We start from the raw sequence: 121896 nt of genomic DNA, 5'->3' as shown, positions 1-121896 counted from the left end.
CATTGAGCCAGCATCCCTATGGACCTGTCTCAGCTGATCGGTGAGGTGTGGTTCAGAGCGGCTCTACAAAGCATTGCCTGTGGCTAGAGGGTTTTTTTCCCCCCAGTGGCTTTTCTCTGCCAAGTACAAGATGTGAGGGGCACGGCTCACTCCTGTTGTCAACAAGGGGAGGAACATGCATCCTTCCAGGGCTGGGTCAGACCTGCAAGCAAGAGGCAAGAGCATTATCCCTCCTGGGTGAGGGCCAGGAGCCACTGCTCAGCACTGTGCTGGCCCTGACTAGACACTCCACTTCTAGCACACGTGGAGAGATGCATTTCGAGATGGACGGACACTCCTTCATTCCTGAGGGCACCTCAGACTCCTGTCACCCCAACAAACACGGTAAGTGCTGTTCTCCTCTGTTGTGGTAAGACAACTCAGATGTGAGTCTTGTCCACTGCAGGTGGGGACAGATGTGAGAGGCAGATGCATTCCACTCTCTGGCTCTCTGCAAGTGTACTCCACTTCAAAAGCCCAGAGCAATGTTTTGCCCTCGCTGAGCTGGAAAGCTGTAAGGTCTCGAGCAGGTGGCAAGCCACTTGCATAAGGAAGGGGTAAGCAGGACTCTGCATGTAGCTCTGATGTTTTGGGCTGGGAGGGTCTCTTACTGACAAGTCATAAGTGCAAAAATGAGCTCTTAAGTGGTAACAAACCCGAACAGCTTTGGGAATACAACAGTGGCATCTACACATGTCCTGCACCAGGTTGATGCATGAACTGGAAATGTCAGTAGGGGAGCTGGTAGTGCACTGTGATACCTGAAAGGGAACGGTGGAAGCATTCACACCACCGTCTCAGGTGTGTTGCACCTCTCGGAGCACAGTGCTTGCTGAGCAACACAGAAATTCAGGCCCTGGGCTGGCTTTTAATTCTTCCACTTCTCCTTTCTTTGCGCTTCCCATGTCCCCGCAGCCATTTGTCCCCAAGTGGCAGCTGGTGCACAGAGCCCTGAGCTGCCGCTGCTGGCTGCCGCACTGGTAACGTGAGCCAGTTCGCTGCAGCGCGGATGCTATGTGCGGCATCTCGCAGTGGGGAAACCTTGCTGCTTTTCTGCCTGGTTTTTGGTTTGTTGTAAATCCAAAATGGAGCATTTCTGTGGGTGTCGGAGCCTGGCAAAGCAGAGCTTGGCAGGGGGAGTAGGAGGGTGTTGACTCACTTGCTGTGCACTGCAGCTGGGGCCAGCCCAACCCTGCTCCTGGGCTGCACGCGCTGCTTTAATGCCACAAAAGGCTCGAGCTGAAAACAGGGGCGAGATCTCCCTCCAGGCTGGCCCTGAAAGCAAACACCAGTCACCTGAGGGGGTGAAGAGAGCACTGATACACGAAGCAGTGGATGGAGGTATCGGATGTTTCCTGCTGCGATTTAATGCCCTAAAGGACAGGGCATTATATGTATTAAAACCAGAAGGATTCAGCTCCTGGCTGGCCCAGCTGCACCCTGGTAAGCTGCTTGCAACATAGGGTCCATCTCAGAGCTGCAGCAGTCCTGGACCTGCTTGGACTGCGAGTGCCACAGGACATGCTTGGAGAGGGGACAGCAGCCTCACGCCAGGAAGGGGCCTCCCACATGGCGACGTTTCTCTTGTTCCATACAGCAGAGTGGGGTCAGCCCCTTGCCGCCTGCTGCCGCTGGTGTCTCCCGCTCACCCTCTTTTGTGGAGGGAAAGAAAAAAGCCAGGATTTATTTTAATCGTTTATTGTATAATATAAAACTACAAAAGTAAGACTGCTCATTTCCATGTACATTTGTCCAATTGTTTTTGATTACAGCCCATACCTACATGTGAATACAGTAATCTGGTTTCAGATGTATATGTCTGTAATATTGCATAGAAAAGGCACAGCTCTAAGGTCTGTGGGAGGGGAAGGGGAAATACAGCCTTTTTTCTTTTTTTTTCTTTTTTTCTTTTTTTGACAATAACAAGCCCTGTTCAAACAACCATGCACTGAACATGTCACACTATTTACACCATTTCCAGAATCTTGGCCGTTGCAGGCACTAGTATGGATTACGCTCAGAACTAGATAGGAGTTGAGGTTTGGATTTTTATCTGCAATCTGTTTTATGAGGTTCCAGAACTTGCATTAGGTTTATTTTCAGAAAAAGGAAAAGTGCTTAAAAAAGAACTAATTTATTTAAAAATGTTCAGTCTCATTAATTAAAAGAAGCACTGAAAGCAACTTGCACAGAAGCAGGATACTAAAACCTGAGGGGGGGGCCAAAAGAAACCCTGTAATGAGAATAAAAAGTTCACAATACACCAGAGTGAATTAAACCGTTTGTCAGGCAGGAACCCATTGCGATTTACTCAATTTAATGGTGATAAAAGTGTAAACTTTGGATTCTAAACATTGGTTTTAAACAACCAAGGCTATTGCCACACAGCACTGAGAAAAAACCAAATTACCTCTCGCAAGGCCCAAATTTATTCTTGCAGTGATACAGGCTTCAGGCGGTGGCGTTCCCGTCTTGCTGTTCTGGCTGGCTGCAAGGAAGGTGCCAGATTGATGCATTTACATATGACACTGCTCAACGACGACGTTATCTCGAAGAGGGCAGCTCCCTTTCCTTTGCATATGGGGCTGTGCGGGTCCCGTCAGGCTCTGGAGGGGACCTGTGGTGTCTGAGGACCGGCTGGTCAGACGCAGAGAGCAATGTGGGGAGTTTGAACTCCAGCAAGCAAACCCTAATTTTGAACTCAAAACCGACCCTCATCCATACCTTTTTTTGCATATTTCAAACAACCAGACCCATATTAGAAAGAGTGGAGAAAATAAAAAAGTCATGTGAACCATGCGTATCCTGACTGGAACTCAGTTAATTTTCTCAGAATCTGCCTCCCATACCCTTTTTCATACAGATTTACATTCCTACAAGAGAATACATTCCTACCATACATTCTGTACATGTTACAATCCAGGTGTTGTTAGCTTCACAATAAAATAAATATATTTACAGAAGAAAAAAAAAGAATAAATAATTTATGAAAAACAAAAAAAATCACTTCAAATCCAAAGCTCTCTTATTCTGCTCCCATCTTGTCACTTCATTGCACATTATGTCAATCTCCCTCCCTGGTGTAGGTTTTGGAGATGTTCCACGTGTGGCTGCTGTTGGGATGGTGGCAAAGACCACACTACTGCCAGTAAGTGACCGTGTGGGGAGGAAGCCGCTGCCTGCTGCAGTTACAAACCAACACCAGCCTCGCTAACCTTGCGCCTAATCCCATGTGTCCAGTAGGTTTGTGTCCCACGGGATTCCCATAAGGACACCGCCACAGGACAAGCACTTCAGCACCAAGGATACACAGACATGATCTTCCAAGTGGTAAAGTGGATTTAGAGCTAGACTCCTGTTCCAAGGATACAAAAACTTCAACTCGGCACACTTAAACAACAGCACAGCTTTCCAAAACCAGTGCTGATGTGGACTTTTCCCTGGTATGTGGTATTTGTTTAAATGCAGAAGTAATCCCAAAACAAGGGCAGCCCCACACTGTCCCAGTTACAAGAGATGGCGAATCCAACAGGGCTGGTTTCCAGCACAGGTGAGGAGTGCGGCTGAGCAAGATCCCATCGCTGCTAGCTGCTAGACAGAGCAGCCCCGCCCCCCCACCTTCCCCACCGCCGATGGTCCCTAAAGCTATTCTTGGTCAATGGCTGTCGGTTTGAAGCAGTAACTTTATATATATAAATATATATATTTTTAGTCTGTGTAAGGAAATGACTGCAAATCCATCAGAATCCCGCTGCTTCACCAAGTTCAGCTTGGTAAAAAGAAAAAAGCAAACCCATTGCCTCAGACAGTTCCCCCCTTCTCCCCCAGCCCCACATCTCACCCTGGCAGATGGAATTAGGAGCCAAAAGCACCTACACGACGCATTTCATTTTAATTAGGCGTTCCTTCATTGCAAAACATATCTGCTTTTATGCTGTGTCTGTGTGCATATCTATGTAACATCTATCTATCTATATACTAATAAATATATATGGCCTGTTTTAAAGTGCCAATTTAGAAAAAGCTGCCTCCTTCAAAGGCAGACAAGACCCAATTTCTTCCATGACAAGAAGGGAGCAGAACCGACTGAATATTGCCAAATGACGTAAAACATAATTTAAAATTTCTTAAATAAATATAAAAGTTATTCCTAAAGAAGCCATAGGCATGTCAACAATATAGGTTGTAACCAGCGCTCAACAGCTAAAGTACCATTGAAGAACTAAAATGCCATAGCGACTTCAGCAATAGGCATGATACATTGCAAACATATTTTTTTAAATTAAATGTACACCACAATGAACTTAAAAAAATGCTATCGGTGCAGTAATGAGAAGACTTCTCAGGTGTTATGGGGAAGGGGACCATGCATAGAAAGCTGTGTCTGTATACTCGTTGTAAAACAGGTCTATAAAGTGTAAAGCAGGTAACACAGTTGATACAAGAAACCAACCCTATACGAGATGCCAAGTGATGTAACACGACTGGCTCCAGTTTTAACAGCAATGGATATTAAAGCAAGTCCATCCAGTGCAGGTAAGAGATGAGCTTCACTGCAGTAATACTGAAGTTGCCTTTTTCAGCACTTAGCACAGTGAGGTGGGGAGAGGGAAGGCGAAATGCTCCAAGAAAGGGCAAGTGGATGCTGTCAACGCCAGTCTTCTGCCTGCTCTGTGTGTACGCCCGGCGGTTGGGAAGATTGCCACGAGGTTGGCTCTCAGTGAGCAACAGGCACGTTCCTCCTCTGTATCATTCCCTGGAGCTTTGGGTGAGGAAGTGCTGATTCACTGCCGTGTAAGGGTGCTCTGCGGCACACAGGATGGATGGCCCGGCACAGGGATGCGGGCGGGCTCGGGGGCTGCAGCCACGGCGGCGCTCCAGACCTCTCCAGGTGAAGTTCCACAACTGTTTCCTGCCGACTGCTTCACGTAGGTGTTGGAAAAGGACATGGCTCTAAGTTTCAGGAATCACAGTAGTGCGCAGTGGTACAGCAGGGAGCAAACACTTGTGAAACTCCTGCAGAAGCAGCTCCCAGCCCTTTCTTAAAGCACTTCTTTGTTTGCATTCAGGGAAACCAACTGCAGGCTTATTTGATCCAATTTTCTCTTTGCACCATACACATATAAAACATTACAACTCTGTATAAAAGTACAAGTGGTTCTTGTACATCTGAATTATGCAGGAACTATGTGAGCAAATCCTATCAAAATAGCTATTTTTTTTGTGTGTATAAACAGCATTTGTTTTTAGAAAAAACAATATCATAAACTGCAGAATCTGTACAAAAATATAAAATAAATTTGGGCAGCAGTTTCTAAACAGCCATGTAAATGCAACACTTAAAGAGGAGCAGGTTAATGCCTCCAAAAGGCTGAATTGCTAAGTCAACCTATACAGGGCTAAAATGGTATTGAGATTATCTAAATAATAAAATTTTTTACCTCTTGCAATAAAACTTATAGAAAAAATAGACAAATATGCACATGCAATTTACAGCTTTCCCCAACATAATCCTTGTGCTTAGCTTTTACAATTTTTTTTTTTTTTTGTAATAACATTGTCTACAATACATATTCTCTCCTATACCAGGATATTCCGTCTTCCTTGAGGAACCACTTTAAAAAAAATACTTTAGAAGTGGTCATACATGGATGAAGGCACTCCAACTCTGCTTGAAGCAAAAACTAGTGTGATCCTTTTCTTTTCAAAAAAGGCAAGCAAGGACGCATGCACAGTGCTGTGAACTGGGGGTGGGAGGGACTATGGAAATACTACCAAGTGTATATACTGGTACTTGAAATTAAAAGAAAAAAAAAAAAAGTTGCTATATTTCTATATTTTAAGACCCAACAAGCACCTCCATGATGTGATCCAGTTCTGTGAGGTCCATTTTGAAAGGCTGATTTGGAGTTACTGGTTGACTGCTGTATGGAGCGAGAGTTTTTAGGAGCTCATCCGCTGAGACAGGAGCCATTTTTGAGGCAGCCCCTGTGGCAGACGTGCAGGGATCAAAATCATACATGGACGTATCAATGTCAGCAAACAGAATATCATCCAGAGTCAAGTCTGTGAGGAAACCTGTGGAAGTTGTTATCTCAAAGTTGCTAGGTAGCGAGTCCATGAGTTTCGAATCGGCTGTTCTGCTCTCCGGGAGGCCCTCAGGCTTCTGAATGTTGGACTCGCTGGGGTGGTCTTTAGAGTCATCAGCTGCTGTGTTGGCTGCTACTGCCTCTGCAGAGGTAGGTGCTGGACAAAGCTCCTCGATTTCGTCCAAGGCTGAGGAGAAGCTGTCCTTTACTGGTTGGAGAGCAGGAGGTGGTGGTTTTGTCGGACCATCATGCTGGACAGTCGGGGAAGTGCAAAAAGTGTCGTCCTCGAGCAAAGAGGCTGGGGTGAGGCAAGACTCCAGAGGCGTAGTGCTTACGAAGTCAGTGGGGAGAAGAGGCTGGGAGGTGAGATGGCTGAACGCCGGCTGAGCCTCACGGAAGTTGTCACTGAGAGGGTCAGTGGGCTGCGAAGCGGTCATGAACATGGGCCTCAAGCTGCCTTCTTGTTTGAGTTCTTCCTGGATTCGCCTCAACATGTTGTTAATTAAAACTGTCTTTTGCAAGCTTGGCTCGGTTAACGGCCTGTGGTTATAAAGTTTCATAAGGGAAATGTTGAAGATAGTCTGACGCTGTAAGGTGTAAGACACCTTAGAGGGACCGTCAGTAGGAGACACCACTTTGCCTTCCAACCCATCTTCATGCTCGTCAAACTTCCGCTTTCCTCCTTTCCCCAACATATATCTGAAAGGAAAACGAGATCAATGAAGCCAAGCAAAGCTTGAAGCCAGCGCTTCCTTCCCTCCAAGTCCACTCGCTCCCTTGCTCATGCGGTTTGGACAGACTGGCCGCTTTGTCCCCTCCTCGCTTACCCCAACAGTCCCAAGTGGAAATCTGTCCACATAAATAACTCACAGAAGTTGGCCCACAGAAACATGATGAGGAAGCAGAAACTGCCTTAACACAGCACTCTGGTCCATCCTGTTAAAGCACAGCCACGATGGTAGATTTCAAACACGAATGCAAACATCATCTATAAATCTCAAGCCTTTGTGCGCTTGTGGCAGCAAATTTGTGTATGTTACGGATATGGCCCCCAAATCTCTCCTCTAGGTGCACAAGCCACAGCTAGTGTATTGAACGTTTCTTTAAATTTCCTGGCTGATGCAGTACTATGACTGGGAATACAAACATGATGCACTGAGGTTCTTACAATGAATTTCCCTTTTTATTCAAAAATTTGTTCATGGGGGGAATGGGAGTGAGGCTCAAGCGATCATGCACCAAGAGAAACCTTCCTGGAACAGTCGGGAAGATTCAGCTCTTCAGCATATCAGGATGTACACATATGTGACCTCATGGGTTTATTTAACTAGGAGCTACACTACTAGAGTAGGAAATGCAGTTATTACACTCAGAATTCAACAAATTACAGATGAGAAGATGATATGTTCGGTATTTTTGTCTAATCTCCAAGACCATTTTCTGCACTACACTTTGCTGCTGCAGCCTGGGCCTTGAGGACTGACTGTGCCCGAGTGCCAGTTTGAGGACAAGGGCAGCTGCCTTGGAAAGCTTCAAAGGAGTCTGGTGTCTCCTGAAGTGCTGAGCACCCCACCCCACTCCAGGAACCAGCCCCAGGAGCAACCCTCATCCTGCACACTGAATCCATGTGGGAACACTGGATTCAAGCTCACCACTACCTTTGCCCCCTCTGGTAAGGCTTTCAGGAGCTTGCTAGCCACACAGAATAGCTTTTGCACTAGAGATAGGACGTGTTGCTCCACATGCACCATTTGTTATCACTTGTCCCCCACCAAAGTGTGTCCATCAGTCAGGACTACGTCCATGTCAAGTTTCATTTGAGAACAAAAGAATGCCATAGGGCTTTCTAAAGAACAAAAAGCAGCATAAATGCATGTGCTTTTCTCCTGGTCAGATTTTGAAGAAGGAAACAAAGGGAGTTTTTACCAAACTTGCCCCACATCATAAATTGTATCTGAACTAAGAGTATGTAGATGTTCCATCCTTATCACTGTCTCTTCCAGGATGTTTGAGAGCGCCTGGAAACGCTCCTCCACACAGCACACTCCCAGCCTCATTTTGTCACCGTTATTTTCTGAAGATCCCCCTAAACGCAAAGCAATGAAGGAATTGCTGTTCTGTGACAGAGTCACAAACTAACGTTATGCAACTGAATGGGGATGGCTTTCGGGTCAGCAACCTCCTGCCCCATGCCACCACCCACATTCAGTGAGCAGCCAGGGTTTGGTTTCTCGCAATAGCCACAATTACTTGGGTGAAAGAGCATGGTGCTTTCTTTCAGTGCGTGCAAGGTGGCTGGTTCCCCCTGACTCTCTCTGCACTACCTGCCTGGACCAAATTTACCAGACAAGGTATTCTATCATACTTCAATCTAAACTAGAAGAGGCAGAGGCCATTACTATTCTTCACCTGCCTGTCCCACGGGCTGCATCACATCAGCCAAGGGTAAATCCTGCGGAGACAGGGGTAGGATTGCAGGCTTTGCAGAGCCGCACGCCAGGCTTGGCTTGCTTTCACATCTTAGGGTAAACATTTGGCTTCCCTCTCTTATCCTGCCAGGTAGAGCAGTGAGATGCTGGAGCACTACCACAGTCATCCTTACAGCAGGATCGCAGACAGTCCCCTGTTCATCCCTGCATGCTTCCCTCCATTTAACAAAATGCAAATAAAATGGCAAGAAGATTTCTGCCCCAATTTTTTTTTTTTTTTAAAGTGGAACATGCTCTCCAGCCCCAGCTACCCAGACAGAAGTTGCAATAGGCATATAAATAGATTTTCAGCCCCAAACCTGACTCCTCTTGTATGAGCTTTATTATGCAGCTATTGCCTAGCTATCGTCTAGGAGACAAAAACTTGCCTTCCGTAACCCAGTACAATTCCCAGTTCCCCCCACGAGATCCATACCTGTGAAATGACTGCACCAGGCATGTCTAACATCCATTTGATCATCAGGCACTGGTTCTATAGCAGCTAAAGATTTGCAAACACCCCCACAAATGGCTAACAAACATTTAAAAGCAAAGAACCCTTGCAAAGTGGGAGTGGGGGCAAAAGGAGTCAAGAGTTTCAAAGCAAAAAAAGAAAAGGGTTTCAGAAAGCATTTGCTGGATGTTAAATCAAAAATCAGATTGGGGGAAGTGAGCCTTTTCTAGTTAAAAATAAGTCCCAAATCCAGATCATCTTCTAGCATATTATGCAATTAAAAAAAAGAAAGGCTAGGGGGAGGGAGCAAGCTGAGCAGTGCTGAGGAACGGGTAGGCTGCCATCCAAGCTCCTTGGCCAGCTACCAGCCATCCCTGCGCCTGGAATCTCGGGTGAACAAAACCTCTGAAATTTAGCACTACTGCTGAAGTCTGGTTTTCCTCTGCTCCCTAGTGTCACTTCCCTGGACTACTCCAGAGCCGTGCACATGGGTTTGGGGGGGTGGGGAGGGGTGCTTTGCTCTTCAAATATTCATGACGGACGTGCTTCCTTCCACTTAGAGCAAGAAAGGAAGGAGCAGGCTAGCAAGAATCGAAAACCCTGCCAAAGTCCAGCACGTTTTCGAAACAGCAATGGGTTAGGAAGAGAGCTAGCAGCTTTGCGTCCCTTGGTACTACCTCCTCCCCCTGAAAAAGACAGACTGTCCCAAAGACATACCAATGCTCCTTCCGCAATGCTCTATTTAAAGGAGAAATTTTTAAATGGCCTAGGGACTATGAGAGTTTTGAAGTTTGTCAGGCTCTGCCAGGAACGTATAAAAATATCCACTGCTCAAAGCAAACCTTTTTCCTTGTGATAAAGAAAACAGACCATTTGTGTGGCCACGCTCCATTCTCTGCACTCGCTTATTAGCTTTATTGTCAGGGAACATCAGCAAGCACTGAATGAACCCAGTTGAGCACATTTGCATCCAAGATTGAGGGGCTGGTAGTTAAGACATTTTTTAGAACTATGGGATCATCATTAGTAAACACGGCAATAACCTCACTACGTCATTTTCCAGGAAGCTCAGAAATGATTCAAGGTTTCCTGTATGTGTGACTGTCAAGCTTTCACATCTCACCCGATCTTCATTAAGCTTGGTTCAGAACTTGTCCTTTTAAAAGATAAAATAGATCAGGCAACTCCCAATTTCACCTACTAGCTTTTCAGCACAGCTTTCAGTTTTCTTTTCCCCAGAAATGCTCTCTGAAGCTAGTTTAACCATTAAGTGGGCAAAGCAAGATATCGGCCTCAGCAAGGGGATTTTATTCCCCTAAACAAGGGGCTCAAATGAGCACCACTAGACTCTCAGCTTTATAAAGTTTTATTTTTATCCCCTTCTCCTCTGGCATGCTAATGCGAATTGTAAAAAACATTTTCTTCCAGTTTCCATAAATCACTTCATTAATTCTAAGCAAAGCAAGGAGGTGGTATCTAGTTAGACAAACCAATAGACTTGGTAAAAACAGGTACGATTTCAGGCCTGCAAGCCTTTCTCCGCATCTCCATACAGGAATTCTATAGCTTCTGACCACAAGAGCTTAAGACAACATTGCCTGTTTGTTGTTTACAGTTCAAACCATGTCTTCCCTCTTTTAACCAAAAATTTCATGTCTACATTGAAGAGACTGATGTTATAAGTGCTAAGATACTGAACAACATTTAAAAAAAAACCAAACAAGCTGTACAATGCCAACATTTGATCTGGTTCAGTTCTGTTCATCTCAAAAACTTTGCTCCAAGCCCTTCCAGTCAAAGTTCCTGCTGGGAGAATGAAAACGCCAAACTTATGGGTTGGCTGAATATCGGTACAAAATGAGATGTATTTGCACCCTCCTGAGTTCCAAAACACAGAGCTAACCTAGGAAGTCACATGGCCACAGTGGAGACAGACAGACTACGACAACCCACCAAAATGAAAGATGGGACAGGCAGTGACAAAGGGTCACATCTACAGAGGGACGCATCTATTTTGGCTGAGCAGCAATCTCAGACAGATGTACTTCTGCTGCATTTCTATCCGTCTGCCAGCAAACATCACTGTGGGGTCAAGTGTTAAGAGTGGAGAGCGATGTGACTTTATTATTGTTTCAATAAAGGGTGTTGTGGGGTTTTGGTATGCCAGTTTCCAATGTTACTGGTATGTGGAACCAGAAAGCTGAAGAAAGGCAAGCGGAAAAACTACATTTATTGTATTGGGGCAAGGGGAACTACTTGGAGATGTTCCTCAATATCATCCTCCAGCTCTGGAAGACTCAGACCCAAAAGCTGAACCATTGTTGCTGAAAAAGACTCAACTTGCTTTTTTGCCCATGTAGGGCAACTGCATGTGCCTCAGAGCCAGAGAAACACCAGCATTGTTTGGGAACTGGCTTTTCTTAATTGAAAAACAAAAGTAATATATTTTTTTTTCATTTGCATGTCATTTAGCTTCCTTTTACTGGCTCTGCATGCTCTTCAGACAGAGCTGGAAAAAATGCAGTTGGGGCTCCACAGAAGAGATACTCAGCCTGGAGTGGGTGGTTCTCTGGAGTCAACCATCATCGATTAAACACAGAAAAGCTTGTGCAATGCCTGACTATGCCCACTTAGTGATGAATCCTTCGCTCTCCAGAGGGCAGGGGTATGTGCACATCGTGAGAGAAGCATTGTATTTATTGATTGTACTTAAGAAGTTACACCTTGTCACTGCTGGATTATTTTTGAAACCTTTAATAACTGGAAGTTGGGTATAGAGAAGCGCTGGATTTATAAAAATGGAGAGGAATAAGCAATTTAGCCATCTTACCAATAATAACAATATCCTTTAACGTTAATTCTCAAAGGCTTTTAACCGTTCAGTTTAAAATGCCTCTAAAGACTGAGGGCTTTTCTTGGAAATCAATTCCACAACCCACTAAGTCCCTCCTCCCCGCTCACCAAGGCAGACAGGAAGGAAAAAAAGAAAGAGGAACTAAACACCAAGAGGGATGGTGGAAAAGGATCTTTATGAAGTCACGTGTTCACTCATTTACTTACACCACCCTATAAGTCAGTCTAGAAGATGAACAGCTCAGTATAGCGATGTCCACTTCTAGAACGAAGACCATGTTCATCAAACCACTGTGTCCACACACAACCATTTCTTCCCACGCAGCCAAGCCAAAAGCTGGAGGAGATATGTGAGCAGCGGGGGCTTGTACAGAAAGTGGTGTTTAAAGCAGAATCCGTTGTTTTCTGACATCCTGGGTAACTAAAACCACGGGGGGGAGGAGAGAAAGAAAACGACAACTTGGGGGAATGAAAATGAAACACTACTTCACACACATATGTGAAGAAAAGTAATGCAAAGTCCCCCAAACCACAAAAGAGCACTGAATTTGCATATTTCATTCCCAAAAGAAAGTTTCCCAAACCTCAGGTGTAAACGAACCTCACTAGGGCTTCCTGGAGACTCTATCCAGTAAATTACGCAAGTGCTTTCTGTGTCATTTCTGGCACACAAAATATTATTTTCCTCTCCTCCATCCCTCAGTCCTCATCCTTGAGAGCTGCATTGGCTGTACCCTGGCCCAACGGTAGTCAATGAGTGTTTTGTCACTGACTTCAGCAGGATCAGGATTTGGCATAGATAGCTGCAGGACCAAATTAAAAGGCCTTTTGTGCCAACTGGGTTCAACTAGGTAAGATGAGGGGCTAGAGCCTCTGAGCTAGCACAGGCACACTAGGCTGCGGCAAGGCATTTCCGTGCTGCCTGAGAGACCACCTGAACCAGTCCCCACAACTTTGAAGCATCTGTCCTTTAGAATTAGGTAGGCTAACAGGTAAAATTCTCTTTCCTCATCTGTTTCCACATCCCCAAGGCTACAGCAGAAGGCTGTGTCTCAGGAAGACCTCCTTGGGGGTAGGATCACGTGCTCAGCCACCGCAGAATGATGCTTCTTGACCTGCAGGATCCTGGCAAAGCAGAGCAAATGGCAAAGCAGAGCAAACCTTGCCGCGACAGCTGGCCTGCCCTCCAAGAGCGCAGGCATCCTCCTCCTATTCAGAGTTGGAAAGGAAGGGAAACAGTCGAGGAGAACGCCAGTATAAATCTGGCATCCCCTCCCAGCTTCACTGGAAACAAGGAAGAATGCTGAACAGCCCAGGTGCTGAGGTTTAACTCCAGGACTGCAACGTGGACTTTCAGGGGCAACAGCCAGCATGTGATGCAAATCAACCTCCTTGATGATTTCATTTGTAGACATCGGGGTCTTTAAATCCTGGTACAGCAGCATCCCTGGGAGCTAGTACAGCACGTACCATGCAGTAACGCACAGCTACGTTCAATACGCTGCAGCTGGCTCGCACGGACGGGTTGTATGGCTTTTGGTTTGGTTGTTGTTTTTTTTTTTTTTAAACAAGGCCGCTCCTCAGGATCTGATGCAGATTTTACTTGTTTGAGTGTAACACATCCATGCTGCGTGGCTAGACACGACCCCTGACAACTGCCGCCTGGTAAGAACTGGATCTTGTATCACACGTGAGTTACAAAACAAAATCCCCAACCCTAGACTAGATGTACAGGGAACAGAGCTGTGCTGGGGCTTCTGTCCTCTTCAGATCCAAAGCTCAGACATTTTCCATTTACAAGGTTTGTTTTCCATTAATTCCATTAATTGTTTTACATTAATTCTGGCTATTTTTTTAAGAAAAAAAAAAAAAACAAAACCGAAACAACCCCCAAACCTGAGTGAGGTTTAATAAGCACTTACAAACCTTTCCTTTAGAGCTACATAAAAAAATTAGCCTCCTGAGTAGCTCTGTGCTTCCAAGAGTACAGGGAATTGGTTTTACGTACGCAAGCCTTTGCTGCAAGGCTGTCAGTACCAGCACTAACTGTAAGTGGCAGGTATTTTTCACGTGTATTTTATAGGGACCTAACTCTTCTCATCTCCTGTGGTGGATGGGTAAACCTCGTCTCTTCCAGAAGAAGCAGAGGGGCAAGCAAAGCTGCTCAGCACCCCAGCGGGAAGCATCCAACTTCTGCATTTAACAAGAATCACAGCTTTAGCCCCCCACTTTAGGCACTGGCAAGTGAAGATTTGGGGAGAGCAATTTGCAAGCTGAGTGACAGCGATCATTTCTAGTCTCAAGTTAAAATCAAAATAAGAAGGGAAACCATAGTGGGTGACTTTCAAAGGTTAATATAAGCAGCAGTGAGCTAGAGTCTACACAAGGAAACCTCCCAGCAAAGAGGAGACAAACCATCAGAGGAAGCTTAGACCCTCAATTTGAGGAGCATCTGAAGTAATACAGCTCTCGAGGGGCTTCGGTACTTGGAGTCTGGAGTTCCCGGGTCCCTGAAGGAGCATCCATGTTAATCACAAAGTAAGGTGAAGCCTTCCTAGCAAATAAGCAATGCAATTATAAAGCCAGTCAATAGTGTAACGCCAGCCAACGTGTTCCAGTGATATTTTGAAACTGTAATCTGATCCTACTGTTTCCATCCTCGTGCCTTGCCTGCTCTCCCTTGTTGCATACTGTACTATTTGAGGCCCAGAGGGCAAAGCAAGCTCTTGCTCTTTGTTAATGATCAGAAACTGCGTTTCAAGTGAGAGCTCTACATGTGCCGCCCACATTACTTTCTTGATAGTTTCTTAAACTTGCAGCCTGTTGAAGCCCTGCTAGAAGGCTCTCTGAAAAACAAAAGGGAGCAAAACAAAAAAAAAATACAACTACAAACTCCACTTCTGACTTCAGTTTTCAGCTCTTTTACCATGCAAAGCCACAGTATAGGGCGATGTCCAACTCCATAGTGTGTTAAGCTTTGCAGGAAACGTGCTTCCATTAAATTGGAAACAGTTTCTAATGCTGTCAGTTTGCTAAATGTGACATGTTCCCTCGGAAGAAGTGGTGCGGTTTTAATGTTTTTGACTAACAGCGCACACCAAACAGAGTATGTCTGATAAAGCTGGAATGGGCTCCAATAAATAATAGTTTAAAATAAATTACTGCCTCATTAAGTAATTGTTTGGAAAAAGGAGAGCAGATTTTCTAGATTATAGCCATGTTATTAAGGATGTTTATAATATTAGGAATTCTATCAGGGTAGCGGAAGTTTAAATCAGCTGAGCACTTGTTAGCTTGTTAAACCATCACAGACTACCCTAGCGGAATCAGAAAGTGAAAAAGACAGCACAGGTTCTGTGTGGGGAAAGCTCGCTAACTGTATTTTGAACCGGCTGCAAGGCTGAAGTCAAGAGCACAAGCTCTGAGCAACCCTGACAACTTCTTTTCAGGATGAAGCAAGAAAGGGGATATTTGTTACATATTGAGGCTAGAAAACATTTATCCAGAACAGGTTTATTCACATGCATCAAGGTGGTTGTCTTTACCAGAAAAAAAGAACAGGTCTGAATTGCCCAGCAGAAGTAATTTGTATTGCAACGGTCTTGCATAGCCAAAATGCCAATTCTCACATGTTCTGCTTCAGACAGGACTTCCCACCAGCATCCTGACAACAGCGCCCAGCAGATGCAAACAAGACCCCAGTCTGTCCTTTTTTGGTCTTGCCCTTAACTGGAAGTTTTATGAAACAAGCTTTCTGACTGCCAGTGCCGCCTCAGCCCTCCACAGACCTGCTGCAGACGCAGCCCTGCTGACCACCAGTCCCAGCAGGCCCTTCCTGGTGCCAGACTGGAGTGGAGGATTCCCCTCCACTCTGGAGGCTTTTTTTCCTTAGAGTTAGCCACAGCAGGGAGCTGGAAGCTTTTTTTCCTTAGAGTTAGCCACAGCAGGGAGAGAGATTTTCAACAACGTGGCAAAGTTGCCCTCTCCTTGGGTTACCTCTGTGCTGAATCCTCTTTAAGTCCTTCCCTCGGGTGGCTGCACGTACTGGTTGCTTACAACAACAGAGCCTCCTCACTTGAATCAGCTTGGCTGAGACTCTGCGCTTCTAAGAGCCACCCAAAAGAGCTGGGATGAGATTATTCTGAAATTTGGGTCTCCACATGGCAGCATTAAGGAAGCAGACAGGCCTGCCAAGCATGAATCAAATTATACTGTGCTGCCCACACACAGGCTAGACAACTGAAGGACAGGAGCTGCATTACACACCTGGGCATCAGTAGCAGGAAATCAGAGGTGCAGTAAGTAGAACTAGGCACAGCACTAGGTCAGCTTCTCTGACATTATTACATGATTAGCTGATTATTCAGCAGACTTTGTTGTCACATGAAAAATATGTGAGGGCTTCTATGCACAAGCCTCCCGGTGACCAGACAAGAAACTCCCCTTGCTCCACATCACAGTTTCTTTTCCCAAGTCCGGCACTCCGGGCCTCCTTGCACTGAAGCAGATGTCTGTCCGACAAGGAGGACCACGGAGGATGAAATCTCCCCACCAGAAGGCAAGGAGCTGCGCTGGAACCAGTATATGCCACTCCACATCAGGAGAATATGGGATATAATCTCTTCAAGTGGTGGAGAAACAGCAATTAAGACAGCTGCGTACTGCTTCAGGGCCCAATTCAGCCAAGGGCTGACTGCCTTCCATTTCTTCCCACTGCAGAGCCAGCAGGCATCAGCACAGCTAAAGCATTGACTAAAAAGAGGCACCTGAACAGTAAATTAAATTCAAAACACTCTGAAAGAGCTAGTGTGGCCACCAGAAAGTGACACAGGCTAACAAACATATGCTCCCTTTTCACTGCTAAAATTACATGCCTGTAATGACAAGATGCTACTGGTCAGACTCTAAGGGAGAATGGTGAAATAGCAAGACCAGCTCTACATCCATCCTCCCCTGCAACGTCGCACTGAACAACAGATTTCAGCAAAATTGTGTAGATTGTACAAGACATCTCTATTGGCACACGCATGTCACGGTCTAGATGATATTTTTAGTGCACGTAGGGACCAAGTACTCTGGAACCATCTTCACTGGATGTGTATAATTCCTACAAAGGTTAATGAGAATTGTGTGTGCATCCAAGAGAGACGAGACCCCTTTGTGTCTAATAAGAGAGAGTTTTTTCCTCGTGTATGTATAATTACTTTGATCGAATCCTTTATTTCGAGAGCATCATAGCATCTTTTCCCCAAAGATACCTTGTTTTTCCCCCTTGTCGTAGACCCTTAATAAACACATGGTGGAGGGGGGAGATACCCACACCGCTGTGGAAAGAACTGAATGGCTTGCCAAAAAGTAGGTTATTGCTCTGAAAACAGTATTGAATAAATTATCACAGTCAAACTGAAAAGCAGCAAATGGCAGGGGGGAAGAAGAGACCAGAAAAAAAACAACCTCTAAAGAAATGTACACTGCAAAATGCAACATGCACCCCGGCAATGACAAGTCATTTTAGTTTCTGGCCTGCACGTTTTATTCACTAACTATTTTTTTTTTGCTACTGAAAGTTAAAAAAGGAGAAAAGAAAGGCATTTCCCTGGCATTTTTTAAAGCAGCTATATAGCATGTGAGTTGCTTTCAACACTTTTGCTTAAATGAAATTGACACTGCCATACAAATATATCCTGCGAAAAAGTGCCTACCCATCCCCAAGTTTCTCTTAAAGAGGTGGAAAAGTTGCTGGACATTTCTCCACCACCAGTGAAAACAAACAAACAAACAAGAAGTAGTTGAAGTTTGACAAGAAAGTTTGCTAAAACGATGTTAAGCGTTGTTAGAGAAGATGGTAACTGTTGGCCTTCCAGTCCAGTGTACTAAAGCTCTTGAGTTTGTTGAAATACAGCATGTGTTTTCATGTTCAGAGAAGGAGCCTTCTGAAAACTGATGAAACTTTGGCCAGCCTTGAACTATTCTCAACCCGTAACAGCTACGAGTTAGAGATGAAAAAGATCCCATTTTTTGGCAGCACCTGCTTGATTTCACAATAAAAACTACTACACCAAAGCAATACCTCTTAAAAGAGCCACCATCGGATCCACTTAACTTCTATGTGTAGTAATTCAAACGTTCTCAAATAAATCATTTAAACATGCATGGGGACACCCTTTTAATAGCATATTTTAACAACATGTGTACTAAGACCCTATTTCGAAGCAGGCTTCATACAGGTCAATCAACACGGAACAAGAAACTTAACCACAAACTAAGTATCTGGAAATTGGGAGTGGAAAACACAGAAGGATCAGGAAACAAACGAAATGTCCTCAACTTCATTTCATATTCAGTCAGGCACAGCACATTCACCTCACCCAAGACAGTATTACACCGATTTTCCCCACAATTAAAAAAACCCAAAAACTTCAGAGCACATGTACATCACGTATGTTCCACTGCCAGCAAGGGGAAGCACAGCAGCAACAGGAAGCTTTACGCTGTGTGTTACACACAGAAAAAATATCCTCTCTCGACTATTCATTCGCAAATTATTTCTGGAATACTTTAGTTCGGGGAGGAGAGGGGAAGGCTAGTTTAGAAAATCCAATTTTGCCAAATGGATGGAGTGGGAGGTTAAGGGAGACTGTGAGCTAGATCACAGGAGGGTAACCTAAGCAGGTCATTGTACCCCTGGGACAGCCAGCATGAAAGCAGTCCTGGTCAAAACCCCTCCGACCACAGCACTGACTAATAAAGTGGAAGTCCCTCCTCCTACACAGCAACAGGCAAGAACCGACCAGCAACAAATCATGCTATACAAAAAGTACTTATAGCGTGGCTTCTCTGTCACATACACACACACAGAGTGATAAGAAAGAAAAATGTTACCACTGTTTAAAAAACCCTGTGGGTAGCGCATGAATGCCAGTCTCCTATCTTGATGAAATGTATATTTTTAAAATATGCAAATAATATGCAAGCACGTGTACTTGTACCTATTAAATGCTTCTTCCAAGGGTGAACAACTGGCTGTAAAAACACATGAAAAGTAAAGAGTTTGTGGAGGGACCGGAAGATGATGATGTATTTCTGAATTAGGTTCTAGAACTTCATTCTGCAGCTACCTGAAGTTAAGACAAAGCTGCCTTTAGGCATTTCAAACTAGTCAGACCTGCTGTAGCAGTTACACAGTCTGCTTCAAATATGCCCTCCACGCTCCTTTCAACCTCCACCCCAACATATATCCGCATAGTTTACTTCCAGTCCTGGGTGGTTCTTTCTATAGCACAGTTCACTCAACCTTACTGCCTGCCTGGCACGACAGGAGTTTTAAACAGAAGAATGTTACAGGCAACTATAAGAAATTGTACAAAACATCCAATAATTGCCACATTTCCACTAAACCTGCGTGTGGCTCAAATGGCACAAGGGCTTCTTGGGGAAACTGAAAAGCTGGGATCAAGAACACCGTTTTATTCGTTACAGATCATCCGAGCAACTTTTAGGTTGAGTTTAAATCTTTCCACTAACTCACGAGTTCCTTTGAAATGGGAACTTCTTTCTTCTGCTACTTCCATACTACCGCCCAGTTTTAAAAATAGCATTAAGAAAACAATCCACATTCGCACTTTTCTCTTTGTATTTTACTATATTAAGAATACAATTTTTATTCTAACTTCACTGGAAGCAGAAGCTGTCAGGTGAAATCTAATACCTCTTACTGGTGTGAAAGCAAAGTAAACAAGTTTTGGCTCCTAATAATTACACAGACCAAGACTCATATCATTTAACGTCACTTAAAATTCAATTCCAGAGTGATACTAATGAGAAATTCCTCTTCAAGCCTACTGCTCCTCAAAACACCGATCATGTTATATAGGTTGGGAACTTCAGACATTGTGTGGCAACACCTACGATTTTATGTAGCAACCAGAGTACTGAGCCTGGCCCCTTATTTGGAAGAATAATAGTTTAAACTCACCTAACACAGAGTTTTGAGCATAGTTTAATATTACCGCAACAGCCCAAATCCACAGTCACTCTGATGTGGTGGTGGCTGTTGTCTCACTTGAGCTGGCTAAGCCTCCACTCTCAAAGAAGGGACACATAAAAACCAAAAACTCACTCTGGTGACTTCACTGCTTCTTTGGTTCTTTTAAGCCACCTTGCTCCTCATCGTGACTGAAAGCCATTTCTGAAGACAAATGCAGCTGTACTACCAGCTCCTCAATGTCCCTGGAGACTAGCCCCATACTCCTTTGGAAATGCCCCCCAAATCAGCTCTTCCTCACCTAGGAACTCCTCTTCGCGCCAGAGGAATCTCTCTGCTGCCAGTCTAACATGTCTTCACAGCTCCTCCTGGCCACCTTGCAATAACACCAAGCACCTGACACATTCACTGGGAGCCATCAGTGAAGTAAACTTCTCTATGCAGTTTCTATTCTGTACATCAACACACTGCTTCATACCCCACAAAGCCTTAAGATGAAGGACAGGGATCCTGCTGGGATCAGTGCTGTACTGACCCAGGACATGCAGCCCTATTTCTTCCATAAAACCTCTGCCTTGGTCTCTGTTTTGCTCAGCTCTGTTAGAGTTCAGCTTGGAACACCCAACGGAGAAGTCAGCACTGCATTTACAGGGCTTTCTTTCCCCACATGTGCATTGTTGTATTATTTTTTGTTATAGTGTTTGCACTGGTAATGCTGAACAAACCTGAAGCCTCCACTACAGTAAACATAAAAATTGACTAACACGTGTTGAGGGTCTCTCTCCATTTACAATATACAGCCACTTGTTTGTGACAGTACAGTTTTTCTGACTGATCCAAGTTTAGAAATAAAACAAGTGACAGAAAACATGCAATTACATCCCCCCCAAGAAACCAGCACTGTTCTCAGACTGGCAAATTCAATTTTCTACAAACTATTAATTAGGAAGAGATTCATCTACTCTAAAGATCTGTGCTTACTGCCAACCTGCTTACATTTAAGCTGGACCTTGCTCTCTCCTTTGGTACACTCCTGATCTTTGGACTTGGTAATTGAAAGCTGCCGATTTTGGCACGGATTTGCGTGTGTGTGTGTGTGTGTGTGTGTGTGTTAAGGAACCGTTGCAACTGGAGCTGTCTCCTCATGAACCGGTTACACATATAAAGCTGAGTTAAAAGAGGGTGTCTCTCTTCCTAACCAGCCCTTATAAAAAGTAAATCACCAGAAGACTACTTACACTTTCAAAGTACTACATTCTCCTTGCTTGACAGATTAGACTTTAAGATGTTACATAAAAGCAAAAATAGTCACAAGTATTTTGGATCACCTGTCTGGTGTTAGCACTGCCAGAGACAAACTGTGCCAGGAGAGTTTTACATCAGTGTGAAAAAAGTCAAAGAGTGCCTAAATTTTTTTTTTCCCCTATGCATTATTTATTGGAAAAATAAAAGCAGCTGGTGTAAATGATGACAAAAACCTTCAAACCAGACATTGCATAAGATCTGTTGTACTTCATGGAAGCTAAAAAGAATTTAAAATATAAAATGTGATGTTTTCCTTGATATTAGGACATTATCTTGAACTCCTTAATACCTCTCAGGCAGACAATTCAAGTGCTTCGATTATTTATTATTATTTTCATGAAAACACTGAGAAACTGCCATTATTTCATCTTTCCCATTAAAAAGAACAGATGTATAAAGGAATACAATTACAATTCTTCATAAATCAGCACCTACAGACATATTTAATGCTCTTTAAGACTGCTTCATCTACAGACAAAACCTGAAGAACCTATGGCTAGCAACTTTTTGTTTGTTTTTAATCAGCTTCAGAGAGCAAGAAATCAGCTTTACATGAAAATCAAAAGAGATGTTTTAATATGCACAAAGTCTAGTTTCATTTGTTAGCAGTCCAATCTGGTTGCTGCAGAAAAGGACTGAGTAGGTTTTGCTAACTTAAAAACGGAAGTAGGATCTGTCAGGAAAGGATGGAGATCTACTGCTGTTACATTACATGCTGCAATATTTCAGGACAATGGAACTATTCCCTTGGACAGGCTCTCGGATACCTGTCTGGCAGCACAAACTGCAACTCCTCCTATCTCTACCACCACCACTAGCTCATTATGTTAAATCAGATTCCAAAGATACCACCTTATTATGTAAAAATGTACTCATGTTAACTTCAAGCTGAAAGGGATACTTTCAATTTACCCTGCTTAATCAACTGCTTAATTTCTTAAAGCAATATAAGTACAAGCAGCAGCAACTTTTAAGAAAACACTATTTATATGGTTCACTTCACCATGTAAAAGCTTCCCCCACGCTTAGATTGAAACTGAAATGCCTGTCAATTTTGCACCCCGAAAAAAAATCCCATAAAATACAGACACCTTCATCTGGACTGAGTATTTTATGCAGGTGAAGCCCTAATAATCGGAATAAAAAGGAAGTGTCGTTTCAATTCACACAAATAGAAACTGTTTACTCTATTTGAAAGACACAAGCATAAAACTGATGTTAGGGGGCACCCAAGCTTTCTACCACCATTGTTTGTGCAACAGCTTGTTCTGCGGTGGCCAAATCTAGCACCCACTGACAGCAGCGAGAACCACCCTGGTGACTTCATTGAGCACCAACCGAAGAAGTACGGACTTCCCTGGATGCAGACTGCCACACACAACAGCTCTGGTGCGCCGGAGATGAAATGGGCAGATTCGCTTTATTTTACACTGGCAGCTGACCTGTAGCTGTAAATCAGCCACCGAGGGTCCCAGGGGAGAGTACACAAACCTCTACGCACAATTCCAACAAAAATGGCCCTGTTTTCTCTAGCAGTGATTTACAAAATACGAGAAATGACAGCAATTAACTGCACTCCTATTTTCACGCTTACGGAGAACTTACCTTTCCAGATCCTGACACTGACACGAGTAAAGCAGCATATTCTCTAAACGAGAACAGTGTTGCAAAGCATTTCTCCCCCTCCCCCCAAGCGTTCCCCTACCTCGAAGGAAATCCCAATAAGGAGTTTTTTGCCATAGCTTCCAAGAGATGACCCACCCTTCTCGCCAGAGCCCAAGGAAGCCCCGAGCGTGCTACTGCTCGGGAAAAGCCAGGCTAATCCCTTGCCCTGACACCAGCCTCTAGGAAGGTCCAGCCAGAGGCTCCTGCCCAGCCATATGGCAGCTTCGCTCCAGCGGAGTGAAAGTCTCCCCCAGGCCCTTTTAGCTCCCCCCGGGGGACCCTGGAGTCCCCAGCTCCTGCCAGGAGCAGGGAGCGAGGCGGGAAGCGCCTCCCCGCTATCCTACCCGGGGAAAGCCGGGCTCTCCGAGCGGGATGCGGCTCGGCTCCCGCAAAAAGAACTCTATTCCGGCTGCAGGCACCTGCTTCAGCCCGGGATCCCCGCGCATCGAACGGGGGGACACGAAGGGGGAGGTATTTTAAGAGCAACTCTCCGCCTCTGCTCCTCCCGGCACGGAGGAGAGGGGGAGGACACCCGCCCCGCGCTCCTCCGCCCGGGCACGAATCGAAAGGCAGAGCTGAAAGGAGCCCCGGAGGGGGTGGGCGTCGCGGCTCCTGCGGCCCCCAGCCCCAGCTGCAACACCCCGGCCCCACTGAACCCCCCCGGCCCCCGCTGCGAGCTCCCAGCCACAGCTGGAACCCCCAAGCCCCGCTGCTGCCTCCGCTGAACCCCTCCAGCTCCTTCTGCTCCCTTCCAGCCCCGCTGACCCCCAGCCCCCGCTGCTGATCCCCCTGCTCCCCTCCAGCCCCGCTGACCCCCAGCCCCGCTGCTCCCCCCCAGCTCCCCCTGCTCCACCCCCCGAAGACCCCCTGCTCCCATAGTCCCCACTGAACCCCTCTGCTTCTCCCTCAACCCCATCTGCTCCCTCAATCCTCCTTTGCCCCCCCCCCCAGACCCTCTGCTCCCATAATCTCCTCTGAACCCCCAGCTCCCCCCCAGCCCCCGCTGAACCCCCAGCCCCTGCTCCCCCCCTAACCCCCCTCTGCTCCCCCCCAGGTCCCTCTGCTCCCCCAGTCCCCCGCTGAACCCCCCAGCTCCCCCGCAGTACCCCCCAGCCCCGCTCACCACATGCAGCTCCACCTGAGAACTATCGCATGGAGCGGGGGGGAGAGGAGCTCGCAAACTCTCGCCCTAGAGCCGCTCCATATGTCGCTCCCTCGCCGTGCCGCGCCGGGGAGGAGCGGGGTGGGATGCGGAGGAGGAGGAAGAGGCAGGCGCAGGCGGCGTGAGGATTTAAGCGTCCGCTGTGCCCGGGCGGCTGCGATCACGCAGCATTATACAATGGAGGAGGAGAGGGAGGGAGGAGGCACCGGCCCGGCTCCCAGCACTTGCCGCCAGCACTGACGACAGGGGCGTCTCCGACGAGCTCCTCGCCCTCGTCCAAGCCCCGCCTCGGCCCCTGCCTTCCTCCACCCCCGCTCCTCCTCCTCCCCACGCGTGCTCCTTCCCCGGGGCTCCCCGCGGGGACAAAGGCGCCACTACGACAAGGCTCCCCGCGATCCGGGGTGTTCCTTCCCCCCCCCGCGCCTTCCCAGCCGAGCGGGGCTGGAGAGAAGCCGAGCGCTCACCTGGGAGCCAAGCGAGGAGCGGCCCCGCCGCGGGATCCTCGCTGCTAATTTGGGCTGGGCGGGTACCGCAAAAATGAGGCCAAACCGAGACGTTCGAGCGCACCAAAGGCTGCGGGAAAAGGGGGGAGGAGGGGGGGAGCTGGGCACCGGGCGCTACCTGGAAAGAAGACGATTGATTTAAAGTTACCTCCGTGATTATATGTTGTGAAAGGGACCTCGGATCGCCCCGGCGTTTCTGTTCCACTAAACCAGCCGCGATTCGGGGCAATAAAGCTTTAAAATCTAACATAAAGGCGCTTATCAGTCGTTAATATCACGACTTGTTTAAGTATTACACTCAAAATGGTCTGTAATGATTTGTGATCAATCAAGCGGATGGTCTGGGTAGAAATCGTGTTCCATTTTCGGCTAGAAAAGCGAAAAGGAGGATACTTTTAGCGGGAAGGTTTCTTTAACCTGGAATCGTACCTGTCAAAAATCCACAAATGAAAAGATAAACCCCATTAAAATAATGAATCTGCCAAAACAGAAGGAGATTAACTGATGATCTTACGGATTCTTAAAATTCTAACTGAAAAGACCCCATCTACTTGGGGTTTACCACACCAGGACTGGTATTTCAGGGGATATTCTGCTGAAGCCACTAAAAGGAGAGGAAAGGGCATCAGATTGAAACACTCCCCCCAGTTCTGGAGGCCTCTGCGCATCCTTTCCTTTCCACCTGTGCTCTCAGCCATTCATTTGAGTAGACGGAGACCCTCTCATCCTCTCTGTTTGCAATACAGAGGTAGCCCTGAACCAGATCTGCAACGCAATTCACAAGTCGTTTACTGAATTTTGACGAGTGACTTGTGGATTGCTTGGGTGCTGGCAGAAATTAAAACCCAGAATTACCCGTGGCTGGACACTTCCCAGCAGACAGGCACTGAAATTTGGTCCTTCTACTCAGGAAAACAAACCTCCTCTTGAAATTACAAGAGTTGTGATTAAAAAAATCATTAAATAAAGGGGAAAGCTTCATTTTCTTTAGGGCGTGAGTAGAGCGGTACTTGTCTGCAGGGCTTCAGACTATTCAAAAGCCAGCCAGAATACCTGCACATTTTTCCATTAATTTTTTTTTTTTCATACCAGATCCACCACATTTCGGGGCCGCATTCTGCCCTCCTTTACACCGGATTTGTAAGTGGGCAGGATCTGGCCTTGTGCAGTTGTGCTATGGATGCACTCAGCTGAGCAGTGCCTGCCTTCCAGAGCTCAAAGTCCACAGGAGGTTTACAGTCCCCGTGCCTGGGTGTGTGCACGCTATCACCGGCACCATAGGCATAGCCACCAACATTTGTAAAATAAGCAGCCGGGCTCCAGTCCGATATCCAAGGCCTTGATCTTGCCATGTTATACTCGGCAGTAAAAGGCCTGAGCCTGTACCATCCGAGTTCTAAACGCTTCTGGCTCTGTTAGGTTGCTCCAATTTTACACTAGCATAAGAGAAAACTCACTGCCCCTCTGTTTCCTACTGTAACTCCCCTGGGCTTTTCTTGGCAGGAGTTTATAGTCACATTGTAACTCAAGATTGTTCCTCCAAACACAGCAAGTACAACCTGCATCCACACTCAGAAGCACTTTCAACTGAGCATAGGTCACGATATGAATCGATAAGAGTAGAGCTCCTTCCTATGCTTCCCACTCAGCAGAGGCTCCATTGTGGTGGGACGAGGTTAGGCTACGCAAGGCAAATAATCTGCCAACAGCTTCTCACATTGGCCCACGCCTGATTTAACGAGACCTTTCTGGCCACAAAGGTCTGTGCCGCAGGTCCACAGCAATGAGACCAGAAGGTGTGTGCACGGCCCAAACGCTGTTTGCCCGAACACGGTGGTAAGCACAGAGAAACAGGCTGCGACTGAGCCACAAAACGCTGCGCAAGGAAGTGTGTTGTCAGAGGCTTCCAGAGCCTGCAGGAGCCGGGGAAGAAAGTCTGCATGTCTGCGAGGAGCAGCCACCCAAAACGCATCCCGTTTTTGAATGGTGCACGCAAGGGCTTCCGGAGGAGCAGTAGCGCCAATGTAATTGTGCAATTGTGGCCTTGATGCAGGCCCTCAGGCTGCTCACACATCAAGACGACGCACTAAAAGAGAAGGAACCAAACTGTGTTTTTCTGCAGTGGTGCTGATCAGATGTGGGCCACAGGCACAGTCTAAGCACAGCCTTGTCTTTGAGCCAGGATGGCCAAAGCTCGCCTGACTGAGGCCAGGTCTCCTGGAGTTCATGCAAAACCCCTCCTGTGTTAAAGGTACATAAATGAACAAACAGAAATCAAAGATTGGAAAGACTGGGAGGGGAAAACAGACACCAGACTTCATAGGGCAAATAATTAGAAATACTACAGACTGGCAGGTAATCTCTGCCTATTAACACATGCGCTAATTAGGAAAAAGCAGCAGCGTTTGGTGTGTTGAACGTCAGCAGCCCTCACGTTTTTCATAGAGGCAATGAACTGCTTCCTATGTTTCTAATTGCACCCTTGGCCTTTTTCTTTCTAACTGCAGTACACATTAATACTGTGAGATTTCACCATGTAATTGTAAGAACAAAACATCTTCATTTTCTCCCTGGATGTTTTTGCTTCGGTGCATGCAGGAGCTGACAGGCAAATACCCAGTCCTGCCCCCGAAGCAGACGACTTGTTGCAAATAAAGACCCTGTTGGCACCAATACTTGGGAGAAGCTAAACGAAGGGCCTGCCTGCAGCCAAGGATGCTTGTTCCACTCGAGCAACACTCCCCACTGAGCAATGCAACGCGGGTCTCATGGGTAAGAAGCAAGCACGCTAAGTGATCAAACACTGCTAAGACCTCGTGTCGTCTCCATTCAGGCCAACTCAGGGGTTAATATAGACCTTCCAGAGTGGGGCCCTTCTCATGTAAGGCTCAGCCACAAATAAAAGCAAGCCCCTCGAAAAAAAAATCGGGGTGCTGCATTACTGCAGTCTGCACCTGTATGTCAGCAGGGAGGGAGCTGCAATGGTGAGCTGGGATGCTTTCCTGGGGATTTCATTGCCTCTTTCTTTTTGTCTTGCTCGTGCAGCTCTTTCACTGTAACAAGGCTGCCCCACACATCCCAAGGCCCAGAGGAATTAGTTACAATCAAAGGAAGACATTCTCCCCTTCCTCTCCTACTCTACTTTTGACTCTTTATTTTCTCCTTAATTTTCTGCTTTTTTTCTCCTTTAATGTTTTTGTGGCAGTAGGAGAAATACCGTTCCCTAGAATGCATAATATGCTTAATTATCATTCTCCGTTAGTTCTCTAGGAAAAAAAAAAACCTACAGGAGAAATCAGTTTAATTAATGAGTATGACCAAATGCAGCCTTAGTTCTAATGCAGTGCCATATATTATATGTCCAGTTGGGCAGTTGATCTTACTTGGGTAAAATGAACAGAGATGCAAAAAACCCACGGAGCTCATGAATCAATATTCTGAGTGCAACCAACCCCTTTTGTATAGTTATTCTAAGCCTTCCTACAGATTTTGATGCCAACGTCTGTTCCCAAATACCGCTTTTGGCTTCAGTAATACGGGATTGGGCCCATACAGTCTAGTAATAGAAAGCTGTTGCTTGGCAGTACCAAGGGTTGTGCCACATGGTAAATTCATTAAGTAATTAAGAAAAAAACCCCTTAACTCCAAGATAGCTCTCAAAGAGTCATACCCAGTAAAAATCCCCTGTGGGTGTCAAGCACAGGGGTGGCAAGGTTTCATATGAAAGTCAGACTTGGTGATTTAGATGCTTTTCAAAAGGGCTACTCGTCACATATTAAATTATTAAGGAAATATTATGGAACAGGATTATCAGGAAAGGAAAAAAAAGAAGCAGCGTGCATTAGCTGGCTTAGTCAGAGGAGGTTTTGCTGCATTCTGTATGCATGGAGATGACTCCCTCCCTCTGTAATTCCCTGTGCACTCCCAGTCCTCTGGAGACTGCTGGTGTGCATCATCCTTGCTCCAGCTGAAACACTCTGTCCTCTGACAGGGGTTCAGGCTGCCTACCCTTGCTATATATTTTCTCACATCTTTTTGCTTTTCATAAACATCTATGTTCTTTCCCAAATCCCGTTCAGACTGTATCACCTGCAAGATGTGCTCCATTTTCAACCCAGGACAGACTGTTCACACCAATGCTGTCTCTACGGCACACGGGTTCCTAAAACACTCTCCACTTTCCATTCCTGCTTCTCAAGATTTAGTGGATTGTACTTTGTTTGGAGCTGAGTTTAAAACATTTTTAGGCTGCTTTTCTTTCCCTTTCAGTGTTCACTCTGCAGCCTCTATCAAAAGCACAAGTCATTCTTTTCTGGAACACTTGGTTATGTTTTCAAAGAGAAGCTACCTTCATATTCTGATATTCATCTCATAGTGGGGCCAGTGGATTAAAAGAAACAAAAAAATCTGCAGATAAAACCAAAGGCTCTGTTTTATAACCAAAGAGGGAATAATTTTAATAAAGCAAAACCAGAGAGAAGGTGGGGGAAAATACAGAGAGATGGCCAGTCTTCAGGCCTAATTAACCACTGGTGTAAACAGATGTCGCTGCAATCAAGCCAGAAGACTTCGGCCACCCACTAGTCTTGAGCACAAACCCAACATGAGCCTGAAAATCGTAACAACATGGGGCTGTCAAACACACAAGCCACACACACTTCAATACAAAGGTCATCACCATCTCCCTTATGCTGATGGACAACCTGTTCCTGGTTCACTGGGGAGAGCAGCTCTACTGATCCAGCTTACCATGTGTGCTGCACATATTACAGCCCGTTTCTGAAGCAAAGCTTCTCCAACAGAGCTCTACGTGAAGCCATACATTTCTGGAGCGCAGATGCCCCCTTCCCTCTTCTTTAACACACATGAAACCTGGAAGAGGCCTGGCTGCATAGTCAAGATGGAATATGTTTAGCACTGCTCGACCTTGCTGAAATGCCAAAGGCTTGATAGTGCAAATGGGGCCGCCGGCCAAGTGACAAGAGGCTTCTAGAAATGGATGTTCTTGCTCAGATTTGTCTCATTAAAGCACTGTACAGCAACAGCAATGTGTTTGAGGCTGGGAGGGCAAACCCAAACCAGTATCATGATTATGGTGTTGATGGAGGGTGTTATATAGCATTGCAATATGTTATATAGCACTTAAACCCATGTCACTGGAATTTAATGTGTTCGTGCTCAGATGCATTACCAGGGAAAAAAGCCCGCCTTCTATCCTTATTTACATGAAAACATGAGTTAATGCATTGACATCCAAATGAATACACTCACCTCTAGCTGCTTCTGCTGGCTGGAATATAATCTGTAGAGCACATTAAAGCTGCTACACCACTTTGGGGGCTTGGGCATTTTGTTTAGAATAGTTTCTGCAGCTTCTTAGAGCCAATAGCTTCAAGACACGCTTACCAAGTAAGATAGAGGCATTTTAAAGGTAATTCAAACCTGTAATGATAAATCCATCCTCTTACTGCCCTGGGTGCAAAATTCTTTACTGACGATGTTTGTCTGTACTCCTCTCAGACAGAGTTTTCTGAGGGTCTAATTTTAAGTAAGCAGTGAGTAACCTACACCACTTCTTTAAAAAAAAAAAAAACCAAACCAACAACCAACCAACAAACCCCAATAAAACAGAAGTTGAATCTGCAGGGCCAAATTTAGAAAAGAAAAAAAAAAAGGAGCTGGCAAAAAAAAAAACTAGCACAAGAACATCAAATGTAGCATAAACTCCCACTGCCATTCTGTTCTACTACAAATAAATGAAGATCATATAAAGCCAAACTCATTGAGTCAATGCAGTGAATGCACAAGTCTTTCTGTTTTAACCCTTTGTAAAATGTGTGATTTCTTAGATCATTTGCAAAGAAGAAATTTAAAAAAAAGTGAATGAGTACATCAGATGCTTTTACTGACTATGCCTGTGATAATGATTCATTTTGCCTCTCTACACTCCCTCGTGCTCGCACGAATGAGAGTCAGCAAAAGCTCATACTGTATATGCAGGTAAGCAGACTGTGGATGAAGTATGCATTTCTTCACTCTACCTAAAACCACCCCTGTAATGGTCAGAAATGTATTTTAGCTTTCTGAAGAAAAAGGGAACTGCACAAATTAATTTAGGTTCTCCTCTAACCTCTTTTATGCTCTCTCACTCTAAAGGAAGCTGTTCATTTATAGTGACCATTAGCCGAAAGCTAAAAGAGGTTTATGCCCAATTAGTATTCCCAGCAAAGAGAGCCGCTAAATCACTGCAAACCCACCCAGTATTTTGTATCTGCCACCAGGACAAAGAAAAAAGCTGAGAATTCACCATTTATCATCACATCCATCTTTCCTTTCACACCTCTTAGTTCTCCTTCCTCCCAGAGCAGCTTTGGGGTGCTAATGTCCTTGAAATTGGCAGGGAGTCTGGAAAAGGGGAGAGGCAGTTCTTCTGTCTGGTCACCCCCATCTCACACAGCATGTGTCAGAATTTTCAGGACGAAAAAAAAAATACTACTCCCTAAAGCAAGTATGGCTTTCTGAGGCAGCCCAAAGCAGTTCTGTCAAACAGTAATCATTCTCCCTTTTTTCCATTTTAGCCTTGGTGAAGGACCAAAGAGGATGGATACATGATGTTGAGTACAGAGGTGGACAAGCCAAGGGAAAGCAGTAGACCCAAGAAACAAGGAGGAAGAGCTGCATCCCAACCAGCAGTGCGGCGACTGAGTCCAGGGTGTTCGCTGCTTTGTCTTCTGGACAGCAGCAGCAGAAAATACCATGAGGAACATCATTGAGGCTCTCCCTGCTTCTTCTCCCAACCGCGGACTTTCCCAGCCCAATGGGATGGGCAGAAGGCTCCCAATCTGCCTCACAGACAGATCCACTTTCCTGCACAGGTTGTTTTACAAACCAGCTTCTACCAGTTTTGTTTGTAGAAGGAAAGATGTGAATGGCTGTCTAGAGCCGTAACTCTTGTTTCACAACCTGCTCGCAAGAGGCAGTCACCAGCCTATTTGCAAGAGCTGGGCAGCAACAGGCACCCTCTTTGGAGAGGCTCACAGCCAGGGGCCAGCCAAGACCATAAGGGATGGCTGTCTATCTGCTAGGCCCCAGGTAATTTTCTAATCATCCACATCCAGGAGACATTCCTAGTATGATTATTGCTAACCAAAAAAGTCACAATAAATCCCAGATACTTTGCTTGCTTCTGTACACCTATGGTTCACTAGTGTTAACCTTCAGGTTAAATCTCGTTTCTTTTCTTCCCCAACCTGGTCTTCTTCTAACTTTCCTTAACTCTTAACTGGATGTTCAGCCAAAAGAAGAAGTTAAGCAGATGTCAAATTGCTGATAATTTTGACTCCACACATGTACACAAATACAATTCCCATGCAGGTCAGCAGACAGAAACCTCTTTTTGCTGGCAGTGCTCTTCAAAGGAAATTCTTGCATCTGAGCAGCTGGGAAAGTGCAAGTGCCCACTCCTACTCTAGTTGAGGGGTTCGTAGAAAGGGCTGCTCCCCAACAACATTCATGTGTTACCAGCGAAAAGGGAGACCTGGCATTTGATGGGTTTGGTTTGCTTAAAAGCAAAACAACCTAAACCAAACCACTTCTGTTAAAGAAATGTTGTTTTCCATGAGATGTTCAGGTGAAAGACCTCAGATTCCCAACGTATTTTTGCTACTCTCATGGCTGATGTAGGCGAAATCTTGAGAAGGAAATGCATTTGTTGTTTTGAACTTTTTTTTCTTTCATTTAGCAAAGATTCCCCTTAAATAAATGGAAGTGGGGAGATGTGGAAATAAGCCTTAGCAAGTTCTAATCGCACTTTTTCTTCTTGCAAGCGAGCTGTCATTCAGTAGCTAGGTGGTTCTAAATAAAGAACTCTAGTCAACAACAGGAAATAACTCCCACAGAAAAAAAAGGGCAGAATACAAACTCTCAGCAACTCTCATACATAGCTTACAACGGCCTTTTGTTCCATGCACATTAAGTCTAAAATCTTTACTTTTCAGAACATGTTCTTGCTCCAAGTAATTAAAACTTTTTTTCTTGTCGTAAGTACGGATCCCTTCCTTGCGTTTCTCTCAATCAGTCACATCCAAGAGTCAGAAAATCACAAGCTATTCCCATTTCATTTAATGAGTAAGGACATTCTAGGAACAACACTTGATGACCAGGATTTTCAAAAGTTACTGATGTTGTCTTTTATCTTTCTTTTTTTTTTTTTAACTTTTCTTTTCTCTGTTGGCAGGAGGACATTCTTGTGTCCTCAGCTGTGAACAGTTTACATCCTTAATGTTCAGAAACTACTCTGTGCTCAGAAAGTACAGAGCACCTGGTCTGTGGGTAAGGGGATAAATGAGAAACTACACATTAACCGCTTTTAAAAAAAATCAAGCTAGTGTGTAGAATGATCAGCTTTTAAATTATACAAGATGTCACAGGCCTGCAAGCACTACCAGCAAAGACCACCTGTCTTCTCCTGCACTAGATCTGACTCGGCTGTAAGACAAGCAACACATGGAAGCACTGACTGTGCCTTGTGGAGGAAACATTTTCAACCACAACCAGGATTTTTGGAGTTTTGCAAGTTCAGATTAACCTGCCTGGGCTGATGGGCTACTCCTGCCTTCACCACACAGATTAGGCAGATGAGACAACAGCATCCCTGCTGATCCCACTCCTCAATTCTCTTCCTCCTCCCAGCCCATGGTTTACCCTTTCGGTAGGAAAACAGTAAGAGTGCCTGGCTACAGGAGAGAGCTGAGTTGTTCGCAAAGCTATTTGGAGCTGAATGCGTTCAGCCTCTTCAGGCAGCAGAAGATGCACCTTACTCTGCTCAAGACACGGTGCTTTGACATGCTCTAGGAGGAAATCCTTTCTAGTATGGATTCAGGCAGAAGGGTGAGTAGCATAAAAGCCTTTAGGAAACACTGAAAAGCAGGCTGGGGACAAAAGCAGCCCAGACCAGCCTGGAACAGCATATAAACCTCCACTTAACAAGAAACTTAGCCATACCAGCACTCAAAGGATAAGAAACTCGGGCAATATAAACAGGAGGAAAGGAGAAAAAAATCCCAGTGAAACACAGCACAACAAGAGTTTCATTTCTGATTAAACTTCAGGCTGTGAAATAGCATCTAAAGCTGCTTTCACAGGAGCCTGTCTAGCCTATAGTGCCCACAACAGCTACGCAAACAGCTCTATATTCTTGAAACTAGTGTTAACAATCTGTTGGTTTTGTTGTTGTTTTGTTTCGCTTTTTTAATTCCTTAAAGTTTTCACTTGTAGTCTGGTGCTGACAAAAACCAAGCCCTTCTACTAGGTGTCATCTGGGAACACACCTCAGCCCTACCACAGCTTCCAGTGTATGATGAGCAAGGATGATCCCAGGCTTCAAAACAGGGAAAACTCCTCCTTTCGCCCTAAAAGAAACTTAAAATGCAATCCTTCTTAGAGAGGTAAGATTGCTCCCTCAGTGGAGAAGTACAGCTCCAAAACATTCATATTGCAGACTCAGTCGAGATTGTCCCATTTCTGTTAGAACACAGGAGATACACATTTGTTTGTAAGACACGGGAGGAGACTATCAACACACCAAACTGGCCAGAAGACGGAAGCACCCAGCCATCTGATCAACATTCCATAAATGGGTCCCTTTGCTTTACTAAAGCAGTAATAGAGTCAGGCTAGTGAAAGAAAATGCGGATTGCAGGTCTGAGCGCAACATACAAAAATGCACAATCAAAATTCTGAAAGAATATACTGGTTGACTCCACCTGGCATTGAAAAAGTGTGGGTTTGGTGTGCCAGGGTAGGGATGTTTAAATCTTTAAGATGGCTGCTGCTTGTTAGTTGCCATGGATAGGTCTCTGCAGAAGGAAGGAGACATTCTTTAGGAACGTTGCTATAATTCATGGCAAGTGTCTTCTGGAGTACAAACACGTATACAGCAGATTTTAGTGGTCAGCTGATTCCAGCATCTCTCCATCAAATCACCTCATGTGGCTCTGTCACATCACAACCAAACTGCAAAACCAATTTCCATTTTAGAAATAAGCCCTGTTTTAATTATACACATACAAGAATCAAGGTTACAGAACCAGACTGTATTTTTGTAGCTGGAATATGTTAACTACCTTAGTGTGCACGTGGGGGAGTGTGTGTGTGCGTGCGCGCACCATCAAAAGTTCACAGGAGAAGTAAATCAAGTTTGCTTCCTAATGCAAAATGAACATGCAGGCTGAAACAACTCCACATTCAAATCTAGCCCAGAATAAATCTTGGTGGCTGTATTATAAAGTCCTCGAAAGTGGGTTCAAACCCACTTGCAATTATAGCCTTTTCTGGTTTAGAAAATAGATTTCACTGCTGAGAGGTCCAGACTCCTCTTGAACTTTCAGAAAGGAAGGAAAATTGACATAACAAAGTATCCCAGAGCAGCTCTTCCACCATTGCCCAGCTCTCACCCATTTGGTTAAATACTGCAGCGATTTCAGTGGGACCAGCACACTTCAAGACAGGCAGTCTCTCTGTCTCTTTCTCTCTCTCTCTCTGAACGATATTTCTGCCCACATGCACTGACACATACAGTGTCTAACAAGGCTGTGATTCATTTTCAGTTCTAGTCATGCTCACAAGTGATGTAGCACACTTGCTGTGCCTTCAGGATCTGCGTAATTTAGCTTCATTTTCTCTGCCCCCATCCTGCATTAAGTGAAGTTCCAAAAAAGCCAAGTCATCTCCCACCAACTCACCCTCCCACCTGCTTGGGAGATGTGTACAGCATGACTCTGAATAATAGTAGTAGTAGTAATAATAATAATAATAATAATAATAATAATAATAATATTTTTTTTAAAAAGAGAGAAGGGGATGAGAGCTTGAGAGATACCATGAATTGTTAGAAAGCTTTCTAACATCTACAGTGAGTGAATAAGAATAATGGGGTGTATACTACCTGATCACTGAAGAAGCTGTATCAATCCTGAATCATCTGCCCTAACGTGTTATAAAAGCAGCAGTGTCTTGCATCATGAATATCATGCATGTTTATACTAAAAAAATTACTGGTATTAAACCAGAATCCCCCATTTACAATGTCAAACACCTCCTCAGCCTCTCCCCCAGAACCCTCACAGTGAACACTCACTTGTCCTCTGTCCTGTTGCTGTGACTTTGACCGAGTGCAAATGTCAGCGAAAGCTGTTAGCATGTCCCAACTGCAAACCTCTCGCATCCAGTCGCTACCATCCATCATGAACTACATGCGGTGGTTTTGTGATACAAATTACAAGCTGCTTCTGAGCTAAACTCCATGTATTTGAGGCATGAGGCCAAGCTTGAACAATGTGAAAGATGGGCTTTTTATTTGATAAATCTCATTATCTCACTGGCATTCAAAATTCATCTCAGACACAGAAATGCATCACAAAGTAGTCCTGTAGTTACCTGAAAGAGCCAAGCTGCATTAAGATGTAAGTTTAAAGGTATTTACACCCCCATCACACTAACATTTCTAACTCTGCCCCACCATCAACCTGAAACTTTGTTTTGATGGAACAGAAATCTTGATTTTCAGAAGAAAACCAAGTCAACTGCATTTCTTCACCAAACATTCCCAGACAAAAGTGAGTCACTGCAGACTCCTTCAAGCAGATCTTGGCAATCTGCATGATTTCCTTAATCCCTAACCAATGACACTGAGAAAAAAAGAATTAGCACCAAAAGCTAGAAAGTACTTCAATATTGCAGTTGTAACACTGAGAGAGTTGCTGTCACCTCAGAGCTACAGAGAACTGAGGACATATATGGTCTTTTTCCTTTACATGAAACACGTGTGCATGCTTCCCACCACACAAGATGAACACACCCCCAGCTAAGCAGCCTCTCCTGTTGCTGACTCTCATCCCAACCCATCACCAGTGAGTCAGAGCAAAGATTAAATTCCCTGCTTGCTGTAGGGACCCATTTTCTCCTTTTCCTCACTCACTAAATGCTCATTCAATCTGCCCACGCAGCTCACCAGCCCACTTCCTAGCAGGTCCCCAGTCCGGGCACACTTCACCATCCTGCAAAGTCAGAGCCCGAGAGGACACCAGCATTTTGGGCCACCCCAGGCTTGTTCAAGCCTAACATTTGGTGGAGGTGGAGTTCCTTCCTCGGCCTTCTCAAAAACCTCCTCTTTTCTGCCAGGACAAGCCTGAGCTGATCAGGAGCTGAAGCTGAAATTTCCTTGTGGTCATTTGTTGCTGATCCCTTTTCCTCCTCAGAAGCTCTCAACTCTACCAAAGAAATCAAGGCATGAGGAGGAAATACCACACATGACTGGGAAGGAACCAGATCATCCCATGAGGCTGATATTATGAAGGGCTCTAGGAGCTCTGAAACATTTGGAGGAGGATAGCTCCTGGGGCTGGATACTCATTTGGAGTAACGGGTCAGGCAAAGAAAGCAGCGGACTGTCATTTCAGCAGGATGGGCTACTGCCTTATTTAGCAGACTGAAGAAATGAAGCACAGGGAAACAACAGGGTGGCTTATTATGGAAATGAAAGTCAAGCCCATGTATTTTGATTTCCAGAGCACTCAACACAAGTTCAGCCTTCCTCATCCACGAAGTCACAAAGTCATATTGTAAACATCCTCAGGGCAGGGCCTGCACCTCTCATTTGCTTTACATCTGTGGCTTCCAATCTTTCCTGGTTTGCAGATCCCTTCACACTTTCCAATAGGGCTATGCATTTAAACCTGCTGACAATAGGCTTGCTTTCCCTGGCTTTTCTGCACATCTTACACGTAGCCTGTGGATCCTAGTGAGCCAAATACCAGAGTCTTTTCTCTGCTACTCTCACTGCAGATTCCCATATGTTCCTCTCTTCCCAATGATCCCTGCCCACCACTAGAGTCAGCAGCAGGCATTTTCAAAGTAGCCCTAACTCAGTCTAGTTGCCCTAATTCAAGACAAAAGTGCAGAGCTTCCCTGTAATTTCAGCATTTCCCATCTCAAGGTATAGGAGTGGTTGATCTCCCAGATGAAAATGCATTATGCTGTCAGCCCAGCCTAAGGGCTGTTATTTAATTTACTTGAGGAGGTAAGTGAAAGCCCCTTCATGCAAATGCTTACAATGTGATCTGGAAAACAGCAGGCGTAATTAGATAAAATGGCAGCAAAGCCCACCAGGGAAATAATGTTAATTCATGAGGATTTTCCCCTCCACCTCTCTCTCAGCAAGATTTGAAGCCAAGGAGGAGAAGAAGAAAAAAAAAAATACCAGAAGAAAGAAATAATCAGAGTGCACTTCAGTGATCTATTTCTTGGTGAAGAAGAAAAGCAGGACACTGGCCACCAGTCATCTAAAAGGTGCCTCAGCATGGCACCGCTGGCTAGACTGACAGCCTGTCCTCCTAAGCAATGAAGCACTGAAAGCAAAAAGTGCTCTGTCACTGTCATAAGTTATTTCGTGTAGAGACGTGAGCCAACATCCCTAAACTTCACACCGTCTCCTGACCAAGGCCTAATGAGGCGACGGAGAAGAACTGTCATATGATGATGCCACCACTACAACCCCCTACCCTCAGTAATAACAATAAAGCCAGAGCTCTTTCACAAGTCTTGAGAGCAGATCTGGTATTTCCAACCCACTCACAAATTCTTTCCCTCAAAAACATCTAAGAAAGAGTTTTGACCAAACTCTGTCACAGCATCATGGGTGACATGAGACTGCGCCAGGGCACTGCACTCTCAGTGCATGGGGTACAGATATGGACGGCAGCGATGCTCTCATAGCAGCCTCGGGAAGATGTAGCTCTGTGTTTCAGTTTCTGCTGTCTTCTCCTTCCCACCTAGAAGCCAGCCAGGAAAGTCATCTCCTGATTGCTGACCTGCCACTACCAAAATGGATTCCAATTAGCCAACTCACAGCTATTAGGAAAGAGAGACATTTTTTGTTGTTGAGCAATTACTCCTCATGAAATGGCTTACATCTCTAGTTGATTAGGTCACAACACACTGTGAACAAACTGATGTAACAGAGACATCTTTAACCTGCTAAATTAAGGCATACTTTCTCGATATAGAAAGCTTAATTGAAGCCATGAACGGGGTACTTACCAAAGGCATCTAGACACAGAACTGTAACATTCACAAACAAATGGTGGTTGAGACACAAAGACAACACATACAAATCCAACTTCGTCCTTATTAATTAGTGGGGAAAAAAAAAGACTGGTTTGTTTGCTTACTGTGAGGACAGTAAATGACTCAAAGTGAACAGAGGAGTTTGACACCAGCAGTTAAATAGGGAATGGCAATATCCAGGTGGCACCTCTGGAAGAAATGAGATTTTGTTTGTTTGCATCCCTATATACTTTCCCCTTGCTAGCTGAGTGAAAACCTCTTCTTCTAGTCAGGGATCCTCTTGTTAAAGCAATCAGAAATACATAAAGCCCACATAACCACAGAGTAAGTGTATCACAATTGGTGTTCCCAAAACACAGCCCATGAAGCGTCCCTGAAGACTCTTTAATCACGGTCAGCCCAGGTTTTATTGTAAATAAGTTTGATTACATTTTCTCTCCCTTCACAAAATCCCAACCTTTAGTGTTCCTCCACAAACCAACCTCCAGCTGCCTGGAGAACAGCAGCTTCACTGCCTCTTCAAGTCATCCATTGTAGTACATTGGTTTACTTAAATCCAAACCAAATTCCCAAGCCTGTAAATACTGATGACTTCTTGATTTGGGGACTTGCCCATCTATTAAAAAGGAAGCTGTTCTCTTTATGGACTGTGGCCTTAATCTTTCAAAAAGTTATGCCTGTGCTTAGAAGGAGCACAGGAGCACTTCAGTCCAATGTAAGCATTTGTCAAAGCGAGGCCAATATTTCCTGTTGCAGTTAAAAACACATTATACAGTTAGGAAATATATGAATGCAACACAAAATCAACCCTTCTCTTCCTATTTCAGGGTAGAGGCGTCGGGAAAGCACTCACAATGTAAATGTATGTGACAAAGGCCTTGATAGAGTGAGTGCCATGAACAGCTTTATATCGAGTTGGCTTTCTGAGTCGGGAAACTGACTGGGTGCATTTAATCTCCCAGATTAAAATCACTTAGCGAATATTGTATTGTTTCACTGTTCTCGCTGTCATTTCAGTGTTTGGGGCCTCGCTGGAGCTCTGGCTAACTTGCTGGTAATGAAACCTTGCGCAGGAGCAGCTGCCGGAATCTGTGTCAAACTGCATCTGGCACCCATCTATCTTCCAGCCATCTAAATTCACCTCTGAAATCATACAAAAGCAGCCGCAGAGCTCCCTGCAGCCACTCCAACACACCAGTCTTTGTCTCATCAAGCCTGTTAAGCAATTTAAAGCAATTTATTTTTTTTAATTCGCTTTGTATTTTACAGCAGCAGCTTTTTTCAAAAGAAGCAAAGAAGTTAAAAAAAAATCGGTGGCAGGGGGAGAGGGAAAAAACCTGCCTTTTTTTTTTTTAAAAAAAAAAGCCTGTCAAGCTCTCAGTAGACTATCATTAAACCAGTTTTGGCTGAAATTGTATGTTTAGGGGTTTTCCAATGGAGACACTCTGGTGCCTGCAACACTCAGACAGGGAGGGGAGGCTGCCGTACAATTGTTGAATTGTTGTCATGGCTATTAAATATGCTGTAGCACAAATACCCAACAGGGCTGAAGGTTTGCAGTGTATTGGCTCTGGAGAGGTATCAAAAATACTGCTATTAACTCGCAGATAACTGAGTTATACAAGCACTGAATAAAAGATTAAGTCAAAAGTTGTAAAAGGTTTATTAACTTCACTTCAATCCCTTCCCCCCCCTTCCTCCCTCTTGCCCCCCACTTGGGGCTTAAAGTACTCTGTAAATTCAAAATATTTGGCATTTACTGTAGTGTTAATTTGACCAAGTCTCCTGTAAGGTTTGGAGTGAAACTGCCTCTTCTCTTTTTGCATTTGCTGCAGAGGACAGGAGTTTTGCTCCACCGTCTCGTTAGGCCTATGAGAAGTTGTTTGAGAGAGTAGCACAGTAAAGCCATGACTTGCTGACTAAAACAGGTTAATGAAAAACAGGCTAGTGACTGAAATTGAAACTTCTCATTTCTCTCAAGAAAAGGGTGTATTGTCAAGATAAAGTAGAGCCTAGCATGTCTATTAAGTAACTTTCAGAGAAGTGCTGCTCAAAACGGCAGCACTGCAAGGCACCTGGCCAGGCTGTGCTGGGAGAGATGTTGGAAACGTCGCCCTCTCCGTGCCAAAACCCAGCCAGCCGCCAGGAAGAAGCACTAAAAGAACACAGTGAGCAGAGGGCAGGGAATGTGCTGGGCTTCCCTCCCAGGGTGAAGTTGTCCATCCAGACAAACAGGTCACAAGCCGGGTCTCAGGGACATCCAGCTGTACATGCTGCATGGAGGACTCGGGGTGAGCATGCCTGATCTACCATAAGGGCACCGGTGGGCGAATTCAGGAGGCGTTTCCTAGACTGAATGCTGCTAACTGTGGAAGAAGCAGGAGAAACAGGATCTGTCAACCCATCTAATTAAGGTGTGTTTTCCCCACACAGACTCATACGTGTCTCTCCAGGCTATAGGGCCCTCATTTCTTGTCCCAACCCAAACCGACTGGATGTATTTTTGCATTTCTATGACAATTGTCAGTACTTCTCAGGAAGGAGAAGCACAACATACACATCCTAAGAAAACGTTTGCACAGCTTGCAGACACTTCCATCTCTGCTGCTAATTGTGTTGTGCACACCCCCTTTGCAGCTAATCTGTGGCAGCAACTGGTCCTGTTACTTCACACTTACAGCTTTTGAAAAGAACTGAAAGCATACTCCTCACCTGCGAGCTTCCCAAAGTAACCATATAAATGAGAAATCACGTTCTTGTGCAAAGGCTACAAGTCCAACCACTGGCATTGCTGCTCTTTTACCCACTAAGTAAAAAGAGGATTTATGTCCTGTGTAGGGTCACATTATAAGGACCCCTAAAATGAAACCAGCGGTGCTGAGAGACCAAGTGGCTACCCAGGCAGCCCCCCATTTTGCTCTGCAGAGGACTGACAACAGCCCCAGTACCAAGACTACAAGGAAAAGCAACACTGACCAACAACTCATTCTTTACAGGCCAATGGGCCGACCTCCGAGCAGCATTGGAACGAGTTAGCATAAAGGTGACAAAGCTCTGTATACCATTATAAATCATCCAAACCAACCAGAAAATCTGTGTGCTGACAGAGTTAGCTTATACCTTTTTCTATTTTTTTTTTTCATTTGTAAACAGAGTTCTCTCTGCCCTATCACCTCCAAATGCCCATGTGGCAGGTATCACAAGGAGCATTCTCACATCCCGCTTTCTGAGAAAGCTGGTCTGGCTAACCAAGCACTCACACAGCACGTTCTGCATTGGACGTCACACTAACAGATGACGCGAGCGATGCCTGTTGTTCAGGTGGTGTGTGACCTAGTTCTGGGTGACAGGTTTGGGTTGGGAGGAATGCACAATGTCTAGTGACAGAGTGGGGAGGAGGAGGAGTGAATCACTGCAAGAAAGTCAGGAATGAATCCTAAATCCTATGTATCATCTCTCTTTTCAAAGAGAAATAAGAGGCCAAAACAAAAGCAAAGTATCACAGCCTTGGGACCTTGCCATCAATCGGGAGTGGAAAGAAGGAGGAGAAAACATCCCCATTGTGGGAAATAGAAACTTTTGCTGCTTACAGCACTAATTCCCTAGAATCTAATCTCCTTAACAGCAAATGGCATCACAAAGGAGAGATACTTTAATGACAGACAGGAAATTCTCTCCTCCCCTGCCTCCCAACAAGCCCATTCATTCAAAAAACTATCTGCTTCCTCACCTGACCATGAACAGACAGTGCCTGCCCAGCACCACTACCAGGTGTCTCAGGTTTTATGCCTGCATAAGCTGTCCTGTATCTGGGGCAAATGTATTCTCTGTTCATGTACCAGGTGGAGTATTTCTTCACTCATTCCTCTCCCACATGATATAAGCAACTGAATGAGCTCCGTAGCAACATGGTAAATTTTCACAGCTAACTCTCCCTTTTGCAGGATTTTCTTTGGCACGGGCTGAAGCACCACTGGTTTTCTTGTCTCTTGAGGATTTTGCCATATTTTAGAGCAGCTCTTTGCACCTATCAGGAGGCCAGCACTGTCCTACACATACAAACAGCATTACAACTTTACACCATTGCCCTCAAGTCACAATCCAGGGGGCATCCCACAGAGGCTGTGAAGAAAAGGGAAGCAAAAGATGTTGATTTGCACAAGGCACACTGCTCCTTTAATGAAAGGAGGCTATTGGTTGGTCTACATGTACTTTCTGGAAATCTTTGGGACCTTCCAACTCTCCCAATCTGCTGGGTCTCTTCAGCCACAGGGAAGCCTCTGCAGATAAGCAGAGAAGGGAAGCCCTGTAGATCAGCTGTCCTGGTATGTCAGTCTGCATACACAAAGCCTACAGAGCTATGTGGCATGTGCATACTGCCTATCCAGAAAAACACAATACAACAAACAAAAATACCCCATGCCTTCTATTATGGAAATCACCCCATTTCCAGTTTCCAGGAACGCTTGGAAGAGCAGGCAAGCCTCTGTGCCTACATCTCTTGCAATACCATCTGAGGGAAATTACTGTTTAAATAATAAAGGAAAGCTTTTTTTTATTTATTTTTTTTTTAATGTGGAAAACCAGAAAGCTGACTAGGGCTGGTTTTGTATCAGGTGCTGTATTTCATGAGTTTTTCTGCAGTGTAATAGTTTTCAAAACAGGACAGTCAAGAATTCCCTTCTCCAGTTATCTATAAATCAGGGCCAAAGAGAGAAGAAATAGTCCCAGAGCGTGGTATGCACTGGTTTGAGCAATCGCTCCAGCAAGCCATGCAGGTGAACAGCTACATGGCCCCAGTTAGCAAAGAAAAGGACCTTCTACAAACCGAGTACAGAAAAAAAAAAAAAGCTTACAACTTTGCCAACCAGCCATGCTTACCTGTTTAAACAGGGGGAAAAGGCAGCTACCCCACAGCAGACACCGCTCAGGACAAGCAGAGAGACCAGGTTCCACTTGTATGAGAAGGAGCACCAAACATGGGGACAAACCTACTTAGCAAGGCAGTCACCACGTCCTGACCACAGTCCTCTGCACGCTGTCCGAACACTCTGGCTGACAGACAGGAGCAGTCACATGGCCATTACACTTAATAGTATGCTTGAGCCATACCTCAAATTGTAGGGATCACCAGAAGAAGGCACAGAGATCTGAGCATGGAGCAGTATGGATGGAGCAAGGGAGGAAAGGAAAGCACCTGAATAGAAAGGGAAATAAGGGCTGGAAATTAGGCAGGGGTCTTGCATCTGCAGACTGGCACAGGAAGAGCTCCAAAGCAAGGAGTTGGAGAGGCAAAGGTAAAGGGAAGAGGGGCATGTAGACCTGGCTATGACGGCAGGAAACCGTCTGAGGGCACCTCCTCGCCCTCCTCATTCATCTGGATAAAAATAATAAGGACTGAGATGTGAGTCCAAGAGGCCAAGAATGGCAAAATTTGCTAAACTAGAAGCAAAAGGCGATCCAGTTTGGAAAAGAGGTTTAAGTAGAGGGAACAGAAGAGGCGAGAAGGAAGTTTGGAAACTTGTGTCAAGAAGGTAACAGCAGGATTTAGCAACCATAAAGAATGGGAAGGGAGATGGGCAAGGAGAGGGGAGTTAACAACAACAGAGTTGCAAGCTCTGCTTCATGGCACTAATTCAGCGAAGAAACAGCCTCAAATGGATGTAAACAATGGACTATTCATTAGGGCTTTCATTCCCTGCAACCCAACAAACTATTGTCTACAAGTTTTAAATACTCCCTTCGTGCACACACAAAATTACAGAAAACGTGAACCATCAGATAATCTCAACAACTTGCCTCAGAATCAGTGCCCTCAAGCTTGCACCACCATGCTCAGCAGGCTCTTCGTCTGACCATCTGCCAACACGTGTAGGAAAACAAATGATTAGGACCCCAATGCAGCAGTTCTGTAGGAGTCTGAAAGTAAAAACCACTCCACAAACATCTGAACAATGCACATAATGTTTGTGAGGCTTAAAATGCAATTCTGCTCTTGCCTGCTCCCATCCTTCTCCTCCTCATGTTTAAAGTGGGAGATGGCTGTTCCATGTGTCCTATTCAACAGCCACACCACCGCCTGCAGTGGTTGCAGGGCCAGAGTTGGCCAGCCTCCTGTGCCCTACCTGCCGTTGCGCCATCTCTAGCACAGCTCATCAGTCTCCTAAATGCCATACTTTGCCTTCACACCAGGGCCAACAGGAAACAAAACCTGGCCCACAGGGCCTGCAAGCCAGGCTCAGGGCTAGGGAAAGACGCTGCAGAGCTGAGGCAGCTGCTGGTTGCTTATAATGGCTAACACTGCATAAGTAGTTAGGATCAGGGTTTTAAGCTTGTAAGCCAAGTATGCCTGATGCAGAAATCATCAAGAGGTGGCACAGAGGAAATCTGATGGTGCTATATCCACTTGGCTGTGACAAGGCAAGCCTTGCACATCTGGGGTCAGACTGTGAGCTACAGCAGCCACTTTGAAACTCATGCAACAGCTCCACATGAGTAAATGATGGGTAGTGACTAACAGCACATGCAGATGAGGGCTGTTGAGTCCTTCTAAGCTGTCCCACCCCAAGCGTCCTTTCTACCTCGCAGCAGGAGCCTCACACACTGACAGAAGAGGATGTGTGTTTGTATCACACAACTCATCCGACAGAGCGGCTAAACCAGCAATTCAGAGTTTGGGGCTACATTTTCAGTTGCAGACAACACAGATGCACATTTCCTTCTGATGCCTCTACTAAGGGGCAGTTTGGATGGCTAGAAAATAAGTCTGACATCTGTATTTGCTCATCTGAGCTTTGTCTGTCAGAGCTCTCTAGTAATATTCCTTCCTGAGCACTGGGGTGCATGACAGGGCATGCCAGTATTGTCTGTGTATCCTCTTCTGGTTCTCAAAGGTGACTTGGCTCTTCAGGCTACCCTAGTGCAAGCTCTCACCCGCCAGTGATCCACAGCCTGTTGCAGGGTCTTATGCTTCCCAGTAAAGGGTTAGCAGCCATGGGAAGCATTTGTAGGGCAAGGTGGAAGAAGAGGCAGGTTACTCAGGCTTCTTTTTTCCTCATCTGTAGGAAGGCATCTACATAAAGGACTTTTCAGAGTGTATCCTTATTCATGAGCAAAGGCTCAAAGGATCTATCTAGTCTGCAGACCTGCAGAGCACAGACTGTGCAGCCTCACTCTGTGTCTCTCATGTCTGGCAGGATATGACCAGTCTTTCAGGAATACAGCCAGCCTGTCTAGAGGACTGCAGGGAAAAGCTCCTGAGAAGAGGCTGTCTCACAGCTTTTCTTCCTCTCACCCAGGCCCAAAGTTGTATGAGCACAGTGACCAAGCTCAGTGTTATGTCACATCGCTCCCACCATGAATTACACAGATGCAAGAAGATCTTGGACTCCCTTGAGGTTCCCCCTCAACTTCTTCAAACTCTGACTCCTTGCACTGAAGGTCTGTGGAGAGGAGGGAGGGAAAAGACAAGTCTTGTCTTATCCTTAGCGTTGGACATATGGGTAACAACAAAGCACCTAATTCTGCTTTGTCTGTTATCCAGAAGTGTTGCATGTTTCATTGAGTGCTGGAAGCATGCAAGCAACGCACAGCCCACACAGGAAAAAACGGGCCTGGAAGAGTGGCAGGAGGAGGGGAAGAGCTCAACAGTTTTAATTCGTGTCTTTAATATTGCATGGATGCTCTTTGTTCACGTAACACAGTTCACAAGCAACACACACAATAAATCCCTGTCCACTACACTGGGGGAAAAAAAAGATAAGCTGAAAATACACAGATTAATTTATGTTTTCCTCTCTCATTTCAGTATGCTTTTACATACTTGGTTCACATTTAGGGTTCACATAGTTCACAGAGAATCTCAATACAGCAATCATACACTAACAACTATTACAGCTTAGGGACACCTTCACAACTGCCACACAGGCAGCAGGAAACAAAATGCCTGCATACAACACTGAAATTCCCCTTTTTAGCTCTCTGAAAAGCCTCCAAGTTCAGTGTAAGGTGGCGTTTGGGGCTGTTGGAGATGAGTCCTAGAGCTTCTGCAGCTCTGTAGGTGTTTTAATTTTAACCTAAGCTTTCAATGTGAAAGGGAACACAATTTCTACCTCTTTGCGTGGTGAAGATAGCCAAAATGTGAACTGAAGGTCGGGCAGAAAAACTGAGGAAGCGCAGAGAGCAGGCGTTGTAAGTCACATGTGGTCTCCAGCACATGGGTAACAGTCACGCTTAAATAAGGAAATTAAATGTCACTCCACTACTACCCTTTCAAAAATTAATCTCTCTACAGACTCCGAAGAATATCCAGCTTCAAAGGCGGAGTCCTGAGTACCTGCTTGCAGTAAGAGGCAGACAGTAGAAAATACAGACAGGGAGATAGCCTGAGTTTGTTCTGCTCCTCTCTCAGTCAAAGTCCTTTTCATTAAGTGCTTTTCACTGACCTATATGAGAAAGAGAAGCAGGAGAAGCAGGGGGTGGTGGGAGGAGGGAAGGGGGACATACAGCATTTCCCATCAGCTCTGCTGAGGGAAGGCACGGTGGGGAAACGGTAGAGGAGCTGGCTGCAGATTTTTTCCAGCCAGACAAGTGTAGCTGAGGAATAAGAAGGAGTAACGCATGGAGATGAAGAGAAGGGAAACCAGTGTACAGGGGAAAGACCAAGAGAATATATAGGAAAGGAAAAGAAGGTGAGGAGGCTCTGTGTTTTGGTGGGATGAACTAGTCAGGAAACAGCCAAACACATGCACCACTTTAAGAATCCAAGAGAAACTGGAAGTTTGAAGAAAGCTTCGAAACATGGAAGCGAACAAGCTCTGTCTGAGGAAAAAACATGGTCTGGAACACACAACAAGAAAATAAATGCTAGCAAGGAGGCAGGAAAAAAAGGTAATGAAAAGGGAAAAATACAGGATACAGGGGTTTGGCTTTCTTTTACACCTTGAAAACTTTGCCCAAGTTCACATCTAACTTCAAGAATAGAGTCTCAAATCTCAATTTCAGCAGAAAAAATCTAAGTTTGAATTAGTCAGGCCATAAAGGATATTTTGCCATCACCTCTAATCAGCCTTCCATCACAACCAAGGACGTGCCAAATGTCTGAAGTAGACTTGGTTTAAAAGCTAAACCAGTAATAGTAACAATTCCTGGCTGAGTCATATTTTCATTTTAAACTACACACATTACCCGTTCAAAGGGATTTACTTGAAAATTGTTATTGTTGAAACTTGTTGGGTTTGATTTTTTTTTAGTAGCTCAGATGAGTAGGAACAACATTTACTATACTAGGGATGAGATGCTGTTTTGAACATTACAGGGTTTTTCCTTCCTCCTCTCCACAGCCCTCACACACCTTTGTTGGTGGGAACTTTCCTTGAAGACACTGCCCTTCCCAAGGACAAATTTAGAGGAAAGATGATTTCCCTTACATAGCTTTAATATTGACATGGGGGCTGATAAAGACAGTTGCTTGGGTGTACTGTGTGAGCCGATGAAGCTGCAACCAAATGTCTTCACTCATTCTCTTGTAATTTGATACCTGGCTTTAGTGATCCCTCCAGCTCTTGAATTAGGAATGGAAAATATGAGAGCTCTGTTTCGCAGCAAAGGTTTAGAGACGGGGTATAAAAAAAGAGACATCTCAGGGCTACTTGCAAATCGTATTTGCTTTGCACTGGACTTTAACACCTGACAGGAACAACACATGTAGGCTCTGTGTACCTACACACACATACCTGCGCCTGTGCTACAAAGCACTGCTCAGCCCTGTCAGAGCTGGGGGTTGAAGTCTGACCCTGAATCAGGCCTGATTTCTAAAGCCATTCCCTTTACTTTATACATCTCAGCTCCAGCTGCTGTGGGTGCAAATGACATTTAAAAGCAAGTATCACTAGCTGCTGAGGGAATGCAATATTAAACATACCAATAGCTGCTTTTCTGTGTAATTGCAGTTTGTTGCAAGAGTAAAACAGGATGCTGGGCTGGAGGCTTTGCAAAAATATTGTCCCTAATCATCACACATCTTCTAAGTCCCTTGAAAAATATTTTTCAAGCACCTCTCTAGTTATATGTCTTGCTATGTGCTCTCAGCCACGCAACCAGCAAATTTCAAAGCCCCAAAAAGAAGCTTCCCCAAACTGCACTCATAGCAGCGTGCAGCATCATCGGTGTTCCCAGACTGCCCTCATGCACCAGGGAAGGGTACAGTGTGCTCAGAAGCTCGCAAGGCAAAATCTTCTCCCTGAGCACTGTGGCTCAGCCATTTCAGTGACACAATTACAGCATTTGCCAAGTAGCTTGCATCATGTAACACGCTGTGAGGCTTTTCACAGAAACACCACTCGCAAGCTCCCCTTCGGGGGCCCATCCCCAAAAGCCCTGCTGCAAAGTGCTGTAACTACCAACAGCCACAAGCTTCCCCCACCCCATGAACAGTAGCAAGAATCCTGCACCTCTTTTGCTTCATTCAAGGGAGGGTCAGCCCCGCTGAGCTCAGTTTAACTGTGGCTCCCACTGTGTACAGGGAAAGATAACTGTCACCTTTCAGAACATCACTGGAGTAATCTTCAGAAGAAGGTTTTGAAGTAAACCAGGTAGGAAAGTGACAAGGAACCTGTAAAGATACTTTTGCTGCATTTGCAGGAATACGAATTTGTGGTACCATGATTGTTTGACAGAGGTCAAATTTTAATTAATGTAGGATTAAATCCTGTCCTTAGAGCCACATGATGATATTGGCAGGTAACTTCGAAGATCCAGGTGGAAACAATGCTTAGCTTTGCATTCTTCCACTATAGCATAAGAACACTCATTTTTACAGACTGGCTACAAGATTTCTAAAACAATGAGCTATGGCTATGAGATTATATATACCGAGAGTCATAGCTTTGACAGGATGGTGAGAAAAACAGTGTGTAGCGCAAACTAAATAGTACAAAAACACAGTGAATTAAGCAGTTAGTTCCTGAGCTGAGGTTTGTAGAGATCTGGTGAGCTGCAGGATATTGGCTCTCCATCTTGCTTCCAGCTGCTTCTACAGATGTCCGGGCTCCTCATTGCCAAGACGAGCTAGCAGGCTAGTGAAAGCAGCTGGAAGAGAAGGAGGTGGAGGAGGAGTCAAGCTTGCAGTCTCTGGGGAGGGTGTGAAGGGGAGGATAAGGAAGCAGGCACTGCCCACATGTGCTGCACAACTTGGCCTGAAGGTGCTGACCACTACGAAAAGGCATAATGGCCAGGGAGAGTGGAATGAAGTATTGGACAGTTTGGAGTATTTTTCCTTTCTTCCTTCTGTTTTTTTTTCTTTTTTTTTCCCCTTTTTTTAAGGGTGCTAGGGGAGAGAATCAGATCATTGTGTAGCATCTCTGCAAGAAGCTAAGGAGTAGGGAAGGCAGAGACTCAAGCAAAGAATCAGCAAGGAGAGGGAGAGAGACAGAGAGAGAGAGAGAAATAAAGTGATCAAACATTAGTGCTCTATGCAAGAGTGAGAAATTCACCAAGCAGATGGGAGGAGGGAAGAAGGAATGATTAATAGGGAGTGTGAGGCCCTTCCCCCTCCCTCAAGCAGGACTAATCACGTGGAAACCAGCTAAAATGTTACTTCCTAATACTGCTTTGCTGCAGTAGCTGCCACATGGTGGAGGACAGCAGCCCATCCCCAAGACAAAAATATCCCTAAAAGACGGGAATGATCCCCTCACAGCGACGTGACCACCACCTTTTGACTGCAGGTCATCTGTCAGGACATGTCCGTCATATCCTGAGAACCTACATCTGTGTGCTCTTAACATCAAGTCCTGCAGCAAGACTCAAGCAGCATTCTTGCTTTCTCCCTGGTCACCTCCCCTGCCTTCAGACTCCTGGAGAAAATGACACTTCTTGTGCAAGTAAAATGTGAATGTTCAACTCCCTTGCATTAGGAGCCAAAAGTATCATTGCCTGATGTCAGAGCATACTTCTGACCAAGCATTTGTGGAGCCGCACCTGGATATCGATCCGGTGCCTTCTCAAGCGTGAGAGCATGGGGCAAGCTTTGCCATTACATGTATTGATCAGAGGTGCAGGTCAGCTCTGCAGCTTTCCTTTCTTCCAGGACAAGAGACAACTCTCCTGCAACGGGAAGCACAGCCTCCCTTTGCACTGCACGTTTTTCAGGCTGGCCACCGTGAAGTGGGAGACAATAAAATAAAAGACATCACCACAGAAACACACACACAGATAAATACATTTGCTACAAAGAGAAAGAGGCTCCTGTGGATTTCTGGTGACACCCTGTCACCAGGACTGGTCTGCACAAACACACGAGATAGAAATATACAGTCCTGTTCCCAAGGTACATGCTAAACAGTTTACTCCTTCCTACATTTTACAGGTGCTATCATGTCCATCCATCCCCTCAATTTTTTCTTTCATGGACTGAACAGCCCAAATAGCTTCTTTTTCTCCTAATAGTTCATGTCTGCTAAATCACCCATGCTATTTTTCTCCAGGTTTGGTTTTGGTTTTTTTTTTGGCCCACTTTTGAGTTGTTTTGCTCTTTTTGAAGGCTGTGAGCAGAAAACTGGTTCAAGGCTCCAGCTGAGACCTCAACAAGCCGAGTTCAGTGGAAGGATCGCTGCACCCTCTTGCTTACGAACTCCATCTTGCTTTTTGCACAACTGTATGAGCCTAGTGACTCACAGTCAGCCTGGAATCCACCGTCACCTCCAGCCCCTTTCTACAGAGCTGCTGCTTAGCCAGCCATCTCCCATTTTGTATCTGAGCAGTCTCTTATTCTCACCTAAGTTTACAACTTTGTGCTCACTCTTTTCTGAATCACCTCTTATTTCTTCCATCTGATTTCTCCACCTGGTCATCATTTTGAATCCTAACCCTGTTCTCCCAAAAGCTCAGAGCTCCTTCCGTATTAGTATCATTTGCAAGTGCAAGTAGCATCCACAGTAGATAAATCCCCACTGTGGGTCACTTCTGAGGATGACACGCAGGGATCAACCACTGTGGACACAGACTGGTCCTAGGGCATTTGTGACTTTGCATCCCACAACAGTCAGTCTCTGGAACTTCCCCTGGAAATAACCTGAGAGCCACACTAAAGCGTGGAAGACAAGGTTGTCAAAGGTATCACGCAAACGTGCTCCATTCACGATGGATCACTGTGCTTTCCCACGGGACATAATAAAAATAATTCAGATCAGGTGCCATGCTGCAATTCCATACAGTGTGAGGGAGGTAACAACAGATGATTAAAAAAAATAGAAAAGGTTCAAAAACTTCCACCAGACAAAAATGAAAAGGAACATCTGCTCGATCATGTCGGTGGAACACCCAGAACAACTGTGATGTCCCCTGCCAAGAAACAGGCTGTGTCCTGTAAAAGCTTTCACCAGCAAGTATCACTCCCGCAGTATTCATCAAAGCTGGTTAAGTCCACGCGAGATATGTTTTTCCACCAGGCACTGTTTCTCTCCAGGGCTCTTGACACTACAGTACAATGGCAGGTATCTTTAGACCGATAGAAAGTGAGAAAAAAATTCAGCTGCTGGGTAAGGGCAAGGAGGCAGAGGTAGGCAGAAGAGTGTTGCATCAGACAAATGATCTGGAAGAAAGGACCTGAGGGCATTTCACACAGAAGTTACCCCCCTCGGCCTTTCTCTCATCCCTATGAAAGAACAGCAAACATGCCCTGGGGTGCAAGAGTGTCTGGTCACCATCTATAGCTCATACGCACTATGGCAGAAGGACACTTTGATCCCAAGCAGTGTTTCAGGGCAGCAAATTGCAGGTACCCTACAGGACACTGCTTATTAATCCTGCAGCACACAGTACTGGGCTATAAATTCCATCAATTGCCCACTGTTTAAACAAATTTGTTTTCATACAAACAGGAGCATGCTGGGACCAGTAATAAACATATCTGACTGAAATCCATCTGATCCCTCTCCTGGTCATAGAGCTGGAAGGACTTTGACTTTACACTGGGAAAAATGATGCTCAAAATTTGACACATCCTTTTGCTCCCCGTGTCCATGCTTAACAGAAAAGCAGAGAACAAAAATCAGCCTTTGTCTATTATATGATTTGAATCAGCAGGCACATGGGACAAGCCCAAATGCCAGGAAAGTCAGGAAATCCTGCCTCTTAGGGACCTCAAGCAGAAAAGTAGCTGGTTATAACGTCAGTGGGGGCTCCAACTTTTCCTTACGAATAAAACCTCCCTCCTTTAGCATGGTATATGGCAGTAAGATTGCCAAGAGATTATCGTAACACCAGGACCGCAAAACTTTGCTTTGGACAGTTTCAGCCCCTACCTCTGAGGCCAAACGGTATAACCACTGGCAAACTAAACACTGCCCACAGCATTTCATAAGATGATGATGACAGACCAGAAAGGAACCGTCAGTGGACCACTTAAAGCAATAAGAATGCATTTTATGCCAGACCATTTGAAAATCACTGCAGGACATTGCAGTAGAGACAAACTAAGATTTCTGTTTGCTTGTTCCTACTGGAGGTAGAGCAGTCTCACCAGAGTTTAAACAATATGGGGGAAAAAAAAAAAACAAAGAAAAAAAAGAGTTCCATATTCTTAATAATTTTATTTTGATTTCTTTCCTAGGCTCAGCAAAGCTTTGTAGTTTTCTAGCTCCACACACCATACGAGTACCCTAAATCAGCAAGATTTACTGCATTCGGAAGTCCTGGGTGGAGTGCCCCAGCAGAACTTGACCACTGCTACAGAAGGATTTAAAATAAAAGTGATGTCAGGAAATGGGTGGGGGCAGGGAAGGGGCGAACAGCAAATGACACAGCCCATGATCAGGAAACTCACTTGGCAAGATTTGTGGAAAACCGGAGGTATACAGGAGTAAAGCCCCATAAAGCAGTGCTCCGGCTGCTCCCACCGCTAATCTGTTCCCGTTATCAGAGCTCAAAGAAAAGAGGACAGTTGCCAGCTCTGGAGAATTGGGAGCGATGCCAGCTGACGACATGCTGCGATAGGCAGCCGCTCGGGTCTGGGTGAGGCCTGTTATCATGTGATGTGCGCTCAATAGCAAGGGAACAGGGGAGGGAAGCACCAACTACAGAAAGCACCCACTGCTTAATTATTGAATAAAGGTAAGAAGGATGCAGTGGGAAGAAAAGAAAGCATCCTCCAGCTTTAAGTCAGATAGAGCAGATTACTATTACGGACCTAGTTTTCCTGGAGATGGCAAAAGCCAGGAGGCTTCAAAGCAGCACGCAGATTAGGCAACGTCACCCTGAGCCATATGCAGCTGCAGTGCTACCTTGCTTTCAGGGGGAAATCAGTCAAGACAGAAGTGAAGTAGCAAAGCCTTTTAACACCTGCAGACAGGCCAGCAATCCCCAAAACCTCATCAGCAAGGGGATGACAGCAAAGTCACCTTGATGGGCCTAGTTAATAGGTTTAGGGTTCCCAGATAGCCAGCACTGCACCTCCTCAGCCCTCCTGTGTAATATGGGCTGAAGCAACCATGGAGCCTCAGGGAAGGAGAGGACTGGATGTGGCAGGATGCTCCTGCTTATACCTGCTGAAGCAACTTGCAGAGGAGTGTGGTTTTTTTGTTCCTACACTGAGGATTTACCTAGAGACAAGCAGCCTTCAATAAAGAAGCTCCCAAGATGAGAATATTATCATGGCAATTGCAGGATGGTAACGCAGTCACTGCTGTCCTCTCCCCGAGCTGGGACATTCACTGGGGTTCTGCTCTCCACCCCAGAATTGAGTGCTTTTCATTACTTCATTGCACCACCAAGAAGTTATTCACTGCAGAGGGCTGAGCCTCCTCACATTATTCCTCTAAGCCAAATAAATTTTGCGCTCGCTTCCTCCATTATAGTTGCACAAGAGAATCAGAAGATTTACTTTCTAGAGCTATTTTTTCTCATACACTCACATAGGTGCACATCTAAGGACTGAGGGCCCAATGAACACTTAAGTGTGGGTACTTGTTGAGAAGCCCTAGAAATTCCCCCTTCCAGAGCAGCCATTCAGCATGTTCACAGGACAACCCAGCCCTGCATGCTCATGACAGACACCGCTTATGGTTTGGCAGTCTGATGTCAGGCAGGCAGATGATCTAACACCACATATCTGGCTTTCCAAGAGACAAAAAATACTTGGACATACCTAGTAAAAATGCAGCTAATGCTGGGATTGTATTCTTTTTCAGACTGTTTAATTAGGCCATGAGTCACACATGATACAACAAATCACAATGCAGTTTGGAGAGAACCAGGCTTTGCTTGCAACTGCAAGATAGTGTGGTTTGGTCTCTTGGCTTAGAGGAATCTGGTTTTCCCCACTGATCAACAGAAATCAAAATTAGAGGAGCAAAATCAATCAATTGTGGCTGTCTGAGTGATACTTGGAAAGCTACTGCTGCCACTATAACCTAACACTCCCTGTGTACGGTGTCTCTGCCATGCCAAACCAGTACAGTCACCATCTGAAACTAGAAACACCAGTTTGGTTTAATTTTGTATGTCTAGTTATTGGTAATTGTCTCTCTCTTTAGATGTCTGTGCTTCTGCTGAATTATCCCAAGTCTCTGTCTCTAGGCAGTGGCAACTCTTATAGACACAATTATATCTCCAGTTACATGAAGGAAAATATCTTCTGCCTCTTTTTCACACCGAGTCTATCCTGGGCTCATTTAAATCACTGCTGAAATTTGCCCAGTTCACTCCAGGAAGTGCTAAGGTGATGGAAAATTTATGAAAAAGAAAACATGAAGTCAAACAGATCTTGACCAGTCAGTTTCTGGAACAGAAAGAGGAAAACAGAAGAGAAAGTGGTTTTCGTATCTATAACTCAACAAAACCAACGCTTTAAGAAGAGCATGTACTTCAAGTGCAAACATGTCCATAAAAATATTTCTGTACTCACGTACACCTAAACACAAAGGACCACATTATACCTTGAGTTATACCCCAAAACCAGCCCTACTAAATGCATCAGCACTCTCTGGTCATAACTAAGGAAAAAAAATGACCAGTTATACAAAATTAAATCAAGTGACAAAACACTGAAATCTGAACTCACTGTCAGAGAGTGGCAGCTCAAGGGACCAGACTGAAACTACACACCAAAGCCCAAGCTGAAATAACCAAGATCCAAAGACATTCTCTTCTCCTTGGAACACAGAGCTTCCCTTTGGTGAATTGATACGCAATTACTGTCCCTGCAAGATTTTTGGTATATCACCCACTCAACATTTTGCCAACAGTATAAAAATAATCAGCAACCACGGCAAGAAAAAAACTCAGAGCCTGAGCTCCTTGCATCCCTCCAGAATGAGGTCACTTCAATTTAAGGCTGAATGATCCTGTCACAGAAAACTAGGAGGGTATTCTGCCTGCCTTAATGCCCATCCTGAATAGGAAGAATGCTTTGAAAATCGTTTAATTAAGGTGTTTTGGCCTTTTTTTTTTAATCATGTAGTTTTTAAACAACCGTTAAATATACTGTACTGATAACAGACGAGAAAAAAATGTATGAATGTTTTGGCTTCAGCATTCATTAAGAACACAGAGAGCAATATGAGGCTTCCTGCTCATTGATACAATCAGTGTCAGACCTTACAATTTCATGCCTACAGCCATACCACCTTTAGCTTCGATCTACGCAGTTCCTGCAAGGCAAGCAGGGTCAGGTTGGGTCAATACGCAAAGGAGAGGCCCCCGGGGAAAGATCCAAGTGCTGCAGATACTAGAACTGGTAGGGATGTAGCTGCATTGCTCTTCTCTCTCATGGACTGCCTCCCCCCAGGGAAGCTGCTGTACAGTCACCCAGCTGCTATCTGCAGTGCAATAACTTACAGCCTAACAACTCTGTGTAGATACCGAAGGAGGCATAAGATGCCCTTATGCAACAGAGATAACTCCACTTTCAAAGCAGGCAGATGCTACCCGTACAGGAGGGGATAAGGCAAAGCACCTCATACACTGCCTTTCATACCCTAGGGGCTCACCAACTGCCCTCTAAGCTAACCTGGAGTAAGTAAAGTTGAACCAAAGAATGCACAGGTTTTCATACCTCAAGGGAAAAAAAAAACCTGAACCAACTGTGTGCGCCTTGCAGAGAAATGAAACTCTCAATCAACCAACTGTTAAACCTTCATGTCCTGAGCAGCTTCCATTTTAGGTTACCTTAAATTCTTCATAGTTTCTACAGGACACAGTGGAGTTCTACTTCTGGTCCCAGGGCCTCATGTGTTGTTGTGCTGTCAACGAGCTGCGGTGTTCCACTTCACGCCAGGCTGTGACAGAGGAGAGAGAAACAGTTCCAGTGTTCAAGTATGTGTCATTTCTGACATATGTTGCTCAGAAGAGCAACAAAGCTGGTGAGGGGGCTGGAGAACAAGTCTTATGAGGAGCGGCTGAGAGAGCTGGGGTTGTTTAGCCTTGAGAAGAGGAGGCTGAGGGGAGACCTTATTACTCTCTACAACTACCTGAAAGGAGGTTGTGGAGAGGAGGGAGCTGGCCTCTTCTCCCAAGTGACAGGGGACAGGACTAGAGGGAATGGCCTGAAGCTCCGTCAGGGGAGGTTCAGGTTGGATATCAGAAAAAAATTCTTCACAGTAAGAGTCATTGGGTACTGGAACAGGCTGCCTAGGGAGGTGGTCGAGTCGCCTTCCCTGGAGGTGTTTAAGGAACGGGTGGATGAAGTACTTAGGGACATGGTTTAGGGAGTGTTAGGAACGGTTGGACTCGATGATCCAATGGGTCCTTTCCAACCTTGTGTGATTCTGTGATTCTGTGATTCTGTGATTTGTACGGTGTATTAGGATCTTCTGTGATTAATTCTATATTAGACGTATGCACCATTGAGTTATAGTGTTACTAATGCAGCACGAGGAAAAAGGAGTCTGAGAAGCACAGAAACTCTTCTTCAGTATTTGATTGTGAACAAGCTCTAAAACTCTTTGGGAAAAGTTTACAGGAACCTTTAGGATTAGACAGTAACATGACTGAGTTTGTACGCCTAGAGTACAAGTGGTAATTCCTGCCATCCCTGTCAATGTGACTTGATTTGAGATGATATAAACTCTGAGGTGTGTGTTTTGCAAAGAACTTTGTAATGGTTGCAATGAAAGGAAGCTGTAAGAGCAGAAGAGGAAAATCCCAGAACTCTCAGATATTTACCCCTCAGAGTGAAAGTGATATCATAGTTATGCAGCTTTAATAATGGGACTTCCTCAAGGGCATCATATTAAAACATTTAGAGGAAGCATTTGAAGAGAAACTACATTATCAACTTGATTTCTAATCTTTTCACTTTCAGCTGCTAGAGGTGGAGCTATTCCTAAATGATGGAAAATGACTACACTTGGCATTCTGTGGAGGGCAGGGTTAGGGGGAAGACACACTCAGTTTAATAATTCCTACAGATAAAGTTCAGGTTTTCATTTTTATCAACTGACATTTTAAGTTTCTCAGTCTACAGGGTTGTTCTTAATATTGAGAACAGTACCGTTGATAGAGCGCTCTATGAAAACCAAAAGAATTAACAAAAGCCCCAGAACACATTTTCACTTTCCACCAATCTTGCAATAAGCAGTCCATCAGAAACTCAGCCTTCTAAAAACATCTATGATGGAGGGGACAGGAAGAGAAAGCAAAAGCAAACCACGAAAGTCCTTCTCTGTTGCAGCCGTCTGCAGACTCCAGGATCATCACCACACACGCTCGGTGTGTACTTAGAAGGAAGAAACAACCAGATTATTGTATAAGGCTGATGTGAGGGAGGTATAGAATAGTACCAGTTCAGGCTGCCTCTTGATATTATTAGATGAAAAATCTCTAATAAATCATTACAAGGGTCTTTAAAACTTCTCACATCAGGAAATTGCACAGAACCTCAGGAAGTCCCTACTGCCCCTTTCCCCCCCAAAATGGATCTGAAGCACAGCACAACATCACTGCCTTTTTTTTTCCTCCGCATATTGCAGGCACTGTACAACCTAAGAGCAAGCAGTAAGATCACTACCTGTGAGGAGCTCACAAGTCCGAGATCAATTTTACTTAGATGCGCATAAGGTTTTTTTTCCCATTGACTTCATGTGTAACATGAAATAGACCAAATATCCACAAGTTCCTTTAGGTTCTTTTTTTTCAATTTGATGAAAAAGTTGAAAGTAAACAACCAACCAGTCTTAGGAGGCAGCAGATAAACCTATTCCTTACTTTAAAAGAAGCCAAACAAGTCAAAATATTGTTGTCTCTTCAATCCAAAGGGAAACCAAGCCAACTCTGGAGCAAAAAAATACAAAATAAATACAGCGGGGTCTGCTTCCACCTTCAAAGTTTGCTCATTTTCTTGTGACATTACAGATGCTGTGCCTCTGTTAAAATATATACAGGTATCCTTTTCCTCCCAGTGGCTCTGGAAAATACTGCCACTGATAGAAACCTGACAGAGCAAAGAAAAAAAGAAAAACTAGTGACTTACAAAATATCATTGAAATGCATAAACAAGTTAAAGAACGGATTGTGAAAGAAAAGTGTTGCCTGTAATAGCTGCCATTTACAGTAATTTTCTAAGTTAAAGCTAATAGAAAATGTTTTCAGATCCACATGTTGATCTGTTTATCCCCCTTGGCTGTTTTGCTTAGAATAACATTCATTATTCAAAAAGGAAAAAAAAAGCCCTGCCGCTTGTGAGAGTTAGGGCCCAAGAAACTATCACGAGATAAGCAGAGCTCCGTCATTCGTGTCAAGCCTGTGCTGCTGCTATCGCAGGCACAGTTCTGCTGAAGTCTCTGGTTGACAAAACCACGCCGGGTGCTTGGCACAGGCCACTCGCAGCTGCTGGCTCATCCGTACAGCCCTGCCCAACACCAGTGCTGTGGGAGGAAGCAAACTCGGGCCAGCAGATATTACCAACACTTATGCCTGTCACCAGAGAGGACAAGAAAAATCTTGAATAGGCAGCAAATCATTTTCTTCACCAAGATTTAGGAGATGGGGCTTGGCAGGGGGGAGTGGGATGGCACCTCTCAGGACTGCCATTCATTCAAAGCTGTTTTTTGCTTGACCATTATCGCTACTAAAAAGAAAAATAAAATATCACTATCGTAATTAAAGTTCTTCAGCCATTGTAATTCAACACATTGTAGTAACAAGGAAATTGAGTTTTTAGTGATAGAAACAGGTATTTTAGCTGCAAGACCTTTTTCAGGTTTGTTTGAGGGGGAGTTTGTGTGGTTGGTTGGTTGGTTTTTTAACCATATTGTTTTGTTCAGGCTGAAAAAAATTCTCAAGGCATTTGCACAGGTAAAGCTGTGGGGCTGTGACAGGGAGCAGCAGAGCCCTGGAGCTGAACAGAGGGCTGTGTGCCTTACCTGACTGTCCAAATAGCATGTAAACCCCTATTTTGCTCTGTGTAGACCCACAGAAGTCTGATTCCTCCTTATCAGTTTACCTCTGCCTCTCTTCTGGTTTTCTTGATTTTTTTCCTCCCTGTTGGGCTTTTGCAGCATTGCCAACAGAAGACATCAGTAAGTTTTGTGTGCTTGATAATACCCTTAAAAAGGCCAAACAAGGAGAATTGTTCCAGCCTGAGAAAAAGGTTACAGGGAACTTTGGGAACCTCTGGGTGGGACTGGTCTCCTATTCAGCGAGATGTGAGCAAGGAAGGGGATGCGTAGGCATCACATGCATGCTCCATAAGACCCTGTGCCTGCTATGGGAACAATAATTAAAGAGAAAAACAAACAAACAAACAAAAGAAGGAGGCCAAGATGGCTTTCTCTAAGCTATGAAGCAGGATCACTGTGGCTCCCTTTCTTTTTCCCTTGCTGGTCTCCTTCGGCTGGAAACCCAGACTTTATGCCAATAAGCTGTGAGGAGCTGGCCCAGGTATGAAACCAAATCTGGTAATTACTCTTGGATTTTGAGTTTAGATGGAGCTGATGTGAATTGTAAGAGTAATTCTACTCCTTCATTTTGAAGGGCACTCCTTCATTTTGAAGGAGTGTCTGAAAACAAACTGCCCCAAATCTCCAACACCTATTGAGGACTGTCCTCCACCTCATTAAACTCACTGATGTGCATGCAGTAGCAGAGACACAACAGGTCAGGGAGCAGCTCGTGTTCTAAAGCAACAAAGCTCCAGTGGTAAATACTGGTAAGAATCCTCCCTCTCTCAGTCTTTCCTAAAGCTGTTTGTGCAGTCTGCTCCCATCTCATGTTGCGATTAAGTATGGGGAGAGCCCATCCTTAGGATGACTCTTTTCTATTCAGAAAAGTTGTAACCATTACAGAAGCACAGAAGGGGCAAAGGCAGGAGCCTGCAGTCTTGCCAAGTACTGAGAAGTGATTAAAGGAGAACTTCGGCGGCACTCGTTTTCTTTTGATTTTCAGCCCTTTATGCTACACAGAAATCTTGAAAATATCAACCTGCAAGGATAAAAAAATTGCTGAATCTTTGAGGAAGGATAATTTCTTTTAAGATACACGACAACATCATACTAAAACTACACCTTGATAACAGTCCAGCCTATCTGGGAGCCTTTTTAGGATGATCTCCATAGCTCGACATCATTGGATCCCTAGCCACATTAAAGCTAAGCTTAGTGCTTTGCTCAACACAAAGTGAACCATAACCTCAATGGCTATCCAGTAAACATGTTACATGAAGAAAAGAGCCAAGCAAGGCTGGCTATCCAAATGGCCATTCTGCAGGTTCCCAGCGCTTGGAAACATGCTGCAACATGTCTGTGACTTGTGGTTTAGGTCAAGGCTAGTGTGAGCAGCTCTGGCTAATGCTTACCAGTGGCAGCGAATGCAAATGTCACCCACTTGGATGTAGAGGCAAAGTGCACAAGCCTTTCTCACCAGCTCCTCTCCCGGCTTAGAGCAGTAGCAGGCTGGTTGGACAAGATGAGAGCCCGTAAAGGAAGGAAAAAATAAGGGAACATAAAAGAACTTTCCTACTGCATGTCTCCTCCCATTCATGGCATAACAGATCTGCAGCTGAGAGATTAACTGCCTGTGCTAGTTGCTAGCACAGTTTTTGGAAGGGGAAGTTCTGTTGGGGATTGTGACAAGCCCCATGCAATGTTGAAATGACCTATGATGAGATCCCTGCTCAGCTTAGTCCGCTGTAAGTGCTTCGCAGTCCTACAAGTCCCAACTTCACCCTTGCAATGCAGAAGCCGGGCAGGAGGCAGGGTATAGGGAAGGCACTGACAGTCCAGCAGCCTGCCACCAGGCCATGCAGAAGTGAAGAGAAAATAAATAGACTTATGTCAATCTGCTCCAAACTTTCCACGCAGGTGAGGATGCCCGGCCTGTGTCCTATCTGCCTAGGAAGGACAACCGAAGAGGCCTGGCTTTCTCCTGTGCGCTGGCAAGTTCACATTTGCATGGGGCCAAAGTTGGGATGCCGGATTTGCCTGCAGGCCCTGGAATGTAAGAAGTCTCCAGCTGGGGAAAGGTCCCCTCACCACACTGATGTGGCTCTGATGGCCCCATCATCCACCCAAGCCCATCTCCCACACTGCAGCAGAGCTCTGATTCAGCCAGTCCTTAGCTAAACCATGGCCAGCCTGGCTATCCAGCCTGAGATTTAGGAAAGTTCTGTGCCAGCTGATTCTTCTTGTATGAATTCCCTTCCTGAGCTACCAACCTGTGTGCTACTGCAAGCTTCAAGCACAAACTCTCTGACTGCTTGGCTGCTTTCTTCTAAAATAGTCCTGGGCTTTGCTCATAAATGAAGAATGGTCAGGCCCTGCCACATGCCAGTCCCGCTGGGGAGCAGGATGTCAAGCAGCCACATGAGTCTCCAGGGACAGTCAGGCTCGCAACAAGTCAGAGCTTTCCTGGTTTTGAAAGAACTGCTGTTAGCTCTTTCCTTCCCCTTTGCAACACCACCAATGCCAGCAGTATCATTCTCTAAACAAGATGCACAGATCTACCTCACACTTGTTTTGGATCTCTATGAATTCATTGAGAAGTATGGGCTCAGACAGATCCTTGCTTTCTTGCCCTACTTTTTCACAGAAATGGTGAATCTTTGAGACACGTGCACCTCCATCAGATTTGGTTAAAAGGCTCAAAAGCTACTAACAGGATAGATACCAGCCTAAGAAAAGTCCAGATTTTCTCTCCCTCTGACATTCTTTTCCCTCCCTACTAAAGCAGATTTTATGATTAATCTAGTCTGAATATACCCTAAAAGCAGATGTAAAATTTGTACACTAGAAAATGTTAATATTGGCAGTTGTTCACATTCCCTTCCAGGATTTCACAAAACTCTAAACCCCTTGTGACGGGACCTAGATGGAATATGAACTTTTTGCTATCTTTGCAGCAGTACAAGAAACAAAGCAGAAATCAACATACTATTTTTCATGTTCTTGAAATATTTGTCTGGAAGTTTCATTGATTCAAGAATAGCCCATCAAATAGTTATTTTGGTACACTTATCAACTTTTTTCTATTTTAATATTCTGATTTTCTCTCAAACACCACAATGATTTCATGGGGTTTTTTTTGTCCTGTTACCAGAGCAAACCATTCATTTTTAACTATTGGTTTTGGCATAAAAGAACTGTAAGTTCATAATAGAAATGTGTTTTCAGTGGTAGTACTGAACAATAGAAAAGTCTCTTTCAACTGTCGGGTTATGAGGAGAACCATCTGTTATTAAATTTAAGTCACAGTGGCTCCGTTTCAGAAAGGCAACACAGGCTTCGCTAACTTTGCAGTCAAGGTGCTTGTGGCATTGCAGGAAAACAGCTACTTTCCCAAAGGCCTTCTCTGCAACTCACACCACAAACTGGTACCTTTATTCTAGCCTAACCCGATAACGGTGAATAACCAAGCATATTTCAAGTAAATGTCTTCTGGATGCTCTGGTTGCAATTTGGGTTCTCAACAACTTATATGCTTATATACCAGTAACAGAAATCAAATATACAGAAAAGAGTAAAAATCTTGGCATCGCCAGGCTCAGTCCTCTGAACTATATCTACAGCTGAATAAAGCAAGCATCAGGAATTAAAATCATAATGAAAGTGCTTAATTCAACACAATAGAAAAGTCAAATTTCATCATCTGCTTGATTGACTGTTACATGGTACTTTAATTGTTCTCCGGCTTCCAATGCAGAACGAATGTGAATTCTACAGAGCAGCCAGGATTTCAGAACCTGGAATAACACTGAAGGGAATGGCTGCAGCCACCGAGGTGGGAATCAAAACACTCTTCAGTGCAAGACTTAAAAAAATCACCTCTCCGCCCCGTATGAAGTTATCATGAGTTGCTCTATTATTTCTGTCATTAACCAACCATTCTTCCCCCCCACCTTTGCAGCAGTTCTCTCAAGTGCGGCCAGAGATTATCAAATGCAGCGATAGCCTTTCAACAGCCTGGCCAGTTGAAAAATCTCTCAAGTTATACTGCTATCACCGCTGCGAGAGCTGACGTCAGGCTGTTGTTTGCTGGAGATGGGATGGTGCCAATTTCCACTGAGCTGAAGACGGCAGTGTCCGGCCTCTTTTGGCTGAACACGAGCAAGAACAAACTCCTTGTGTGAGTTTGCATGCAGGCAGGAGAGAAAGAGCATGCATCTGTGTCTGTTTGTGGCATACACAAATGCAAGGGAAAAGTGACTTGCTTTTATTTTCCACTGCAATATCGGAAATAAAAACAACAAAAAATGCGACGCTCCCATCTTCTCTGAGAAACTGAAAAGGAGAAAAAGGGAAACACTGATGGTTTTCTTGCAAGAACTAGAACAGTATGGATGGAATTAATAATAAAAATATAATGGAGTAAAAGAAAGCTTGGGATACCCCTAAAATCTCCAGAAAGCCGTCTACACAATTAAATAATTAAAAAAACTGTCTGTCCATCAATACAAGGACCAAGGTAAAAATTTCTATACTTAAGAGCATATAATAAACAGCTGATTTTTACTAAAACTAAGTTTCAGACTACACTGCATTGCCTTTGTCTTTTAAAACCAGAAAAGCCCCAGGTTTGCATTAAATGAAATTACTTGATTAAAAGTTGCTACATGAAAAATATGCTAAAACATATTAACAGTTTAGAGGGGGGAAAAAACCTGCGACTTTCAACCAAGTATGCTGTTTTGGTAACATTTGTTCACTTACATTATTCCCTGCAAAGGGGCAGAATTTGTGAGTGAATGTGTGCAGATGGGAAGACACAGAAGACACATGACAGCATCAAGTCGTTTTTTCAAGCACAACTCTTAAACATTACAAATGTATTTATCTCAATGTCTGTAAGGATCCATTTGAAGTTTAAAGTGTTACACTATCATTTCCACCTGGAAACACATTCCACAATAGGTGAATTTGAGAAACGCCATTAATTTCCAGTATTCACATCCAAGCATGGACTATCACTGTCATCTGAATGAAAGACGTAACTGTACTGAAGATTTTTGGTTCCACGTACCGGCTTCTTCTCCTCAGCACCTAAATACACGCTGTTCTACCTTCTTATTTCCCACAAATGCATTACTAGGGGTTCTTCATATGTACACCAACTCGCTCTCCTGGTGACTTTAACTCCGTCTTATCCCATTTTCTCATGGAATTTCTCTTTCAAGATTCTCAAAAGTTTCTCAAAAGTTTCTCAAAAGATTCAACTATCTGAAGAGGTTTTACAAACCATTAATACTGCTCTGTAAGCTGACCACAAACTACATAAATTGTTTTTCTCCTCATTTAGGGAACTACTGAGTTTGAGATCCCCCCTCCCCTCAATACCAGTGGTGCAGCGCACACAGAAAATATGCAAAACTGGGGAAAATTAAGTTGAACTACTGGAAACAGCAAACTTAACTCCTTAGATTTAACGTTGCACATGTATGTTTATCAAATCACCTATGAAAAAAACCTGTGAATAAGCACATCTATCCCAACCTCCAAGACAGCCAAAATGTGAGATCAGGCAAAATATTTAACCTTTAACACAAAACATGAGGAAGCCACATTAGCTACAGCATGCAAATTAGTCACGACCTTACAGGCTGCCTTCACAAGAACACTGTCCAATGCTGCTGGAAGTGGTATTAAATTGATACACTAGACAATAAAATACACACTGCCCTTCTAGTCTGTGACAAATTTTGAAGACTGGTGAATATTTTTATTATGAAAGTTTAGGAACTTTTACTCTGAAATGATAGATGGCATCTCCTGATGTTACCATTTCCTTCTCTCAGTCAATTATTTCCCCTCCATACAAGCTAAAAGATACTAGACAGGATATCACCACCTAAAACAAAACTGAGAACTGGCATTTTGAAGTCTAGACGTGATTTCCTCTTTTGGAAGTCTTCTCACCTCTGTACCTTCCTTATGCAACCACACTGGGGTAAGAGTTCTCAAGGTGGCCTCATTTAGACCTTCTGTATACAGACAACAGTTCAAAATAGCAATCATTTCTTTAAACCAGAACCATCCGCTAATAAGTTGGTCTATAACTACATTGAATAAGAAACACTTATTTTTAATACTTTCGCCTTTTACCCCACGTCTCAAGGACAAGGAGGGCTCAGCATGGATCATATACACTGCTGGGATGCAAGGACCTGTATCAATATCTCACATAACTTCCATAAACCCACTCTTCCTTGAAATACCTCTCGTATTCTTTAAAAACATAACTTAGCACATACACTTGTAAATCTGCATTTGCAGAGTGTTTCCAATCAGGCTCACGAGACTTTCAGCTCACTGAACTTTATATAGATGTGCCGACACAGGCTTTGCCACACAGGCTGATGATCTGCTCAGCAGGTGAATCTGAGAGTGTTTATCTTTTTGCTTTTAACAGGCTGACACCAATCCTTGCTGCATTCACATGTTTGAAATTTCACTGTACCTAGCGCCAGCACCCATGTGGAAATTCACATTCTGTGAGGTTGCTTGCCAGTGCATTGTAGAGCCTAAAAGGGTTGCTTTAAACAAAGTGACCTCCAAGGAACACTGTTTCTGTGGTGATCTTGGTATTATGTTCTCCAGCTATGTCTTTTCCAGCTCCTGTGCTTGTTCTGTGCTTTGCAGTTTGTTCTGATGACAGGCTTTCAGAATGTATGATTGCATATATTATCTATATAAATTTTATCTGTGCATGGTAATATTCCTTGGATCGGCCACCTTCCCTTTACACTTCCTTTTGCACTCTCTGTATGTATTGCAAATAAGTTTAACCTCTGCCTGCATTCAAGTCTAAACTGTTTGACCTTTGTTTAGCTGTGCTCTTCAACTCTTTTACTGCGTTTTCATTAGGGAATCATTTTAACTTGCCTTCCACATGCACACTGCTCTTTGGAAAAAACTCCACTCTATTTCTCACTGTTGCTGGTTTCAGTTTTATCTGTCTGTTACAGATGCTAGGAAGTTTTTTCAGTCTGGACAACTATTTCAAGGGTGTGCACAGTGCTGCTTTGAAAAAGGGAGCTGAGGAGTTGCTATTACACCTCCATGATTTAGGAGGCATCCTAGCTGCTAGTGTAGTGAGCAGTTGTGGTGACTGTAGCTCCCTTTCCCTCTGCAAGGGAATCTGTCCCATGTTATGTTTAGCAAAATGTGGATTCAGGAGGACTGAAATAAAGCCCTTAAGACTTCTGCTTCTTTAAAACTAGAAAACTGTTTTCCATCATTTACTCTTTATGCTACAGGAGTTTAAACAATCCAAAATACTTGGCTTTAGGATTACCCAAAATGTTAATTTTTCATGTTGGCAAAAGAAATTTTTCATCTTTCTGTTCAAACCAGCCCACATTTTTTGTTTAGTCACAAAATCAAAAGCAACACAGTTAATCACTGCTCTAATCACTTATATCACTACTCCCCAATTTGCTAACTATTAAAAAATAAAAATCCCATGGCTGACTTTTACGTTACCATGCAATGCTAGAGCAAATGGTCTCAGTTCCTTCTAAAGTAGGAGGAATACCCCTTTCCCAGGTGGCATTCCTCACACAAGTAAACACTACATTCAAATGACCTTCTGGGAGTTTGCAATCCTCTTCATTTCTCCCACTGGAGCCTACATTAAATTTCGATCATCCCATATGCCAGATTCAGAAGCAACACAGAGAATTTCAGCCCTTCTGATTCCCTAATACATCATCACTCAGGCCAGGAAGATGTGCGATGCTGTGGCCAGCACCTCCTCTGCCAGACACTCTTCTGCACACCAACCAACTCTAGTGGCTTTGTTTACTCTATTTTTTTCCTAGTCTAAGACACAGCTTACCCCCCCCCAGTCATTAACCATAAGTCCCTCAGATGCACGTTTCCTGCCTCTTGCCACCTGACATGCTATCCTCTCCTCTTCGTGCACACACAAGACTAAAAGACAAGCCAGCAGCAAACAAAAAAACCCACCCCATCGTGGGAGATGTGAACATTATGGTAGATCACAGGCAATTACTGCAAGAGTTTGGATCACACGCCCAAGCCAATTCAGTTACAGGTTTTCAGAGTATCCATTTTTCTTTTTACAGTGAAAACAACCTGTATTTCTCTTTTTCTCCTTTTTCTTTTGGACAAAGGTTGGCAACCTTCAGCACAAGAAGAGAAATACAGCTCCTATCTCCAAAGTCTCAAGAGATGTGGATCACTGTTGTGGTCTACTCTGTCAGAGGACCTTCTTGCTACCAAAGATACTATTTCCCTACTTGGTCTTCTTCAAGATTCGAAGTTTTTAATATTCACAGATTTCATTTTATTTTGTCTGGCAGAACATACTTGAGAATGGCTTCAGCAATATCAAGGAAACAAAAGAAGCACTTTTGGTAGCTAAGCATACCAGCTGTATCCACTGATACACAGGCAGCTTACAAAAGCACGGAGCCCCCAGTGATGGGTGAGAATACAGTATATCAAAGTCTACAGTAGTGCCCCATGCAGAGCTATATAAACACGAATAGCAAAGGGAGTCTGAGGAGAGGGCAAGCCTCAGATCTCAGCTACAGACTTCCGAACTCAAACAGGTGATCACATGGAAGAATAGGGTCTACTTTGACACCAAAGAAATCTCTCTCAAGAGACCTCAGGTAGCAGGGAAAGACTACTGGCTACATTCTCCAGCCTGCACACAGCCTCGGCATCATTCCAGGTCAAGAAAGCTAATTTTTTTTTTGTCACAGCTAAAATGAAAGCCAGAAAATTACTCTCATTGCCAACTTCTCCTTCCACAGGCATCAAAACACCAAAGGGATTTTGTGGACTTGTTGACTGTTTAGCCAGACGCTCTTCAGGACTTCCTGGAACAGGGAGGACACAGAGGGGCTTTACACCTCCAGTGGTTCTTGTTTAAGTCAGAAACATACGTCATGAGCACACTGTGGTGGAGTTACACAATCAAATAAAATGCTGTACTGAGTACCCAGTCTCCTTCTCTGTGCCATGCCCCCTCTCACACGCAGTGGCAAAACCCACTCCAACCAGTCCCAGAGATCCCTCAGGAATCCAAGTGCTCGTTTCTCTGCCAAAAAGGAAAGGCTTTTCTTCATGCTACTCTCTAGTATCTTCAGAGACAAGAGGCTCAAGGTCATCACAGGCCTGAAGGTCTCCAGTCAGAACAGTGCAACTGCCTTGTCATGGGCCAGCCTGCTTTGTGCGCTGTAGCCAGCGTAGAAGGAGGCACAGTCAGAGCACGGCTGTCGGAAGCAGAGCATTCAGCACAGACGTGACACTGGCCCCATGCACAGCTTCTGCTGCCTGTGCTTGTAAAGATGCCAGGGCTGGATACAGTTAAATACCCCAGGGTGAGGGGAAAGCCCCAGCGATTTTCAAGCCACAGCTGCCACACCGTTTGTACAGTGGAGAAAAGCCTTAGTAGGTAGAGAGGCACAGAAGGAGCTGGCAAAGGTTTGCAAGTTTTCCTTTGCTGTCCCTCTTCTAGGCAGTGGCAGATGATTTTGCTGTGGAGTCTCAGGTGTCCTGAACAATAGCTGTGGAGCCAGTCCTCGTTTTGGTAGTAGAAAAGAAACTGGCTTTCTGGGGAGAGACAGAGACAAGTCAAGCTAGTTCCAGACTGTCATTTTTCCTGCTGGCTCATTCTGCTCAAATCACAAGCTGGAAAAACTGGAAAGGTAAGCAGGCTAAATTAATGGGAACATCAAGTAAACTGGCTTGTTCATGTATCAGTTTAACTGCAAGCACAATTCCAGCTTCGGGCCCTAGCTTTGTAGACATTTCCTTAGCTTACCTTCCACCTGAGAAATCCATGTGCAGGCCTGAATTGTTCCTGGTCTGTGCTCAAAACACACCAGTCTCTTGAAGCTTCATGCTTGCAATGGCACCCATGGCCACAACTCTTATTATGAGATGGCAACATTCATATCCTACCAGCTCATTCTTCCAACTCCATGTAATTATGAAGAAAAAAAAATCAGAAACAATGCAGGGCATGAACCTGTCTTTTTCCTCACATCACTCCTCATGAATTATTGTTGCCACATTTTACCCATTGCATTTTCCCACCAAATTAGGCACTTTTTTTTTTTTTATGGGAGGAGAAAAAGCAGTTTTTAGGAGTCCTACAACTGGTAGGAAACAATCAATTTAAGCCTAATGATTAAAAAATCCCCAGGTATACATTTGTAGCTAATTTCTACCATAGAACTAATTTCACCAGATGCTCAATTGCATTTCATACTTAAGAGCAAACAAGGGCTCCTGCAGATTAGACCTTTCCAGCAGAGCAGTTGCAGATGGGCAGATCGCAGTGTCCTGCTAACTATCACTGGGACCACAGCAGTACAATGATTCTACTTACTAAAAGCAATAATTTAAAGTAAGCACCACAAAGGGAAGAAAAGTGGCATGGACCTTGCACATTATTCCTCTTAAAATTCTTTTAAGAATTGGATCCATATTCTGCACACAGGGAAATTTCAGTGTAGTGGCTTTGTTACAAAACTCAGTGAAAGAGTGAGTGCGCAAAACCTCTGTACATCAGGGCTGGTCATCCCCGCCTCCAAGCTATATGATCAGCAATCCCAGAAATCAGCTGCTTCTGTGTGCGCATTGAAAGATCTGAACGAGAACATAAATGAGTCAAACCACCTAGCACAGTTTAAAACTACAGAGTGACATAACTGCAAGTCATTGCCATTAAAAGTTAAAAAAAAAAGCCCACACCTGCCAAATACAGCTCCACTGTCCACTGCTGAGTTTAAATGACAACTGCTGCATCTTGGAAAGCTGTTCAGCAATAAGGTACTACATTTCCCCTCCAGGACCAGAAATCAGGTACTGCCACTTATCTACATAAAAGGCACACAAAGGAAAATATCCCACAGCCATGTGGCTCACACAGCAATCAAAACCCTGGACACCCTCTGCGCACAGAAATTTGCTCGTTTTACAATATATTCCAGTTGGTCAGCATGCTAAAAATCTCCACTCAAGATTTCTGGCTTTTCCAATTAAGCTTATACACAAAAAGCCTTTTTTCCTTTAATGACATTGCCATTTATTACAAAGCTATGATGAGTTCTTGTCTCATTGTGGTGCCCCATGATAACTCATGATTCACTGAACTTCACTTTTTGATGTATGAGGAACAGCAACATACACTTAAATAGCTCTATTTAAACTGGCCCTATAGTTGAAACAAATCATTCCAAGAACAGCACTGCATTACAGTTAGAACTGCTCAAAAGCTTAGGATATGATATTCTTCAGTATTCACAGAGCTTAATATCTTCAAACAGAAATTACTCATACTGATGTATCTCTCATTATTAATAAGTCAAAGTTCTTCCAAATGAGAAGAGGATGATTGATAGTCAGATATTACTGGGGCCAACATAGTGAGAGATCACACTTTTTATGGCCACAAGCAAGCCTTGGAGGGCTGTTCCTCCACGGCTGAACACAATGGGAATGCTGCAAAGCACCCTCAGCTCCCCTTGTCCATGAGCCCAAGCATCTACCTCATTCAGCAGTGGATCTATCTGGTGCTGATGGTAAAAGAGGGTTGACTAGTCCTTCTAGACTATGCAAGCAATGCAAGCTTTCAGACTTGCATAAGGGGTAAAAACAAAAGAACCCACAGAAACAACAACAAAAAAACTCCACAGCCAGAAAACAACACACACTCCAGCATAGCTCCAGGCCTATTTCCCCACCCCTCCAGTTACCCTCCAGAAGGTAAATGCTGTGAGATGTCAGGACCTTTCCAGGAATAAGCAGCACTGATTAGACCAGGTTCTTTGCTCTGCCTAGCACCGACTGGCTTAAGAATTCAAAACGGACCTCCGTTAGAGGTGGGAAGTTCAGTTCCATGTATCTAGAAACACTTTGAAAAGTGAAAATATAGTCACTGGCCTGACCTGTGCACCACTAGCTTCCTACATTTGATGTTTATGGCACATTGCTATCACAAGAGTGAAGGAGCCAGATTCACATGCCCTAAATTGCACCTAAGTCCCTGTATCTTTTATTTCCTTCCAGTTGACTCCTGACCTTCAAGCACAGAGCTTTAGGTGGTATTTAGCCCATAAGAACCTGGTCTTCAGCCTCTCAGGAAGTGGCAATACCCACAGCTGACTCAGGCTGGAAGATACTGAATATGTCACCAGAGAAAATACACCTGCTGAGTGTACACGTACAAAAACACACAGCAATGTGATTCTTCTGCCTCAGGGGTCCTAAGACTTTGAATTCTGATCTGTCACACAAAGAAAAGCAGAGCTGAATTGACATACAGGGAGCATGTTCCACCTGGACACTGCAAGTGAAGTTTGTGATGTTAACAGTCTCCACCCACTCACCATGTTCTGCAGGATCCAGAAGCCAGTTTTCAAAGCAAGACACTGTATGTATCACCCCTCATCCCCATTACCACCCTAATGCTTACCAAAGCCAAGCTACTGAAACGTTTCCAAGAGCAGGGAGAGCATTATTTCCTTTCCATAGCTGTTACATATTAAAAAAAGGTCCTAAGCCCATGAAATATCAGGCACCAGTAATAAAGATGGCAAATTTAATGTATCTTTTCACACACAAGAACACACCCTGAATTAAGCCAGAAATGTTAATTGTGTTTATTATGCTATAGTATAAACAGCAATCATGAAGCTAAAGAAAGTAACAAAGCATCCTTGCCTGAAGGGTCTTCTCCAGGCTATTATGTGTCAGAGGAAAGATAAAAGCAGAAGCTCTGAGAGACACAGTAAAAGAAAAGCTCTCCCCAGACACCGAAGTCCAACGCTGAGCCCTAATCTGCAGGAGTATTTCACTCCCCAGGGCAGAGCGGCTTTCCATGACACCGTTTCACATCCTAGCTTCAGAGCGTCTTCGCAAAAGCACTTTGGGAGGGAACAGACAGCAACAGTCTCTCTCAAGAGCAGGCAGCTTCAGCAGCACAGGAGGGTTTTCACAGTCCCTGCCTGCCGTCACAATGGCTCCAAAGGAAAGGGGCACAACTGTTTTCACATTAGAGCAGGAACTCAGCTGCAGAAAGCCTACAGACCCCACTGGCCATCTCCCTGAAACCACACCCATACGAGTTAACATGCCAATACTTCACCCCCCAAGTTCAGCGTATCACTGTCTAGAGTCAGCTAATGAGAGATGTTAAGACCAGAGCTGCATCTTAAACCCACCCATCATGAAGAGGCAGAAAGGAGGTTCCTCCTTTCACACACTACAACAGGAGTCTTTCCTTCAAAAAGCCAAAGTTGCTCGCTTCATATACAGGGCACTAGCAGCCGTGGCCCCAAATCTGTATCTGCCATCCAACACAGCAGGACTTAGGTCCTTCAGGTGAAGCAGACTAATGATTTCCATCCTGCCATTCCCACCCCACTCCAAGTTGGCTGAGGTCTTGCAGGAGCAGTGCCCTAAACCACCAGAGTCACAGCTCCTGCAGCAGGAACATGCCTGCCTTACAGAACAGACAGTGGTTAAAATACAGAGCAGCAATGGGGAGCAGAGAGGCTTTTCCTGTTCTCACAGGAACACTCCCCAGGGAGAAAGAGCCACTGGTCCCAGCTCTGAGAGCAAATGGTTCAAACATCAGCTCATTAAATGCACCAGAGGTCCTGGGCCCTGCAGTGTGTCCTGGACTCTACCTCAACTCCAACTGTCCTTCAAAAGAAGGAAGCAGCAAAGACATGTCCAATTCCACAGGCATACTCACTCATTTGGTGAGTTTCAAGAATGCCTCAAGAAGCTTCAGCAGAAGAACACCCAGCTTCTACATTTAAGTTTGAACTGCACATTCAGCTGGTCATTGCTGCAAGATGAGGACACTTCCAGTTATACTTAGCAACAGAGAAAGATAACAATAGATGTGTTAAACCACAGTACTGAGATTAAGGAGCACTTTTTTCTACTGCCTGTTCCAACACAATGCTAAATGCCACTCTACAAAAAGATGGGCAGTAAAATTCTTCCTTGACATCGCAGGAACACTTGAGACTAAGTTAATTGAGTCAGGGCCTTGGTCTTATTGCAAATCAAGTGAAGAACAGAATAAATACAAGATAGTCAAGTTTACATGAACAACCTATGACACCTTTTAAAATCAGACTTTTTTTCCTTGTGCACTCAATAATACCAAATTTTGCCCTGTCCTGTGCCAAGCATATAAGCATAGAAGCGAAACAAGGTCTTCTGTTACACTTAAGTTACAATGGCTAGATGCCTTGCTTTTCATCCTCACCACACCTGGGGAATGTTCCAAAAGTACCCCACTGTTCTCATCGACTCCATGTCACACCCTAATAAGGAAAACCAGTTCATGGCTGTTGCTCCCACTTCCCAGTCCTTGGGCCACTAAGGAGGCACGACAAACAAAAGCAAACAACATGCAACGGCTCTGTTTGCATGTCCCAAGGACTGGCTCCGCACGCTGGTGCCTGAAGAGCATGCACATTGCAAAAACATTATGATTCCAGTGGCAAGATGGATGGGAAAAGTGCCAGCTACTCGCTGTAACCCTTTTGTCATGCCAATTGCTGGCTGCTATGAGGATGTATGTTATATACCTCCTTAGAAAAGAGCTCTGCATCTCATCCTTCCAGATGGAGGAGGAATGATTCATACACACATAAGCAACGCTAGAATGATGGCTGAAGAGAAAACATTTTCTTGTTTTCTGTTTTGTGTTACAGACATGCCCAGGGACCTTAATCACAGCAGAAATTGAATTGAAGACGATGACACTTTGTGCTGTAAGGAATGCACATGCAAAACCCCAGTGCTACTTCTCGCTGGCCTTGTCAAGCCTCATGTTGCGCACACACCTCACAGGCCTCATTCCCCTGCTTTCTCATTTTCACAGCATTTCCCTGCACAGAGCATGACAGAGTAACTCCACTTACACAGCCGTCATACCACACAATGACAAATACAGGGGAAAGCATCCAAGAGATAGATCAGGTGTCAGGAGCTCTAAACTGACCACGGACTGACTTGTAATGCAGAAGGAAAGCAAAGGATCTCTTTTCTTCCCAGACACACCAGGGACCAAAATGCACACATTTGGTAGGCTGAGATGACTGATAAATGCAGAATAGACAGAAAGCTCAGCAGTCAGAGCACTTGTCTGCATGGTGCCCATTTCTTTCATGGAGGCCACTACACATCTTTTCCTCCTCCTTCCCTCACCTGTACAGCACCTTTGCCACACACTTGCACTCCTCTTAGGCCCCTGCGCCCTGTGAATCCCGTTCTGTTTCCCAGTAATAACCTGTAAATTCCCACCTATTTACTCTCCTCTAGCTTCTCTCAGATTTGTGAAGTCCTTATCCATAAGCACTTGGAAAGTACCTGGAATATTCTGAGCCCTACTGCAAGTAAATAAACAAACAGCAATGCATAAGCATATAATGTGTATTAAGCCAGGCATATAACAGTCATCTCTGGTACCTTCAACACTCATGTCTGACAACAAAAGTGAGGGTGGCAGCTTCTTCCTACAGACAGTGGTGGAAAATCTACACTTCACTGTATATCCACTGACCAGGAAAACCTTCAGATTTGCCTTTCCTGCTGCCCACCTCCGTCCTTCACCCATCACATTATCTATTTCTCAAATCCATGCCCCACTTTTTATTATAAATTATTCTAATCAGTTCTGTGGCATGGCAAAAATCCAGCATAACTTTCAGAAATACGCATGCACACACTGGCTATATAGCTTCTTCATTTCACAGGAGCCTTTCACAACAGCCCCGTGCACAGTCTGGGAGGATTTGGCAACCTTCCTTAGCAGCACTCGCACAGTGATGACCCTTTCCTAAAGGGTGCTAGATACATTTACCTACACCGCTTCCTGTCTTTGTAAAAGAAGGATTTTTCCTTAATCTCTCATTAAAGCCAGGAAAAAGCATTGAAGTGAGAAATTTTCCTCTGCTGTTTTCCAGGTTGAAGAAGTTTGACTTGGGGGTGATGAAGGGGCTAGAGAAATATCTGCACTCCAATGCAGACCACCTTTCACACTCCACCTTCTTCTCAACAGGAAGACGTAAGATAGGCTGAGTAATTGTCCCAGCTCCTTCAGAATCAGGGTTCAAGTGGGGAAGAAAGGGAAAGGAAAAAGAAAAAAAATAAACCAAAAACTACAGAAAAGCTCCAGAGATAATAAGGATTCTTAACTTTTCTTGGGTAAGGAGCAAGGCGACTGCTGTAGCTCTTGAAAGAAGCCCTATGCAGTGTTCACTCATGCTACAGTAGCTCCAGAAGGAAGCTCGATCTGTGAGTTTCCCACAAAACTAATAAGGTCTGAAGCCCACACTGGGGAAGGAGAGTGAAACAAACACAAAAGCAAGCAATTTAAAAACAGAGCACTACCATCTTGTTAAATAATATGTTAAGAATTCATCTGCAAGTCCATCTCGGTGAATGAGAGTCATAAATCAGGAAGATACAGCAATACTCGTGAGCATGGAGTTAGTCACTGCTACAAGTGCTTTAACTCTGGATTTCTTGGATTTCAAATACTGTTGTTTCATAGGAGTGATATAGTAGCTGTCCAAGCACTATAATCAAATTATGGTACCAGAACATTTGGGCAATGGATTATCACAGCAAAGGAAATAGATTATCACAGCTTGTATTCTGAACAAGAGAAGACTAACTCATTTTGAACATAGTATAGGGCAGAGCAGAAGACTATACCTCAGATGTTTTTTTCCTCTCTTTTGGACCTTCCAAGATAGGAATGCCACAAAAACCTACCAATCTAAAAACGCAGAAACTGCCTTTCCCTAGAATTTGCACTGAAATATCTGAAAACAGGGATTAAAAATATTCTAAATCAAAGGGCAGTTAAAACAACCTCCTTGTGTTGGCTGAATGCTGGAAGGATGCCCTATTTCTGGGCATTTTCCTATTCTGTATCTGGTTGCTACCTCTTTCACTTCATATCAGGCAATGACCATCATCATCACCACCAGACTTCAGCTCTGTTTACAAATTTTACTATCAGATATGTTCCCTCTCACATGGAGGAGGGCCGCTTCCCTTCCTGAATGTCCAAAGTAGCAGGTTCAGCAAAGGATTGGTGCATTCCTTTAAATTTAAAGGTTGTCTTAAAAAAGCTGCACTTTTTACTTTTACATCACCACAGAAAACCTATCTCATTTTACACCTTAGTTCTCACATTGCATCACAACCCAAATATTAGCTTTTTAAACTTGATTTAGCTCGTTTGGTTGGGTTTTTTTAAACCAGTATTTTGATTTTGGTACCTTCAACATATATGTAGATACTTCTTAGCGCATAGTACTCAAGTGGCCCTAATTCTGACCTCAATTCCTTTGGCAACAGCCAAATACTCCAGCACAGGATGAGGGAAAACCCACTAAGTCTTAATACATCTCTGCAATGCAGTCTGAGAGGTTCCTAGTAGCTGTGACGTATTAAAAATGAGAAAAAACTAAAACAGAGAAGATAGCCAAAAAAACAAAAGCAGTAGAACCAGAAAAAAAAAAACAAAAAAAAAACCCAAAAAAAACCCCTGAGCTCCACATAGTATAGAAGAAGCAGAAAATCTGCTTTGCTACAGCACAGGGCATGTGCCTGAAGCTGATGAATCCTGGGTGTTATTCCTGGCTGTGGTCTGGGCTCCTGGACGACTGCATCAATTCACGTCACACCGCCAACAGGCTCTCCCTTCACATTTACTTCTTGGAGTACGGGTCAGCAGTGGTGAACCTTTCCCTTGCTACAGGCAGAGGACACTAAATCAAGTATGGGCCACAAAAACCAGGACATGGATGCGAGTCCCCCCCATGCCACATTCCCACAATAAGCTTTTGTACCCTCCGTAAAGCAGCGTTATTCGGAACTGTTAATGTTATTCTATAAGCAAACAGCAACACTGATAGTTGATAAAGACTAGTAAGAAGAACAGCAAATGGAGAAAAAGAATTGGCTGGAAAGAAGTAGAGGGAATCAAAAACAATGACAGAAAAGGAATTCTGTAGGACAGAAAGAAGGAAAGCAGATGATTAAGAGACACTGAGAAAAAAAGGAAACAAAAACAAGATAGCCAAATGCAAAAAAGGCATCTGCAGGAATACCTGACTTCATTTCAACAAAACCAAACGTGTGTATTTTTAATGAGAATGCTGAATTTGGATAATAAAAGAAGCAGCATTTTATTTTGCCCCACAGCAAATACATGAATATAGACTGGTAAACCTTAAAGACGAAAAACTCAAGATCTCAGCACACTTGTTCTCAGGACTACTGCTTTAACCATATTAGTAACAGCTTATGAAAACAGAGCAAAATGACTACAATTCCTTCTCTATATAGAAGCTACTATTTCAGTCACCATCGCTACCGTAATTTTGCAGTTATTAAAGACTTTATTCTTCCTATTTCTTAGGACCTTCCTCCCTATTTCACACAGTAGGAGCTTAAAAGGTCTGTTCAGGTTCAGATGATATCTCTTCAAACCGCATCAACCCCTGGGTTTGTTTTTTTTTTTCATTTTTGTGTTTCTAAACTAAGTCTTTAAATGGACATCCGTGGCCATGGCAGAGATATGAAGTACTACAGGCAAGTATTTTAAAGAATCAGGAATTTACTTGCATACTACATTACTCCAGCTCTCCCGCCCTTCCTGTGACTTCACCTGCTCATAATCATTAGACAGTGGAGCGTCATTTCTAAGCTGTAGTTGAGCACTAGAAGCACCATGCTGGCCTTTGCTGGCTCTATTTAATTAGAGATTAGCAGAAACAATAAAGCATAGGGAGAATACAAACATAATGTTGCCAGTTTCTCAGTGAAAAGGTTTGGGTTACCAAAGAGATAAGAGAAAGGCTGCCAATTTTATCTGTGCGGCCGGACCAGCAAGTTTACATTCACTGGAACCACGCCCCCATCAGAATTCCCTCTAAAATGTCAACACGAACCATATTATTAATTTTCCAAGTTGCTGACCTTTACTGTTTCCTGCATCATAAATCCAGCATTCTGAACTGTTCCTATTCATACAAGAACATGCTCTGCATGCCTCACAATATCGGAACTCTGTACATACACCACTCACAAGTCACAAAACAGATGCTTGCTATGGCATTCTTTAAGAAGCTGAGGAGATGGGCTTCCCTAGCTCCAAAAAGTCCACTGGGTTACCACCAGTTATGCTCTCCACCACTAAGGCAGCCAGGCTTCCCAGGTTCTCCCAAAGCCCTTAGTGTATCTTAGCTTGAATAAAACGTTTCAGAGTATTTTATCAACAGTCATAGCATACAGATATTTTAAAACAAAATAATTTGATTGTGAACTTAAGTTCAATTTCAATCAGGAAGAGTAAAAAAATCCCATAAACTCTTTGGATAAGAAGGTAGGCATATGCTATTCCCCCCAATTAAAATGTCTTATATAGACCACCAGAACTGAATACATCATACATGTTACACGGTGCTCAACATAAGGCAGTCGATCTGTCATTTCTCAGTAAGTACTAAATGTGATGAACGATCTGGTTACTTGTCTTTCTGGTATAAAAGCAGGAGAAGCTTTGTGACAAAGAAATAAAGGCCAACGCACATTACGGATCTTAGAGTGAGTAATACCAGCCCTCCTGACTCGTGTCTCTGAAAACAGTTAGGGTCACTATTTCTCCTTTACTTTTACCGTGGATTTCACCGTATCTCATTAAAACCCTCCAAACACCTGAGATAATTTAATTTAAAGCATAAACAGGAATGCCAGGAATATACAGCATTTGGGCTACAACAAACAATACCACACCAGCATGTAAGTGACCTTCACTCTTGCCTCTGTTGACAAACACACACACTGGAAACCACTTGCAGGCCAGGATGTTAGTATGAGTTCTGGATGTCAACCTGACAAATAAAGATTAGGAGAGTTTAAAAAAAAAAAAATTTGACTACTTATTGTCTGAACTAAATAAACCTATCCTTCCAAATGAACTAACGGTTTGGCAAGCCTACATGAAAGGCAGACAAACAAATAGCATCTTTTCCTTCTAACATGGAATCTGCAATAAGAAAAAGAAATCAGCGTTTTATCGATTTCCATAATACCATCTCTACAGCTTAACAAACTCACTCAGCTGCTAATGCTAATTCACTGGTGCTGTGGAGCTTCCCATATAATTATACACCCTCCACTTCACTGAGCCCCAGGGCGCTGTTTCTAACTTTCCAGAGGACCACTGCACTGGAAGTAGAAACAAAAAAACCCTCTCTCATTATCCAAAGCAAACTGCAAGCCAAATATTGCTTATTTAAATAGGAAATTAGAAAGATTTAATTTTTAAGATGGGCAATAATCTGCCAGTCTGCATATCTTTTCAGATTTTGCTACTGTGACAACAAATTTTTATCTAAAAACTTCTCCCCATCCTTACTTTTTTCTTCCTGAGAGTACACAACAATGCAACATATAAATATCGCAACAATTGTGATTTCTAGGGAGAGATTCTAAAGTCCTGCTCAGCTCAGAACTGTTTCAAGGGAGTGATTCAGAATCAGACATAGAGACTTTTGTGAATGTTTCTATAATTAACATTATAAAAAAAATTGTAAAGTGCCACCATTGCTACAGGGAACAGTGTGTAAGTGAATGCATATTTCAAAGATATTTTTAATAAGTTTTTCTTTAAAAAAAAAAAAAAGCCTAGGACACCTTCTAAACCAAATTAAAGGAAGCAATCATCTTTGAATCTAAAATCCAAACTTACCTAACTAATCAATGATGTAGACTATGCCACTTTTTCTCCATTTCTTGAACAAATTAAGCAGTCCATAACCAAGCAGAAAGCTCCAGTATACTTGGGTGAGAGTTCTGCTCAATTAGGGACTGCAGAATTTGGCCTGATTAATCTAGTACTGTCTATCTGGAAAGAAAGTGGTAGAACTTTACAGTGTAAATACCCTCCCCAAATGGCTATATCTAGTCTCCTTTCTTGCTCCCCTTGTTTACCCTGCCTTGATATTTCAGCTCCAGCCATACCGTATTCACCATCTCAATCAAGAGTTAATGTGCTGTTTGAGCTAAAATAGCTTGATTTTGCTATGGTTTCCCATGCATATATTAATTTGGAACCGCTTAATCTCTTTCCTCTGAGAATGGTGAAATGTGTGGATTTTCGTTCAACAAACAAGTTGACAGTTACCAATACAGAGCTGGAGAGTCTCTGAAAACAATCTAGTTTGCATAATTAATGTTAATTACAATAACATCTCAATCAGTGACACAGAAGCTTAGCAATGAACACACTCATACAAGGAAGTGAAAACATGAAACAAACATGAAAGAATCCTGTCTTGTTCTGAAACAGTATCAAGTAAACTTTCAAGACATTTATAAATAAGAACATAAAGGCACAAGACAGTTCTGCTTTGTTAAGACATATTTTCTTTACAGGCTGCTTAGTATGGAGCTTTCTTCTGAGATTGTAACAAGACAGTGGGTCTGAGCTGTGGATGCTCCAGATCATATTATCTTTCTACAACATCACACTGAAGCCATTATCGACTGCTTTAAGGAAAAATAACCAAGAGCCCGACCCTGCCACCCTGTGATTTCAGTAGCAAACATTTAAACAATGGGATGTGAACGTTTGGGGGGGGGGGCAGCCTGAAGAAGGAAGGGAACTAAAGAAAAAACACCCCCAACTTGAACACCACGTACAAGTATGGATCCCCCCAGGCACAGAGGAGTTTCAAGACAGGATAATGAATTTTTCAACGATCTTCTTCCTACTTTCCATAGCAACATAGTAAAGCTAAACACATAGAAAACTTACCTGCCTGTTTCACTGGTAGCATAGAAGTCTTAAACACAAGGGGTTTTGATACAGTCACTTAACAGAGTAGCTTTACATTAAGTCCTTAGAAGATTTCTTCACAACCCAAGAAAAATAGTTATCCGATATAGTCTTATTTTGAGAAGAAAGAAAAAAATAGTTATGAAAAAATAAGCACCACACTACCTCACCCAGATCAGTACTGTAGTCCACAAGTAGTCATACAGGCATTGCAGGGAGTACTTGCGCAGTAGAGTACCACTCAGCGTGAGTAAGTGTGGCATAATTGGGTCTGATGAGAGAGGGAATCAGAGCTTGTCACCTCACTGCTATAGGGGCCTTTCTGAAAACATGGGTTTCTTGATTACCTTTCACATCAATGCAAATCCGCTCTATTAAAGTTAATGAAGTCACACTGGTGCTAAACTAGTACCAGAGGAAACGCAGGCCCACTCCATAAGTGATTTAAGAGATCACAGCTCAAGGACCCCCCATAAAGGCAGTAAACCACACGTTTAGGAAGTTTGTGGGTTACCTTGGGCAAGTTACTCCTTAGGAGAAGGGCTGATTGATTGGCATCAATCTGGGGCTGATGTTTTTTGTTCCCTTCCCTCACTTTGTAGAAAGAATAAAGGTTTGTTTAAGGCTTCACCTCCTCTAGAAACTCACTGATTTTAAGCGTACTTAAGACTACACTTAAGTAGTCACTGACTAAAGCCATGCTTTACTACTTCTTACTTACAAGAGTGCTTGCCTTAAGAAAAGAAACTGCATGTAGAGGATTCTCAGGATGATGCTGGCCCTTCCTCTTAACAGAAGTTCGATAGATTTATTTTTCGGATGTCTGAGGAAGGTGATTTTGGAGCACTGTGAGGTTTGAATTTGAGGTTTGAATTGAACCTTCAATTCAGCAATTAGTTTCCACATGATATGAATTATAAAGACTGAGCAATTAATTTCAAAACTAAACCCAGCAAAGTACTGAGGCTTCAGACACCCTGTGTATGGAAACACTGCTGTACTTGCTGGGGTTTTCCCTGTATCTGTTTTATTTTAGCTACTTTGAACGTATGGCACACGAAAAGGTACAGTACACTAATGTTTCTAAAAATACATTAATGATGACAAAAAAATAAAAATCAATAGCACTGAAACAGAGACAGAACATTAAGCGTTCTCCATCCTAATCCACGCCACCAAAACTCCCTGCCATGGACCACGGCTTCCCCCCGTGATACACGCACTTTCCTGCCATGCCAATCCAAGGCCAGGTTCATACGGAGCCCAGAACTATAACGAAACACGAGGAGGTGGGGAGGATCACTGCATGCCTGCAAATAAGAAAAAGGTGGGTTTCTCTGGTTTTCTGAAATGGACTGTGTCCAGGGAAGCTTTTGGGACCCTGTCGCATCAACCTTCACCGCTACTCAACTGCGGTCTCAACCAGGGGGAGAAAATGAATAAATGAAATAAATGAAATGAAATGCTCATCGGCAGGATGACACGCATCTGTAGTTAGAAATATTGCCGGGCTGTTATATATATGTACGTGTGTGTGTGCACACGCATATATGCACACACACGCCCCTATATGCATTAAAAACAGGTACTCATATGTACCTCTACACACTTCCATGCATATCTACACACTTATATGGATCTATATATGCACTTACCTGAATATCTACACATTTCCATGCATATCTACACACTTATACAAGTATATATAAAAAAGTACATCTAGAAAAAACTTATATATAAAGTATATATATGCATATAAGTGCGTCTATATATAAAATAAAGTACACATGTATAGATATAAATATATGCTATATGTATATATTATGCTTTTAAGTATATATAAGTACTTTATTTTATAGATACACATATAGATACACTTCTATACATATTTTCCTCCCTCTTTCCCCCCCGAGGGGACAGCCCCAACTTTCCCAGCCGTCACTCACCCGCTCGGGGGCTCCGCGGCGAGCGGCGCTGCGGGAGCGGCTAAAGGAGGGTGCGGGATCGGAACCGGCGAGCAGGGATCGATTCAGAGCTGGCGTCGCTCTATCCCATGCCGCTGCGGTGGCATCGGGCGGCGGCGGAGGGGAGGATGTGACACGGTGACAAGTAGGTCCCGCCAGCCATGTACCGGGGGAGGAGGCGGGGGAGGCGGCCGGGGCAGCGCAGGCAGCGCCGCCCGCCCGCGCACGGCATTGAACGGCGCTGCCGGGCCGCGCCGTGACTCACACACGGGACTCAGCCGCGGGGCGGGGCCGCGAGGGGGCGCGGTCCCGCCCAATCTCCGCCCCCTCCGGCTCCGACAGCCAATCAGGCGCTGCCGCCAGGCGGAGTGGCGCGGCGACCGGCCAATGGGCGCGCGGAGCGGCCCCCTCCCCCGCCACCCGCGGCACGATGAGTCTTCTGAGGACACCGCCGCGAGGAGTCAGGGGGGAGGGGAGGGAGCCCCAAGGGGCGGAGCCGAGCCGCCGCGGCCAATCAGCGTGCAGCGTCGGGTTGATGGGCGCGCGGCGCTGGCCAATCACAGCGCCGTGAGCGGGGAGAGGCGCGGGGTCCCCGCCCCCGCCCCGGGCGGTGGTCACGCAGAAAGAGGAGCGCGGGGGCGGCGGCGTGACTGCAGCCGGGCGGGAGCGTGGCGGGGAGGGCAGAGGGGGGTGGAGGGGGGAGCGGAGCGGAGCGGAGCGGAGGGGAGGGGATGGGATGGGATGGGGGAGAAGAGAGAGGTCGAGGGGAAAGGGGTTGGGGGGGGAGAGAGGGGATTGGGAAGAGGAGAGAGGAGATAGAGTGTGGAAGAGGGGACGGAGGGGAAAGTAGATGGAGAGGGGAGGGGATGGAGGGATGAGGGGATAAAGGGAGAGGGGATGGAGGGGGGAGAGGTGAGGGGAGAGGAGTGATAGAAGGGGAGGGAGGGGGTAGACGGGGGATGTGGGGAGAGGGGATGGGGAGAGGGAATGGAGAGAGGAGTGATGGAAGGGAGAGGGCGAGGATGGAGAGGGGGGAGAAGGGATGGAGGGGGAGTGAGGAGATGGAGGGGGAGAGGGGATTCGGGGGGAGGGTGTGGAGGAAGGAGAGGTAGGGGGAGAGTGGAGTGATGGAAGGGGGAGGGAAGGGATGGAGAGGGAGTGAGGAAAAGGGATGGAGGGGAAGAGGGGGTGGAGGGGGGAGTGGTAGGGGGAGTGAGGAGTGATGGAGGGGGAGTGAGAGGATTCGGGGGGGAGAGGGGGTGGAGGAGGAGAGGGGATGGAGGGGGGAGGTGTGGGGGGAGTGGAGTGATGAAAGAGGGAGAGAGGGGATTGGGGGGGAGAAGGGGATGGAGCGGGGAGTGAGGGGATAGAGCGCAGAGAGAGATGATGGGGGCAACAAGGTGATGCTGGGGGGGGGGGCATCCAGTGTGACTGAGGCGGGGGTGTGGGGGTGTGTGTGTGTAAAGCACCGAGCTGCCTGGGTGGGGGTTACTTGGAGGGAGGCACTGAGCTGTCTGGGCGGGAGTTATGGGGTGAGGGGGAGGCATCCAGTGTGACTGAGCTGGGGGTTACCTCCAGGTAAAGGGCGCCAGGCTGAGGAAGGAGTTGCTTGGAGGGGGGGCACCGAGCTTGCTGAAGCAGGGGTTACTTGGGAGAAATCTCTGTTTCCAGCGTGATGTCCAAATTTGACTAGATGAATGAAAAAATACGTGCAGCTGCCTTACAAAGCACAATTCCTCTCTTGCTGCTGGGCGAAGTGACAGATAGGACTGGTATCACTGGTGTAAAAAGGCAACGCTGTTTTCACAAGTGATTAATATTGGGAGGAGTTTATTTTGGGTAGAATGAGGAAGTAGTGCCTGCTAGGAGTTTCCAACAAATGCTGGAGCCTTACCAAAAATGTAATCCGGGTGAAGAAAATGACATATTCAAATTATGTTTCACCTCTTCATCTCTACATCCAAATTCCTCAAGTAAGACCTACCTTTTTTCTGTAAAAGTGTAAAATGGCTGATAGACTTCTGTAAGATAACAACTCTATCCAAATAAGGGACTAAATTGGCATTTTCCCAGGTTGCAAAAATAGACAGGTTTGTTTGCTTTAAAAAGCAAACTTGTTCATTGGACGGAATGCTATAAATACGGATTTTTATTTTTTTTTTACTTATTTTGGCATCATCTATAGCAATTGAAGAGCTGAAAAACTAACCTGTAAAGAGCTGAAGTGAGGTTTTATGCCCTCCTGAGCATCCAGCACTGGCACACAGTGAATTTTAAGAATTTGTTTTAATATTTTATGTGACAGTTTCATCCCCTAACACTATGGAATACGCCTGACTTAATGCCTTTGTGGTTTCTCCCAACACCTTCCTCATCATGCTGCAGGTCCAGGGAGTTTCTTGCACTCAAAATGCCTTGGGGAGTGGCACTGCTCTGCTCATCTGCTGCATAAAGCCATAAATCTTTCAATTCTAAGATAATATTCGGAAAATGACATTGTTTGAGAACTACCCTATCTTCCCTGTTTCTATAGCCTGCTTTGAAAGTATCCGAAGGCTTCCTCACCCCAACTGGCACGTTCATAAAACTTGGAGGATTTGTTGACTAATATTTCCTTTCTTCTTGGAATCTGCTGAGCTCTGCTCTTTTTGGTGCTTTTACTTGGATTAGAATAAGCTGGGTCCACCCTATTGCTCATTTATTGCATTTTAGTATATGCAGACTGCATTTTGCTCTTCGTCCAAGTGATTGGCTGTTGGTGTTAAAGTTGATGAATACAAATGTGCATTTTGTTTGGCACAGACCTGTTTCCCTCTAAACCCAAGAACTTTGTGTAAGGGGTTAATTTCAGCTAATCATTTGGAATAACAAAGGCTTTTTATAAGTGAGCCCCATATTTGAATTGATAGCAAAAGCAGAGAATTTAAGATCTGTCCTCTTTTTTTTTTCCTGCCATAGGTTAAAATACTTGCAAGGTTCTGCAACCTTCAACAATGCTCACAAGCCGATTCATGCATAATGACTTCTGAATGCTGCACAAAAAGGGGACTTTGCATCAGATTCTGTGCAATTTTGCAAATAAAATTAAGAACAAGGTGTTACTGATACATAAATATATGTACAATATAGACCCCTTCTTCCCCTTCTTCAAAGAACTGAAGGGGGTGGGAATTTCAGGGTAGATTGTCTTTTTGTAGTTATGTCTTCTTTAACAGCAATATTCTAAAGGAATTGAGGCAGAAATTGAGCTCATGGATTTAGGCACGATTGCTTCTAGAGGGTCAGACTCTATAAGCAATCAAACTACTCTTCTTCTACAACTTACTATGGGGGCTTTGCACGCATACTTCCAGACACAGCAACTGAGCTAATATTTCATATCATCACGATGCTGCAGCTTTCCCAATATACATCAGTTTTTCTTCAGGGCCAGAATGGGTGAGGAAGCTGTTATATGAAGATCTCAGCTTTTACTTTTAAATTCTCAATTTTGCAGTTACAGAGAAAAGTTTGAAAACATGGCCTGCTGCCGAAGGTGGTTTCTGTTTGAGGTGGTTTACTTCGGGTTTTGTGAGTTTGGTTGTTTAGAAGTGTGTTTGCTTCAGCTGAACTGAGCCAAGCTACTCTTCAGTTAGACTGGGTTTACAACTAACGGCATTTCTACCACGCTGCTTGAAAACTCACAACTAAACTAGTGCCACTTGGACGAGGATCAGCTCACAGGGCTTGTTGTCCCTGGCATGGAAATTCAGTAGCTTGCCCTCTGTAATCTGTGCATCGTGCAAAACTCTGGAGGAAGGCTGCATATCTTAGGTTTGGCTCTGGCTTTACCTGAAGGTTTTCACAGCTACAGAAATCAGTAAAGAAACAAACCACAAAACCTGAAGGAAAAGGAGCTTGGACAGCTGCGTCTGCTCAAGGGCTGTAGTGTGCCTGTAGCTGGGGCAAGTCCCAGAAGCTTGATGCAACTCTCCCACCCTTGTAAATAGAGAATAATTCCCCTGAAGACCATGAATTTGAGGTTTAAAAGCCCAAATCAAATCAGGGCCTGGCAAGAGGAGCCTGATCCATCCCTGCTTGCATCCATGCCCCTCTCAGAAATCTTTGATCCCATGCAGGTGCACTGGTGATGTAAACTTCACTTTCAGCTACATCTACTGGGGAGCATGAGAAGGCGTGTATCACGTTCAAGGGAATGCTTGCTAAAAGTGCTTGTTCTTTTGAGTGTAACTGAGATGATTTGGTGGATAGTTTCACACAAAGAACTCAGAGCCTAGCTTTTTCAGTGTGATAGTTGTTTACAAAATAAGATTGGTTAGTTAGTTATTGACCTTAACACACCTTTAAACACTTGCAAATATTCACTTGCATGTGAATAAAACTAGTGAATTTTGTTCAGCTGTGTTTACTTTTTTAAAACATTCCAGTCAATTAGATTAGTGACTAGAAATGTTTATGGAAAGAATTTTAAGCCCATTTTAGAAGGTGTTCATGGAAAGCAAAGTTTTATCTCAAAAACAGTCATCTTACTGGGTATTAATTTATGTTTGTTGACTCTGGGAATGCAAACCAGTATTATATGTCCCAGTTGTTCAGATTGCCCATCTCTCCTGTTTATCCAGTCTTGGTCTCTTTTTCTGCCGTGCTGCTTCCTATTCCATTGCTGTGCCAGAGATGGAAAATGTAACGTTTTATTTGTTCGCTTCACACCTTCTGCCTTTCCCTTTGAACAGAGGGCTCCTTTCTGGAGCAACAGTGAAAGTAAGCCACTATCACAAAGCAAACTTGGGGCCCAGGACTATAAAACCGCTGCCTGCAATATTTAAATTCCTTTGAAAACCATCCTCTGCCATATGTCTATAAACACTGTCCAGCTGCAGCGAGCGTATAGATTCTTGAAGACCGTCTGAATTTAGCAAAGAAACAATGATACTTTGTGCTGAGATCGAATTGTTTGCTGTTTTAAATCTTTCATGTAGATCTTCAGATACTTTATATTCTTTTTTGGCAATTGATAAGTATAACTGGGAACAAGGGTATATCAGTGTAACGTGCTTACTTTTTTTTAGATGAGGTTCATCTTTCTAAATCATTATATGAAAATTACCAGGTTTATTACAGGACATACAGTATAATTGTGCAGTTTAAGAGAGTGAGATTTAGGTTTAATATTATTACTACTGTCACATAAGCAGGCTAATGTACATGCTCCAGCAGTTTACTATCAGATTCCCGATCTCTTTGCTTAGCAAATGACCAGGAGCAAAGAGAGCTCTTGACCCTCATTTACCTGAATTGAAAATAGACCTGTAATTTTTTTTTTCCTGAAGCATGCCATTCACACACGTGTTTATAAGCTGCTCCAGCACCTTGCACTGTGCTGCTTCTTTTGGTTAATGCTTTCGTCTGTCCAGTGTCACTGTGTTCCCTTGCAGCACTGCCAAACACCAACTTGTCATGTAATTTCAAAACTCGGATTACTTCACTGGTATCTGGTAAGTACTTCTGCTCAAACAGCTTTATTGCCTGGTTTGCAAACATTTCTGTTCTAATACATGAAAGTATAATGCACTGAATTGCCTGTATTCCTTTCCAGAGACCACATGACGTTTATTATATTAAAATACAATACTGAACATTTCACTCTTGAGTCCAAAGCCCAAACAACAGTTTAAATATGCCCTTTTATTTTTTTTTCCTTACACTTATCGTAGAAGCTAGCAGAACTTTTACATGGGCCTCTTAGATGCCTGACGGGTATTTATTTGTGAACTTCCACAGCCAAGTGTGCCAGAAGTGTTAAGATTACCTGCTGCACCTCAGCATCACAATTTGTCACCAGACTGCTGCTTGTCTGGGGTAGAGGCACTGTGGGTTTTGCTGCTTAGGGATGGAGTGGCAGAACTGGAATGCTGACAAAAATACAATAAATAATAGTGATGAACCAAGCACAATTTCTCTATCAAATGCCAACTGTCAAGTACTTGTAGCAGGGATGCTTTTCTGTGGTCCATGAGAAAAAGATTGAATTGTAGGAAGTAGCCAGTGAGAGTTTGAGAAAATGAAGCTGCATGTGGCCGAGAATGTTGAATTCATGAATAAATGAGGTGTTTGTCCAGCTTGAGTTGCAAGTGTCTCAAAATCAGGATTTTATCATAGAACTACCAGACATTTCTTGTGAGAGCCACGACCACCAATTCTTTACTTGTTGGTGCTGGCATAAAGTGCAGTATAAATGAAAGGAACAATGTTATTCATGTGGCAATCTAGCAAAGCACTTTTACATTTTAATTATGCTGCAGAAAGGTCAAGGGTGGACCTGTGTCAGTGGAGGGATAATTTGCTTTTATGGTTAGCGAATGAGCCTCTCCACAACTGAAGACCCAGGACCTGAAGAATGAAATAAAATCTTCCTGTACGGGCTGTCGGTTCTCATTTGCTTATAAAACAGCCTTCCAGAAGCATCCTGAAATTTTACTGTTTTATCCTGCGTTTCCAGGGTGTCCACACAGTTCTCAAGGCAGCGCTGGAGCATCTCCAAGTTGAGAAGGATGCAAAACGTAAGTGTCCTGGCTTGTGGCACTGTATGTGCTTATCCACCTCTGAAAAACAGGCTGTGGGCTTTTAGATCTGCAGAAGAGTGGTGTGAGGAGGAAGGACAATGGGTTACGTGGCTTCTTGATATCATGCCATGCACCCTCCACTGTGGTCAGGATGAGAAGGGATGCTTTTCCTGTGCCAGGGCATTTCCCATCCCTTTTCCATCATCTTGTTTTTAACTGGTGACAGCCTTCTCACTTTAGCAGGGGCAGCAAATGTGATTTTGTGAGGCCTCTAAAGGTGCTGTGTAGCAGTAATTTGAATTTTCTCTCTCTTTCCTGATTTTCAGACCCAGTACACATAGCCCATAAGACCAGGTTGTGACACTGCTTCCAGTAAGACATCTTTAGCAAGAGCCTCTTGCGCTTAGAGGTTTAAAACGTGGTCAGAAAGTTGTGAAGGGATGAGCTGCGCAAGAGAAGGTGACATGCTCTTGTTTTGAGGGTTAAGCACCATCCCAAAGTTCAGCTATAGCTCTTGAATTACCTGTATCCTTTTCCAATAAGCTATTTTCTAAAAATAAAAAAAATAATAATAAAGTGCATAATAAACAGTTCCAGCTGTTTGCAGTTGGGTGTGCGTTTCCTCTCCAGGGAAGAGGACTCAGACCCTGTTATTTGTTTGTTGGCATCACTGTGAGCCTCAACGCCCCCCTGGGGGGGGTTCATCCCTCCCCAGCAGTGGGAGACAGACACAGAGCCTGCAAGTCCCAACAGATAAGCCTGGAGGAGGGTGCCATACAAAAACAAAGAGGTAAAGTGACTTACTTGAGGATAAGAGTCCTTTCTCCTGTGAGGAGACACTCCCACCCCTTGATTGCTTTATCTCTGTGGTGCTGATGGAGCTGTAAGGGTCAAGTCTTTCTGGTAGAGCAATGGTTAATTCAACGAGAAAGTGGAAGGGAAATGTCTTGATACAGATTTAATTCTCACCCTTGTCCTCTTACCTCTATTGTAAACCATAGGGTCTTCATGCAGGCAGGAGTGTTTCTGTTAGAAATGATTCTGACAATAAATATTGTGAAAATCAGCATTGTTTTATTAATAAAAGAATGGATGTGCACCTCCAGTGACCTCTATTTTTCACTTCACTGAATTGATTATAAATGGCTTTACTTTTCCACCAATGCCTTTGCTGTGGACACTATTCATTGTTTTTACCTCACTGCCCATTTCCAGGTGTACTGATTTTTTTACTTCCATTTTGAAATGCTGCCTTTGCTCCATGCTGGGTCAGACTGTACTCCTGCAACAGCAATGCAAAGCTTGCCACTGTGGTTATCCACACTGGAGGAGTGGCCAGGATGGATGCATAGGTTCTGTTTCCATCTGCGGTGCAGCTTGGACCTCATCAGCTCACCCACCGGCACGGCGACAAAGCAGGGGCTGGAGAGCCTTGTAGATCTGCCCTTCAGAGAGGGAACCTGGCCCTGCAGTCAGGAGAGCATCAGAAGATGTCATGGGCCAAAACAAGGGTCAAGGCTTCACCTAGGATGTGAAAAGATGTGCGGGGAAGTGCTTGGTGGGAATTGGGGGAAATTTGCTGAGCTCAGTAGAGAGGTCTCCCCCTCTCTGGGCTTCATCCAACCTTGCTGAGGAACAGCTGAGCCAATGCCAAGAGCTGGAAAGTAAGAGGGAAAAAGGGGGGGGGGGGGGGGGGAAGCAAGAAGAGAAAGAAATAGAAGCTGAAAAGCTGGGAGGAAAGAGCACCAGAGCCAGCACCAGAGCACAAAGCTGGTGTGCTGGAAATAATTTGTTCAGATTGAATCCCCTGGGTGATTTTGAGAGTGTAGGGGCAGAAACCTTGCTGCACTCGGGAATGTCATGCTTGGACCCACTGGTTTATTTACAGCATTTCTTTTGCTCCCTCTCCTGTGCTGAGCTAAAGCCAGTGAGCGAGACAGAAAGAGGGAGGGAGAAAAAGAGGCCGAGAGCCTTCTGCGGTCGGTGGGGGCCTATAAATAGCTGGTGAAGTCTTCTAATACCAATTGGGTGCGTCATTATGGCCCTCCCCAGCTTTGCTCATCAGAAGCTGTGCCAGCGGGAGCGGGAGCTGCAGCAGCCCCCGAGCCGAGCAGCTGGGCTTGGCACGGCTGGAGCTGGGAGGGTGAGGCCGGGAGGTGCAAAAGGGGTTGCATGCTCTCTGCCGCAGTCTGTCTTGGGGAGAGAGAGGGGGTGGGAATGAGCTGTGCGTCCTTATGAGCTGCCTTGCCCGGCTGTTGCAAAGCGTATTCCAGTTCTTCCTCTATTGGTTGCCCAGTCAGCACCTCTTCCTAGAATAAACGGCGTCTGAGGTCTGTGCCTTCTCCTGACTTGGACGTTGGGGGAATTTCTGAAGTCTTGCCGTGCTATTCGCTTCCCCACCTCACTCCTCAACCCATAGTAAAGGTCAGAGGAGGAATGGGAGGTGATGGTGTAAGTTAGGCAAGATGGGCTGGTGGGTTCAGTGCCACCAGACAGCAACCCCTCCTCTGCAGGTTTAAATTTTGCTCTTGAAGGGGACTAAAGGCAAAGTTTGAGGGATGCTAGAGAGGATTTCTAGCCCAAATTTCCCATCCGTATCACCACCACCCTACTCCGCTGGATATAACCCTCTTGTAAATAAGGCTGCAGCTCCTGCCTGGCCTTTTTACACCATTGCTGTCTAACCCAGATTTCAGGGCTGGGATGTTAGAGGTGCCATCATTTTCTGAGCTCCCACTGTCAGCCCCATAGCAGCAAGCTATGGTAAAGCATCTCTTGCAAGAGCTTTATCTAAGAGAGTATAGAATGCTTGCATATATATATGGGGAGGACTTTTAATAGTAATTAAAATAAGGGTCCAGTAATTTTCCTTTTTTTTTTTTGCAAGACTGCTATATTTTTTGAGCATCCTGACCTGCTTTAGTTCAGTCACTTTTCTGTCTGCTTTGCATTCCTTCATTGCTCCTTGGAAGGTTTTGCAAATTCAGATGCCATTTAATGTAAATTTCCATTCAACAGAGATCTCCTTATCAGGCAACATTTTCAGTGACTTACAATGCCACTGATGAAAGGCAAAGGATGGACTGGCCAAATTTCACTCATTTCAACTGTCTTCCAAAAGATATTTTTCATCGTGAAGTGTTGTGGAAGTTGCTCACGTTAATCTGATGGAAAGAAGTAGGTAACCCATAGGTGAATTCTTCCTGTCTGCATCTACTTGCTTAAAAATTAACCTGATAAACAAAAAGGTTCCAGGCTGACACAGGCAGATGTCTCTGCTGAGCCAATGCCATGAGATGTGCTCTTTTTCAAGGAAGACGGTAAATTCTCCCAGCTTTGGGGCTCTCCGTGGAATCCACCAGTGCCGCACCAATGTCTGCTGGAGGAATCATCTCTCTCTGAAATTGCACTGCATCCAACAACTGGAGACTCCTTTGGGCATTCCAGTTTCCTAAATTTCCTGCAGATGTTAATACCGTGGAGCAGTACAGATTTGGCTAAGCGCAGCCTGCACAAAAGGAGGCACAGCTCCCCATGGTTGTTTGAACAACTTGTGGGTTTATCAGTATGAAACCCAGCAGAGAGGGGAGTGAGGCTGGTGGTTAATCTGTTTGGTCATTGATGGAGGTCAACAGCGCTTAAGGAACAGCATGTGGTGGGCTCTGCTGTGTCAGGGGTAACTGCAGTGCTTGCAGCAAGTGATAAAATGCCACTGCCACTGAGAGAGAGCGGGATCATCCCCGTATGAGAACAATTAACTCCCAAGCTGACTGTTTGATTCCAAGAATCACTATTTTCTTAGTGTCTGAAAAGCTGAAGCTTTAAGACACTTGGGTTTGTGAGCATTTTTAAAGGATGGGCACAGAAAGAACCAGCAATCCTGCCTCCCCCTCCAAAAAATCACCCTAAAATCCAGTGAATAAAATTCTGGATGTGGAACTTCTGGCTAGGCTGACTTTTAAGATGAAAGAGTGGATTTGGGAATAATCAATGAATTATTTTAATATAATAAATGTTATATCATCTAAATTATAATTTATTATATATTGAGCTCTGAATGTGGCAGCCAGGCTCATCCTTGGATCTGCATCTCTTTGTACCCAAGCCAAGCTCCATACAGGTTTCAAGAGCCTGGGACAGAGATGGTTGTACCCTGCCCTCTATTCTCTGCACCAGGCAAACCCCATTCAGAGGATGTGATATCTTGGGTGCCCATGTCCCGCTGGCCACTTGCATTTTTCCATCATGCTGGAAATGTCTCCTTCACCCTAATTTGGTCCCCAGCTCTAGTCTCAGCAAGATACAACCAGAGCAGTCAGACCTCCCTCAGTCTTGGGGAAACCTCAGACCCTGTTTCCCCGTCTCATAGCAGCCTCCTCCACATCTGTGTTAATCTGAAGAAGTTTGGATATGTAGATCTTTACATGGAAAAAATATAACCTGTGTCTTAAAAGACATCAAAAATACCTTATTTTTTTTCCTAACAGTGAAGTCCATGCTGGCAACAGCCTTGATATGAGCTGGGGTGTACCTTTCAAAACTGAAACCATGAGAATTACTAGCATGTTTAAAAATAAGCCCACACTGCAATTGCCTTGTTGGATTAAAAGCTAAGCCCTGCAATTGTCACTTTTCCCACCAGAGGAAAATGTCAGTAGCTCAACTAAATAAGCCGTCTACATTGTGGCCTGCTGTTTCCAGATTGTTTCTCTTTCCCCGTTTACAAGAACTCCTCCACATTTCTCTAAGTTTGTTTTGCTTTTGGGTTGGTTAGCTTTTTTTTCACCAGTTCATCATTTTTCCTGCTACACCCCTTTCCCCAAACTGTATGTGGTCTTTCATCCTGCCCTTTCCATTTCTTCACCACCTTTATCTGCATTTTTACCACCCATTCCCTCAAACTTGGCAGAAACCACCCGAACTGTGAATGGTGGAATAAAATAAAATCAAATTCCCCCTGGATTTGTGTCCCTTCCATGTCATACAATATGCAAAATTTGATAGAATTTTTTTCCCAGAATTAGGGCAATTTTTCTGGTGGGGATTCTCTGACGTCGAGTAAGAGTTGTGCTGACATGAAGCTCTTTCCAGGTGGTACCCAGTCTTTGACATGTCTCTGATGAAGAAAGTGGATTCATGGTTTTGTCAGATGTGAAGAAGAAATTAAGAACAAGAATTAGGAAAAAGCAAGGATTTAGTGCAAGTCCCATGTTTTACTCTGTGATTATTTTGCTTTGAAACAAAAAATGTTCATGAACAATTTTTTAAAGCATTTCAGTTACTGTTTATTCACCTGGTTTGGTCTCTTTCTCCTTCTGCAGTCTTTCATGCTGAAAAAGAAATGAAGATGCTAAAGGAAAACAAACAATAAATAAATAAATAAAGGAAGAAAAACTGATTACTTTTGAGAAAAGCTTCACTGAAAATCAGAATACTTCAATTAAATTGAAAGTATAGCATGGACCAGCACCCCTGCTTCCAGCACAGAATCATAGAATAGTTTGGGTTGGAAGGGACCTTAAAGATCGTCCAGTTCCAACCCCTCTGTGATGGACAGGGACACCTCCCACTAGAGCAGGCTGCCCATGGCCCCATTCAACCCGTCCTTGAACAGATCTGACACTCCTTTTAGACATAATTTCCAGGCATGAGCTGAATACCTGCGTGCTCTGTCCGCGGGCTTGCTCAAGGGCTTGGCTAGATCCAGATACTTAGCTCTGGCCCTCCCCATCCATGGGAAGTAATCAGGAGTAGCACCAAAGACAGCTTTTGTCCTGTCTGCCACTCAACCCCCCAGGTTGCTAGCTCAATTTCAAGGACTTTGGGGAGCTCACAGGTTCCCTGGGACCCAGGCAATTCCCTCAGATGCTGCTCCGCTGGTTGAGTTGAAGCTGCCCATATATCCACAGCTACTGCTCGGCTGTTGCTCAGGTTGTGTTTGTGCTAAAAATGCAGCAGTAAAAGCATGTGGCATTTTGCTGATCACCTAAATCTCTGCCATGGGAAAAAAGCCCAGCCCTACCTAAGTCACTCCCAATGTAGGCAACATCACAACTCTGTGGGACTCCCCTAAGAGACAGGAAGGTGTCAGCTCACTACCTTTTTGCTCAGCAGCGCTCTTATACACAAAACCTTGGAGAAAAGCCTGTTTTTTTGTGAATTAATCTTATACACGGCTACATAAGAAGGCCAGGGAGCAGCCTCTGGCCCCAAAGCCAGATGCCAGGCTGGCCCTGTGCTCCCTGTGCAGCATCCCATGTAGGGCAGAGCCATTCTTACTATTTTTCTTGTGGGTGGTTGGGATTTTTCTTTTTCCAGTACTTAAAATAGCAACAGCTCTGTTGCAGCCTGCCAGTAAGAGGTTTTCATGGCATGACAACGAAGGGGGGTTTGTACACCCCAGGCATGAAAAGGGTGTTCAGGTGCAAAACTTCACTGGGATAATGTGGGAGGATGGGGGCCAGCAGTGCCAGAGATGAGATTGTCTCTGTTCCAGGAGACCATCCACAGCATCTGAAGCAGGGCTAAGGTAACAGCTGGACAGTGCTGTCAGGTGGGTGTCTCACCATTGGTTCTCTTTTATTTCATGGCACAGATACAGTCATTGGGTCCTTTCTCCATGTGCTGAATTTGGTTTCTACTGGGAGGACAGGACTGGAAGTGTTCAACGTCGGATTGAATGGACCTTTGAGCAGCCTGGTCTCGTGGGAAGCAAATGAGCTCTAAGGTCCTTTCCAACCCAAACCACTCTACAATTCTATGCCTAAAGGGAGAGAAAGGGATGTCAGCAGAGAGTGTCGTATGCTCGATGACCTTTGCCTTTTTGTGGGAAAACTTCCTGAAAAGCTCAAACGGCCAAAAATCTGCAAGAATGTACCTTTATGGTCAACCCTGAAGGTGGCTTGCAGTGTTTCAGCTGAATTCGCCATCTCATTTTACTAGGCATATCCTTCGTTAACACACTTGCCTGTTGCACATCTTTAAAGTAAGCCCACAGCATTACTAACGGTAACCTTTGTTTACTTACTAACCAATAGCTGTTCGCTCATCACTAGCCATGTTATGCTTCTTCTCAGCTCCTTTTAGTTGCCAGCAGGAGCTCTCCCAGCCCATTCCGTTTCACTGGTGATGTTTTAGCCCAGGATAGAGCAGGGTGCAACCCAGGGCTTGCACATCACTTTGACATACTGATGATACAGGAACCAGATCTATCCTGCACCCCTGAAGGGTTGATTTTACCCATGTGGGTTCATGATGTTAATTCTAAGACATCTCCCCTGCACTGTCATTTTTTGATTTTTTTTTGCCAAAACCAGGAGCTCGCAGCCATACCTGGCAATTCCCCAAGAATTTGCACTCTCAGCCCTCCAAAACTAGCTTTCTACAAAGTGAGGAGTTCTTTGAGTTAATGACCCACATGTTTTGATGGCTCAGTCAATACTTTGGTAGCTTTAGGCAGCACTGATAAACTTTGATGAGTGTGCCGATGTGATAGACCCCTCTCGTTAGCTGCCAAGAGCCAGCTAAGGAAACAAGGTGAGGTTCTGTTCTTTTGTGACCATTTCTTTCTGCAGCCCACTTGCAAGGGCTTCACTTTTCCATCATCAAAGCCCTTCAGGTTGCTGAGACAATGTACTGATGACTGTGACTTACTCACTCCTCCAGTTCTGTGGTATCAACTTCTTTAGACGCTCAAGAGTTTAACAGCATGTGAGGTATTTCCCCCATGCAAGGAGGACATTGAACACTTTTGAAGAGCATTTGCTTCTATGGATACCTTGCCTGGGTGCAAATCCACCAGCTATGGTCTTGGATAGGAGAAAATAAGAAGCAAACATAATTTCTCATAATGCAGCATAAGTGACCCCTATCTGTGTGAACAATAAATAACCCTCTCTTGCCAGGAGGAAATATTTTTCTCTGACCTCTTTATTTTTTTCCGCTGGCCTTCCTAGTAGCTGCATTGATCACTTTGAGTAGTTTCCTAATGCACAATGTGTGCAAGATTAAGGTTTTTTCCCAGAATTTTCTGGACAAAAGAAATGTATTTCACAATGAGAAGAACAATTGCCATTATAAATATCAAAGCATGATGATACCCACTTTGTAGTTAAGTTCCAAATGACATTTTTTATTCAAATTCTCTCTTTTCAGGAGCTTCCCCTTCTGAAATTCCTTGCTGTTGTTAAGTAGCCCAAAGGGGAATATTTTGTGTGTGTATGTGCGTGCATGGAAATATTTCTATAATTCATTCAGGATATTGTGGTAATGGGTTATTCTAAGCATGAAACAAGATAATTTCCATGCCTTTTAGAATACTTTCTCCTGCTTGCCTAATTTCAAATTGTTTTCCTTTTGACGATTTGCTCCTGCATATAGCAGCTGACGTTGTGCCATAAGTTCTGGACACCAGAGCAGTGTGTCTAACCAGCCGGGACTCATCCTGACACAGGCACTAGGCTCTTCTCCATCATCTGGGGTAAGTCTCATCAATGTGGACGGGAGCCATTGATAGGACCAAGTGGAAACCATGGCCACCAGTCTCCCTGCTCACTCTTACCAGCAAACTGGAGGTCTGACAGTATCCCCCAGAGCAGACAGGGATCTCCTGCAAATCTGGGAGGTGCTGGAAGTAATCTTTCTGGACTCCATCCCTCACTGGGCTGGGTGAGCTCTGATTTTAGGGACTGCATTCAGATCCTTGTCTCCTTGCCAAAAAGAGGAAGCAAACAGCCAGTGCCCGCTCTTACAAGGAGACACATCCTCCACTCCGTCCCTTCTGGCTCACGTTATCCTCTGTTATCCACAAGTTAGATGCTTCAAGTGTATTAGGGGCCTGAAAGTGAAAGAGACGCTTAAAATCCCACTGATAGCATGAGGACTTAGATGCTGAACTGGCTTATATGATGCTGGACCTCCCCATCCCAGAGCAAACTGCTGCCAAGATCTTTGTTGTGTCTTTAGCGATGGAACAGCCTTGGGAGTTTGATCTGTGGGCATGCACACTGTGTATACGTGCTTTGCTGAATTAAAGCCTGAGGGGATAAGCCTTTGAAATACTTTCCCTCAGTTTGAGAAGACAGCATTTAATGTCTGAGTTTTGTCATATCCCAATCCTTCTCACTGCTATCCTGAAAGTATAGAAACAGTATGCGTGATTCTGATGATGATTTGTAATACCTATAAGCACTGCTACTATTGCAGCTAAACCCTGCATCCCCCCTGACAATAGGTATGGTGGTGTTATTATTTATATATATAAAACTCACATGGCAAACGAAGCTCAGCTATTTTGGGAGTCCAGACCCGCCCTGTTCCAGCGTGACGGCACTGCCCGTTGTGCCAGGCAGAGGAGGGACAAAAGCTTACCAATGGAGGCTTTATATGATCCTGGGTCTGCCCCTGTGCTGCAGCTGGCAGAGGACCAGCGCTGCTCCTGGCACCGTTTCTTGCTGTCGCAGGGCAGCTCTGATTTATGCCTGACTCCAATGAGCCTCGAAGGGCTGTCCCAGCCTGGGCACTGGATGCTTCCCTTATCTCCTGGCCGTCTCCCATGAATTCCACCCAAAGCCTGGTTTTGGGCATAGAAGCAAGGATTACTATGCTTATGCCTGTCGTATCTTGAGCTCCAAGCTAAGCAGGAGGCTATAATCTTTATGGCAGACAAAATATTTGTTCGAAATATGAATTAATCAATAAAACTGCTTTTCGGTGATCAAACTGAGCGCCTATTTCCTTGGCACATGAGAAGGGAGCATTTCCAGCTATCGAAGCTTACCAAATAAAATAAAATACCACTGAAATTTTAATGCTGAACTGTGAAATGACAACCAGTAGAAAGGCTTTTGTTTTCCCTCTCCATTTTTCTTGAACTGAACAGTACCTAACTGTTTAACTTGTGGCTAAAGATTATTTATGTAGGGCTCTTGGTGTAGGTAAAGTGCCACGTCCTTGGCCCTCTGCCCATGTAGCACAGCGCAGGATCTCTCATTACAAATTGCAGCTGTATAACATAACAGGAAACGTGGGGCTTTAAGTTATTCCACTGGAAAGATTAATTATTTGGAAAATAGTTATGCAGCAGCTTTGTGTATTTTTGGAGCAAAGGTGACCGGCACCATCTTAAGTTTAAAGAAAGAGAGTCACTGGGAAAGAAGGAAAAGAAGAGCTTTAAAGAGTGGAAGTGTTTTGGTTTTGGGGCATTTTTTTGTGTATTTAATATTTAAATCGCCTGCTGTTGTGGAAGAAGCAAAGCTGAGCTCCATGAAGGGCTGCCCTGGCAGGGTGAGAGTGGCAGATGAACGGGAGCTGTTGGATTCAACTGGACCTTGACCCTTCCCATCCAAAACCCCATCTGCCTGTTCAAGCACAAGACGCAGGGGTCCTGCTGATAGAGGAGGCAGACAAGGAATGAACGTGGAGGCACAGGCTTAGCGTGACAGGTCATGGTCTCTTTAATGTATGCTGCGTGGGAAGACATCAGATCCTGGGGACTCTCTTCCCTCCAGGTAAACACTGTTGAAAAGGCAGACTCAGTGTTGAAGGGGCAGATCTTTTCCCACAAGGCAGAAGATGGGGTGACATGCGGTACCTCCTGCTCATGTCGGTCTATCTAGCCTTGTCCGTCTAGCCATGAGCTTCTTTATATAGCCTCCTTCATGGGATTTTAATTTGCTTCTCCACATGTGAGTGATCACCCCAATTAAAGGAAATCACTAAAACAGCACACTCGCCGCTGCAGTGCGTAGGCATGGGTGACGGCCAAGTTCTCCCATAGCCTCTGCAGATGCTTCCCAGTGACTTCCAAGAAGTCTGCAGGCACAGCAAAGTGTCTCACTGATTAGGATTCTTCTTAGCATCCAAATGTGCTTAAATACTGAAGCTCTCCAGAGGGATGTGGTTTGGATAAAGGCGTGGTAGTTATTTTTAGGCAGCACAATGCACCTCTTAATGAAGATTTTCCACTCAGACACAGCGAGCAGCCATTTCGCAAGACCGGCTGCCCCACATCTAACTTTGCACTAACCTGGTCTCCTCGGGCTTTTGCCTATGGTTGTGGCAGGGACCTGGTAGCCCTCCTCTGCTCAGCTAGTGCTGCCAAAAAGAAAGCCCCAAGGGAGAAACCCTCCTGCATGAGAATCTTGGTGGGTTTGCAGAGGAACATAGTGAAGACTGTGACTTCTGGCTTGGCAGTCATACTCATGGACTCCTTTTTTACCCCTGCAGGCAGGAGGAATGGGCAGGAAGTGCCCCTGGAGCCACAAGATGTGGATCCAAAACCATGTTCAGCATCTTCTCATCCGTCAACACCAGAGAAGCCTGTTTTCAAAGCAGCCTGGTTTTCCAGATCTGCACTGTGAAAAGGATGATTAATAATAGATTAATAATAGCAATAGGCTACATTCAAAGTGTAAATGCATCAGAAGCAATGCAGGATGGTCCATTATTTTAGTTTTTATATTCCAGGTCCTGATGAAGAATAACATCAGATTAAGGAGTTGCATAAATAAAGTTTCTTATAAAATCAAGAATCCCTCCGATGTAAGTAGAAAACTGAACAGAGAAAGCAGTTTCTTAACTTTCCAAGTTTTTTATTTCTGCCTCATTCACTGCTACCTCAGACTAACCAAAAATTCATGTTTGTCTAATATAAAACAACTATTTTTACAAAACTGTTCAGGCCACAGAAGTTTAGCTCTACCACAATAATTCACCACTCTACTATGGCAAATGTTAATATATGAAAAAAACCTGCTGGGTATAAAAAAAAAAAAGGAGGCAGAAATTAATTTAATGTGTCTACATTTCAATGCATTTAATGGAAGACAAAAGGCAAGTTTTTTCATTAGCCAAAAAATATCTGCAGTGGGAGGCTACTTTCTTTGCTGCATCACATCTCACATGGCTGTTGGGTCTAAAGCTGAGCCCTATGCATACCACCAAGTTGAGATGAATTTTACACCCATAGTTCTTCCTCAAAGCAGTTATCCACAGAGTCCTTCTGATCTGGTCCTGGGAAATCCCGCCCTGCCTCACAGCCCACCTCTTAGTGACGGTCATTTTTGCATGTCTGTATGATGCCTGGCTGAGTGAGGTCTGGACAAAGCATCCCTGGTGTCATCACATCACTAGGCTATCTGAAGTAGACCCATGGTCGTTCAAGGCATCATCTAGAGTCAGTGGAAAGAGACACCCTATAGAGGACAACTCCGCCTATCTATAGGTCCTGTTTGGAGAAATGGCTCTTGCATCTTCTGCGCCATTGGTTATAGGGGCAACCCAGGATTACAAAACTCCTTATTTAGTTTTTTTGGAAGACTGCTTGAAATCGGGTGAGACAAACACAAGGCAAATGTGAGGTATATGGGGAAAATGTCAGTAAGTCTTGGTGTGCATAATATAAGCCTCTTACAAGAAGAGACTCCTGTAAATAGCAGAAGGGTGGTTAAATCTGAAGCTAGAGAAAAAGTTCATCTGAGAAACAAGGGCAACATAGATAAGCTGAAAAACTTTCAAGAATCCAGATTTTTTGGGGAAAGCAACAGATCTTCTACATGCAAAAATCACCTGAAGACAGAAGATGTCTGGAAGAGCAAGATTTTAGTGTCAGCTCATGTACAACCCTATTGTACAACCAAAAGCAATGCTGGAGAGGTTGGTCAGCATGATGGTCTTTTGAGTTTGCCAAAAAGCCAGATGTTCCTTGCCATGGGGAAATTATCTTCCACACATTGGCATCTGGTTTCTGTAGCTGCCAGTAAAAGAAGAGAACAGGCACATTGCCGGGAGGGGGGCAGCTGGCACATTGTAACGCCTTTTTCAAATAATTACCAAGAAGTATTATGACAATTTTTGGCTGAAGTGATAAAGATAAACACTGTGAACAAGCTCTGTGAATGTGTCTCGGGGAATCACTGAGATTAGCATTTAACGCCTGATATTTCAGGATGCCAGGGTAGAAGATTTTCAGGAATGAAAGGTTATTTGGCCATAGACCCTATTCCTGGTGCTGTGCACATCAACACACAGATCCCTAAGTGAGTAGCCAAGCAGGCAGGCTGTGAGTTATAGCATGCTTTCTTACACTGCCGTGTACTCTAACGGGTAAACACTAAGCCCTTGCTAACATTCCTGCAGGGCTGGGTATTTTGGAAACTAATCTAGGAGCAAGCAAAGGGCTTGAAAAATAAGACAGAAAACATTTCTCTTTATACACCACTTGAGGAAAGAACATGATGCTTCACAGGCTTTTGCAAATCTAGTATCTCAGTTATCTGCTGGGGCCAGACTACCACCTTCATAAAGCTTCTGAGGTCCTTCCCTCAAAGAGGGCATTTCCTGGCGAGAAAAGGCATATGAGCACAGGAGCAACAGCTCAGGGAGCAAATCGTCTGCTCACAGGAGAGGGTTATCCATTGTGGATCCCCACACAGCAGAAGTTGCATCAGCCTCAGTGCTCCCCATCCTGGATCAGAGAAGCTCTGTCCAGTCTGTCCTGCCTTTCCCTAGCTTTCGTTCTACTATCATCCCACTTTGGCCCTTGCCGATCTTATAGCAACATTCCAATACCTGAAGGGGCTACAAGAAAGCTGGGAGGGACTGTTCACAATGGCTTGTAGTGATAGGAGTAGGGGCAATGGGTATAAACTGGAGAGGGGCAGATTTAGAGTAGACATAAGGAAGAATTTCTTCCCCATGAAAGTGGTGAAACACTGGCACAGGTTGCCCAGGGAAGTTGTGGCTGCCCCATCCCTGGAGGTGTTCAAGGCCAGGTTGGATGGTGCCTTGGTCAGCCTGATCTAGTGGGAGGTGTCCCTGCCCATGGCAGGGGGGTTGAACTGGTTGATCTTTAAGGTCCCTTCCAACCCAAACTATTACATGATTCTATGATTCTATGATCTCCATGAGGCTAAAAAGAGGTAATGGGAAGGTCTTAAAATGAGAAGTGTGGGAAAATTGAGAATGCTTCCTTAAACCCTGGCTTGTGTGACATCCATCTGCTCAGAGCACACATTAGCAGGTTGTTTCTTCTAAATTAAAAGCTGTGATAAACTCAGCTGCTCTAGGCTCCACCACCATCTTTACCCTTCAGAGTTAATTTGCTGAGATGAAAGGGACACTTTCCCCCTCCTGGATAGCTACTGGCCCAAGATGCCTGCACGCTGGGTCAGAGCTCTGCGTGTCACCATAACGGATCATAGGTCTTTCTGATTTTTTCAAAGCTGCCAAGGGAGCCAGGTGGGGTTGCATGCAATGCCACGCATGCTCAGGGTGCAGCCTGGACCACACGTGGTGGACCTGCCTGGCTCCTCAGCATCCTCGTCATAATCATGGTGGAGCCTGGCAGACATCTGAGCCACTGACACTAGCAATTAAGTATAATTATATAAGGGGTGGTGGTGTATGTGTTATATGGAAACAAGGTCCTGCCATGAGTGTCGACGTTCAGAGGCAAACATGGAAATGAGTGAAGAAATTAAAGTCAACACTCTGAATTTTCATTTTTTGTTTTTACAGACCTACTTTCTTTTACAGAGCTGAACTGTAGGGCTGGTTGTTTTTTTTTCACAGAGACCCTGTTCAGGTTGATGAGGGACTCTCCATTCCACCTGAAATGCCATAAGGAGTGAGGATCTGGCCACATCCTCCTTGCAGATTTACCCCAGCAAATCCTACCTACAAGGGTATCAGTGAGCCATCACCACGACAGAGTGAGTAATCTCACAAGCTCTCAACGTGGTGAGAAATAAGATGGAGAAGTATCAGTGGGCTTCCAAAGGTGGGTAAAGACAGACCAGGTAAACTGGGAGCTCCTAGTGTTATGGTTTGTATGTGTTTTGAGTTACCTTGAGCAGACCTGAGCAGGAAAGGTAAAACAATGACCCAGATAACATTCCCGGGAAAAACAAAAGAGGTGATGTTTATTGGGGAGTAGTTCCTGGCTGGCTCCAGGAGGGCGGCAGAGAGTTTACTCTTCTCAAGGCTAAACCTGAGATCAAAAGGAAGTTTTTAAACATAAGACGAGCCCAGGGCCCAGCCAGGGCTTGGGGAGCAGTGGGCTGGAGAAGCTACTAAGCAGTGCCTGCTGCTGGTGCCAGAGGAAAGTGGCCATGTATATAAATAAAAATTACTTTACTTGGATAGGGCTGGTTTGATGTTCATCAACCAGCTGGCCAGACCCATGTGCCTCCAGATTTGAAGGGGCCACTGGATATGAAAGCCCAGACAGATACGCCAAAGCCACCTTGGAGGGCTGTCCCTCTGCCACCTCGTTATGGCTTTCATGTGTTTGACAGTCTGCAACGTCTCAAAAAGATGCTGGCTAACACCTCGCTGCCCTAAAAAAAAGGAGCTCCTGGAAATAAAGATAGAGTATTGCAAGGAAAAAAAAAAAACACATAGCAAATTGTCATTCTTTGGACTAAGGAGCTTTGGGTGGTATCAGGCAAGATTTTCAAAAGTGGCTTATAATAGTAAAACAAGAAGTCATGAATTTGTGCCAAAGTCTTCTGAAGCTACCAGGACATGGGCTTGATTCTGGCCCGATGGTAATTAGAGACGATAGTACATTATATCCATTCAACTTCAAAATACAGATGCCTCAGGACAGAGGGGTTCTTTGAGGTGGGAAAGGCAGCCCTTTATTCTTCTGAGCATCCCAGAAATGTATCAAGGCCGTAGTGAATGTTAATATATTTTATTGGGCAAGCTGCTAGAGCTGGAAACAGCTTGACAGCTGTTGGGCAGAATAAAAGCAAAAAAAAAAAAATCCCCTTAAAAGCTTTTGAAAAGTGCCCAGAAATACCTCACTCCTGCCAACAACACCTTAAATAAACCATCAAAAGTAGCCAGACAAAAATTAGAAATATCCCCAGAAACCAAAGAAGTTCTGTGCGTATGGATCAGCTTTGGGCAAATTGTAGCTGATCTGCTTGAAAGGCAAAATTTTTCCCTACAAAATTTTCCTAGAGAGAGTATTCAATCCTCCTTTCTTTTCTATCAAAACTTGAAAATTTAGTGAAAAGACTGATTGAAAACCAAACCAGCCAGGCTTCGCACAAATGGAATGCAGGCCTAAGTAATTTTTCTTTGATTAGAAATTCTATTGTTGTTTTTTTTTAAACCAGTGCTATAGGAAATCCCTGTGGATTGGCAGGGTATTCTTGTGGTTGCTGGGAGAGTCTGAGTAACCCAGACCTATTGAATGAACAAGACCTGACGGCAGGAGAAATATTAATATTACGAATGAACCAAAACTGGAGAATTCCAGCTCTGGAGCCTTGTCCTATTTTGTATTTGATCCCATTCTGTGTCCAGGACCTGACAGTTCATGAGTCTGAAGCTCTCCCAGTCGTTTGGCTAGTTCAAGATTTGGATTTCTAAGAGATTCGGTTGAAAAGACAAAAGTCAAGGCAAAACAGAGTATTTCTCGTTCTCTGTGTTCTTTTGTGTTTCTTACATTTCTACTTCCCTTGTTTTATGAGTTGTAAGGAAGATTATGTGATTTGCTGTGAAAGTGTGCAGCCAAAGTGTGATTTAACTACCCAGGCACTTGCTACCTGTTTTGCCTATCTAGAAGGCATTAAATTAAACTAAACTAAACTAAACTAAACTAAACTAAACTAAACTAAACTAAACTAAACTAAACTAAAATAAAATAAAATAAAATAAAATAAAATAAAATGTGTTTGCTCAAGTAAGAACCTGGATATTGCTTTGGCATTACTTGTTCATATTAAAAATTTGTCATGTTGGGTCAAGCTGTGGAGTTCATTCCTGCATCCCTTCTTACTCTGAGCACTTCTCCATTAGAAGAAAGGGAGACTGTTACAAGAAAAGTCCACAGGGAATTTCTTCTATTGATATGCAAAAGGCACTTCAAGCGAGGTTGATATCCAAGTGCACAAACACCAAGCATATGAGCGTCAAGGAAGGACTGCCTCTTGACTGACATCAGGAGGGAAACAGAGACTGCAGAACAGCATTTCCCGCTCTTTGGGTTTCTTATTGTGGTGAGTTTCTTGTCAAAGGCACAAAACCCCAGCCCCTAACAGTATCAGACATTTGTTTATGTCATGGTGGCTGCTAGAAGATAATAGCCGTAAGTGTAAAATTACAAATCTTTCTGCATAATGTTGTGCTGATTACCATAAAAGCAATGGCAGTGTTTGAATTTTACTCTTTCTTTTTCCTCCTGTCTCTGTCGCCAGGCTGAGCTGAAGAGCTCCATGTGGAAGCTTCACTTAGAAGATGTTTTGAACTCCTATCTGCATGCCTGGCCCAGTGTTGCTTGTGAATCGCTATTTTGCTGCTCAACAGAAAGGTTCAGCAGGTACCTTCATGCAGGTGGATGATCCTACTGTACATCATCCCTTTGGAAAGCCTTTGTGGGCTCTGTTTTGGGACCCTTTTATCATCAGCACTGCATGGCTCTCCTGTGATGAGGGAAGAAATTTTCACCTTCCTTTCAAGTCTGAGGAAGGGAATTACAGAAGCCTGAAGTTGCCAGAGTTTACAGCACAAGTGGCAAAAGTGGGTTTTGCATCCAGATAGGTGGAGTCAGAAGGGCTATTGCACCCAGACACTCACCCAGGCATCCTTCAAGTGCCTTTGGCATCACTGACACCCTAGTGCTCCTGTAAAACAGAGCTCAGCTAAGATTTCCACTAGCACCACCTTGAGAATTTACCCCGAATCTTGCTTATGCTTCTCGCAAAACTTGAGCTAGATCAGTTAAGATCAGCTCAGGTGAAACCGTGACATCAGTATCATGGTGTTACTGCAGCAGGATGATCCCAGAAACCTTGACCAGGAGGTAATTAATGGAGAGAAAGTACTATTTTGTGATGAGCAATTATCCAAAGGGAATCCTCTGCTGAAAGAGGAGGATGTTTAGTAGCCGTGGTGAGAGCTGGCCCTTAGTTCTACCCGATGCAAAGAAAACTAAAGATCATCACCAACATCACTCTGTGCTCCAGAATGAGATACTGCCTGAGTCAGGGATGCTGCTGTGGGGAGTCAACTGGATTGAAAAAATAATTGGAGATGTAGGAACGAAGTATTACAAGGGGGATAATTACAAAACAAGAAGCAGAAGAAGGGCTGATGTTTTCAGCTTAGCAACCAGGAAACCCAGTCAGGACAGCTGTTCAATCACAAATGAAATGTATTTCAATCTCTCTCCTTGCCTGGACAGCAACTCACTGTAAATGCGGTTTTCTGTGTTTCAACCCACCCCTGAAAATGCTGTTTCCCCTCTTCCAGGCATTACAACGTTGCCAGCAGTGCTATTTCAGAGCGCAGAGCAGAGCCGTTCATCTTCTTCCTTAACACCCTCAGTTTTTGCTTAGGTCAAGATATGCTCATCTACCATTTTCTGGTGATTCACAAACCACAATAAGATCCTGGATGCTTCAGAGGAGGGACACACAAAGCCCTCAGTCACCGTGAGTCACTTCTCTGCCAGATGCTAATTTTGCATCAGAAGAATCTTTTACTTGGATTTTTTACTTGGATTTTTTTTTCTTTTCAGTTCTGTCATTTGAGGATACACCCTGCCTGGGAGGTGGCAAGCACTCAAAAATTGTGTGCAGCTTGTGGGTGCGAGACCCTCTTGCGAGGAATTTGGGAACAGATCCTCCTGGGTTGCAAATTAGTGAAGGTGTGCCGATTTTTGAGAAGCAACTTAATCAAGTTCATAATACAGTACAGTGGTCTAAGCAGGATGTTAAAAAATAAGTAGGAAGGTGAAGCTTCACATAGGCTTCTCCAAGGAGAAGGATTTATTAGGGAGTCATTGGAAACACATCTTTTTTTTCCTTCTTTGGTCTATTTGCTGCCATCTATTATACCATTGTACTTGAAAAACCTTCCCTCAGAGCAGCAATAAGGAAGTTTGGTAGGTTTTATGGCATTTTCAGGACTTTTCCTCTCTGGTGATCTGTATACTTGTCCTTGATTTTAGCTGTGTTCTTCTCCCTTTTTTCCCCTTAATTTTATCAAGATAAACAATGTGATTATTAGCTGCCACAGTAAACAGATGGCAACAGTCCTGAGTTAAGAGGAAACAGAGTACTTGGGGCTATATGTAGGCTTCCCTTCCCTTTATATACAAAACTTGGTAGGTCTTTTTGGATACACACATGCTCTCATACTTACATGACTAAACATCAGCCCTTGGTGGGCACTATTATACAGTGAAGATGAATCTTGCAGACAAAATCCCTCCTCAGTAATGAAGTCAGTGTAGGTGCCAGAGATTTAAGTCTCTGTTACACGGTACACAGTACAGGCTGCACCAATGCAACCATGTGGAAATTTCTCTCCTTTCTTCGTTTTCCATCTAATCAAAGATTCCAGGTTTCCACCTAATTGAGTGTTAGAGTGGAGGCTACAGATGGATGACAAGTTGCAAAGATGTACTGTGAGATGTCCTTGTTTGGAAAGGTAACACAGAGTAGCTCTGCTGAGCAACAAAAACTGGGGCCAAGTTGAGAAGGGAAGCAGGCAAGAAAAAGAAGAAAGAGAGGAAGCAGAAGCCAGAAAATTGATCTTTGACCCCTCTCCCACTACGTGTGATCACTGTACACTCCCACGACCATTAAGTGCCAGTGAAACAGCCTGAAACACCAAACAAAACACAGGCTGTAGCCCCAGGGGTGGTAGAAAGAATGAAGAGAGCTGAACTTTATCTCTCCTCTGGGAGATGTGGGACACAACCCAGCACAGGGAAACCTGCTTTGCATTTTGCATGAAATATGCCCAAGCAACTTCTTCAGGGCTTGGTCCGTGGACGAGGGCTTCTGATTATTTATTTACATCCACTGTTGTCTCCGCTTGGTGCTCGCATACCGGTGTGTGCTGTTGAAGCTGGCTAGCAAGGGATGGGAAAGCCCTATTAAATCATTAATCCTCTCCTCTGAAGCGCAGGCCACATGGTCTCAATCTGATAGAAACTGATACTGCATTTTATCTCTGTCAGAAGCACTTTGAGCACTTAGTGGCTGTCTCTTAATCTCATCATTTTCTTAAAATATCATGTCTTTGGGCTCTGCTGTTATTTCAGCAGAAAAAGGGAAATACAAATGGGAGATTATGCTTAAACAACCTGATTGCCTTCTGCAATTAGGTGCCTGAGTGGGTGCACCGGGAGTGGTGGATGATATTTATCTTGGCTTTAGCAAGGCTTTTGACACTGTCTTCCGTAGCATCTTCATAAGCAAGCTGAAAAAGTATGGGTTAGATGAGTAGATGGCAACGTAGTTTAAAAACCAGCTGAACAGCTGGGTCCATAGAGTTGCAGTGAGTGGTAGAGGCAAGTGGTGCACCTCAAGGATTGATACTGGGGCCAATGGTGTTCAATATCATCATTAATGCCCTCAATAATGGGACAAGGTGCATCTGCAGTGAATTCACAAACAGTACAGAACTTGGAGGAATGGCTGATACACTAGATGTTTGTGTTCCTGTCCAGAGGAGCCTCAACAGGCTGGAGAACTGAGCTGACATGAAGTTCAACAAGGGGAAATGCAAAGTGCTGCCTCTGGGGAGGAATAACCCCAGTCACCATTACACACTAGGGTCTCACTGGCTGGAAGGCACTTCTGTAGGGAAGAACCTGCGGGTCATGGTGGACACCAAGTTGCATGTGAGCCAGCAATGCATCTTTGTGCCAAAGAAGGCCAACAGATTCGGTGGGAGGAAAAGATCCTGCATCAAGAGGGTTGTTGCCAGCAGGTGGAGGGAGGTGATCCTTCTCCTCTGCTCAGCACTGATGAGGTCACACCTAGAGTGCTGGGTCCAGTTATGGGGTCCTCAAGGATGATAGAGACATGGACATACTGACTAGAGCCCAGTAAAGGGCCAAAAAAGGGACTGGAGCATCTTTCACATGAGGAAGGGCTGAGAGAGCTGGGACTGTGCAGCCTGGAGTAAAGAATGCTCATGGGGGATCTCATCAATGTGTATAAATAACTGAAGGGATGTTGGAAAGAAGACAGAGCCAGGCTCTTCTCAGTGGTACTGTGTGACAGGGCCAGAGACAATGAGCATAAACTGAAACACAGAATGTTCCTCCCGAGCATCAGGTGCTACATTTCATCAGGTATTTCACCTCTCTTCTCCAAAGGGATGGTATCATAACCATAATCTTCAGTGGGTATCAGCAGGTGTGGGATTTTTTTAATCCACCAAGTGCAGGCTGTGTTATAGCATCATGATAGTAGAAGGGTTTTCGTCTGTTAGATCTTGCCTGTAAGTTATATTTCAATAGGGGAAACCATTTGTACCCTGCCATCTCCAGAGCTGACCAAACATCCACAAGCCTATTGCTAATCTGCTTTCTCTAATGAAAGCATCAATTCCTAGCAGCGGTAGTTGTCATTAAATCAATAAGACATGAAATCCATTCTTCTGGTGCCTCACACAAACACTTGAGCAGCTTGTTAACAAGATTTGCTAATGCTAAGGTCCCATAGCCTAGAAGTTTCCCATAGCCTGCACAGATACTGCAAAACATAATAATATGCGGCATATGGAAGAACTTTGTTGGTGTGCTTTGCTCTCCTAAATATTTTAATCCTATTTTCCCTCTCATTTTTTAGTGTTTGAAACTTTTGGAGCAATTTTGCTTGGATGGAGGTTGTTCAAGTTTGAACGAAGTACTGACAACAAATGTGAGGCATTGTTTTCTACAGGTAGTCAAACACTGTCATAGAGGCAGTCAGTTCTTGGTTTGCCCAGCAACTTCTTTTTCTGCCAGGGAAGCCCTAAACTAACCTTGAATCATCCCTGAGGGGTTTTCTTCTTCCCCTGGGATTTATTCATGATTTTTTTTTTTTTTTTTTATCACTTCAAAGTAAAACTATGGACTCTTAAGGTTTCCCATCGCTCTTCTGGCCAGTAAAAATCCTGTCCCTGGAAATCTGGAGGCTGGCCAATGTTTTAAGGATGAGGAGATGACTCCAAGGTTGGTAGCTTTGCCTCCAGAATATTTCCTGACATCGAAGTGCATCTGATGTGGCTTTTCTCCTGACCACCAAGCTCAGCCTGTTGTGATGAGGGATTGTTTCTACAGTGTGAACCAGACCTTTTTTTCTGGTTTTACAGGTTTTTGATGGCTGGCTCTGACCACGTCCCAAAAGACTTTAATCTTTTCTCCATGCATATTTGTGTGGGCATTGACATAGTGGGATCAAGGGCTGCAAAAATAAGGATGATACTGCTGACCCGCCAGCTTGTAGACCGTAATTCATTTCTGTCTGAAAAGCATGGCAACAGCAAAATGTTTCGTGTATGTCTGTTCAGAGAAACAAGTAGGGAGATAAGGAGGGTGATGATGCTAGGGGAAGACGAAGAGAAATATAAAAGGAGTGAATGAGCTGGGAAGAAGGCAGCCAGAGGTGCTCAAGGACAAAGACACAAGAACTTGAGCTGATTATGGAGAAGAAGAGGCTGTGCTTCAAAACATAAAGAGGACCAGCATAGAGAGATGTGAAAGAGCAGTAATGACAGTGAGATGGATCGGATGGTCAAGCCGTGGATTGAAGGCAAAGGAACAAAAGGGCAAGGACAGACACATACGGCTTTGCAATTAGCAGCTGTGATTTATGTTTGCTTCTTTGTCTTATCATCTTTCCCTGGCAGATGTCCTGCAAGCAGCGGCAGTCAGGGGGCATTTGGGGGGAGAGAGAGGATTTTAAATAGTTCGATTAATGATGAGATTTGGAAAGGACTTTGTCGTAGTCTGTACAACCTACCAGGCAATTCTCAATAGAAATATATCCTAATTAAGTAATAGCTGACCTTTAAATAATTTTGAGAGGTCCTGTCTCCCTTTACCCCAACATTTGTGATTCTTACAGTAGATTTCTGTTCCCTTGGACAGAGCCTGAGCGCTCGAACTGGTTTGGGTTTCAGCTTGTGGCTGATGAGGAGCAGGGAGGAGGGAAGAAGCAACAAAGGTGGTGCAGAGGAGAAACTTTCTTTGTTGGGATAAATCTGCTGCACAACTCCCTGATCCTTTCTCCTCATCCTGACCATCCCCTTTCCTCTGTACACATGCACACAAAAGTTTCCATCCCAGCTGTTTTGCCAAAGCTCGAAGCAACATGATCGTCTGGCTATCATTCGATTAGCTGGCAAAGCTGTGAGGTTAATGGACAAGCTTGAAACAGGGGAGGGGGCGTAGATATTTACCTTTGATTTATTTGCAATGAGTTTTTTCCAACTCTGCTCACACGCCAAGATTAACACCACAAGCAGGGAGCAATGGACTATTCTCAACCCAGAGCTGGCCAGGACAGAGCTCCATCATCTATAGTACCCAACACAGAGAGGGGGCTCCTGGAGAAGAATCTGGGGCTGCATGGGAAGAGAAGCAGGAGGCCAACAGGGTGCCTTTGGGAAAGGAGGGTGCACTCCCTTGGGCACAGAGGTCAGAGAGGCTCAGCCATTTGGAGGGGGCCGGCTGCAGACATGGCAAAGGGATGTGTGGGTGACCGCAAGCTCCTCTGCTGGGTATCCCTCAGGGAGTGAGTCAGGACTTGTGGGCTCGCCCTTTCCTATAATAGTTGGGGCCAAGGGTGTTTACCCTGTCTGCTCGGGCAGCTGGAGCATAGGCAGCCTTTGTATTCCTCCCGCCCCTGTGGGAACCCACTCACAGCTCCAGGCTGACAGGCTTCATGCCCAAGACACCTCGAGACTCATGTCTCTCTGAGGGGAATCAAGGAAAAATACTCCTGGGATCAACCGTGTTACTAACGACACAGTAGACCCACATATAAATGCAACAATGAATTTATTAACTTTGTTTTGCTGTTCAGTAACTCCAGGAAAGCTTATGTTTTGAATGAGTACATCATGGTAAATCCCTCACAAATAGCTAATTCGTTGTCCTGGCAGGGCTCACACCATGACAGCCTGGACATGAGGTTGTAAGTGTATTTCCCCTCCTCCCTTCCCCGTATTCTTCTTTTGAAACTTCTTTTGCTGTTTTTCTCTTACCAATTGGTCTCTTGGGTGAGCATCTGGTACCTGCTTGCCCAGCTTGGCCACTGTTTCTTGGTGCCCCAGACTCTTCCCTGTCTTCCTTGGAGGTTGTAGCAACTTCCCTGCCCTAAGTGGAGATCCAAAAGAGCCTTGCCTGGGGAATGGGGATTCGCTGCCTCTTAGGCCAAACAAGAGCACACACCCATGGTAATTAAGTGTCAAATCTCCTCTGGTAGTTACATCTAAGAGATGCAAACCTGGTTTTCTCTCATGTCTGGGGAACAGGCATCCCTGTTTTTCTTCTAAGGGAATCTGCAAACTGAGATTGAGGAAAGCAAGCCAGGGGAAATAGAGCGGTCCCCAGTTCCACTGGCAGCTTTTCAGGGAGTACAAAAGACTGGAAACAGTTGCAGGGAACAGTCTCCCCAGCTTGCTCCTGGCCAGTGCTCATCCCTGTTCTTGGAGATACTTCTCCTCCCAGTTCTCTCCTTCGTTCCCCTTCAAACCTAGAGTCCGCAGCAGGGTCTTGCAAAATGTGCCTTGTTAAAGGTGGCTCAGTTAAGTGTCTGTGGATCTCAAATTATGAAATAGAAGGAAAAGTGGAATCCTTTAAGAAGTAAATCCAGTTTTATTCTGGAAAGCAAATGTTACTGGCCTAGCTTGGCTTGGTGGGGTGCTTCAGGTTCTCTGGAGGAGATCTAGATGGTTTCCCATTTCCTGGTTGGAGTAGCAGTTGGGAGGGAGGAAAGTTGTGGGAAAGAATGGGAATGAATAAAATAAAGCTGAGGGAGAGAGAATTTCCTGATATTAATATTCACTGAGTAGTTGTAGATAGGGGAAAAAAATGCTTGGGTATTTGTTGCCCTTCCAAAACCACATTGAAGTGGAAGCTTATAATCTGTTCAAAAAACACATGATAAATAAAATTTACCTGCCGGAATTCAAGGGTGGGAAAGGAAAAAGGAAAGAAGAAGACATCAGTTGTTGGGAGAATGGAAAGTATTTTGACTAAAAAATGTCAACAACCTCTCCTAGAAGAAACAACAAGCAGCAGTGATTGCGCTTCTACAAAACAAGACCTTTTTCCCTACATAGAGGATTGGTTTTGTTTTTCTAGTTTCAGATCACCTACCTTTCCCACAAGAAAGACAAGTAAAACCCTCCAGACATCCCAACTCCTCCCACTGAACTCTCCAGAAATCTTTGAGTAGCAGAGGAGAAAATAATAAAAAAACTTGAAAATAAAATACGATAGCAAGGTCCAGATCCTCAAAGACTTTAAAATAGCTCTGAGGACTGAGCTGTGCATTGACAATGTACACTCTGGCTTCTAGCTCAAACCCAGGCATAGAAAGGGATTTTCTAGGTGTTTGGGTTGTTTCAGGTTTAGTGGCTCACCAGTGACTTCTAGGCTTTTTCATTCCCTAATCCTATATGAGCATCGTAGGCTGAGAGAGACATAATCCAGGCTCCTTGAATGAATCTCGCAGAGTTTTGTTCTTAGACAGAAAATGAATTAGGTTAAGCAGGGATTAGTGGAGACACACCACATGCCCACTTGGCCCCATGCAGTCACAGTTGTTTATGTGTGAGCTGGGGAAAAATGTTTTGGGAAAATATGGTTGTAAAAACTAATGGGTTTTCCAAAGCAAAAAATAAAAGCAATAATAAAAATAAATCTGGGAGAGCTGGAGCAACTTTCTCAAAATGGCAATCCCATGGCACAGCACAGCCTTGGATGTCCAGGGCAAAATGTATCTGGGATGGAGCCATCATCCACGAAAATACAAAGGTTCCGTGTCTGTGAATGGATCTGAGAACACTGGGACAACACTTTACTGAGCAAAGAAGGGCTTATAGGGAGAGAGTACCTTTAGGCCACAAAGATCATGAAGACTGAGTGGTATTTTAAAAACTACGGTCACAACCAGTGGGCAATTGTGGCCCCCAGGTTGTCCTCCTTAGATGTGGAGTTTCTCTGGCCCTGAGAGTCCAAATCCTACTCTGCCTGCCATTCTGGAATCAGTCTTGCTGAGCATGGAGCACAATGCCTGCTTTCTGAATATTCTATTTTAAGCAGCTTCCGTCAGAGGTGAGGAGTTGAAAGTTGCCATGCCAACAGAGAAATTTCAGGCCCTAAAATAGTCAAATCTTGCTCCTGCATCATGCAAGTGTGCGTATGCTTCTTGCGGAGAGGCGAGGACCAAACTAGGATGGTGCAGGAGGACTGTAAGTATCCTTCCTATGCAGAGGGGAAACAATCTCCTTAAGAAAACATCTATAGGATGTGTCCAGACTCCTTTCCTATATCTATCCAGGTAAATTAAGCAGCAGCAGGTTACAGACAGCAGCAGCAATGAGGGGATCTTAATGATCACAGCACTAGAAAACCTGATTAGTCCTGGTTTTGCTGTTATTGTCCCTCCTAGCGATCTTAGCCTCCAGACCCTGATAAGAAATCTAGTCCTCAGTGCGAAAATTGGAGAGCAGAGGAAAAGAAATCAGGTGTTTTAGGATGGAATATGCATTTCTCAAGCAGATCTTGCAAAATGCTCATGGGGCAATAGTGATCCATTACAATGTCAAAGATTTTCAGCTGCTTGCTGGAGATACCTGAGAGCTGCACCAAGCACCCAGCTGTGTCCTGCTTGTCACAGACCTGAAGCTTGCTGTTGTGCAGGACTAAATGAGCTTAATTTTGCATTTTTCCTCGCTATTCAATCTAATTTGACCAAAGACCCTGAAAGGTGAGTTTGGGGTTTTTTTGTGTTAAAATTCTTTAAAACTGGGGTAGCTCCTGCTGAGACACCCAAGCCACTCAAGGGGATGATTTTGCTTCTTGCACATGCTTAGGTTATGTTATACTCCAGCTTCACAGAAGCACAAGGGCAAAGGCTGTTTAGCCATCTCTGAGTGAGGAGAGAATCAGCTCGCTTCAAAGGCTCAGAGCCAGTCATGCTCCCCATGCCAATAGAGCATCTCTGCAGCCACCAGAAGTGTAGCCACCAGAATTGCAGTCACCACTCCAGCAGAGTCCAGGAGACTCCTTGCCACAGTGCGACTCAACTTGCTTTTCAGCAGGGACAAATCACAGCTCACCTTTTGTTTCCCAGATTCTGCCCCCTTTTATTTTTTCACTTTCTCGCTCCTATTGTTTTTCCCTGCTCACCCCTCCAGCCAGCTGTCACTTTGCAGTCTACGCTTACAAATGTAATTTCTTCTGATGTATGAATATTTCAGAAGCGCTGCCTCCCAAGGGATGGTGCCTGCTGAGGAGGAGGCAGCCTCTGCAGAGATGGAAATGGTGGCAAATGACAATCTTAGTGAAAGATCTCTTCTCTGAGGGCGTCTCTGCAGAAGAGTACAGCGTGCTGCAAGAGCTCCCAGCTCTTCAGAGTATGCCCTGCTATCTGACTGTTTGACTTGCCTTTAGCCACGGGTAGTGGGTGTATAGAGAACTACGACTTGGTATTTTCCCAGAATACTCTGTTTCATAGGCTTGGAGATGTGTTGGAATGCTTTGGTCTGAGCTTCTCTACTGCTGTAGACGTACAGTGGCATAGCCCTAAGCATGGCATGATTCTTTGGGTGAATTTTTTTCCACCTAATGCCCAGATAGAGGAAATTCTTCAGATAATTCCCTCCATACTGGCACAAATAAGTAGCTGATAATCAAGGCACATATCAAATCCAAACAACAAACTAAGCATCTTCACCAAAGAAACATGCACACGGGCCCTTTTTTCCCCATATCTCCATCCCATCCCAATCTTCTCGCCCATCTCTTCCACATCTGCAGGGAACCAAGAGGCTCTGCCACGCAACTGATTTTTCTCAGGGTGCTCACGACACCCAGACCCACTCAGAGATTTTCTGGTGAAGCCTCCTTCCTGCTGGATCTCCTGTGCTGTGCAGCACCTCTCACTTCACAACACCTTTCTCTGCCCCATCCAGTTTCGGGATAGTCATGTGCATAACAGTTGCATCGGGCTGGCCCCTGCAGTGTGTGTATAGCTGCGTGTATTAATCCCAGTTCATTGATAGAGCTGCCTTCCAGTGATCCTCGCTGTCTTAGACATATGAATGATACATCTTACCGTAGCTATTCATCCAGGCGCAGCCAAAGCCTGAGGAGCAGCCACAGTGCTGCCTGTCTCTCTGACAGTGGGTGGCACTATGTAATCAAAATAGTTTTGCTTCCCCTTTATTCCACTATTTTACTCTTCCAGGCCGGTGGCTTTTGAGCCATGAAATTTCAGAGGGGCAGGGACCAGGGTTTCATATCGACAGCATCTCGAGGCTGAGGGTTGTCGAAGGGAACTCATACAGCAAACTGCAGGCTGCCTGGAGGATGCTTCCCTAGGAAAATGAGAAATGGCAAAGTTACTCTGAAGGCTGAACCTGGATTCAGTTGCGATCATCATCAACTTTTTTTTTTTTTTTTTTTTTAATTTAGGGAACCAGATACGTCTGCCACAAAAAATCAAGTGTGGTTGCTACTTTGTCACCCTATTTTCTTGTAAAACACAAAGAATAATTGCTGGTCCACTTTCAGGATGGTGTTAATCTGTGATGCTCTCTCTCCTACAAATAACTTTAAGATATTGGGACTTGGTGTTGTGACTCACTCTTGATAGCAAGGGATGTAGAACTTGATTTGCATCTGTTGTGATAAATTTTGTTCGAGTTTCTCTCCTGTTAGAGATGCAAGTGAGATAGTCAGGTCTGGCTTTCATACCCTAAGATTTTCTCATCAGCAGGCTCTCTCTAATCAGCTCCCATTGCAAAATTTCTGCCAAACTAAACTGGCTGTGAGTGAACAGCAGCGAGATGATGCAGTCTGTGAGTCCATAAGCAATGGTACAGTCACGTTCATCACTAGGGGAAAGGACACAGAAATGTTTGCCCAGGTTGCTAGGCTTGGTAGGAGTACAGAGTGCTCGAGCTGTATGAAAATGATGTGTTCAAATAAATCAATAAAACTTCTGTGATATTAGCAGAGATGCGGCAAACTGTATTTAAAACATTAATGGTATTTTTCACCTAACCACACCCTTTACAGGGAAACAGTGCAATGCTAAAGAAATAATGAGAAAAAAACGCACATGTTCTTGACAAAAACATAGAAGCTCCTGACATCTCAAAGGAAGACCTGGGTTCAAGGTGGCCCATGCACCAGAGCAAAATCCAATGTGGTGTGTTGGGTATACCACAAATCAGAATTTCTCAGGTGAAGGTTGGTGAATTATTTCCAAGTGATACATTATACCAGGAGGTGTCAGTGTCTCCTATCTCTGCTCTGTGTTCTTGAGAGGAGTTTAGGGCAGGAGCTGCTCATAGTTTGCAGATGGGGCTGGTGCTCTGCTAGGATCTGTTTGTTGGAAAGTTGGACCTGCTTTAAGCAGAGGAATGAAACTGGATTTCAACAGCAGCAGCATTTAAATAGGTCAGCAGGGGAATTACTACTTCTGTTTGACTCTTCAAACAGGACAGGGGTATAGCCACATTTGTACAAGTCCTGGTTTCACCCTAAATGAAAATGACCCATGAATAGGATGATATGAGCAAAACACTGTGATTACACTTTACTCTGGCAGCCCAAGTAATATGCTACCCTGCTGAAGCCTGGGTGATAGAGGCTGTGTAAAACAACAATACATTGTCTCCCTGGAAGGTATTTTATCCAAGAGGACTCTGCTCTGTCACATCTTGGCCAGTTCACCTTCCCTGAGGCAGATGAAGACTCAAGTGAGGAAACTGGAACCCAAACATCTTCAGAGCCGAAAGCATTGTCTGACCCCGGGAGCCACTGGCTGTGCCCGCCGCACCTCAGGCTCATTTTAGAGGCTGTGCCCAGCCTGGCATGCTGACTGTGTGGACACATCCATCAGCAAGGATCTAAGCCACACTTGGGAAATAAAATGCAAACAAAGACATCCTGCTAACTGGAAATGGTCAGTGTCACGCAACCGGGTCTGCACTGGCACTAGCTGCCAGGAGGGCTTGGGGTACCTCTGCTTACAGTGGTGATGTGGAACCAAGCTTTCCTCCAATGAGATAGCACTCCCAGAACCTCAGAAATCTATAATTTACCTTAGAGTTAGTTCTTCATTCTCTTAGATATTTGGAGGAAGTTCTGCAGAGAATAGCTGTACATCTTTTGCAGGCCCAGCCTAGAGAAAAGGAAACTTTCACAGCACTTGGGAATCTGGTCCCTACACACAGAGGAAACAGCGGTGGACATCAAATCCTCTTGAAGTGCAATGAGAGGCTGGCCAAGCATGCACAGGGTTCATGCAATATAGTGAACACTCATTGCAGATCCCGTAAGATCTACACAAAGGACATGACCATGCCAAGTGAAGTACTGCCTTTTCTGCTTCCAGAGGAGATCTACTTGGCTGTTACAAAGCACACTTTAATTTTCCAGGACAGAGTAGGTGACTGGTGTCTCTAGGTATCATTATGTCTACCTCAAGGGGTGACACCCGTCCATGACCAATCTCAAACACATCGTGCTAACTGTATGTGTCTTTGTGTGTCTCCTTTCACAGCTGTGTCAAGGTCATACCCTGCTCTTCTTTGCTTTGAATCAAATGATTTTGTGGACTTGATGCTAGGACTTTAGATTGTCTAGTGTCTGTACATCAGCCTAGCTTCAGAGACCAGTGGGTTTACATCAGCTCATGCTACCTAAGGGCTGCTCAGCCTGCTTGCTCGCAATGATGCTTTAGTGTAGCTCCAGCAAGATGAATCTTGCTGGGACCAGATGGGAAAACAAGGGTCTCTTTCCCAGGGCATATGTCTGAGTGTGAGAAAATACCAGTTTCCCTGAGGCTCACTGTCTTTGCGTGTCTCGGCATCTGAATTTGCAAAAACCTCAACACATCAGCCTTCCTGCTTCCTTTGGCAGAGGCCTTGGGGTTCAGGTGTACTAACCACATGGGTCAGACTTACACCCTCTCCTTCATAGCACCTGCTCTACTTGGATGTATGGTGCTCAAGAGCAGGGAAGCACCAAGTGATGGTGTCTGCCACTGCAGGATTTGCTGTCAGTGTGTTTTCCATATATGCAGATGGAAAAGCCAAGCTCTGCCCTTGCAGTGAAATCTGTCAGTTTTTGTGGAAAATCAGGCAAGGAAACTTTGGTCCTGTCACCTACACCAGAGCCTGTGGGGCCAGCTTCCCCTAAAATAAGCCTGGCCAGGCTCCCTCTTTCTTTCTCCAACTGGAGCAGAAGCTCATTGCCCCAGGGCTATCCCTGCCATTTCCTTCCAGTATGGCATATGCCCCAGTTCCTTTTCCTTGCAGTAGCAAAATCAAATTCTGCCTACACAGCAGGGAAATATCAAGATTCGGCCAGACTTGTGCCTGTCTGGTGCCCATGCAGGCTGCAATGCTGAGAAAGCCCAAAGGCTGAAGCCCTTAACTCGATCCTGTCCACCCAG

General features: G+C 44.5%; 1 protein-coding gene across 7 annotated transcripts; it reads right to left on the bottom strand.

Annotated features, from left to right (window-relative positions):
* Positions 1 to 1722: 1722 nt before the first annotated feature.
* SERTAD2 (SERTA domain containing 2) lies at positions 1723 to 84174 on the bottom strand. Of its 7 annotated transcripts, none has more exons than XM_054063107.1 (3): positions 83880 to 84174; positions 56812 to 56921; positions 1723 to 6827 (listed from the first exon to the last, which is right to left on the bottom strand). In XM_054063107.1, exons 2-3 carry the CDS (start codon positions 56823 to 56825, stop codon positions 5879 to 5881), a joined length of 963 nt encoding a protein of 320 aa, XP_053919082.1. In that variant the 5' UTR covers positions 56826 to 56921; positions 83880 to 84174; the 3' UTR covers positions 1723 to 5878. The 7 variants fall into 7 exon arrangements, with proteins under 7 accessions (XP_053919082.1, XP_053919083.1, XP_053919087.1 ...); XM_054063108.1 differs by lacking the exon at positions 83880 to 84174 and adding an exon at positions 81913 to 81930; XM_054063112.1 differs by lacking the exon at positions 56812 to 56921.
* Positions 84175 to 121896: the final 37722 nt, after the last annotated feature.

This window comes from Cuculus canorus, chromosome 3 (assembly GCF_017976375.1).
Source record: "Cuculus canorus isolate bCucCan1 chromosome 3, bCucCan1.pri, whole genome shotgun sequence".
NCBI classification, from domain to species: domain Eukaryota; kingdom Metazoa; phylum Chordata; class Aves; order Cuculiformes; family Cuculidae; genus Cuculus; species Cuculus canorus.
The sequence above is the reverse complement of the archived record's forward strand: the minus strand, read 5'-3'. Positions and strand labels throughout refer to the sequence as shown.

What these genes read in the sequence shown, in the direction of transcription:
- SERTAD2 (XM_054063106.1), bottom strand. Translation starts at nt 12,214, where the DNA reads ATGGTTGTGTGTGGACACAGTGGTTTGATGAACATGGTCTTCGTTCTA. An exon ending in AGACTGACTTATAGGGTGGT is followed by an intron (nt 6,828 to 12,110) that starts GTAAGTAAATGA and finishes TTTTCCTTTCAG; the next exon opens with ATATATGTTGGGGAAAGGAG.